General features: G+C 42.9%; 2 protein-coding genes across 2 annotated transcripts; one reads left to right on the forward strand and one right to left on the reverse strand.

Annotated features, from left to right (window-relative positions):
* Positions 1-2,020: 2,020 nt before the first annotated feature.
* On the forward strand, positions 2,021-36,858 carry FARSB (phenylalanyl-tRNA synthetase subunit beta). Its single transcript, XM_063132217.1, has 17 exons — positions 2,021-2,102; positions 4,715-4,770; positions 5,136-5,290; positions 7,087-7,159; positions 7,381-7,496; positions 8,321-8,471; positions 9,409-9,517; positions 12,176-12,246; positions 12,772-12,833; positions 12,924-12,975; positions 15,921-15,982; positions 16,521-16,728; positions 17,140-17,220; positions 19,855-19,947; positions 21,123-21,240; positions 23,428-23,580; positions 36,143-36,858. Exons 1-17 carry the CDS (start codon positions 2,045-2,047, stop codon positions 36,292-36,294), a joined length of 1,770 nt encoding a protein of 589 aa, XP_062988287.1. The 5' UTR covers positions 2,021-2,044; the 3' UTR covers positions 36,295-36,858.
* A 3,024-nt stretch (positions 36,859-39,882) lies between these two features.
* SGPP2 (sphingosine-1-phosphate phosphatase 2) lies at positions 39,883-95,049 on the reverse strand. Its single transcript, XM_063131503.1, has 6 exons — positions 94,971-95,049; positions 94,726-94,745; positions 72,158-72,301; positions 52,956-53,135; positions 50,810-50,899; positions 39,883-40,548 (listed from the first exon to the last, which is right to left on the reverse strand). Exons 1-6 carry the CDS (start codon positions 95,047-95,049, stop codon positions 40,006-40,008), a joined length of 1,056 nt encoding a protein of 351 aa, XP_062987573.1. The 3' UTR covers positions 39,883-40,005.
* Positions 95,050-144,179: the final 49,130 nt, after the last annotated feature.

The following is a 144,179-nucleotide window of genomic DNA, read 5'->3' on the forward strand; positions in this document are numbered from 1 at the left end:
TGAAAGCAGGATATAGTATGTATTAATGGGCCCCAACAGTTGTCAGTGCACTTCAATACCACTATAAAGCAGTAGTGTGGTTCCTGTCTTTCTTATAAATACATGGAAATATCATCTGTGCTGCATGGGGGGGGGGAAAGCAATATATGTGTTGGTGCAGCACAATTCAGGCATTTAAAACACACACACACCCTACTCAGCAATAGTAGAAAGGTTGGGCTAAATACTACTTCCTGTCAGCAGATTTCAGGAAATACCATCACCATAACAACACCGAATTTCCAGAGCTAACACATGATGGCATTTCTATGCATTTGTAAGAAAGCCCTATGGATTTTAATTGAATCTTCTTCATAGGAAGCAGTCTTATACATTTGCCATTGCCTGAAGCTGTGATTTACTGGTTATTTTTTGATGCCATGGCTATCTCTTACTATTGGAGAGAAATCCAGAATGGAGGAAGGAACTGGGAACTAACTTCAGCCTCATGGCTTTATTGTTATACTGATATAATAAGAGTAGGAGTGTATTCTTCCCAGCAGTATATTCATCCCAGCAGAAGGAAAGAGAAAAGTTTGTCCCTTTTCAAACTCAAGTGTTAAACAGATACAGGTGTTTTATGGCCATGGCTAGACCAGGCCTATATCCCGGGATCATCCTGGGATCATCCCTGTGCATCCAAATGACACACAGGGGATCCCGGGAGCAGGCAGGGACGACCCCTTCATTTGCCTGGGATAATCCTTAGGTCTAGCTAAAGCTAAGAAATATTAAGGCCACCTTGCAAAAGCTTCCTGCAGCAGGTAGTAGAATACAATCTCCAGTGTTATTGTATCCAGGTATGGGTGGTGTGTGTGTGAGAGAGAGAGCCCCCCCCCCCCCAGAGATAACATTGTTGACATGGTGGGGAGTGAGCTCAGAGGATCAGTCTGAGAAAGACTGGAGTATGACAACCTGAAGCAGTAATATCCTCATATTGCAGGTGGAACTGAAAAATGAGCAACATATCACATACACTAAAAAAATAGCAAACTCACTTTTCGAATGCTGATCCTTATGTAGCCAAAACTGCACCACCCACACCCAAGGGGTAGTCATCAGCAGGCTTGGAGGAAGCCAAGTTTTGCGATTTAAAATAATATTTATGGGAGGAAAGAACAGTGGAGCCTGGTGGCTCCGATTTTGGTAGAGCTGTGAATGCATCCTGGATTTTAGTCAGATCCAGCCAGAACTCTAAAGGTGCTATCCAAGGTGCTGAACCCTATCCCCAAAATCAGTTTGGCACTTTGGATAGGTCCTTTAGAGTTCTGACTGGTTTTGACTAAAACTCAGAGTGGATTCACGGAGCCACCAGCTTCCACTGGGGTGGGGACCCTTTAGTCCAGCCTTCCTCAACCTGGGGCGCTCCAGATGTGTTGGACTGCATCTCCCAGAATGCCCCAGCCAGCTGGCTGGGGCATTCTGGGAGTTGTAGTCCAACACATCTGGAGCGCCCCAGGTTGAGGAAGGCTGCTTTAGTCTCTATTGACTTGCAGGCAGGCAGGTAGGTAGGTTGTCCTCTTGACAGATCGCTGAAGGCGGTGCTAAATGGTACCGGAAGCCAAAGGGAGTTTGTTACTTTAACCTCTTCTAGCTCGACGTAAGTCTATGGAACGGAGAATAACCCCCCTCCCCACACACACATACACGCCTTTCCTACAGCTGATGTAACTTTCCCTGCCTGAGCTGCCTGAAACACGCCTGATCATACATTTACCAAATTTTCGGCAGGTTTCCGCCTACCGGACTAGGCACCACATGGATAACCGAGTGCCTCGACGACCTTCATGCTAGGTTGCTGTACTTGGCTGAGAAAGACGAGCGAGGAGCGCGTGGGGTGGACGGCGTCGGATCAGGCAGCAGTTCGGACAGAAGTCACGGAGAACTGAGGGCCGGCGCCAACCCGGCGAAGGGCCCTTCTTGGCGAAGCGTGCGCGTGGCGCATGCGCCGTGGGGGCCCTGCGTGTGTGTGCGAGAGAGAGAGAGCCGTCCTCTCTTTCCAGCCATGCCGACTGTCAGCGTGAAGCGGGACCTGCTTTTCCAAGCGTTGGGAAGGAGCTACAGTAAGGAGGACATGGCCGAAGGGCCTGCGCGGAGGGTGCTTGGGGTTGCAGCCAATGTTAATCCTACTTAGAGTAGACCCATTTGAATGAATGACACTGAAGTTAGGTTACAACAGGGGCTACAATGCTTGGGGGCCTCTGGAGTTGAGGAAGCGGGAGAAAAGAGGCTGCAGGAGTGCCAGGACATGCGGCTTTTTAGGCCTGAGGGGTTGGTGCGGAGGTAGGGTGGCCACTTATAAATCGCCAAAATAAGAGGACAACGGAGGACAGAGATTGGCTAATATTTGCATATGCTGATTTATATGTATGGACGTATATTTAGAAAGCATTACTATGATTTCAGTAGAAATGCAATGAATCTCACCATAGGATGGAAGATACTAAGCATGGCAACCTGTTCAGTTTGCTGCCCAGGTGCTAATTGGTGTTGGACAACAGTTTGTATAGTTTATTATTTTTAAACTGGAATTGAACAAGACAACATTTCAAATGCAGTATGCCTTTGGCAGCCTTTCAAATAGAGGACTGTCCTCTGTAAAAGAGGGCAGTGGGTCACCCTAAGCCTGGAAACAAAACATGCGTAGATACGTTTTGGACTATCCTGTAGCCAATAGTTCAGCTAGGTAATTTTAGAACCTGGACTTAGAGTGCAATCCTATGCACATTTTGACAGGAAAAAACCCTACAATTCCAGTATGGTTGGCTGGGGAATCCTGGGAGATGCAGGACTTTTTTGTTGTCTAAAAATGCATAGAATCACACCTTTAATGGTCTTATGCCCCTTTAGATGTCCTTTAAATAGCAATGTGTATTACCTCATTTGTGAGGCACACAACTAACATTTCTCTTCTCTCCTTACCCCAATTTCATGCTTTACAACTGTTTCTGCATTCCTGTTATTTTAGAACAAAACTAGAAATACCTCAACCCATCTAAAAAACTGTTTGCCAGTGTTAGTTTTTTTAAAAGAAATACTCTGATCAATTTCACATTTCACATTTATAGCACCACAACTGGAATAAAATAGATCTTGCTTCTGTTCCCCTGATTCCTTCATCACTTGCTGCTCCTGGGGTGTGATTTGGGGGCGCTGTGAGCTGTGGGGCCTTGGACTTTGATCCCAAGGTCCACCGCTGCCTGTGGTCCTGATGATCAAGTCAATCTCTGATCTTGTCTAATTCCCTGTTTGATGCAAGGAGGCACTACTACATTACTGTTTTTAGTGGGTGGTACTTCTAACACCTGGAGTACGGTGAGGTACCATTGACTGAAAAGATCTGCTCTAAGTGTTTTGATAATTTATTTATTTATTTATTACATTTATATACCGCCCTGTAGCTGAAGCTCTCTGGGCGGTTTACAACAATAAGAGTTCGAGTTCTCAGGTATTTGGTGTCTATGTGTTTTTTCATTATATGTTTCAAGTGCAGGAGAGCCTAACTAGCCAATTTTTAAAGTTTAAAGCAAGTTTGCTGGGGTGATGAGAGTTGTGGTCCAATACATCTGGAGGGCATCAGGTTGAGGAACACTGCTTTAAAGTGTCAAATAGTACTTTTCCCAAGAGGACTTCACTATAGTTCTGTGAACTTCCTATGTATTGTAAAAAATCTTTTGGAGACTCTGCACTGGCTGTCCCTCTGTGCTTGTCATGTCCCCCCAGTTGTTGTTGTTGTTGTTGTTGTTATTATTATTATTATTATTATTATTATTAACTTTTGTATACCACCCCATAGCCAAAGCTCTCTGGGAGGTTTACATAAGATTAAAACACTTAAAAACAATATACAAAATTTAAAACTACCAAACTATACAACATACACAGAAACATAAATTTAAAACAACTATAAACAGCTTTAAAAACTAATCTAGGATCAGTGAAGCTCATCACATATTGCTAAATGCCTGGGAAAAGAGAAAAGTTTTAACCTGGCGCCGAAAAGATATCATTGTTGGCATCAGATGGGCCTTGTTGGGGAGATCATTCCATAATTGGTGGGCCACCACAGAAAAGGCCCTCTCCCTTGTTGCCGTCCTCCGAGCTTCCCTATGCAGGATAGATATTACATTGTTGAGAGGGGACTTTTGGGAGCCTGATTGGGGCACTGCTTGATCCTCTAGGAATGTGTAGAAATGTACAGGTTGGAAGTGGAACTGAGGAACAGAAGGAATCAACAGGGAAAATAAAATAAATGACATTCTTATGATAAGGAGGGTGAAAAAGAGGAACTCAAACAAGATATTTGATTTTGTAAAATTACATATATCAGAAACATACCTGTTGTCAATTAGCAGTTTGTAACCAAATGCCAAATTATCATGCTGGAGAAGCAATGTTGCATTATGACGTTAGCGGTCTTGGTAATCTAAGCATTATCCCATTACACGGGTGAAACAAATGAACTACTTAGCTTTATTTAGTCTTATCACTTTTTGGCCACCTCTGTCAATATGTATTTATCTATTATATTTCTATATCGGTCAATAACCATACACATAAACTTTTAATTAAATGCCAAGGTAGAATCAGTCACTCTTTTTAAAAGGACTGAACAATTTTGATTTATTGTAAATTTTAACACATACCATAACTTATCAAGGGAATTTCTTTTCAGCGGATGAAGAATTTGATGAACTATGCTTTGAATTTGGTTTGGAACTTGATGAAATTGTGAGTATTTGTCATTGCTGTATATACTTGCAAAGCTATTCAAGATCTAGTATGTGTGGTATAATCCAGCTGCTGTCCTACCAAGTTTTCTTCCTTAATCATTAGGATCTAGTTCTGTAAAAGGCTTATTATATTGAATCCTTAGAATAATTACTATTGATTCTAGACATTTTTTCCCAAGTCCTCAGTACCCTGTTCAACTTTCAAGGAACTGTCTGTTCTTACTCCCAGACATCAAAATAGTTGGGCTGCCTTAATAAACTCATATTAAGCAACTCATATTATTTCCCCATGTAGGTATAATTTTTTCAAAGTGCACAATTTCTAATATGCACTTTCTGTAAAGCATATTTGCTTCATTTCAGACTTCCGAGAAGGACATTGTGAGCAAAGAGAAAGGTGATGAGAAAGCAGAAGGTGCCTCAGACATCGTTCTCTATAAAATTGATGTTCCTGCAAACCGGTATGATCTGCTTTGTTTGGAAGGTCTAGTCAGAGGTCTTCAGGTCTTTAAAGAGAGGTAAAGTGGCACTTGGAAATGTTGTATTTAGATAGTTGCTAACCTGTATTAGTCACGGGCTCACTGCTTAGCAGCCAGATGAAACACTTCAACTTGTTCAGCCCCCAACAGTCTTTGCCCCTGTTCAGATGACATGCTAAGCCATGGTGGTTAAGTATTTTGAGCTAAACTTTATGGCTTAGTGTGTTGTGTGAACCATTCTTAACCATGATGTCTACAAAACCACGCTTTAAACATGCTCACTACCCATTTACTGCAAAACGGTTAGCAGGCTAACCATGGCTTAGCGTGTTGTCTGAACAGGCCCACTGTGTAACTTGAGAATAGATGAACTGCCTTAAGCAAGCAAAGCTTGCAATACACTAGGAAGCAATTGAATGATTTATACACATACTCTGGATGTAAAAGTAACACTTTATTCTCATTTTTCCTGTCTTCCACTGAGAAGTTCATTATAATTAGAAAATCATATGACTTGCTTTACTTTCAGTTTATTTAATTTCTCTTTGTATTCATTGGATTTTATTTATTTTTAAGCAATATCTTACTGCAAAATAGTGTTCTGTCACTTGTAACTATTTTAGACTGTCCCAGACATACATTTAATCTTATGCATGTTTTCTCTAAATTCAGTCCCATTGCATTCAAGAAGACTTATTATCAAATGTTCACAATTCATACACCTCTAAAGAACACTGATGTATTTTAATTACTTTCAGCAGCGACAACAAAACAAGTACTGGTGTTTCCAGTAGATTTTACATGCTCTGAAAATATTAAATGACAGTAAAATAAACATTTGGTGCTATTTAAAATATTTAAGGCACAGCCCAGCCTTGTCTTACATATGTTGGTGAGAGACTGATGGAAAGGATGCTATGTGCACTCCTTAGAGAAAGGGAAGATTTTCTCTAAGCACCACTACTCTCATACTAGTATAAATCCCATGTCGCCATGGGCACTAGTAGTCTGGGAATGGTCAGATGAAAATTTTATTACATTTTTTACCACCCAATAGCCAAAGCTCTCTGGGCAGTTCACAAAAATTAAAACCACGAGGAACATAATAAAACATCCAACAAGCTAAAAGCCCAAATACAAAATACAATATAAAAAGTTTGGCTATTTCCCTTGTGACTGAAGCAACTTTACATGGGATCCGCCACTGTAATTTTTAAAATAAATGAAGTTACTAAACGTAAACTTAAAATAAAATGTTGAAATAAATGTACCGTAGTACTTCTTGGAAGGTAACGTTAAGGGTAAACATGAAGCCATTTTTGTGTTGTCCTTGGCATTGCCATGAAGTTCTTCCTGGGAGGCAGGGGGTGCAGTCTCCCAGTGGTACTTGGTGCTCTACTAAATGAATCAGCCCAGAGTCGACAGTCCAAGGGTACTGTCTGTTGGAGTGGTGTGTTCCTTCTGGCAAGGAGGAGAGAACCCATGGATAACTCATCACCTCTGTTGCGGGGCCAAGGGGCTGTTATACTTGATGCACATCCCGGGATGGATGTGCTGAAGGACCAAGGAACATAGGATCCTATTTGTGGGGGGCAGGAGAGCAACTGAACAAACTTTTGTCCCTCTTTTTTTCTTTCTTTCTTTCTTCTTCTTCTTCTTTTTTTTTTTTTTGGCTATTAGAGCTCAGGCTTTGAGCTTCTTTGAACTTTCAAGCCAAAGTTTATAAAAAAATTAGCAGATCTCTAGTAATAAGTGTTATACACTAACATATTCTTATATAGATATCTGTAAATTTTCCTTTGATGTTACAAATATACTCTCTTTTAATGTTTCAGAATAAGGGCCCCACGATACAAAAAAATCATGCCACCCAGTGGTGAAATACAAAGGCTTACCATCACTGAAGAGGTAAATGAATCTAAACTATATCTCAGCATGATCAGCAAGATCAACAATAAATATTTGTCATAATTGTTCTTGAGCATCAATTTGTTAGAGGCAGGGGTAGGGTTAACCGACAGTGCTACAGCTGTTCGTTTTGATTTCATTGTAACCAGTGATACTTTTCCTGAAGATATATGTCCGAAAACACTGTGTCTAGCCTCTGATTGTACCTTTTTACATTGCAGACCACCCATGTCCGTCCTTATGCTGTGGCTGCAGTTCTTCGTAACATAGTTTTTGTCAAAGACCGCTATGATAGCTTCATTGATTTACAAGAAAAACTACATCAGAATATATGCAGGTTAGTTGGTAATAATTCATTCAGTCAATCAGGTATATTGGGGGGGGGGTTAATGATGAAATATCAAGCAATATTTTATAACTGTAATGATTTGCATACTGAAAGAGAGAGTCTTATACTTAGTAAGGAGTATTTTGAGATGTGTTTTTAATGATATTTTTAATCACTTAGTTATAAAGAATAAATTTTTGTATAACTATAGTTGAGAAAGCTTCTTGGATTAAAAAACCTTTTAGAACCGTCACATTTGATATGCATTTTATTGTGTAACATTGGAAGCTCATTTCACATACCTGTAGCACAAAATTAAGGGCACAATCCTATCTGGATGCCCATCAGACTCTAAACTCAGAAGCTGATGGGCATCCTATACAGAGCAGGAGGAATGTGGAGGTGATCTTTGCCTTCATACTTCTCCTAATCTGTATTTCATTTAGATGGACATTTTTGCCCCATGTAGCTGAGGTGCTGGGGAAGGGAGGGGATTCCTCATAAGCCAGTCTCCCAGTCTCCTCCCCTCTGTGTCCACGGGAATGCCCCTTTTATCTTCCCTTTGCAGTTGCTGGTTCTTCCTGTGCTGGCTGCAAGAGGGTGGGGAGCTCAGACTCCTGGGTCTGAGGTCAGATTGCTGTCTCTGACCTCAGATCCAGGAATCCAAACTACCCTAGACTCCAGACGCTGTCTAGGGGCCATAGGATTGTCCTCCCATGACTTCATATTTCTGTAAAGGTTCTGCACCTGCGTTTTTCATTAGGACACTATTTAATGGGAATTTCAGGTATGGCTTGCATCTTCATTACTTATTTGTCTTGTTTTTCTTTTAGGAAAAGATCATTAGTTGCAATTGGTACCCATGATCTAGACACAATCACTGGCCCATTCACATATACAGCTAAACCACCATCTGAAATTAAATTCAAACCCTTGAATCAGGACAAGGAATATAATGCTTCTGAAATCATGGATCTGTACAAGGTGGGTGCCTTCAAACCAGTAAAAGGGAGGAACTAGAAGGATTGCAAATGTTAACAGAGGTACACTGTTCACAATCTAGAAAATCCTACAAACTTGTTCTCTTTATGTAGTTTTGTTTCTCAGTCAGCTCTCCATACTACATTAAAATAAAATAAAAACCACCTTTGAAATGCTAGGAGTGCAAGGCACAAAGCAAAAATATATAGCAGCCTTTCCCAGCCTGGTACCCTCCAGATGTTTTGACTAGAACTCCTATCAACTCTAACCATTATGCATGCTCGCTGGGCTGATGGAAATTGTAGTCCTAAACATCTGGAAGGCACCAGGTTGGAGAAGGCTACTCTTGAGCATCTCTAAAGTAGCTTTCTGGACTGACATTTTGCACTAGATTTGGCACCAAAAGAGATTATTATTATGTTGAGAACATGTTTCTTAGGAATTACATTGTTGCAATATATCAAACAGACTCCATTCAGACACTATATGAAGCTGGGTTTTTCATTTCCAAATGTTTAAGAGGAAAACTATGCTTTAGAGCTGCTTTTCTGGCCTGAGTAGCAGTGTCAGTCCCAGCATGAGACCGAATACATTTTTTAAAAAGTTTAGTTCTCTTGAAGGTGCCTACATGTACCATTATAAGCTCCTGAAAGAAGATCACAACAACAGTTAAATACAAGGAAGAAAGTTAATATGTTTGGTGAATTGGACTCTGTTTTCCAAGTGTGTTTGTGTGTGTGTTCTTTAGCATATGACATGTGAAGTTCTTTAACATATGACACAATTTTGTACTAGGGATTGAAATGTATTTTAGAAGCATTAGCATTGTTTTCTGCTTGTTTAAATAAGATCATGATGCTGTAGTTATGAGATGATAACTTGCGTGCAGTAACTTCTGCAGAAAGAATTGTAAACATCAACTCATGTTTATTTGTTTTAGACGGATAGTCATCTTAAGCATTATCTACATATTATTGAAAATGAACCACTTTATCCAGTTATCTACGATAGCAATGGTGTTGTTCTTTCCATGCCACCAATAATCAATGGTAAGACTGTTCTTTGCTAATTTTGTGTTAATTTGCTGCTGCCGAGGAATGATATTTCCTCCCTGTTACAGTCTGGTGAAGTTCCTTGTGATGGTCATACCAGTAGAGCTATTCTCAACTTCTAATTGTATCGAATCTGTAATGAAAAAGGAATGAAATATTTTTGTTTAAAAGTGTAAAATTGCAACTTCTTTTAAAAATGTAAATTGTAAATGCAAGGAAGAGTTGCTCAGAAACAAATGAATCACATAGGTACTTGCCTGTGCCAAACTTGCAAACCATGTTTGTTGCTATGTAATGTGTGAAACAGCTCCAAGACCCCAATATTTTTGAGCCCATCTTTATAATGATATTGTAGAACTGCAGAAGTTTCACTCCAAAAAACATGGGCATGGATGGCAGTTAATATTTCCATTTGTTGGTAGTTATTACTTTAACTCAGAACAGTTGTTCAGTTTTATCATGTATCCTTCTAGTACTGAACATTGTTTTCAAATGTAGTAGCTTGCCTCCATTTATTTAAAAAGTAAGTTTAGTGTTTTTGTTTTTCTTTTGCTATGATAAAGTCATGACTGCAATCTATTAAGACAGTCTTACATAACCATATGATGCTTTCTAATTGTCAACTCTAGAAATGGGGGAAACAACTCTATGTTGTAGCCAATCTCCCCTTACAATTAGACAGCCATGGGAGCATGGTGCTGTAATACTAAAGATGGGCTGTGGAAGTATTGCGTATTGGTTTCAGAGAAACGTGTTTGTGCATAATGTACTGGGATGAATTGATGTGAAAGGATTTAAAACCTCTTTGTGGCTAACCCATAGGATTTCATATGAACTTCATGTGGGCAACTTTTTTCTCCTGTGCTGCTTTTTCCTCTTTGTCTGGACCTATGTTCTAAAATATATAGTCAAAAGTGTTTACTGACAGATGAAATAATTCAATGCAGGATTTAATGAGGAAAACAAATGAAAACTAAATATATTTTTATTGACTAGGAATATGCAGTTCTAAAACCAAGAATAGTCTTGCTGAGGAACATTGAAAAGTTGAGGAGTTTTTGGTATTCATGGTTGAGTAGAGGATAGGGTATAAGAACAAAGTATGCACTGAAGTTGTTGAAATGATCTCAAATCTGTGTTACTCAGAACAGATCTTAGATCATTTCAACAACTTCGGTCCTTTTGGGCAACGTGCAAGCTTGAATTGTTCAGTGTCATCATTCAAAACATTTAATATTAATTTTATTTAGAGTATTAAAACATATCAATTTTGCTGCGTGGTTTTATCCTGGTTGTGCTTTTTATATTGTATTTTGTATTTGTGTTTTTAACTTGTTGGTTGTTTTATGACGGTTTTAATTTTTGTGAACCGCCCAGAGAGCTTCGGCTATTGGGCGGTATAAAAATGTAATAAATAAATAAATAAATAAATAACATATCCAAAGCTGTGTTATATCCCAGGATGGTTCACAGTAAAACTTCATGAACAGAAAAATACAATAAGCAATAACAAAACATTTTTAAAAGCACTTAAAGGTGCAATTCTTTGAATGTTCAGACAGGAAAAAGTCCAACAAGTCCTGGCATTCCCCAACCAGCCATGCTGGGTCGGGAATATTGGGGGTTGTAGGATTATAATTTTTTGTCTAAACATGCATAGAATTGTGCCCTAATGATGTTCAACTTCTTGAGTTGTTTGGGATTGATCTTAATACCCATCATTTCTTTAAATCCTATCATCTGCATGTACTTAAACAACAACACTCTCGTCTTTAGAGAAATATTGATTAGTAATCTACAGGCTCTTATGCCTTTTCCAGCTTCAGGAAATACTGATGTATCCTCAAAGACAGCATATTTCAGGTGCACTCTAACCCTTGACTTCTTGCTGAAGAAGTATTACTTAATGTATTTTGAATTATGTTTGCTATTGTTTTCAGCTGGATTTAAATGCAAAGCTCTACCATGTTTGTAAAAATGAATGCAAGAGCAGCAGTTGACACCAAAATCTTAAAATATTAGCTTTCCACTAAATGTGCCCTTCTCCAACGACTTCTTTCCCAGGCCCTGGTTCCAAAACTATATATGTAGGTTTATCCATACAGATGTGTTTTCATAGAACCTATTCAGACAACACAGTAAGTCGTGGTGGTTAAGCATTTTGAGCTAAACATTATGACTTAGCATGTCGTGTGAAGCAATCTTAACCATGGTGGCTACATAACCACAGTTTAAACATGCTCACTAACCATTTGTTGTGAAAGGGTTAGCAGCATAATCATGCCTTAGCGTGTTGTCTGAACAGGCCCAGTGTTTCTTCCTGACAGCAGCTCAGCTCTAGGAACTGAATGCTGCGCTGCTCCTGGAAATGAGTGCAACTTTATCATACATCCTGTTGCACAGGATGAGCAACTGTGGATGGAGGAGAGCAAGAACCCTGGCTGGACACTTGCATGCCCTTGTGCGTGTCTAAAAAGGCTCCTTGGATCCCAGCCCAGATGCATATTTGTTATGTTGTATCATCAGGTGTATTAGTAACTCAGTGAAGGTGCTGTGTAAGTAATAGAAGGGTCTCTGGGCCTGTCCATATTTAAAATAAGAGGTCAACCTGTGCGACATCAAACAGCTTCAAATATCTGTATCTGTATTTTCTAGGGGACCATACAAAAATAGGTCTTAACACCAGAAATGTGTTGATTGAATGTACAGCCACAGATCTTACCAAGGTAAATAAGCTTGATAAAGAAGCAAAATATAGAACAAAAGTATAATTTTGATTTGCAAAGTAACATGGAAATAATGCATCTTTGATGCTAACCATAACTTTTTGCATATATTGATCTCCACAAATACGTCCTCAGCAAAGTGGATGTGAGAGTTCAGGTTGATGTTTTACAAAGGGAGCCTATTTCTAAAGCCACTGGATTGTGGGACACTGTTGTTGGGCTAACCTTTGTCCCTCTGGAAATTGAATTTTAGATCAGTGATCCTTATAGGACCACGGCCAGTCAAAGCTCTGGTCTTCCGGCAGCCTCTGAGACACTCACCTCATCTTGTGGAGCAAATCAGTCAGTTTTAGCCTGTGGAATTGGGTTGGGTGGCTTCCCCACACTCCTTATTTTGTGGAAACTGTTATTTCTGAAAATTAATGCACTAGGTTAACTTTTGCACTGTGAACTAACATTGTAACTTTGCATTTATAATAAATCACATATCTTAATCTAAGAATGAGCATATTGTCTGTCTTTTAGGCAAAAATTGTCCTTGATATCCTCGTCACAATGTTCAGTGAATACTGTCAGAAGCCATTCACGTGAGTCAGTAGGAACTCTTTTATTTGTAAATATGTTCATTTCCTTTTATATCCTGTACTTTAAACATGTTTGCTTGTTTCCCCCCTTAGTGTTGAAGCAGCAGAAGTAACTTATCCCAATGAAAAAAGCTACATCTTTCCAGTGAGTATTACAGAAGTAATAAAATTGTAGCCAATTAAGGGTTTTTATAAATACAAGGTTCTTGAACACTTTTTTAAAGGAATCATAAGTCAGCATATACTCATTCTCTGCCTGGTTCGCACACAGGGCCCTCTAAATTCCATTCCTAATTTGTTCTCTTGCATTCCTTATTTACTGAGTCCAGTTTAAACTATTTTCCCACAACTGTCCCACTTAGCATCTTCAAGTACTGTGTTGGCCCAAGATGTACTGCCTGGAGTGGAGCCCAGTTGGTGCCTTTTAACCTCTCCTCACCCGAGTCAACACGTACAAGAAGACATTGTGCCATTGGACACTAATTCCTGTCATCAACTGTCCTCCCTCCTGTTGCACCTGAAGCAGGTTGCTTCACCCACTTGTATGGCTCTGTTTAAGTAGGCTTTCTGGTCTTCCAACACACTGTGCATTGTGCACCACTGGGTATGCGAGAGGAGTATACACTCACAGACCCAAATATTTAGTCCAACTTCTATAGGGGAGATACATTCCATTTTTTAGTTCTGTACTGCATACTCTGTTGCTAAAGTGGCATCCAAAGCAGCGTACAGCGACATAGAATAGTATAAATCAAATAATAAACATAAGCATAACCATAAATAACCATATTCCGTTAAAACATCTTTTAAAAACAACCCAAAGAATGGCTGGGAACCTCCCATGTGCTTCTATAGTCAGGGGTGTGTTTGTTTTCTCATTGAGCATCAGCAGGCCCCCATGCCTCCTAGAGTGCCTCCCTAGAGAGGGCTCTCTGACCTTGGAGTGGAATGGGTGCAGAAGGCTGCTGCTGGAAATGGGGGGCTGAAAAGCCCCCATGTGTGAGCAGCGCACTGTGGGTGCTTTGATCTTAGCCTGTATCAATAAGGAATTAAAACCAGATCCAGCCCTCTTCAGCCAGCACAAAACATCTTGCTAACAAGCTAGGTTTTAGCTAACTTCTGAGATGCTTGCAAGGGAGTGACTTCCAATAGTAGCATGTTCTAGAGCATGGAGGCCATGACAGAAAACATGCATCTCTCTGCCCTCACAATCCTCACTTTTGTAAAAGCTGGGAGACACAGATCTGAAGGAGTGCAGAGGGACCTATGGAAGTAAGTGCTCCTTTTAGTAAGCAGGCTTCAGACTGCCTAGGTTGTTAGAAAATAATGGCCAGTAATTTGAAGTGGCACCAGCAGCACATGGGAAGACAGTGCAATTGATCCAGCATAAGACTGTTGTGTCCCATGGCTAGTCCCTTTCAAAAGGTGAGAACATAAGAAGAGCCATGCTGGATTAGGCTGAGGGTCCATGTAGTCCAGCTGTCCATTCACATAGTGGCCAACCAGCTGTCCATCAGGAACCCGCAAGCAGGATATGGGTATAACATCGCCCTTCCGCCTATGTTCCCCAGCAAGTGGTGTATGTAGGCTTACTGCCTCTGATACTGGAGGTAAAACATACCCATCAGGACTAATAATCATTGATACCGTCTCCTCCAGGAATTTGGCTCCCCCCTTTTAAAGCCATCCAAATTAGTGGCCATCACTAAATTCTGCAGTAGCAAATTCCATAATTAAACTCTGCACTGTATGACGAAGTACTTCCTTTTATCTGTCCTGAATCTTCTACCAATCAGCTTCATGGGAAAACACTGGGTTCTAATATTATGAGAGAGGGAGAAAAATGTCTGACTATCCATATTCTCCACACCTTGCATAATTTTGTATACCTCTGTCATGTGTCCACTTACCCTTCTGAACAGTCTTCAAAGGCAGCCCCACATAAAGCACATTGCTGTAGTCAGTATATTACCAAAACAAGGATGACTGAAGCTAAATCAGTCGGTGAGAGGTGCCACCTGAGAATCCAGTACCAAAGCAGTTTTGTTCAAGAGTGCATCTGTTCTATGCACCTTGTCCTTTTAGGAGGAGTTTAATCCTGTCCAGGACTGAGAGAAGCGGAAGCCCTCCAGACCTAGGCTTTCCTATCATTATAACCTCTGTCTTGTCTGGGTTAAATTTCAGTTTGTTTATCCTCATCCAGCCCATAGTTGTGATCATGCATTCATTGAGGGACTGAACTGCTGTTCCTGGATTTGTTGAAGATTAAAAACAGTGCTGAGTGCCATCAGCATATTGATCACATTGCACTCTCAAACAGCTGGATGATTTATCCATGTATATAGATGTTAATCAGCATTGAAGACAAGAAAGACCCTTGTAAAAAAGTAGCTGTCAGCATAGCTCTGAGAAGGAAGAAAATGGTCAAGAGTTGGTTATGATATGGCTGCTCATTGCGGGAACTTCTGAACCCGATGTGCTACACACGCATTTCACAGCAAGAGAAACTGTGTCAGTTAGCCCACATTCATTTCCCAGTGATCTGCTAAACCTTGGCAGTAGAGATAGACTTGTGTGTAGTGAGCAGCTCAGTTAGGCAGGGGGGATAGCTGAAGGTAACGTATTTGTTTCCCAGCCTGCTGGTGATTCTTGTGTAGTACTGCATATAGAGATGGAAAAAGCTTCCTAAAGATTCTTTCTTTCTCTTGTTAGGGTAAGACTATTTGTCCCTTTGCAAAGGTGGTATCAGTTGGATTGTGGAGACTAAGGGTCTTGACAAACCACAGTTTTCTGATTAAATGGTGAGAGACTTTAATAAAGTGCTTTTTCATGCAATGAATAATTGAGGATATTTTGATGGCCGCCAAATTGGATGGCTTTTAAATATGATTGCACTGATTCATGGGGAATATGCCTATCCATGGCTGTTAGCTAGCCTACTAAGAATGCTTGTGATTAAAGACAGTATACCTCTGATCACAGCCTGGTGAGGTTGAACAACTTTTCATAGTTACTTTTGTTATGCGAACCAATTCTTAAGTTCTTAGACTGAACTGACGTCTGTATTAAAATTTCCCTCCTTCTTTGTAGGAGCTGGCTTATCGTCGTGAAAAGATAAAGCCCGAAATAATGAACAAGAAAATAGGAATTAGGTATGTTAAATATCTCCTCTTTTTTGAAAAATGCACATAAGCATGCCAGTGACAGCATTTGTGTGACATTTCTAATGCATGCTACATTATTCAATTTTTAGCATGTAGTAAAACTAGGCAGAACTGGTCACTTGACAACTCTTCCTGTTTGAGATCTAGGATATTTTTATTCCAAGTATTCTCCTATAGTACGCTGTAACTATGAGGACTTAACAGCTATATGTTGAGGGAATACATTTGGTTGGAGTGGAGGGGAGTTAGGATACTTGCTCAAAATGCCAGTGGTTAGTATTTGAAAACTATAAGGCAGATTCCTTTTAGAAATTGAAAGTTCTTATGAATTAACTCCACACCAAGTGTCACAACGAATGGCATTGTACTTCTGGAGACAACTATTTTATGTCCTCGTTTGATTTGTGAGGGCGTTTTGGCTATTTTGGAGCTATAGTGCTTGATCACTGCAAATGAAAGGCAGTGGCTTCAGAATGAAACCATGTGACATTTCCTCTTTAAAAAATTGCTCTTGCTTTTGTTTTAGTGAGACTCCATCAAGCCTTGCAAAGCTGCTCACCAGAATGTGTTTGAAGTCACACGTCATAGGGAATGGGAACAATATAGAGGTCGAAATCCCTCCTACCAGAGCTGACATTATCCATGCGTGTGATATCATAGAAGACGCAGCAATAGCGTATGGCTATAATAACATTCAGATGACTGTTCCGAAAACATACACCATAGCTAATCAAGTAAGATTGCACCCTTAAGTAAACAGTCTGTATTGTCGGTTAAAAGGCTAGAGGTATGCCAGAAGGGTTCTTAGAAGAAAACTGCGCCTAAGAATTAAAACAATATTCTGTCCTGTCTTGTAACAAGGGGAGCTTACCATAGCAAGGATACAAAACAGATGCCCAACTGATCTGAGAAACTCAAACGACCTGCAGTGAATGGGCTTTCAAAAAAGGCAAGGTTTAAACCTGGAGGCCATATTAAATCTCGAACCGGGAATTGCATTTCCTCCGTAAAGACCAGATGTAGCTGGTTGGGGTTACCTTGTTTTTCCTTTTTTTTTTTAAAGGGCGCATAGCAGTCATCTCCATGATTTTGTGATATTCATTGAGCTGAAAGTTTTTTTAAAAAATGTTTTCTTTCCTCTCTAGTTACCTCTCAATAAGCTCACGGAACTTCTGAGGGAAGATTTGGCAGCGGCAGGCTTCACCGAAGCACTAACTTTTGCTCTGGTGTGTGTTAAAGATCTATTTCTGGAGGTTAAGACTTCAGTGGCAGAAGCTGTATTTTACAAGGGTGTCGACTGCAGCAGTGTTTTCTGATTGTTCTATCAGGTCTTGATTTTACATGACCCTACACTAGTAGTGGAAAGTAATAGTTGTTCTGGTTTTGAGCTTTAAGACCCAACATAACTGACCTTGCCCTACTCACTTTGCTCTCTCTCTCTCTGCGTAATCTAATCAGGAGGTTGGAGAAAGAAAAGCTGTCTTCAATACTCAGGTCTTCAGTGCAGAACTGAGACCAACTGAGAACATCTATTCTGAAAGGAAAATAAGTTTACTGGTGCCGCCTTTTGTGTCAGGGGAGTTAAGTCATGACTGACTGCTCTGCTATCTCTTGAACAGAAAGGAACTTCCCAGACCAACATCTATGTTTGTTCTGATTTTGTAACGTGTATATCAAAATGTGGTATGTCAATAGATAACAGAGAAGGGAAGTGATCAGCTAGAGTCAGGAGGTAAACACTTCTTTGTGAGAGGGGGCAGTCTTAGCCACTTTGAAAAAGGTAGTTATGAGACTGCTTTTCAAGAAACACTTGTGCCCTGAGGATTGTGATAACTGGCTAGTCAAATTATTGGATGAAACTGATTATCTAGATTTATCTCCATCTGGTTTTAGACTCGGTTTCAGCATAGAAACTCTTTTGGTCACTGTGATGGATGATGTTTGCTGGGAGAAGGACTGGGGAAGTACGACCCTGCTAATTTGGCTTTTCAGTGGTTTTTGGCCATCGTATCCTGGATAGGCTATCTGGGCTGCCACTTGCGGGGTTGCCCCTACTTGGATGGCCAAATGATACTGGGGGACTACTGCTCAACCTAATAGTATGGGTCCCTGCAGTGCTTCATGTCTTTCCCCCTGCCTTCTGTAACCTCTACATGAAACTGTCAAGTGAGATCATTTGGGGATTTGAAGCAAAGTGTCTCTAGTATGCTGATGACACCCTCTCTACCTTTCCCGTTCATTGGCATCAGGTGAGGCTATGGAAGTCTTTGGGTTCAGTAATGGACTGGCAGAGGTTCTGTGTTAGGTCCTTCATATGACCAAGGCAGTGGAATCCAATCTGTTGTGGATGGGGTTGTACTCCCCTTAAAGAACCAGGTTTGCATTTCGGGGATGCTGTTAGCCCCGGCGCTGTCCCTTAAGGCCTAGTTGGTATCTGTGGCGCTGCATGTCTTTCAGGCAACAACTGATGCACTAACTTGGACAGAGAAAGCTTTCCATTTTAGTTAGCTGCTAGGTTGACTAACTGGAACCCATTATAGAAAATGTCTCTCAGCAGTTCTTAAACAGCTACACTGGTTGCTGTAGATTTCCAGGCACAATTCAAAATATGTGTTGTTACCTGTGGAGCCATAAATGGCTTGGAACTTGGTTACCTGAAAGACTGCCCTCTGCCTTGCAAATCTGCTTCAACCTTCTGATGGGAGTTGTAGGCCAAAAGATCTAGAGTGACACAAGTTGTCCACCCTTGAAATGGACAGATAACATTAGTGATATTAAACTACAGATTGGCCCAGTTGGCTTGGTTCCTGTTCTGATTATTCCTAGATGCTTAACTTAAGTATGAGATGTCTCAGATAATTACTCTGTCATTTACATAGCCCTCCATCCTATTGTGTATTTTAAACTTGCATTAGACTGTGCAGTCCCCTGTCATTGTGTATTGCTATAGTATGCGAACTGTACACATATTCAATCCTACATGCTTACTACTAATACACGCAGTCTTTCCAAGTATTAAAGACGGTTGTATTGTGTCAACATACATATAATGCATGGGACATGGGCAAGCAGGTAGTCCTGCTATGTTTGACATACACATTTTGGTGAAGATATGAATAAGCTGTAGTTTATTTAGAAAGCAAGTAATAGTGGCCACCTAAAGCAGTGTTCGAGAAAATTCCTAAAATTGACACAAGTATGTAAACTGTGAGCAGTATTGCCTCTGCTGTTTCCATTGTGCTTATGGGACACACTGCTTGTGCAACTGGGCTTTTGCGCATCTAAAAATGACTCAGGAAACTAGCGGATACAATTGTTTCCAGATAGGAACACGTCAGTAGTGCTTCCTCCCTTGAGCTCCACTGACCACCCCTATTCTGGAAGCAAGTGGAAACACTAGTTTTAGATTACTTTAGAACCACAAAAGCCCTGTGGCATCAGCTGTGGGTCCTACAAGCACATGCATGCAATATAATATTATTCTGTATTTTTAATATCCTGTATTTGAAAATTGTATGGGCTTTTCAGTAGGAATTCATATTAACCTCAGTATGGGCGGTATAAAAATGTAATAAATAAATATAAATATAAATATATAAATAAATGTTTTAATCCTGACATATTAAGTGATGTTATCTCCAGTAGTGATTTTTCCCCAAGTAAACAAAGCATAAAAATGGAGTATTACTGAAATACGTAATACTGTAACACCAAAGCTAGCATATCACAGGACCATCAGAACTAGTAGCCATTGATAGCAAAAACTCCCAAACAAGGCTATCTAGTTATTTTTGCACTTGAGTTAGAATTCATGTGGTTGAATTAAAATCATTTGTTTTCTTCCCACTGGCAAATCTTAGTGTTCCCAAGAAGACATTGCTTATAAACTGGGGATTGACATCTCTGCAACCAAAGCTGTACAAATAGCAAATCCGAAAACAGCAGAATTTCAGGTGAGAACTACAAACTCAGTGCTAGCTCATATTGCTTGAAAATTTAAAGTTGGGATGGGGAATGAGTATCCTCCAGATGTTGTTGGGCTAGAACTCCCATCTCCCTCACTATAGGCTATGCTAGCTGGGGCTGATGGGAATTGCCCCATGTTCTCATCTGTGAATTGACTAATGAAGAGCTTTGGTTTACTGTGGCATTTAAGAGTGAACATAAGAAGAGCTATGCTGGTATCAGACCAAGGGTCCTTCTAGTCCAGCATTCTGTTCGCTCAGTGGCCAACCAGCTGCTCACAGGATTCCCACAAGCAGGACATGAGTGCAACAGAATCCTCCCACCCATGTTCCCCAGCAACTGGTGTACACTGGCATACTGCCTCTGATATTGGAGGTAGCATATAGTCATCAGGACTAGTAGCCATTGATATATAGCCTTCTCCATTAATTTGTCTAAGCCCCTTTTAAAGCCATCAAAATTGGTGGCCATCACTACATCTTGTGTAAATGAATTCCTTATTTTTAACTATGTGCTGTGTGAAGAAGTCCTTCCTTTTATCTGTCCTGAATCTTCCACAATGAAATGTGTAATTGTGCTGCAATCCTAACCCCCGGAACTAACTCGCAGGGGAAAGTTAGGAACAGAGGGCTTTAAAAACAAACAGAAACACTGTTCCGGCAGGCGGACAAACAGAAAATTTCCACCCCCACCTTCTGCTTTGGCTGACACAAGCCAGCAGGACTAGTCCAGGTGGTAGAACTGTCTTGTTGCTCCCTCCCCTGCCCCAATTTAGGATTGCTGTGTTCATTTCAAAGATCTTACTTTATCGTTCTCAATTTTTGTGGTCCGTTCTGATTATCTTTTGTAATACTTAACTTCTTTGTTGGATTCTCCAGTTAATTTTACTGAGTTTTTTCAATGAGATAAGATTTTTGGATAATTAATATAGAACACCTTTCTAAAAAAATGATTTTCCCACGAGCCAGTGCTGTGAACGTTGAACTTTGTTGGCAGACTGTAAAGGGTTGAGAATTGCTGTGGAGTGAGGGACAAACAAGGGAGAAATTAATATATTTCCTGTCAATGTTGATATTCCACTGTTGTCATGGGCTGCTCTCCGGTGGAGATGTTCTTTCCCATAGACAAGCTTAATATATAAATTTCTCTATGTGACCTGCAGGTGGCACGCACTGCCCTCTTGCCTGGACTCCTGAAAACAATTGCAGCTAATCGGAAAATGCCTTTACCTCTGAAACTCTTTGAAATCTCTGACATTATAGTGAAAGATTCCACCAAGGGTAAGAGAATTTCTGTGTAACACTGATGTCTTAAAACGTTAAGGACATGATTGAGTCCTCCACTAGTGCAGCCCTCACTACAGAGAGGATTCCTATAGGCATGACAGAGCCCAGTTTTTCCTCTGCCTGTGCTCATGGATGGATGTTAAGAGGGAATGGAAGCCTGTGTCCAGCTGCCATATCCCGATCCAGCCCTTCCCATATCCAACTTGTACCCCTTGGTGCAAGTTACGAGCGTACATACATGCACAAACTTCCCATTCCTCCTTAAGTCCTTTTGAACTGGTTAGGCACAGTCATGTGTGGACATAGGTGTAGAGGGAGCGTCAGGGCTCTTTTAAGTGCCTAGAAATCCTTTGCACGTCCTTTGTTAAAATTGGGAGTATTCAGGTAGTAATGGCGTAGGAAAGATGTACTTTTCCAAAATACAAGTGTCTTATAGATTTTGTGTTGCTAGAGGGCAGCATCTACCAGTTTTATTTCTCCCTGCATTTTCCCAGCTTGTGAAAGGTCAGTTAACTGTCTTGCAAATTGCATGGAACAGGATCTTCAGACAGCACTTTGAAGTCTCTATGATACATATGTAATTTATGCTAACATACTTGGATGTTCCGTTTTTTTAAAACATAGCAGAGTTGTTTTATGGAATGATGCAATAGGTTTCTAGTTAGAGTGAATTGAGGCTCGTCCAAGAAAGCTTAGCTCAGGTTTGGCAGCATGTCTTCCGTGTGACCTTCATAACCAATGAACGTCATAACCAAGTACAATATTTCAAATCTGCCTGTCATTATTTTGTGGGGAGAAGCTATAGCTGTTAGTACCTTCTAATTAAGATCCAGACTATGGGCCTAGTCCTCACTGTGGTGGTAAACCTGGACCCGAGCTACTTCAAACTGTAGGTGGAGACTTACATTTTTGGTTGCTAGAGGGCAGCACACACCAGTTTTATTTTTCATTGCATTTTGTTGGCTTAGCTCTTCCTCTGAATAAGCTGAAGGGAATCTTGTGTTTGTGCTTCCCCTTCCCTTCACTCAGCTGGGAAGGAGGAGCTTGGCTGGGTGTGGAGAAATGTGCATAGGGGGACATGTTTCTCCCTTTCTCATAATACTAGAATCCGGGGTCATCCTACGAAGCTGATTAGTGGGAGATTCCAGACAGATAAAAGGAAGTACTTCTTCACACAGCCATAGTCAAACTATAGGATTCGCTACCACAAGATGTGGTGATGGCCACCAATTTGGATGGGTTTAAAAAGGGATTAGTCAAATTCCTGGAGGACAAGACTGTCAATGACTGCTATTCTGGATGCCTCTACAGTACCTCCAGTATCAGAGACAGTAAGCTTTTGTACACCAGTTGCTGGGGAACATGGGTGGGAGGGTGCTGTTGCTTGTGGGTTGCCCGTCAATATCTGGAGGGCCACTGCATGAACAGAATGCTGGATTAGATGGACCCTTGGTCTGATCCAGCATTGCTTTTTCTTATGTTCTTAATTCTGGGAGCCTCCACTAGTGGTCTGACATGGTACAGTTCAAAAGCAGGTTTACCAGTGCCGCCAGATTTAAGCCCAGGAAAGAGTTTTTTTTTTTTTAATTATTATTTTAAGAAAAGTTATTTCATTTCATTCACTTCATTTATTATATTTCTATACTGCCCAATAACAAAAGCTTTCTGGATAGTTTCCAAAGATTAAAAACCTTAAAAAGGCATTATACTTAGTATAAAACCATTTATGTACAAACAGTCAACACACGCAAAGACACACGTATATTAAAATAATAATAATAACGAACAATAAGAAAAATCTAGAACTTGATTTAAACCTCATCATATGCTGTCAAATGCCTGAGAGAAAAGCTAGCCATGTTGGCACCAGTTGTGCATTGTTGGGAAGATAATTTCATAATTGAGGGGGCACCAGTGAGTAGTCCCACTCCCTTGTTGCTGCCTTCCAAGCCTCCCTCAGAGGAGGCACCTGGAGAAGTTCCTTGTAGTGTGCAGTATGTCCATGCCAGGAGACATGCTCCATCAGGTATTGTGGAATTGCGTATGTTCCTTTGGATCTATACCTTTTGATCAGTGTGTAGGTGTAAATGAACGTTGATACTAAATGGGTTTAAATCAGGCAATGTCCTTTGAAATGCAGTCTTTACAAAGTTGATAACTTTGGCTTGCTTTTTTTTTTAGATGTGGGTGCAAGAAATCAGAGAAATTTCTGTGCTGTCTACTATAACAAAAACCCTGGTTTTGAGATAATCCATGGATTGCTAGACAGAGTCATGCAGCTCCTGGATGTCCCACCAAGTAAAGAGAATGGATATTATATTAAAGCAACTGAAGGTAAGGAAAGCTTAGACAATGCACACAAACCTTAACTTCTTGTCTGCATTGGGCCAAATTGCAAGCCCACCTGGACAGTGTCTGATTCACTTCTAGATACTGGACTTTGTGTGTTTAGATTCTTGACTGCCTCACTTTCAGTGCCTTTTCACCAAATGCTCTGATTGCTCCATTTACTCCCTACATTAGCTCACTATGACCTGGCATAGTCACTTGGTTGGGGAAGGCTGTTCTGTAGCATTTCTATTGCTGTTAATCATAGTTTCTCTTAGGCTTAGTATTTAGTAAGCCCCTGCACAGATGGAAGGATGAGAGTTTGCCTTGTATGCTGCCAAGTTGCAAGCGCAATGATTTGGAGCAAATGGCTTGGAACCTAAGTAGCACAAGCAGAAGGAAACTTAAGGCCACTTTCCTATTCCCTCTGGCCCTGTGCATTCCCTGCAGAATCCTCTCTGCAGGGTCAGGGGACCCTCTTGTACAGTGAGGGATGGGATGCAAGAGCCCACTGCGGAAAGGGGAATTGGCCCAAACAGGGCAAGGACCAGCTTGAGTGAGCTGCATTTTGTTCGCACAACTTAGGATCCAAGCCACTGTGTAGTTCTACTGATGCAGGAGAATGATCTTGCTAACAGTGCAGGCGCTTTGTGTATTGTTTATTTGTACAAATGTATATACTACTGAAGATAAACATACCACATTGGTGTAAAACATTAAAACCACTATATAAAACCATTAAAATTGCAACAATAATTTTTCATCGCAAGAGTTAATGCAGTGTTGCTCCGCAGCTTTTCTTGTAGAGTTTCAGATGTTTGTGGAGCGTAGGAGCTCTTTACTTTGTACCATGCGACTGAAAGATATGTAGAGTTGAATGTCAAATGGGCTATAGTATGAGGCCAGGCTTTGAATCAAAAAGCATTAGAATGAGTCATTTATTTGTCCTAGTTCAGAATATACCATATATATGACTTCATTTTTTTTAAGTGAGATTTATATATTTCTATGGGATGTGTTTATGTTTTTTTAAAAAATGTTCCTCCACAACTCCTTTTGTCTTGCAAAGTTATGTTGAACTATAAATTTCTAGTATCTTCCTTAAAAAGAAAATTAGAGAGCTAAAAGCTTATCTATGTGGTTGTCAAGCAGGCATTAAAATTGTACTATAAATCAGTGTAAAGATGTACGTATGTATGATTCCTGTAGTTAGTTTAATGTATGTGTTGCAACGGCATACATCAGATTTCTGACCAGGTTAGAAAGCCTGAGTTAAAACATTGTGCATTTAAAATATAAAACTTTGCTAAAAAGTATAAAATTATCTGACTCATTTCAGAATTTAGCTAGAGAAATAAGGTGTCTGTTTACTGTATAGGTTCATTCTTGTTCCATATGTGCAAGCCACGGCTATTAGATCACCTTCTGTTACAGTAATACGTAAATATCCATTAAGTTAATCTTGGGTCGTAACCTTTTTGCCCTTATAGCAACACCTGTGCAACTATTGCAGATGCTTGAAAATATGGGTGAAATTGTGATGTTCCCCAGGCCTTCACACTAGTGTTTAGTGTAACTGGAGCCCTGCAATGTATTGAGGGAGAAATTTAGCCCTGAGTGATCAAGTGTATTACAAGATGAAACCTTGCTCATTTTTAAACCTTGCTCATTCTGGGACAACCCAAAATATTTACTGTCTGACACTTAATGGGATCATAAATACATTTTTCCAATTTAGCATCCTTTTCAGAAATGAAGGATTAGATCTAGATTAATTTGGTCATGCTTTAGTCCCATTGAAATCAATGGGACAGATTAGTCGACGAACTTATGCCCCATTTATTTCAGTGGGACTAAAGTATAGCTAACTTAGTCTGGAACCAACTCTAACAGTACAATCCTATACATGTCTACTCAAAAGTAAGGATGTGTTCAATGGGACTTACTCCCCGGTAAGTGTGTGTAGGATTGCAGCCCTAGTGGTTAAATGTTTGCCACTTTCTATACGTGTTGCAATTTCTTTTCCCCAAAGCTGCAAACGAAAAGCTCTAGACTACTTGTGTTCTATGTAGTTTAGAGGCCATCTTTTTTTTCTTTCTTTTTTTTGCATGCCCTCTTTAAGCTCTGTCTTCATTGTCTGGATCAAAACTGCAATGCATAGAGAAATGGCAGGTCTGACTAGTTCAGCTGGCATGACAATAGAATCTTAATCTTAGGGTTCAGGGTTCTAGTCCCTTTCTGCACATGTCCTTTGTTCTGGCCTGTATGTGCGGGAGGCCTGCTTCTTTCTAGACTCAGAGAATAGTCTGAAGGTACATGGTGCAGCTCTTCTACTCAAGCTAAGCAGGTCTGATCCAATAAGCTGCCGAGGTAGGAGATCATTTTGGGACCATGTATAAGCTTCTCAGAGGAAGAACAGGGTTGGGTAATAAGCAAAATAATCTTCTCCTGAACTTCACAGAGAGCTCAGAGCAGAAGATACCTCCCTATCATCTTCAGTTAATAGGATATCTGGCAATTGGGAATGATCTCTGCCTCAGATCTTAAAGAGTTGCTGCCAAGTCAAAATAGATGGGCCAATGGTCTGCCTTGTTATAAGGATCTTCATATATGTGCATGTCTGGTGTTGTCCTAATAACTAATTAGAGCTGCCTATTATGCCTGAATTCTTAGAACAATGACTAATTTCAACTATAGCTTGTTTAAACAAGGTAAGATCAAACTGTGTTTTATGATCCAAGCTTATTTGAAGAAACCAGAGGTTAAATTAACCAGAGCTCTGTGTTCAAATGTTAACAGGGAATTTTGGCTGGTTTCAAACTGGATCTCTTCCTGGTGGCCACACCTTAGAAAAGGCGTGTGTGTGTGTGTGTGTGTTGCGTGTGTGAGCCTGAGGCTTACTGTTGGTCGTGCATATATTCAAAAACTATGGTTTAATATTACATGTGAAAAGAGTCATAAACTACAATTTTATTTTCCCTCTCATATCAAAACGATAAATTAGTGTGGTTGTTGAATACTTTAAATTCAGGCCAAAGCTTACATTCGTACAGTCTCTCAGAGGCCATACTCTAGAAGTGTGTGTGTGACTTCATCCAGGATTTGTAGTCTTCTACAGTTTTGCATATTAATATATTTGTACAGAACTTGGTGCAATAAAACGTTAGGGGTGGTGCAGACCTTGGAAACCCTTAGCTTTCATAATTTTAAACTAGATTCCTTGTCCATATGGCTACAAAGAAATGTTTTAAAATGTGCAGACACCATGCATGAAAGACTCCAGTGCAACGATCAGCATTCTGCATGACCACAATCTTTGATGGCAACCACTCATTTTGCTGTTAATATGCATGGTGCTGCTATTTCTAACCTGTCTCTTTTCTTCTACCCTACTCTACCTTTTACTTCTCCTTATTAAAAGAACTGAATTAATTCTGGATCCACAAGCACTTTAAATATGAATTGAGGTTGTTGATGAAAAAAAGGAAACATTTGTGTATTGTATCGATTTGCAACATTTTGAGTGCAATGCAGAATGTTCTGTGTTTCGGTGCAGAAAATGTCAATGTTGCCTTTGTCTCCCATATCCCTCTTTGTAAAATCTTTATATAATGTTCAATTCAAAAGTCTCCATACCAAAGTACATTTTTCTCAGTGCGAACCAAATATTATTTACAAGTTCATTTATTATTTATTTATTGCATTTATATCCCACCGTTTTTCCTCCAAGAAACCCAAGGCGGTGCACATAATCCTCCTTCTCTCCATTTTCCCTCACAACAACAACCCTGTGAGGTAGGTTGGGCTGAGAGCCTGTGACTGGCCTAAAGTCACCCAGTGGGTTTCCATGGCTGAGTGGTGACTAGAACCCAGGATATCCTGACTCCCAGTCCAACACTTTAGCCACTTTACCACACTGTCTTAGCTTCTTCTGTTTTAAGGATATGATAAATGCAAATTTTGAGCATCATCTGCAGAATGAATCTTCATAGTGAATCTGTTCTCTTAATGCAGAGTTAGGGGTTTCTTGGCCTACTACAGCTTTAATATTTTACTATTTTAACCAACATTTCAATACATGTAGCATCTGAGTGAATCAATGCCCGACAAAAATTTTCTCTTCAAATTCTAAGTGAATGTTCCAGATTACGATGTCCAAAATCATATTTAACCTTTTCTTTTCCCCTGCCCTGCTGCCTGGCCCATAGGATTGAGAAATCTGTACAACGTTCTACTGTGAACTGAACGCAAGTTGAGTTCAACAGCAGCCCTGAATTACAGGAAATGTAATATTAGATGCTTTAAAGAGATGTCTAATATTTTTTTTGTTAAAATAGATTTGCTCCTCTCTGTTTTGGGGCATCTATGCTATTCATTGCATTTTCCAGTTATTTTGGTGAAAAAGAATAATAGAATAGTAGAGTTGGAAGGGGCCTATAATGACATTGAGTCCAACCCCCTACTCAATGCATTTGGCCAAGACTTGTATTCTTTTAGTCCTTTAGTCAGATTTTCATCAGTTCTCAAAATGTATCTACTATGTTTTGTGCATGAACTTGCAGCCTATGTTGCTTTTCTAGGATCATCCTTGTGTGAACATCTTTTCTGCAGGTTCCTTATTCTGCCTGAATAATACAAATACGCTTTTAAGCCTGTCCATTGAGATGAAAATACCTACTTTTAAGTCTTGGCCTTACTTCTCTATTAATTGACAGAGTTGTATTATAATGCTAACATGGAGTTGAGTGAAATGCATCACGATGTTTGATTGACAGTTCCTCCTCCCCTGGTTCTCCCGATGGTATCCCATCAGCCATTGTTGCAACAAAAACAAAAAATCCCAGTGGCTCTCCTAGAGTGACACTCTCTCCTTTTGCCACTCTTGCCAGGGAACTCTGTAGCCAGTGGGAAAAGTCAACTCAACACAATGGGAAAGCCCTCCACATAACACGCAACACAACGGTTATGCAGGAACTCTCCTCTGCACAGCGTGGATATTCTGCATGGAGTGTTTTCCAAAAAAACTCCACTGTTGTGTGGAGTTTTCCCACCAGACAACACATTTCTTAATGGTGGTATAAAAACTCTACCATGGAGTTCTAAAACCACTGTTGAGAAGCGTGTTGTCTGAACTGAGCCCTACTCTTTTCTATTTCTGGCCTCCATTTATTTAATTGAAGGTGTGGTGCAGTGTAGAAAATGCTAATGACAATAAACTATACTGACAGCTTTTCATTTAAGGTATGGTTGGCAATCAGACAGCTATTACATCTGTTGGAAAATGTCCTGCACATTTGCATTACCATAAAATTTATGGCATAAATGAAAACAACATTCAGGACTGCAAGATTAACTTTGCTCTAATGTAATGAGAATCTCAATGTCATTTGGGACGAACAACTAGCCAGAACCGTTGATCATACTCTTCTGAAACCTCAGTAAATACCTTGAGCAGTACACCTAGAAGCAGATACTGTACATACTGCTTGAGGCAACCCCAATTCAGTATGGTCTCAGTTTGATCCATTGATTACTACTTTTTATATCTGGTTTCCTTGCACTCTGAACAAAACACTGGGGAAAGTCAGTAATTGGGAGTGTCTCTCTCAATGCAATGAAAGTGCAAGGACTAGGGGATTCTACTCATTTCTTTCTGTTTCTAAATCACTGCCCCTTTACAACATAATCTCCACAGATTATGCTCTGGTTCCAGGTCTTGCCTAAATTATTTCCAGGTCCACAACTACATCTCAGAATGCAAATCCTGGTGTTGGCTACAAGGCAGTTTGCTGGGAAGTAATTGTTGCGTCCTATCACTTCTCCTTGGTCTTTTGGTGTGTTGTGAATCAGTAAAGTGTGTCAGAAGTGAAGCTGCAATATTTTAAAACAAAAATCATGCTGTAATAGTAAACTCTCTGCAAAGAAACCAAAAATTGAAGCATTTGTATTTGATTTGCCACACTGTAATCTATAGTTTGCAATGGTTTTTGTGTCACAAATGTGTTGCAGACTGTTTTAGTCAGGCATTATACAAACTAAGTTAGTTTTTTGTTTGTTTGTTTGGTAAAGTTGCATAAATAGCTAATATTTCCTAAAGTCTATAGAATGAACTGCCGAAGATTCTCAATCATATAGTAACTTGAGTCTCAAGAACAACTGCAAGCTGGTGACCCTGCTTCTAGCTGATCTTAGGGCAAGTGTTTAGGTTATATGTAGGGAGATTTATCCTCCCACCCAGTGTTACTTCCCTTCCCTCCTACCCCAGTCAGACATCAAGTTATGAATTGGTTCTAATTGGCCTATGTCATAATCCAAAGACACATGATGCAACAACCCTGCTGAAGCTAAACATTCTGGGTCTGTTTAGTGCTTGCATGGTAGATCATCTAGTAACCTTATATACATTGTAGTGAATTCCATCATGGAAGAAAGGAAGGGCATAGATGTATTTTTAAAAAATCAGTGGAAGAGGTGAAATTAGTGATTGCTAGGAAGGAGTTAGTTTTCAAGTCTTCCTCTAGAATGTTCCTTCCTGAATTGATTTTGTTATCCTGTATTTAACTCAGTTCTCTCACTAGCAATCATTTTGAAATGTTTCACAGGTAAGGGGAGTGCTGGATGCCCTACCATTAGCTCAACACTTCATTGTGTTGAGATATAAAACAAACAAACCAACCAACCAACCAACCTGTAACTCATGTTGACATGTCAGTGGGGGAAAGGGATGGAGTGTGGAAAATAGTGGCACACTACGGAACTGGAATAATCTTAACTTGATTTGGAACTTGGGTATGGCACCTTCTGTCTCTAGCCTCCTTCTCCCTTCATGCGTTGATTGAAATTTTTCTACAGTCATCTGCACAGGGCTAGAGTAGTTGTTTGCCTTCAATGCATACATTGCAATGTGTAAAGCAGTGTGAAGGATTCTGTTTTTGAAAAAGATTGCAATTCTAGTATCAGTTTCCAGAAGAGTAGCTTTTGTGGACTAGAGCCTACTTCATGAGATGCATACAACGTGATCCTCAGTTGTTAGGTATGGGTGTAAAGGGGGAAATGTTAACGGCTGGAGTTAAAGGGCAACTCAATTAGAAATTAAATATATGCAAAATGACCCTTCACAGCAGCATTAATTGGTGATGATACAAATCATCTTAGCATTGCTCAGTAAAGTAACACCTGTAGTAGGTGCAGATTCAAATGAATAAAATTGAAGATTTTAATAAGTTGCAATTCAGCAGTTTCATGCTGGAATTTCCCGCTGAAGTTCCTTTGTTCTGAGACTGCCACTTTAAGATCAGTAACAATGTGACTTGGTTGGTTGGAACATTCTCTTACTGGATATTGCCAGTTTGGATGTCAGATATCTATCCATTTATTCTTTTGCATAGAGTCTTGCCTATTTGTCTTACATAGAATGCAGAAGGGCATTGCTGGCAGATGATAGCATAAATTACATTGGAAGATGAATGCTAGTATTTTTGTCTGGAAATACCAGTCTGGGTAACTTTCTGTATATACAATCCCTTATTGTTGATTTGGTGGTGTTGGCAATTACTCTTTTATCTATTGATGATAACCTAAGTCATATTTTACATGGATTCACACACTGGAAAATTATAGCTACTACAGTGGAAGGGGCACCTTTTGATGTCAGCCAGTGGTAAATAGTTAATGCAAACATTGATGTATGCTCAGCTTCATTTATCAGTAATAAACTTCACTATAGAAATTATGAAATAAAATTTTTCTTTCTGCTTGAAGGGAGTTGAGACTCCAGAATGGGCTAACTGGGTAATTATCCCTTTTCATCTTGCATCTGCATACTTGTCCAGACTACCACACCTGTCCCACTGATTCAAACATACAATACAGTAAGGGATTTTTCTTTTTGATGTTCAGAAAAAAGAATGAGAGGTTGCTGTTGAATTGGGGGATTAGGTTTACATCTATTAGGAACTTCAGGGGCTGTTAACTGTTTCACTTCCGGCATAAGCTATTTACGCAGATCAGATTTACTTGTTTGCATTTGCTCTGTAAGTAGTTTTTTTAAATTATTATTTCCTTCTCAGTTTGAAACTAATGCTAGCTGTCAGTGCAAACTATGTTATAGTCTCATGCAAAACTATATTTAATGGTGGACAAAATTATCTGCCGTATAGAATGGCCAGCAAAAGTATTGCTTCTGTGCAACGGGGAGACATAGCTGCTATTTACATGGAAAATTTAGCAAACTATGGACATTTACTATGAAAATGGCAATTAGTGAAAGACATGCTATATGTGGCTTGAGGTTACAGCAAACACATTGGTGAACATAGCCCCTTCCTCTCAGTTACTTAAATGTTTCCGGTATTTATTTATTTCAAATTATAGGATTGGAACTATGATCTCTAAAGCTTATCCTAACTCTGATCCTATATCATTCCTTTAATCTTTTTCTCCCAAACATGGGAAGAAGGAAAGGAATTGGACAGAGAAATGCAGCCATGTAAGGTGTCTGACAACCAAGCGCACAGAGAATTCAACAAGCCCTTTGAAGGTCAATTAGCCAGAAAATGTGCTAAAGACCAGGTACTGCACTGGATTAGTGACCAAAGAGTTATGCCTTGAGCAATCAAAGCTGTCCTGCAGTCTGAACACAAAGACAATTATTGGTTCTTAGGGGCATAATTGTAAAAGCTGTAATAACGGAATTCTTTGAACCTCAAAGCATTCAAGAAATCACATTCTTACTATGAACTATTATTTTTGTTTCTTGCTTACATGTAATGTTCCTATGAGAAGAATAGAGTTGTGCCATACCTTTCATAGTTATTGATTTATAGAGATGGTATGCCTTTAACTGATAGTCTCCCCCTTTGGGTGTTCTGTGACACTTCAACAGTTTTCAAGCTATGGCAATAAGTTCTTGATTTTATGAGCTTCCAAATAGAGTTTCATCAGAATGTATTTTTGATACAAATTTATCCTATTTTATTCTTTCTTGTACTTACTTCATTTACATTCCAGTCCATAACTAGAGTTCTCTGGGCAAATTACAGTAAAAATTAGATGTTGGACTATAGCTCCCATCATTCGCTGTGAGGGAAATCAACAGTCAGGCTGCTGGGAGTTGTAGTCCAACATCTGGGGACTCCAAGATTGAGAACCACTGGTCTAGGGGCATCAGAAAACTGAATATAGGCTGGAAAACCAATGGTGTAGTTTGCAAAGACTTTACCACAGAAGACTTACGATAGAACTGTGCTTACACTGGCAGTTGGGGAGCCTTTATGTGTTACAAACTGACACACTTGCTGATCCTAACTGACTTGGAGTGCAATCCTGTGCAACTTACATGGGAGTAGATCCCATTGAACATATTGAAAACATGCATAGGAGTGTACTGTGAAGGATTAGCTTGGAATCTCCTTGCCTGAGTAAGTTACAACTTTCCAACTCCTAATTTTGGGGCAGAATTGTTGTGAGTGGCTTCTAATTTATTAGTAGCTCTCTTATGCGCTTCTAGTTACTCCTGAAAGTATATAGGCCTGCTGTTGGTATATGTATATATGGCCATCATTTTGCTAAGGATCCTTTTTTCACCAAGGATATTGTATTTGAAAGGGAAATCCTCCTGAGGTTAAATAAATTCAAGCCTCTGATCGATTGAGTCTCTTAAAGCCATGGATTTTTTTTAGGGTTTTGAAAGGGGTTGAATGTGCATTAGACATAACTCAAATAACCCAAGCATACTGGCAGCTTTATCTTATGCTGTTCCTTTGCCCATCCATAATGTGGCTGTGCTGTATGTATGTTTTTATTCTTTGTAAATCACCAAAGATCACATGTTAATGGGCAGCCATATAAATATGGTAAATAAATGCTTGGGGATGGAAGAGCGCTCTCTCTTTATTTTACATACCTGCTTTGGTCACTTCCTATTCTTTGTTATTAATATGCCAACCTGCTAACTTATCCCTGCATAGAGAAAACATGCATGTTTTATGTCTAGGAAGAGGGGGCAGACTAGAACCATTCTTGCTGACAAAACTAGCTTTCCATGGATTTTTCACATTGAGGAGGTGGTGTATTCAAATGCATGATTTTCCTTATGTGAAGTGGTAGAGACACAGGAGGATCTTGTAACATACCTTTTAAAAAAAAAATTAGGGATGTAATCCCTGATAGGGGAATGTGTTTTTCAAAATGTTTTCTGCCTTCTTTCTAAAGGTAATCAAGCAGGTTCTAAAGTTTCTAGTCCACTTTAATGTTGTTGTTGTTGTTGTGAACTACTTCTTTATATTGTATTTTATATTATGGTTTTATATTGTTTTTTACTTTGAATGTTTTTAATTTTTGTGAACCGCCCAGAGAGTTCCGGCTATTGGGCAGTACAGAAATGTAATAAATAAATAAATAAATAAATAAATAAATAAATAAATAAATAAATTTAAGTGCTAGTAATTATGTATATGAATAAGGCTTTTGTTTTCATTCCCACCTGGATTTTTTTTTTAGAATGCAGGGAACAGAGTAATCCTGTGGAACTCCTTTGATAAATCTGGTTTATACATAGTAGGATTATAGCAGTTGCAAAATTTGAGGTGCAAATTGGAATTGGATTTTATTTTATATTTGCCTTAAACTGAATTTTTCAATAGAAGATCTCTTTTGGGTAAAATTCCCCAAATCAAAATGAAATGGTCACATGTTGCTGTAACTCAACTTCTCTCAGCATGCTATTTGCAGGAGTACATCACTGAGATATAGTTTCCAGCTCCTCTGAGATCATTTTTGAGCCATTTAGTATGGAATACTTCATGGGGGCTTTTGCTAATAACTTCTTTTTTAAAATACCTAGCTTGGACCTCGTACATTAATGCAACTCTATCTGAAACCAATGACTTCAGCAGCCGTGCTCCTTATGAATTTCTGTTGAGGATTAGATGAGATACAGATGCTCCCCCCCTTTTTTTTTTTTACAGCTGGGGCTGTACGTGACTTTGCCTTGTTACACAAATACAAAGTTTGAAATTGTGGCAATACGAGCTATAATATGGCCCTTGTTAAGCCTGGTGACAATCAGGTCCTTTACAAAAAATATATGGTTTGCTGGTTATGTTAACCCTTTTGTTCTAGGATGCAGCATCCCTTGCAACTGAGGAGAGTGTTAGTCTGGCCCTGATGCAAACATAGCTTTGAAAGAATACCTCTGAATTGTAATTAAAAGCCTAACAAATTTGGAGATCTACATTGCAGTCCTTGTAGGATTTTTTTGTTTGTGTTTTTGTAGGGACAGATCTGATGGATCAGGGTTTTGGGATCCCTTGCTTCCAGATGTTGCTGGACTCAAACTCCCATTAGCCCCAGCCAGCATGGTGGGTGCTCAAGAGTTATAGTCCAGCAACACCTGGAGATCACAACTTCACCACCCTGTATACTAATGTTGGTGCACAGCAGGAGATTTCACGGCTGAGGGCCAAAATGTGGCTCATAGCAACTTGGGTAGGGGAATGGTTAAGGTTGCAGAAACAATATGGGGGAAAGCGTGATAGATTTCCCTACCCCTTAGTGCAACTTTTAATGGAAGAAAAAGAAATGTTGGGCGACCCAATTAAAGATACTGTGTTGCCTGTTGTTTTGTTGCAAGATACATAAGTAAGAAACTCTTGTTGGACAAGAGTCCTAGCAATCACTTGCAAAGCATCCTGAAGTTCATTGTAGCGCCCTCACATGTCTATAAAGGTGGTGAACATTGCATCTGAGGGCATTAATGCCCATCCACAGGGTGCTATCTCCCCCCCCCCCCACTTCGGATAACTTTATCACACTGTTTTTGTATGGCAGCTGATTCCTATAAAACAGCTATAAAACATGGACAAAACCAACAACACATTTCCACATAATGCAGCTTTCTTTGCAACTTTCCCCCCTATATTGGAGCTGAGTTGCATGAACAATTTGCCACTTCAGAATTCCATGTTAAAGCGACTGTGTGATGATTTTACCAAGATTTTTTTTAAAAAACATGGATTAGTCTTTAGTTTTATTAGTTTCAGAAGATTTGAATAGGAATACAAGAGGGTTTGAGAACTGGGGATATAGTGCAAGCCAGAGCCACTTTGGCTGCATGGGCTCAACCTCTTTGTGCTGTTACATCCGTGTAAGACTGGTTGACTCAAAACTAGCAGTTTTATTTTTCTAATCATCAAACATGGACATATAACTTTGTTTCACAATATATTGAGCAGCTTTGGCTAAACTATTCTGATTTACCCTGATTTTGGACTGCAGGAAAAACAGTGTCTAATATGTTTTGAATGTGAAATATGTCTTCTAATAAGGCTGTATTCTTTTCACCTCTATCATCGCTCAATTCTGTTACTACTACAAAGCCATTTTTCATTGTTTTAGCAGAAATTGTTAGAACACAATCATGTTTGTTCTTGTTCCATTTTGTGGCATTCCCCCCTTCCCCCAGAAAAAAAAATATTTTGTTACAGTCCTATACTTCCCAGTAGCCAAAAGCTCTCTGGGCAGTTAATTAATTAACCTTAATTTCTCCCTTCCCTTTCTTTTCTTTCAGGCTCTGCTTTTTTCCCTGGCCGCTGCGCTGAGATCTTTGCCAAAGGGCAGAGTATCGGGCACCTAGGAGTCCTCCACCCTGATGTTATCACCAAATTTGAGCTCACCATGCCCTGCTCTGCTCTAGAAATCACAATTGAGCCTTTCCTGTGAAATCTGGAGCACCGACTCTTCTTCAGTTCACATTTGTCCTGCATCCATGCTGGTCTTTTACTATCATCAGGCACTTGTCCCTACTCTTAATGAGCTGGACCAGTCTTGTCACAGTCTTCTTTTTTAATTGGAGTTCTTTCAGTGCAATATGGCTGATTTTAGTAAAAAAAAAAGGGGGGGGAAGACTTTTCTTAATAGACCGAGTCAGAAGTTCAATGTATTGACAGAACACAATGTGTTTTCCAGAAAGTTCCAGAGGCTAAACTTCAGACTGTAACTGATTGTAGCTGCGTAACAGGAATTTCATTCTATTCTTATTGCATGAAATAAGATAATTTATTATACCAAATGTTGAACAAATGTGAACAGAACTAAGGAATTGTGCTTTCCTTGTGTAAGGTTTCAGGAGCTCTTCAGTAGTTAGAAAAGGGCAGGGCAGTGAAATATGTATTCCTTCCAAAACTAGAGCAATTTCGTAAACACATTTCTACAGTAGTTACAGTTGCCTGTCAATCTGTTTCACTGGAAAATAAGGGATCAAAATAAAACTTGAAAAGTTCTGTATTCCTGTATTTAAGTTCCAATGGGGAAGGCTGGGAGATGGGTACTTATCTATGCTGTGGGGTATCGAAGTTTAATGGAACTCAGCAAGGTGAACCAGTCGTCCTGTCTGGCTGTGCCCCAAGGCTTCTCCAGCAAGAAAATAAAATAGGAACACCCTAGTATATTTGTGTACTTTCTATACTCCTAAAGAGACTCTTTGGCTTGTGAACATGATGCTAGTCCCATTCAACGGTTCAAATTGGGGAAATAAAGCTACTGATGAGAATACCACGGGGAAGTTTCTGTTACAGAGCTCAACATGCCATTGTATATATTCCAAGTTCATGACTTGACCTTTGCCAGTTGGTAAGTAGTAATTGTGTCTGCTGATTTACACAACTTGTCCTGTAGCATATTCAGAGTTTGGGTGGAGGAGACAACCCCAAACTGCAGCATATGTCCCTTCTAATGCAGCATGAAAACAGCAGTGCTGGTTGCTTTGTGTCGCAAAGAGGCTAAACCTCCTCTCTGCCCCAGCAACCCCAGTCCAGGAACACTGTTTCCCTGCTGACATCAGTAGTGATCCTAGTTGCTTAGGATCATTGTGGGAAGAATCACTTTCCCAGTACTACTAGGGCAGCAGCGTAATGTGGGCCTGTGGATTGTCAGCCCCTGCTCTAGATGAGTGTTTAATAATACGCTTGCAAATAAAGACACATGACAAAATACACTTTAATAAAAAATATAGTTTCTGGAAACATTCAAGGTTTGAGTAAAGCCAGAGATAACCAATTTTCAGGCTACACCTGACACATTTCACAACTTACAGTCAAATGATACAAAAATAGAAATTGTGCAAGTTGTAGTTTATAAATCTGAGCGTATACGTGTGTTCATAAAACAGAATAAGTACAATTTGGAAAAGCAGTTCTAGCACAGACGAGCTGCATCTAAATCAGAAGCCATTCGGATGACTAACACACAATTAAGAAATCTATTTGCAATATATTTCCCTGAGGACTGAATTAGACATTGTTTCTGCACAAACATGCTCTCAAGGCCTGAGATGGTAGAAATATCAACTGGCAGATGTAAGGAGTGTTTCTCACATGCAAATCCACCCCACCCCCCCAGCCCTAAGCACCTCTGGTTTTTTGGGTCCTGATTAGGTGAAGGGAGGGGAATTGAGTGCTGGAAGAATTCAGTACCCTTGACAGTGGCCAGTGCTCCCCTGCAAGTAAATGTGCATTAACATCACAAGGGTATTATAGTGCTTCATCCCTTGTCTAATTATGCCCTCGTTAATTTCTATTTTGACATGAAAACTTCATGGGCTTCAGGTGTTTGGCCTTCATACAACCCATATGTTACATCCAAAGCATGAAGAGGCTCGGCGAGATAAAAACTCATCAGCCCTATATTTCTTTTTGTGGAAGTGCAAATACCATGAGATGTTAATTTAAACTTAGTTTAATACTAAATCTCTCTTCCTAAGCAGCTGATTGGGGGTTGTTTTAAGGTTGATGCCAGCATTTAGATTGCAAGTAATTCCCAGGTCTGCAAATCAACATCCCATTTAATTTAAAGGTTCTGATATTGTACTACGTATATTTGCTTCCCTATGGGGAGAGTCTATGCAAAGCTGTAGTCTCATAGCAATTTGCCAGCATGCTTAGAATTGAGATGTCCTCCCTGGATCTTTTTCAACATCAAACCCGTTCTAGCCTGTCCTAAAGCTCTAGTATAGTGATCTTTTTTAAATGCTGTCACAAAGAAAGGCAGCAGCTGTTTCAGTCTTGGTTAAAACCTTCAGCTGCAATAGGAAATATAAGTTTGCATAGACGTGATTAGTGGCGAGAAAGATACGGCGGTCTAACAGCGTTACTCACTGGTTAACAAAAAATAAACTTGAAACCATTATCACATTTGCACTTGCCATTAAATTCTTTGGTCCTCATTCTTTGTTCTTCAGTGGCCCACTGATTGGGCAATTCAAGAAGGGAGTGCACTACTGCAATGCTGGGAACTCTACCACAGCACAGCTTCAGAAGCTAATAGTATTTCTGTATCCATGGGGCATTTAGCATTGGTTTAGCACTTCCTTCAAACTCTGAGCTTAGTGACACTTACCTTCTCACTGCCATTATCACCAGTGACTATTGCTCTTCTTCCTTTTTCTTGTCATTGCTACCTCTTGCTTGGGAGGCAGAGCCAGTGAGAGCAAGTATGCAGTGGCATCTACTGCTCTTCCTTCTCACCACCACCTTCGTCTGGGCCAGAGCAAGAGTAAGCAGTGTACAACGGTGAAGAGGAGGAGCAACTCCAAGGGGGCTCATGTCACTGGGCCCTTGCTGGGGTGTGGACCTTCAGCTACTACCTGACCACGCTTACCCTTGACCCTGACCCTTCAAGGGAGCCCAGATCAGCATTCAGATTCAGGAAACTCACAAGATCAGTGCTGTGCTTGCTCCTTCCATAGAAGAATGTCAGCTTTGTCAACCTTGCCCTACATTGGAAGGGAGCATGAAGGGCATCACAACACCCATAGAGCTGCATTTGGTAGACCCAGGAGTCTGTTTTCTAGGATATTAATTATTATTTATTTATTTATTACATTTTTGTACCACCCAATAGCCAAAGCTCTCTGGGCGGTTCACAAAAATTAAAATAAAACAACCAACAGTCTAAAAACACAATTACAAAATACAGTATAAAAAGCTTCAAATCTTCTTGGTAGATGAGCAGCCTTATTCAGTGCCAAACAAACTTCAGAGCCCAGTCTTGCACACAGCATTTTATTCTCCCTGTGGCTTGAGCTTCTCCTTATCTTTCATTTCTCATACAATATGCTTGGAAAAAGCAGTGGTCTCCCTACTCCCCTTTCAGCTACATTGATCTTGTGGAATCTTGCTTCTGCTGCATCAGGTGTAACCCCATAAAGCTCACTGAACTGTTAGACTTGGGGAGAGCAAAAGCTGCTAAATATCTAACCACCACCTACTGCAGAGTACCAGACTACTAAGAAGCTCCTTTCAAGGTCTCCAATATTAGCTATGCAGAAAGGCACAATACTTTTTTTATTCAAGTCTTTACCATGATACACATTTGTTGCATCCCAAAATCTGGGTTATTCCTGGGGAAGGGGGTGGGGTGCGGAATGCACAGCATTCAATTTAAACCCAAAAGCTTATGCAGTAATGGCACAAGTACGGTAGAATTCAAGCCAATGGAAGAATAGGTTATAAATTTGTAGGGCACCTCAATTCTGAATTGCTGCAGAGCTTTATGGTCATTAATAGAAACCTTGTACCAGGAACACAGCGATTTAAGAGCCAGGTTTTTTATGATCTGCCGTGTGATCACCAGTACACCAATTCCCACCAAAAACTTTGCAAGCATGGTCAAGAGCATTTCACCAGAGACTGAGAGAACATGATGCGTGGCAGCTTCAGCCAAAGCATCTGAGATGTAGCGATTATTTATCCAGAACCCAATAGTGGCTCCTGCCCCAGCTCCTAGAATAGTGGTGGTGTCTGCTCTAGTAGGGCTGTAATGATTTAGTTTTGGGTAGTTGTAACATAAGAGGAGGGGCACAACGATGCAGAACGCAGGGCACAAAGGGCTGTTTAGCATCAGATGATCAATGAGATCCCAAGTAGGATAAACAAGAGCAGTTAAGAGGGCTGAGATCAGACTGCCGACGATCACATCCTGGAAAGATATACAGAAGAAGATGAGGTCAGACATATTTATTTATTTACTTTTAAACCACCCATTAACTTAAGTTCTCTGGGTGGTGTACCATACATTAGAAAATAAAACATCAACTTTAAAACAAACTATATCTCCCAGAATAAAATCAAGATAAAACCAGCAGCAAAGAATAAAACCATTACAACTTCATAAAACCGAATTAAAACCACTAGCAGAGTAAAATACTAAAAGCAGTTCTCAAAATGCCTAGAAGAATAAAAAGGACTTTTACCTGGTGCTGGAAATACCATAAGGCAGGAGCCAGGAGAGCATTCCACAAAAGGGGTGCCATCACTGAAAAGGCCAGCTCACCTGTACCACCTGCCTTGCCTCATTTGGTGGGGGCACCTGGAGAAGGGCTTCAGATGATGACCTTAAGGTCCAGGTAAATAGATATGGGAGAGAGAAACTCCTTTAGTTAACCTGGCCCCAAACCATTTAGGGCTTTAAAGGTTAAAAACAATACCAAACTGGGCATGGAAACAGACTGGTAGCTAGTGGAAATGAGGAAGTACTGGTACAATTTGATGAGCGTGTTTCCACTAGGGATGTCACAGGATTTATTGGTGGGTAATTTCTGACATTGCACAAAGTACAATTAGTGCAGGGGGGAGGGGGTGGGCAGGGGAGAGAGAAAGGCACAAAATTTTCCAGGACTACAATAATAGCAATAATAATAAAAAACATTCCGATGCAGTCTGCCCCCACTTACTGGACCAGAAACGCTGCGGAAATCCACTGGGTTTAAGTGGAACAGATTTCCCAGCATCTGACATCCCTAATTCCCACTTGAACCAAACACAAACAAAATACTGAAAAGAAGGGAAGGGGGATGGTTCCTCAATGCCTGCGCGCTATGACCTCATTGCCTTGTTTTCTGTATCACTAGGGTAATGGTTAACAGATGAATCACTTCCTTGCAAATGCATTTGGCTTTTTAAAAATTCAGCCTTGCAGAAAGGAAAAAAAGCTGCCTGGTTGACATGTAACAACAACCCAGAGTGTGAGTTGTTGAATTGTGAGTTGTCGTTACAGGCGAGCCCTTCACTATTGTTTAACTATAGGTTGTTAACTATTAACAACCCCAGGAAGAGAACCTATGGTTTGTTGTTGGGCAGTGAACTCTGGGTTGCTCATAAACCATAGTTTAAAAACATAGTTTAAACCAGAGAGCTCCGGCTATTGGGCGGCATAGAAATGTAATAAATAAAGTGTAGGGTTCACACATAACCCACGAGTCAACAACAACCCACAATTCATGAAAACCCATACTCAGCCCATATTCTGGGTTGCTGTTACACCGGGGTGGGGTGGGGAGAGGAAGCAGCAGCGACCACATGGCCCATTCAGTGGGTGTTTTTATTGCACTGCTTTTCCTGCACGGAGCGGCAAGTTTTGCTTCAATAATAAAAAAAAGGATTTACTGGGTCTTATTTTGTCACGGAAAATAATAGCAGAAGAAGCAGGAGACACGTGGGAAGTGGACGGTGTTGTCAAAAGGACTTTTGAACATCTGTAAGTGGCCAGTAATGAGCACGCTATAAAACGCTCATCTGATGACACTCTTGATCCTCCATGAATTTGTCTAATCCCCTTTTAAAGCCACCCAAATTGGTGGCCGTTGCTATATCTTGTGGTAGTGAATTCCAGTTTATCTAAACGTGCATGCATAAGAACTTCCTTTTATCTGTTCTGGAAATCCCACCATTCAGCTACATGGGATGATCCCACTGGCTTCTAGTATTATATAAGAGGGAGAAAAATGGACCCCTTTCCATTTTCTGAACACCATGCTCAGTTTTGTATACTTTATAAGATCTCCATTTGGTCACCAGGTAATATTGGTCATTCTGCATTGGTTCTTTGTTGTATTCCCTTGGACCTCCACTTCCCTTACTCGGCTTCGTCCTTTTTCTTCTGCTGCCCCTTACGCCTGGAACGCTCTTCCAGAACACTTGAGAACTACAAACTCAATCACTGCTTTTAAAACTCAGCTAAAAACTTTTCTTTTCCCTATAGCCTTCAAATATTGAGTTTGTTCTGACTCTATACTATTAGCTTTACCCTACCCGGTGCCTGTTTACACTTCCCTGTGCCTGTTTGCATTCTCCTTCCCTCTTTATTGTTAACTACAACTTATTAGATTGTAAGCCTATGCGGCAGGGTCTTGCTATGTACTGTGTTATCTGTACAGCACCATGTACATTGATGGTGCTATATAAATAAATAATAATAATAATAATAATAATTTGGATCATCAATGCTAACAGTTGCATTGACCTTCCTCTTTCACAGAACTCAACAGCTAAAAACAAGGATAAAGGATTCTCTGTCCTTTTGCCTGTTACAATTTGGCTTTCATTATCAACACCTTTATCCTAGGTACTTCTACACTAGTTTACTTCTCCATTACTGGCACCAATTCAACTTAATCCAGACAAGACACCTCCCACTCCGCAAGACACGATGCATTCCTGTGTTTTTCCCCAGAATCCTCCCTTTTTTTAAGGTTCTTGGGTTTACACTGGTTTTCAAAGCTTCTATTGCAAAACCAGCACAAAAACTTTCAAGGCGTGAACTCACCTAGCGCTATTGTCACATTTGGTATGGAGGTGTGGTTTTCAATGTGCTTATAGAATTCCACCTCTTTGCTATTTGCCCATCCTTCTGCCATTACCCTCATCATATTCTAACATTGACATGTCTATTCAAAAGTCTGACAGCACACACAGCCAACTCCCCTTTCAGCTTCAGTTTTTTGTTTTGTTTTTAAGGAAAAAGCACACAAGGACTGTAATGACATCCCATGATCGATGCCCTTTTTGGGAACAGTGGGCTTCCCAGAGGCACCTGGTTGGCTACTGTGGGAAACAGGATGCTGGATGAGATTGGCCTTTGGTCTGATCCGGCCCGTAGGGTTCTTATGTTCTTAGACCAGCCTTCCCAAACTTAGAGTGGTATCCAACCTTAGTCCTACTTAGAGCAGAACCACTGAAATGAATGGGACTTCAACTTTAGCCCCAGGCAGGAATGTTAGGAATCCAAAACATCTGGAAGGCACCAGGTTATGGGAGACCATGGGCAGCCCATCAACTGCTACTCTTGACAGACTTACCATGTCCACCACGTTTCATGTTTGGTGCTACTGATGCTGGAGAAAGTGGAATTCTGATCTAGCATCATGAAATTAAGGGGCAGGGGGTGTACGTCTCTGCACGTTTGGGTGGCAGTAGGAGAGCACCCCGAGGACATGCATTCCTCATCTGAGATTTAGGAGCAAAACGTCTAAGTCAGCCATGTGCAATTCCAAGCAGGACCTAGTCTTGTTCTCCATAAAGCATATACTAGCAGATATACATGCCTTATTCAGGCATTCTACATGCAGATAAACATGCAATGAGGGAGAGCACTCCTTTCCTTTGTTACCCTCTACTCCTGGGAGGGCAAGAGTGCCTTCTCTATCCGTGGAGGCTCTGCCCATGAGCCAGAACACTTATTTTTCCAGGATTCTGGCTCATGTGGAAAGCCTGCACAGATACAGAAGACTCCTCTTCAGCTGAGGGCGACAATGGAAAGGGGCAGGGCTGGAGCACTCCCTCTACTCATGCATGTTTGCTTTATCCACTATGGCAGATAGACAGATAGATAGATAGGCTTTGTGTCTTTCCCAGTAGACAGAAAACAGAAGCCTAGCACATGCAGAATGCAAGGCAGGTGACTCGGAAAGTTTCGAAGAGACACATTTTTACATCTGTCATCTGAAGCTTGCAATACAAGCATTACTTCATAATAGCAGCCAGGGCTCAAGCAAGTGACAAGACAAGGTAAGACAAGATACTCCTCTGCTAGAAAAGGAGGCACTGAGGATTTCTCCCTTTCACTCGCTTCCAGACTCCTAGAATTGATGAAAAGGGGATTTGCAAGGCTAGTAAATTATCTATGATTGTAGAATTAAGGCAGTATTTGTGTGTGCTGTGCATATTTGTGTATTATACACCACTCACGCAAACACACACACACCCCTCCAGCTACTCGTCATCTTTTCGGTGGCTGGAGGAGAATCAACCTGTCCATGTTTCCAAAAAATAAAACCTCCGATGACTAACTCACTGAAGCATAGAGTTTCAGAAAGATATTTAAAGCAAGTTTAAACAACAATTTTCTGTTAATGCAAACTTTCCCCCACCCATAATCTCACAATTTAATTTAATGATTTCTTTAGAGAGGGTTATTATGTGTCTTTCATTCACTTCACACAATGAGGAAGTTAAATTAATAAAAAAGATTAAGGCGGAAACCACCACAAAGACATGAATGCAGCACGAAGGATTGACGTTATGCCTCTCCCTAGTTTAGCAGTGTTAAGAAATATGTAATTCTAGTAAACAACGTTTGGATTATTGGTGAACATCTTGAAACGAGTTCTCTGTCAGATTAAAGTCTAACTAGAAAAGCAAAGCAAAAAGGACAAAGAGTACTTCAATGCTGCTACTTTCAACTTTGCGATGAAAGAATAAAAATTGCAATGTGTCACCATATCTTCAACACACGGTGGATGTAAAACACTACAGACCCTTCCCTACAAAGCATTCAAGTATATTGGTACACATTTTCCTCTAAAAGATCACAACAAACACAGATTTATATACCAAGGCCCCCTCCTCCCCAAATTATATAGGCTGCATTGTACACTAATCGTTCCCAACTTGCTGCCCTCAAGAGGTGTTGGACTACAACTCCCATCTGCCCCACCCAGGCTAGAAATGAGGAGTTCGAGTTCAGACAGCACACTGCAGCTAATTGTGGGTTAATTAACCCACAACAGACTGCGGCACCCATGGGCACCACTTTCCATATGAACTCCCCCACTCGGGGATGGTTGTGCTATGCAAACCTGGTGTGCATATGTTATGTGAGGGTTAAACAACCCTCAGCATAACCCATGGTCTGTTTTAGGGTTATGCAGGGGTTGTTTAACGCTTGCATAACCCAAGCTCACCAGCTTTGCATGACAGGAAAAAAACCCATGATGATTAATTGGGTATCATGCTACGTACTGCTGTTCAGAGGAGGGCAACCAGAATGATCAGGGGTCTGGAAACAAAGCCCTATGAAGAGAGACTGAAAGAACTGGGCATGTTCAGCCTGGATAAGAGAAGATTGAGGGGAGACATGACAGCACTCTTCAAATACTTAAAAGGTTGTCACACAGAGGAGGGCCAGGATCTCTTCTCGATCCTCCCAGAGTGCAGGACACGGAATAACGGGCTCAAGTTAAAGGAAGCCAGATTCCGGCTGGACATCAGGAAAAACTTCCTGACTGTTAGAGCAGTACGACAATGGAATCAGTTACCTAGAGAGGTTGTGGGCTCTCCCACACTAGAGGCATTCAAGAGGCAGCTGGACAACCATCTGTCAGGGATGCTTTGAGGTGGATTCCTGCATTGAGCAGGGGGTTGTACGCAATGGCCTTGTAGGCCCCTTCCAACTCTGCTATTCTATGATTCTATGATTCTTTTGGTGTGTTTGTGTATATACACATATAATATACAAGCACACACACAGACATAGATATGGATCAGCACAGCTGCCTGCATTTTTTTGGACTTTCCTTGGCTCCCCATAGCCATGATATACCACAGTGAGCACCTGCACATCAAAATGTATCAATGCACTTTTTTTTCATAGCAACAATGAGCTGACCGTTAGACATTACAGAAGCTGTATGCTTATTTTCCTGCAGCATTAATCAGAATTCCATTGACACTTTTATTTTCTGCTATTCTATAGTATTGTTTGCTCTTTTGTATCTTTTAGTTACTGCAAGCTGTCTTGAAATCATGATAAAGGTGGCACATAAATATTTATTTAAAACGGTAAAGAAAAAATTATCCATCATATCCTGATGTGATGACATCCATGTTTTTATACCTTCTGTGGCCAAAGCTATGGCAAACACAGGATATGATAACATGGGCAACTTCATTTATTTATTACAGAGGAAGAGCTGCTGTATTTCAGCAGCTGCTGTGCAGTTACCATGAGATATCTAGGTTGGTCCTAACAATTCAGAAATGGAGATAGCAGCTTTCAAGTATCTGAAAGGCTGTTGTGAAGAAAGCAGAGCAGATTTGCTCTTTGTTGCTCCAGAGGGCAGAGCTAGAACCAATTGTTGGAAGTCGGCTAAACATTAGGAGATGCTTTCTACCACTGAGGGCTGTTTGTTAGCAGAATAATAGACTGCCTTGGGAGGTGATGGGTTCTTCTTCACTGGAGGTGTTTCAGCAGGAGCTGCATGGCCAGCAGTAGCTGTATTTTGCATTGCGGAGCCTGCATTTAGCAGTGGAGGGACTAGATGATCTCCATGGTCATTTCCAATTCTATCAATTAGTCTCAACATAGCAATTTTCTTTGATAACCATCAGGAGCCAGTGTGGTGTAGTAACTAAAATGCTTGACTGGGAGTTGGGAGATCTGAGTTCTAGTCCCCACTCGGCCATGGAAACCCACTGGGTGACTTTGGGCCAGTCACAGACTCTCAGCCCAACCTACCTCACAGGGTTGTTGAGGATAAAATGGAGAGGAGGAGGATTATGTATGCTGCCTTGGGTTCATTGGAGGAAAAAAAGTGGGATATAAATGCAATAAATAAATAAATAAATAAAAACAAAAGAAACCCTGACATAATGGAGTTTATAGCTCACTCTACCAACTTAAAGCATCAACATCCAACAAGCAAAGTCAGATTGATTCTTTCCACCTTTTAATGGGACTGAACTACACTACATTGTTTCACGTTACCTTACCTAGCTTTATTCCAACTATGAAATTACTGAAATTGTCCTCTGCATATTCAGGTGTACTTTCTGAGACACGATGGAGAACTGGAGAGGAAATAGCAGTCAAAAATCAAGAAGTGGCAACTGTGTTTAAGTAGCCGCAGCAAGGAGCCCACTAGTACAAACCTAGTCGTTACCTACTATACAGCAATAATGTTTTCTCCTTTTAAAAATAGGATGGATTTAAAATGCAAGGATGCATCTCTGCAACTTAAGATGAAGAAATGCTGGACCCGACTTTTTACAGTATAATGATGTTATTTGATCTAAGTAGTTTTTTTAAAAAAATAATTAGATTCCTCCACAAGAGCGCTTTTGGAACTATTCCCATGAAGGAAATAAAGGCTATGTCAAAATTGGAAATCCATACGGAATGTGCAGGAAAGATCTACAAACAAGAGCAAACATGAATCTAATATCCTGCTCACACATCTTTCTTGGAAAAGGGCATTTGTCCTGGATTAAATGAGATTAAGAGGTGTGGACTAGAAAGAGTAGCCTCCAAGCAAAAGGGTAGAATGGTGCTGAAGCTTGTACCCAGCACCTGAGGATACGGGTCTGAACAGATGGCTTGGAAGTCTTGAGGCCTGCTACGTGTTCCCTTGATCCTTGCTCATCCTGGCTATTTCCATTCACCAGGGATAGGTTGGAGATACAGACCTCAGAGGTGGAAATTATCTCTTGGACAGATGGAATGGGATAGTCCCAGCTCCCTTGAAAGAGGCCGTGGTGAGGCCTTTATGAAAGGACCAAATTTAAATCCAGTGATCTGGAATAACTACCGCTCAGTGGTAATTATCCAATCATCTTCCATTCCTGGCCAAGTGTTGGATCCATTCCAATCCAGTTTCAGACCCAATTTAGGGATGGAAACAGCCTTGGTGGATGACTTATGCTATAGAATGAATGGAGGCTGGGGACTGCTACCTTGTTGGTTCACCCAGACTTCTTGGCAGTAGGATAGCTTTCGACACTATTGAACACATTATCGTTCTGGACCACCTATCCAGGCGGTTGTCTATATGTACAGAAAGCCCCGAGGTGTCTGCATGATGGCACTGTATTGATTAGACAACACAGCAGCCACCTCGCAGCCATCATGGGGCTTTCCCACAAAGCTGCAAAGAAAAAAGGTCGGGGACATACCCCAGCATTTTCCCCCAGAGTGAGGCGAGTGTGGTGCATCCGTCATCTATCCATGCTCTGGAGTTGTGGTGGAGTCGTGGACGGATGGATGGCAACCCCTGTTTGGTTGGCGTCTATCCAGGCAGGGGGTGGGCCCAGCCACTGGAAACCCTGAGCTTTTGCTGCTGCATTGGGATTAGCCGCCACCACCCTGAAGCAGCGAATGTGGTGTTTTGCTTATTGCAGTGGCAACCTTCCGCTGTATAGGCAGCCTCCAGGTTGGGTTTGTAAGGCACGGTGTTATGGTGGTTTCAATACTTCCTGGAGGATTGGTCATTGGCTGCAAGGTTCTATCTTGTCCCCTATGCACTTTAATATCTATGTGAAACTGCTGGGAGAAGTCATCCAGGTATTTGGGCTGAGGTGTCATCAATGGTCAGATGATATTCAGTTCTACCCATAGCAACACTCTACTTCTTCCCCAAATTCTGAATAGATGTAAATGTGTGGGGATTGTTGTTGCAACTTGGCAGGACAATAGTTCTACAAAGGATTTATTTATTTTAAAGATTTATAGCCTACCTTTTGGGGGGAACTCTCCCATATGTGCATACTATGATTATGTTAACACTCGGTCAGTATTACAGACCATTTGCCAAGAGAAAAGATCATTTACCAACGAGTTGTGTTTACAGATGACAAACCAATCAAGCTTCCCAGTACTGGATGTTAGGGGAAGCATGGGTCTAACTCAGCCGAAAAGACAGGGAACTAGCAAAAGAATCAGCAAAGCTATAGGAGAAAACCGGATTCGAGACTTCTACTTAGATAAAGATAATTGAATCCATTCAAACACATTTAAACTGCAGAAGATTTATTGCTGTTACATCTTTAATTCACTTTGAGATCAGAAAAAATCCTCACAGAACTATAATTCAGTCTGTCTCTCCACCCCCCGCCCCCATTAAAATAGCGTTGTTCTTTCAAGGGAGTCAACAAAGCCTTCACTCTTCACTACCACCAACCAAATCCGAATTTAGAAAAGTCTTTTACTATCATCGAACACTGAAGGAAATATGCAGACTGAATTTTTTACTGGCTGACATTGGGTCATTAATTAGGGCTAAACAGGAGACATCCTCCCTTTTAAGCCACTGTTTTGATCTACTAAGGTCAAGACATTTACCGATGTTCGTGGTGATGAACAAGCAAAACTTAGTCGTTTACAACAGTATTCAGGATGCTCCCAGTATGAGAACCAGCAAGTGGTATGGTTAAAATTGCCATATACCTCTTCTTATTACATAACCTACATTCAGCCTAATGTTCAATGAACAAAACTGTGCTATGTATGGGTGAACAAGTATGTTTTCCATAAGTACCAATACTTATTCAGAAGCATAAAACAGGCTAATGAAACTGTGGTACACAGAACACAGGAAGAAAATCTCACAAGAACAGGACAAGAACGGACAACAAGAACCGTCTTTTCTCACTGTCTGTATTTAAAATATAAAATAAATTGCCTGTCTATTACAAGGAAAGACAACACACACAAAACTGTGCAGAACTCTACTGCCTGAGATTATTGCGTGCTGAGATTTTATTTTATTTTTACAACCTGCTTCTTTACAAGTACAGAAGTTATCAACCAACCTGGTACAGGCTAGCAGGCAATGATGGGAGTTGTCGTCCAACTCATGTGGAGGGCGCCAGGTTGGGGAACGCTGAATTAGGGGCTAGTTTTAGTTATACTATGAGCAAAGATGATGCGTTCCACCAACAAGCAAACCATCCAGCTGTTACTGCACCTCCCAATCTCCTGACATTCTTGGTAGCCATGGGCAAATGGGGAAGTGGGTGGGAAGACCACGATTCTATTGAGTCAGCAAACTTTGCCCCAAGGGGCACTTACTTGCAGGTGATCCCTGAAGGATGGTGATCAATTTTGGGAAGAATAGCAGGGAGAAGAGATAAAAACTATTTTAATGTTCAGGAAGTTCAAGCATGGAGTTTTATTTATGTGCACTGCCTTGCCTTGGTGTGGGAGAGTCAGGACAGAAATGAGAGAAAATGGATGTCAAATAGGTTGGAGCTGGAAGTGTAATTATGTCCCGTTTTGGAAGAGGTGTTTTTTTTTATGTTATTTCATAGTATTTGGTTACTATCTATATTTATTTATAATTATGCTTCAGGATTATAAAAATAAATTAATATATAGTTGCATGCACCAATACGTCAGGGAAAGACCTTACCAGCAGTGTGTGCATTCCTGTGTAAATTCTGCTGAGGCCTACGAGGGTTGAAAATAAAAAGGCTCCCATCAGGCCAAGTTCAAGTGGGTACTGTGAACATAAGAGGAGTGAAAAATGTCAATGGCAAATCATATCTATCGTATAACCAAGTAGGCATCAGACTTTCACCAAGGGCCCATCTATATGGAAGATTTAGACTCAAGTCAGTTCTGGGGTATTTAAAGTCCTATGAATTAGAATAAGACACCTGTGAGTAAACTGTTTAGCAACGAGGTGTCTGTGTCCTTAGAATAATTTGATTCCTGGACTTTTTATCCTTTCCAAAGACTTCAGGCTGCACAGTTGGGACTGGGTCCCAGAGATGCAAGAATCAGAGTTAGCCTGGGTTGGCTCCAGCCTTAGCCCTAGTTAGACTAAGGCCATAGCTAGACCTAAGGTTTATCCCTGGATCGTCCAGGGGTCAAACCTGTTCATCTAGGTGACACACAGGGGATCCAGTGCTCAGGCAGGGGCGAACCCTGGATGATCCCAGGATAAACCTTAGGTCTAGCTGTGGCCTAAGTAATTTTTACTAATTTTTGTGAACCGCCCAGAGAGCTCCGGCTATTGGGCAGTATAGAAATGTAATAAATAAATAAATAAATAAATAAGCAATGGAGCGTAGTCATGACCAACTTAAATCAAATTGATTTCAATGGGTCTCTTCCAAGTATGACTAAAACTAGAGCGAATCAACTGTATTTAAAGACCCACACTGATCAAAGTAAAGGACATAGAAGAAGTCGTAATAGAAATAATGGTAGCATGTGTAGCAGAAAAGGGAAGACAGTCTTCCCTCTGTAGAAGGGAGCAGTGGAGGCTGGTGGCTCCACAGCCCCACTGAAATCTGGTGACACCAGCTTCTACTGGATGGGAGGAAAAGGGAGGAGAAGAGAGGGGGAGAAGTAGGGGCTGGTCTCTTCCCAGCCCTGCATTTGGACCAATTGCTGGACAGTGAAGACAGCCACGATTGCAGAGGCATTAAGTCATTCAAAGCAGCAACATTAAAGCTGACGGAGGAGTTCCAAATGAATCTCTCCAAAGTGGTTGACTGCAAAACAGAGCAACAGAGGAGAGGCTGTGTGCATAAGTGCCTGGTGTAGAGATACGAAGGCCTGGGTGGGGGGAAAGGGGGATAAACATAGTTTTGGAAAATTTGGAAGAAAACTGTTCCCTCCACCCCCTCCCTGTGTTGCCTCCCTTCCCTGCCCCTCACACATTTTTCCTTGTTTTTCCTCCCAGGCGTCCACAGCTCCAGGGTATTGATGCATACTGGGACAAAATATTCTAACTTCACATAGATGATGATAAGGGTCAAAATTAGCTACACATTCCTAGGAACAAGCTCTCCCTTCTGTCAAAGTGAAAGGTTCCCTGAAAGGGTCAGATCAGTGGAAGAGGCAAATTCAATCAGGAAAAGGGATTGCAAATAAAATGATTGTAATTGCTACACACACACACACACACACACACGCACACACACACACAGAGAGAGAGAGAGAGAGAGAGAGAGATTACAATGGGGAATCTGGCTGCACACTGAGCAAGAGACAGGCATTTGGGTCAAGCGTCACGGCCAGGTTCAGCCAGAGCTGCCCCAGTGCAGAAAGATCAACTGGGTAACTTTGGGCTCATCTACACCAAGCAGGATATTCCATTATGAAAGGGGTATATAAAAGGCAGGCGCCACACTACCGCTTTATAGCAGTATTGAAGTGCATTGACAACTGTTGGGGCCCATTGACAATTACCATATTCTGCTTTCATACCACTTTCATATTGTTATGTCCTGCTTGGTGTAGATGTGTCACGGGCCCCAACAGTTGTCAGTGCAGTTCAGTACCACTATAAAGCAGTAGTGTAGATCCTGCAGTGCATTTCCATACTGCTATAAAGCAGTAGTGTGGCTCCTGCCTTTTATATGCCACTTTCATAGTGGAATGTCCTGTTTGGTGTAGATGAGCCCTTTGTCTGAGAAGGCAAAGGAAGAGAGAGAAATCGACACACTGCTGGGGGCCCGCAATTCCTAGAGCCAGAGCCACTCTTAAATGCTGGACAGGAAGAGTTCAATGGTTCAGGGAGGCGTCACGCGGCAACTTAGGCCTACCTTGTACTGGTTCACTGTCACTGCAACGAAAGTAAAAGAGATGGCAGTTGCTGCCATGGCATGTGTGGAGGGCATCCCATATTCGGCAGTTGTCCTTTTCTCAAGCTTGACAACAGGTGGCGAACAAGGGCGGGGCCACTTCAGAAGGTCCTTGGAGACTTGGCCAATGTACATAACTATCTGGAGAGAGCAAATAGATGCATTTACATTTACATTTGCCCGAAGGAGCTGAAGGCGAGGGGCAGGGAGGATGGCTGAGGGAGGAGATCCTCATCTGCCTAAGACTGATTCTCAGTTACAGCCTTTCGCTACTGGGGTAACACTTGAGATCAACGATTACTAGTTTTGTTAGATTTTATTTGTTTTTAAAGCCCGCCCTTCCTCTAAAGAGCTCAGGGCAGCCTCCATGCCGCCCTCCCACTTCTTCCTCACAACCACCCTGTGAGGCTGATTAGGCTGAGGAACAAAGACAGGCCTGAAGTCACCCAGCCAAGCTTTGCGGCTGGATTCTGAGCCGTATTCTGCACCGGCTCTGGGCATCTTCCAGAGGTTTTGGACTACAGATCCCAACATCCTTGGCCATTGACCATATTGGTTGGGGCTGATAGGAGTTGAAGTCCAAAACATCTGGAGGGCGCCTGGTTGGGGAAGCCTGGTGGAGACATTCTCCACTGCACCAGCAAGCAACTGTACTATGTTTTACCAAGCCTGGGGAACAGTATCCAAGGAAGGACAAAACATAAACCAAGCGTTTGCCTTCAGTGCAGGAGTTTCCCCTCCAGTACACTATCAAAATTAGTGCAGTGCTGAAACCCTCCCTGCCTTTCTGCCACAGCTTCGTTTCCCTGCAGAAGACGCAGTCACTTTTCGTTGGGATTTTGAGAATTTCAGAGAAATTTCTCAAAGTGCAGGCACCGGAGTTTACCTTACTGTAAGGAGGTGGCCGAGGGGTGTGTGTGATCTTTCTTTTACCATCCCTCTGTCCCATTACATCCTTGCAGGCATCCTAGCTGCCTGAGTTTCTTGGAAAGATCCCTAGAGGACTTGGCCAGGACTTCCTCCCTTGGGACTTCCCAGTCCTGCTATCTGCTGAGAGCCTGAAAGCTGAGCAAGCTGCTGCTGTTGTTCTTGTTAACAGGACTTCTAATAACAACAAAGCAAAACCAAAAATGCCTCTCTCAGCTTTGAGGCACTGAGCAGTAGCAGCACAGGGAAGCCTCAAGGGAGGAAATCCTTGCTAAGTGCTCCAGGGAGCTTTCCAAGAATGGGGTGGTGGTGGTAAAAGAAAGAACACACCCACCTATCCACACAGCTCAACCACCTCCTTTCAGAAAGGTATGCACTGGCACCTACACCCTGAGAAATTTCTCTGAAATGCTCATCACCCCTTCCCACAATTTTGGGGTGCAATTTCTTTTGGCCCCTCCCCACAACCGATGGTCAAAAATAAATACTAGGCAATACTAGATAAATAAATAATACTAGAACCCAGGGTCATCCCATGAAGCTGATTGGTGGGAGACACTTTTTCACACAGTGCATTGTTAGACTATGGAATTCACTAACACAAAATGTGGTGATGGCCACCACTTTGGATGGCGTTAAAGGTGGCTTAGACAAATTCATGGAGGAAAAGGCTATCAATGGCTACCATTCCTGATGGCTATGTGCTACCTCCAGTACCAGAGACAGTAAGCCTATATACACCAGTTGCTGGGGAACATGGGTGGGAGGGTGCTGCTGCACCTCTGTCCTGCTTGTGGGTTCCAGGCAACAGCTGGTTGGCTTCTGTGTGAACAGATTGCTGGACTAGATGAAGCTTGAACCAGCATGGCTCTTCTTACGTTCTTAAATAGATTGGAAAAACTTACACGTCGCTAATCAAAACACTTTAGCTGCCTATGTACTCTCATTTATTGGCAAATAGTTAGGCCCACGAAGCCTGTATCAGCCTTCCACAAACTGGTGCCTTGCGGAAAGCTGCCCTACATCTTATCCATTTTTACATTATTGGCACCCAATGGTTTTGCCCATTGGGAGGGCACCAGGTTGCCTACCCTTCAATTATTTCTTGGTTCCCCCCAGGAAGTACAACCCACTCAGGTTGAATCCAGCAGTTCTTTCACGTTGTCACATCTCTTCCCTTTTGAGAAAGAAAGAAAGAAAGAAAGAAAGAACCTTACACGTAGTCTTTCAGGTGGGCGAGTCTCTTAATAACTTGCCCACTTTGAGTGTGTTTTGATTCAGTGATGACATCCTACCTCAACCACCATTTCAAGGTTGGTGGATTGCACCCCACATGGTCTCAAACAGACTCTGCCTACGTTTTATTTAAACAAAGCCTTTCCCACAGAGCTCTCTCTCTCCTATAGCTGGTAGCAGTGGGTGTTGGCCTCAACTACTTTCTGGCCCTTCCCGGGAAGCACAACCCACTCAGGCTGAATCCAGCAGCTCTTTCACATCGGTACACTGACAGCCAGACAAACAGTGGTTTGGTGGGTTGCTGGGAGCCCCATTCTGCAGAGAGATAGAGCACATCAGGGGAGGCCCCCCCATGTGCCCTGCTTCTCTGCAGAGACCCACAGATCAGCTGCATCTCATGGTAGCTTGGAATCCTGTGCAATATGGTAGCTGATTTCTATCCAGCTTGCTCAACTCTGCAGCAAACATTTATTATAATTATTATTAGCACCTTATCCCCCTCCCTTTCTGTGAGAGATGACCAAGGCACAAAGTCAAAATAAAACAAAACCTACATTAAAATATGAACACAAATAACAAATACAACATCACTGCTTAAACGATGCACATAAAGGAAGAAGGCAAAACATTCTAAAGCAGCTTTTCCCCACCAGATGTGTTAAACTGCAACTCCCATCATTCCCTGCCAGCCTGGTGCCCTCCAACACACCTGGAGGGCACCAGGTTGGGGAAGGCTGCACTAAAATCACAGCCGGAAGCATCATAAACCCAACCAGCATATTCTTTTACCTTTCAAAAGAAAAAGTGCTGCACTTTTATGAACTTAATTTCTTGGCAGTAGCCTTGAGCAAAGATATGGCAAGACATGCTGAGCTGGATTGTTAAAGACATAAAAGCGGGGAGGATTTGGGCTACCGCATCTTGTGGCAAGATTATAAATGATTTCCTATCTGCAGGATTTGTGTTTGTTCTCGTTCTCCCTCTCTCCTTCTATCTCTCATCTCTTCCCTGCAGAATATAGTTCTGCATAAATCTCTCTCTCTTTTTTTGCCTCTCACCGTGCTCCAAGACGTTCCTCCAGTTTAAAATTCCATATAATTTCCTGCTTTTATTTCAAGACTCCTGCTGCCCTTTTGAACTTAATTCTCTAGCCTTCCTGAAGCGAGAAAGCCCCACAAGTGCTGCATGGCCTTTAAGCAGTTCAAATCTTTTAAAATAATTCTATCAAGGTGTTAAAGAACACCGGGCACCTGGGTGTCTAGAGGGGAGGGGACAGCAGTGCCATAAAGAATCCAATATGGCATTCTTAGGACTTCTGTTCTATGTTTGTGCATCTGTTTCTCCCCGCGTCTTGTTAGTTTTTTAAACACCCTCACACCAAATAAAGCTTTGTTGCAGCTCATGGTGCCACTTGTGTGAAGTTGACTATAAACACTTTTCTGCACTAGTGTCATTACAAATTACCAGGACTTTCTGTCACTCTGAGTAAATTTTTAAGGATGCAATCCTATGCATGGCTGGCTGAAGAATGCTAAGAGTTGTAGGAGTTTTTTTCCTTTTTGGACATGCATAGGATTGTACCCTAAATGTTATTCAGTGTGACTCGAAGCAACAAAACATGTGCAGGTGCACAAGGAAAATGTACAGATGTATTACAACAATGCGCGTTATGCATGCAAATTACAATCACAAACCGCTATGAAGCTTCCTCCACCTGCTGGAAAAATGACTGAGGACGCCCACGACAGGCTGGTACCAAGCCAAAGAAAACCACAGCATCCAAGTTTGCCAACTTCAAGCCACTTTCTCAGCATACTCTCACTCCTACACCAGTGAAGGCAACAGGACTGCTCAGGAACTCCCTTTAAAATCAGGATTTGAGACTGGAAGATTGTTGTTTTTGCCTTCTATGAATCACTCGCTTCAGAAGTGCTACAATTCCTTTGATGGCCATGGAGAACATCTAGAGACAGATAGTGGCTGCAGTAATTAAAGTCACTGGTTGGGTCACAAGGTCAAGATCATAGCAAAAGGCTAACTGGGTCTTTTATCAGCAGCTCACATCTGGAGATTTGGGGAAATCTCCAGACTTTTTTTTTTTGCGATGCTGTCATCATTTTTGCTACACTTTTACAAATGGGTATCGCTCAACAAAAAAGTGACTGTTCTTGTTCTACAGGGAAGTGCAGAGTGCTTGAAGACAAGTCACTGGAAATTTAAAAGGGAAAATGCAACATGCTGAATAAGTGGACAACACTGGCTTGCAAGGGCTGTCTGATTACGGAGCTGGCGATGACGTCAGAATGATGACCCACATCCTCTATTTGGGTGGACATCTGAGACTTCAAAAGCTGATGCCCCAAATTCAGTTTCCACCCCTTAGTAAGCAGCAAGTCTTTGCTTTAGTAGTTGCTGTTCTCATGCCATTACTGTTAGAATGGTTCAGATGAAGCCCCACACTTACTAAAAGCACAGGTGAGGGGGACAGAGGGCTGCACGGGCTGGTTCAACGCTCTGCTGCAGATGTACCTGCATACAGTGGTGTAGTGGAACCAGGGCTCACAGGGATGCAGAACCAGCACTTTTTATTCGCAGGGACTCTGACATCATTTGCCAACCCCCGAGAATTCCGTTTCCTTTCAGCTTAGCTGCAAGCCTCATAGAATCTGGGGGGAAATGAACTTTTCCCAAGCAACAATATATTGTTCCTTGTTGTAACTGAAATATTTTGGGGTGACTTGGTCTTGAATGAACCATTCAAGATCCAGTAGCTTTCAGCAGTTGAAAACCCCTAGAACTGGTTTGTTGATATGGATCCATTTTGGACTTTCCTTGGCGGTGTGGCTGTGGGGACAGTCACCAGGAGCGTCTGCACCACAAGACATACTGCTACTCCATTGCCTGCATGTTCTGCAGTCCTATGCACCTCTGTGCAAGGAGGGGGACCCAGGCTGATCAGCATGTCACCTTGTACCAAAGAGCCCTACACACATACATAGGACTTCATTTGTTTCATGAGAAATTGCTATTCATCCTAATGTAAGAGAATTTAAAGTAACAAAAAAGAGGATAGAAAATATGATTTTGCAAACCATTCACAATGGCCAAAACAGATATTAGCAGCTGCACAGAATCTTTTCTTTTTTAAAAAAAATATTAAAAAGAAAATCCCAACTCATTGATGTTCAGTAAATCCTGAGCTTCAGTCAAAACATGAAAACTCTTTTTCCCCTGTGGAAAAGGAGGTGGGAAACCAGAATTGGCCATGATACCAGGTCTGATGGTGTTTTTCTACTTACAGGGCATCTTATTTTGTTTCTCAAAGCCATTTTGATTTATAGCTGGCATTCTAAGCCTTAAAAAAATCACATTTCAGCTTTGGTTTTCTGCCAAATCACTTAAAATAAAAATAAGGATGTCCTTTATTTTAGAACAGATCCCAAGTCCTGCCAACCAACTGCAGGTTGTTTTGATTGTTTTAAAAATCAACTAGAATTTTAAAAGAGCAAATGGTTTTTTAAAGCATATGTCATGTTTATGTATGCATACATTAATGCACCCTCTTTGTGTCTGGCAATGTAGAAAATGAATTTAGGGCTCTCTTTTCCATTACTGAAGCAAAAAATGGAATCATAATGGATGGTGTGAGATAGCTGGGCTGACAATTTCAACCCAATGCACGGGGATTAAAGTGTGTGACTCATGAAGGTTGAAGGGAGAAGCATGACTAATTCTGTGTGGTGTTTGGAAAACTGAAGTAATGCACACACCTCATAATACTTTGTCAGTTTATTTTTAGAGTTAGTTTTAACTCCTTCTTTTCCAAAGGAAAGCTGTAGGTCAAATTCAAATAACAAGCAACAGGCACATAAGGGACTAGAAGCTTAGAGAAGGGCATGGTATGAAATGGCATGGTCAAAGCATAGGAATGGAAGTAGGAGGAGGAACAGGAGCTTTCAGTCATAGAGCGTGGACAATAGTAAACAAAGGAAATCAGTTACAATAATGCTAAACTGAACTATGTTCCAAGGCATTACATCTCTTTCCGCTGCCAACACAAATACAGAGGACAGCTTCTTTACATTTTGAGAACACCCCCCCCCATCCCTCCCATGAGGGAGGGATGACAGACTCAAGAATCTTCACATATCTTCCATACTCACTCATAGGGACCTCAAAATTGTTAAACTACTTTCACACAAGATAGGAAACTGACATTTAGTATGTAGTCCAAGATTTACTGAGTATTAGTAAAATCCCAAAATGAGATTTTTTTTACAGCTATCATTCATAATACCCAAGATATGAAGATTACTTATTACAGCAGCCAGCAAAAAAGTCAACCAGGTCAGCAGGGACTGCCTGGAAAAAGTCAAACATGTCTAAGCCTACAGGATGCAAACTGACTTACTATTACACAGTGAATAGCATCCAATGGCAGCCCAGAACTACTGCTAATGATGTTGCACTACCACACCAACACTAGTGCAACAGTCTTTGTTGGCAAGATGGTAAAATGTGGTTTGGACAATCCCACGATTAGGTAGATCCACAGCTGTTTGAGCAACCATACTCAAATGAATGCCAATTAATGGATCAGCATCCTGCTGGAGTGCGGGTCTCAAGTGGCATGCCACAGGGCTCTGTCCTAGGCCGTGTGATGTTCAATGCTTTTATAAATGACTTGGCTGGAAGTGTAGAGGGGAATCGTATCAAATCTGCAGGTGACACGAAGCTGGGGTTGGGGGTGGGGAGAGACAGCCAAGATCACAGAAGATAGGATCAAGATTCAAAATGATCTAGACCGGCTGGAACACTGGGTCTGATCTAACAAGATTAAATTCAACAGAGATAAATGTAAAGTCTTGCACTTGGGTACAAAAAAAAGCATAATGTCTAGATCACAGGAAATAATAGTTGTGCTCTGTTCTATGTTAATCAGGGCACATTTTGAGTACTGTGCCCAGTTCTAGGCACTCCATTTTAAGAGAGGGAGTGAGCCAATGCTCAAACAGAAGGAAGGCAGGGAGGGGTGTGTGTGTGTGTGTGTGAGAGAGAGAGAGAGAATGAATTTTTTTTTTCATCAGCTGCTGAGGCAGGGGTATTTTGCCCCCCTTCCACTAGAGTTAACCTCCATAAGAGCACGACTGGAAACACTTATTTGAATATAAAACCTCCTTCTTGCCCCCTCCATGTATTCCTAAACTGTTTCATTAGCTCGCAAAAAGTGCAGGCTGTACCTATCATTTTATTCTCTCACACATCTCAGTTGTTCTATACTTAAGTCTGAAGCTGTGCAAGGGGTTACTCGCCTCAGATTTCAAATCCCAGCAACGAAGCAACACACCCAGCCTTCTTACTTGCCCACACAGTACCAAATTATGGGCTCGTAACCAATTAGTCCAAGTCCAAATGCAGCTTTCAGTACAAAGGCTTTTCCACTTGGCAGTGGGACTAATTTTAGAGAGAAGTATTTACTGTAACAGAAGACAGCAGCATTTAGATGTTTATGTGCTCTCTAAATTGCCTAATTAGAGTGCTGCTGATTAGCATTCATTTAAAGTAGGGTTGAAAATAATTTGTAAGATAGCTCATAAACACACACACACACCTTATTCTTGTATACTCAGCCTTTGGGTTGGCAGATTGACTGGTTGGTTGGGCTTGTCCAGGTTTTCTCAACTTGTGTCCCTCTGATGCATTAGACTGCAACTTTCATAATTCACAGCCATCATGGCCAGCAGCCATTTCCCATGGCAATGCTGGCTGGGCGTTATAATTTGATACATCTGGAGGGGGCCAAGCTGGCAAAGGGTGGGTTGGACTATCAGCTGCCGACTATCTGCTGATTTTCCTATTGCTGTTTATATAGAATGGGATCATTGGCGTGCGCACAGCAGGTTCAAGGGGTTCAAATGAACCCCCTAATCCGCTGCCGCCGCCATGTTTGCCCCGCCTGCACAGTGAGCCACTTGAGGGAGAGAGGACAAGCGAGGCGCCGCTGCTCTGGCTCGAGCTCCTCTAAGCGCGGCCCAGCCCCGCAGCTGCTCTGCAGCCTTGCTTCCCGGCTGCCCAGCCAACTTTCACAGGAAGTAGGAAGGCTTGCAAGAGTTCCTGCGAGACTTCCCAGCCAGCAGCCGAGATCTCGCGCGATTCAAGAGCGCGCCGAAGACCCCGGCTGCTGGCTGAGCTGCACAGCAAGAAGCACGAGGCGCGGCGGCGCGAGGGCCAGAGCTGTGGGCAGCACGAGGAGGGAGGATGAGAAGCAGCAGCAGCACCTTACGAGGCGGAGGGAGTAGCAGCGGGAGGCCAGCAGCGCTGCCAGGGAAGGTACGTGGCCCCCGTGTCCATTCCCCATCCTCAGCTGCTTGGTTTTCGCCCGCCTCCCCCTCCGCAACCTCTAATAATGCCCAACCCAGATTGCTTCTCCTGCAAAAGCCCCCTAGAACAAACGAAGCTCTACTCCAAGGGAGGCTTTGTGTAGGAAACATGGGCTTTGGATTGTGTTTGTGCCGTATTGCTATCCTGGGGATAAGCACGCGTCAGGAGGTTCCCACCATCTGTATCTCTCTCTTTTTCTTTAATGTAAAATGTCTTGTCTTCTGTGAGCTCAGCTTAAATACTTTCCAGAGAATAAAATCTTTGCCTATTCTTCTGTTATATTTTTTTTCCAAAAGGTTACCGGTGGCTTTCTTTAATATGTTTTGGTAGTCTTCATATGTGGCAATTAGGTTCCCAATTCTGACAAATTTGGGAGAGATAAAAAGCTGTGTTTTATTTTTGTTTTTAATTTGACAAGTATTACTTGGAAGCAAATCCTCTCCAAGGCGGCGGGGAGTTACTTCTGAGTAAGCCTCTTGGTATTGTGGTGTTAAGCACATTTCAGCTGTTGCTGTATTGATATTTTTGAGAACTGGAGGGAGGAAGGGGAGGAACGCCTCCTTGAAAAGCTGAGGCTGTGCCCGGAGCTGCAGATTGGGGCCTTTCCCCCTTCGGAGCTGCTGCCCTCCTCTCCCCATCAGCCCTGCAGGTACTGTAATGTTTGGGAGAAAGAGGGAGAAGCTGCATGTTTGCGTGCCTTCTCTCCTCATCGCTGCCCCACCGCCCACCCCAGTCTGGTCTCCAGCAAGAGAAAAGAAAGGGGGAAGAGGGGAGAACTGCAATGCCCCCCCCCCAGGACCTCCTGGCTAAGGAGGGTTCATTCAGCAGCACCTTTTTCAGAATGCATGCAAAAACAATTCCTATCTGTCCTTGCTTATTTTAGGGTGTCCATCCCCCTTTTTTCAAGCCATTCTTTTGGTAAACATTGGATGTGTGCATCTTGTGTCACTTTAAAACAGAGCTGCAGCACAATCCTATGTATGTCTACTCAGAAGTAAGCCCCACTGAGATCAATCAAACTTACTCTGAGGTAAATGTTCACCGGATGCAGCCTGAAAATGAAGAGAGGATGAAGAAAGGACAGGAGAAAAAGAATTGTAGAAATAGAATTGCAAGGTAACTGTGGGATATTTAACCATATTAAGTACATCCCACACTGGGATATTTAACCATATTTAAAGACAATAAGTACAGCAAAATTAGTGCCCCTCTACTTCAGTCCCAATCAAATAATTACAACAGTGAACCAGCCAGGTCTTCCATAGGAAAACTCTGTACATATGTAATAGTCTTATAGACCCCTTTATGTCTTAAAATGCATTGCTTCAGTTCAAATGGCAGATATATCTTCCACACTGACAGCTGCTACATTCCTGATACTAGACCAATAGTATATATATGATTCAACACATGTGAGGAATTTCACATTTTAAACTCATTTAAGGTGCAAGCCTGTGCATATTAGAATGTAAGCCTATGCGGCAGGGTCTTGCTATTTACTGTCTTACTCTGTACAGCACCATGTGCATTGATGGTGCTATATAAGTAGATAATGATGATACCAGGTGATAGTTATTTTTAAATTTTAAATCAAAAAATATTATCCTTTCCTATAACAAAATGGTACTTACTCCTAAGTAAGTGTGTCCCACTGAAGAAGGAAATCCTATTTGATTCCTGTATTCCTGTTAGTGTGACATGATAAGTTAAAGGCACAATTTTATGCATGTTTAGACAGAAAAAAGTCCTTCAACTCCTAGAATCCCCTAGCTGGCATGGCTGGCTGGGGTATGCTGAGAATTGCAGGACTTCTTTTCTTTCTAAATATGCACAGGCTTGCACCTTAAATGAGTTTAAAATGTGAAACTCCTCACATGTGTTGAATCATATATATACTATTGGTCTAGTATCAGGAATGTAGCAGCTGTCAGTGTGGAAGATATATCTGCCATTTGAACGGAAGCAACGCATTTTAAGACATAAAGGGGTCTATAAGACTATTACACATGGTTTCTAAAATTGCTTAACACCATTGTAAGCTACTACCTGATTATGCAGAGAGAGATGCCCAGGCAATTACTATACTTTGCCATTATAGGCAGCGTGACTCCTGGCAAGGGGAGGAGTGGGTAGACTGGCTGTTGACATGTTCAGTGGAGTGCCATAGGCCTTCTTTACTTGTTGCTTCTTCCAAGCTGCCCAGGTCCCTTATCTGGGTCAAGGGGGCAGAAGTGGCACTGCAGCAAAAAGGAATATGAGCACCAATGTTTGGACTGGGGCAAAATAATACAGTATGTGGGTATGTGGTGTGGTTTGGCTTGAATTGCTTGTGTCTGGATTTCCTTTCTGGACTGTACTTGCTGGTTACATGACCCACAAGGCCAGGTTGTGGTATAGTCCTCTTCTTCTTTTGTGTTCAAAAGCCGTAAAGTATCCTGTGAGATCTGGAAGACTCACAACTTTATTATGGCATAATAAGCTGTTGTCCACTGGCCTCAAGTGCCAAAATGACTTTACTGGCTTTGCACTGTGAGTTTGGGGGTGGGGTGGGGGGTCATGTCATTTGCTATTCCACTTTGGGCAGCAAAATATCTTGGGCCAGCCCTGGCAAGAGCTGGCTATAATTTAGATACTGAACAACATGCATTGGGTTTCCTAGGTGTACAGGGCCCAGGTGTCTCAAGCAGGATCTACACTACTGTTTTCATAGAATCATAGAATAATAGAGTTGGGAGAGGTCTATAAGGCCATCAAGTCCAACCCCCCCTGCTCAATGTAGGAATACAGGTTAAAGCATCTCTGACAGGTGGTTGTCTAGCTGCTTCTTGAATGCCTCTAGTGTGGGAGAGCCCACAACCTTCCTAGGTAACTGGTTCTATTGTCATACTCTAACAGTCAGGAAGTTTTTCCTGATGTCCAGCCGGAATCTGGCTTCCTTTAACTTGAGCCCATTATTCCGTGTCCTGCACTCTGGGATGATCGAGAAGAGATCCTGGCCCTCCTGTGTGTGTCAATCTTTCAAGTATTTGAGGAATGTTATCATGTCTCCCCTCAGGCTTCTCCTCAAGGCTAAACATTACCTCTGTTTCCTCTCCCCTCCAGGACACTCCTACCTCTCCTGTCTGCACCCTCTCTCCCTCTTCTACCCCCACACATAGGGGCATTTCTCTCTCTTCTTTCCCCAGGGCTCCCCCTACACCAATCCTCTTCTTCTGCCCTTATTTTATTTAGAGTATTTTTATTTAGAGTATTTTTATCCCGCACCTCAGCCTAAAAGGCTCCCGGAGCAGCTTACAATTGATCAGTAAAGAAGACTGATGTGCCCTTGTGACGGTTTCCCATCCTCTCTTTTCTCCTTCATCTCCTGTCTTCTGCCAATAGCCCCTTTGCGGCCTTCCAGAGATGTCCCTACTTCCAGATCTCCTACACTCCCACAAGTTCTCCAAATCTTGCCAGCCAGCCCTCTCTTATGCTAGGCTCGCAGCCACCCCTCGTCCTCACTATATTCACCCCAGAAGTCTCTCTCCTGGACCTCATTCCAAATTCTTTGCTCAGCAGCACACAGGGCAATCTTTTAAAATCATTATTAGGGCATTTTATGTATGGTGTATTCTATGTATGGTGCTGGAACTTAAGATGACACTCGTTGTTAATGTGATAGAATCTGTTTTAAATGTGAATCTGTTTTAGAAAGTTTGGATTAGGTCATTATCTGATTAAATTTAAAGATGGTGAAAATTGACTGTGTCTTTATATATGCCTGGTTATCACTACAGCAAAAAAAAATAGTATTCAGAGTCTCCATTTTAAAATGTGTATTTTTAAAGTACAGATTACTTGTTAATTAAAAAAATACAGTTTACTTCAGTTTTCATTTATTTTGTTTGTTTGATGAATGAAAAAAAGTCCTTTATTACTGTATATTTAATCAATGTTTACCTTAAAAAAAATCCCTGGCTGAACCCCCTAATGAAATGTGCTGCGCACGCCTATGAATGGGATATGCTTTTGAAATTATATTGGTGTGTTCGTGAGCTTTGGGTAAGCTACCTTAGATGCCAACTCTGCCAGGAAGGTAGCCCAAAAATTAAAAAGCAAAATAAGAACTCCAGCCCATACCTTTCCTCCTCATTGCAGTAGAGGTTCAATGGCAGTGTTAGCATAGGTGCCTCCATTTTCTAAAGGAAGCTATGAAGTAGCCATTAAGCAGCAAACGAAGCATCACGTATGCGAGAGCGTCTCCTTGAGTATTCTCCTTGGATGTCTCCTTGTGTCTGTCTTATCTAATGAAAACAGTCTCAACTCCAGTGCAAAAGTTAGCTTACAGTAGAGCAGAGGTTAGGTTACAGTAACTTTGCTTAGAGTAGAGCAAAGGGGATTGTTTAACAGAAATTAGCTATGCCCCAGTGTTACGTTCTGATTGGCTCATGCTGCTACTGAGCCCTACCCTTTGCAGGCTTGAAATGCTGTGCTGAATTCCCAATGTCTTTGTCTGACTGCTCCCTCTGAAGAGACCAGACCTTGATTACTAATCAATAAAGCACTTTTGAACCCTCTGTCGCTGGAAGTGTGGAGTCCTGCTTAGGGGCTATTTGGATCTCGTCCCTGGGTGAAGAACATTGATCTAACAGCAGAACGTCTCTCTGCAGCAAGGAACTTTTCAGCTTGGGTTCTGCATCCTACGCACTGGTCACCCCACATCCACTACGTTTTTTCTTTCTGCCCAAGGGGCATTTCTAATGGTTCCAGCCTTTATCCCTTTGAAATAAGCCCCTCCTTCTTTGACCCATTTGCCATTATCTATTACTCTACTGGACCATCATACCTCCATCAGGAGTCTCTTCATATTGGAATCTGGCTCTTCCCTCAACTGCCCCCCAGCAGCAGCCATTCAAGCAGCCTGCAGCAGAGGGAGAGGAGATGGGAAGCATCCATTCCACCAGCCCTGCTGAAAGTCTACTTGCCTTTTCCTCTTCCCTCCCAATTCCTTTTTCATTTTCTAAGTCTGCAGGCAGGGACTATTTTGTTTTTATTGTTCATAAGCTGCTCAGGGAGCCTTTTTGGCTGATGAACTGCATAAAAATGCTCTAAATACATACAGTAATATAATATAGCCTTACTCTCATAATTCTGTCCCCTCTTCTATTTTTTTTTTTTTTTTGACAGTCTGGGCTTTGGAGCCGAGTGCATTTGGGTACAAGAAACCTTCTTGTGGCTGCATTACAGTGACCACATGATGTCAAGATTTCTATAAATCTCCAAGAAATGGGAGACCCCAGAGATAAAACAAACAAACAACAGAATTAAATATTAAATTGAGATGAAAAATCAGAATATGCACATCTGTTGTGCTTTTAAAAAAATTACTGCATATAGCTATCAAGAACCTTTGGATCCTTGACGAAGCTGTGTATTGATGCTCTCAAATTTGTGGAAAGCTTTTCTACTGCAACATTCAATTGAACTATAAAGAGTACTTGTGGAAATCTCATACTTTGGCCCCTTGTTTCTAAGCATTCTCAAAAATGATAGAATTTCAATATTGCCTACTTGAAGAGCTTGGCACCATTTACCAGCACTGAGACATGGAAGGATTGACCATGCAGTGGTGATCTGGTATGAACCTGCCCATGATCAGCATCACTCTCTGGCCCACAAGCAAGGGCCATTAGGTTGCTGAGTACTAGGGAGAAGGCTTTCCTAGTGGTGGCCCCACAGCTTTGGAATTCCCTCCCCAGAAAGTTGCATGGCTTCATCATGGCTGGGTTTTAAAAAAAAATCCACAAAAAAACTTGAAGACTCATTTGTTCCACCTGCATTTCATGCTTAAAAATCATTAGCTGCTATTAATGTCTATTAATTGTAATTGCATGTCCATATTTTTGTAGTACTGTGAGCTGCCTTATGAGGCCAGTGCATCCTGAAAACCAAGTTATAGAAGAGGCTGGGCACACTGCGAAGTGAAGCTACAGTTGCACCCGGGATCTTGATTTACCAGGGGCCTAGAGGCTCTCTGGGGAAATCAAGGATTGCATCCAATGTTAGTCCAACTTAGAGTAGACCACTGAAATGAATGGGTCTTTAAGTCAGGCAAACATTGGATACAACCCACTGTAAATCTCATACTCATATGGATACTCGAGGTTCACTTCAAATTTGGCTGCTGATGTGGAAACAGATTCTGTGACTGGCAGCCCGTGTGGCTCTCAGAGAATTCTGCAGATACCTATTAAGCTGTTATTTTGTAGGAACTGTATTTGCCAAGGTTTTTTTGTTTTTTAAATAAGAACTACATATGCTTATTCTCAACATTCCTGTGCTTTACATCCAGTCCTTTTATACTGCAAACATTTAAGCTGATCATATTTTGTATCCAATTCTATAATCATTCTATTGTCATCCTTGTGTGTTTTGGTTCGTATGAAGCTCCTCAGCTATCAAGCTTCCTCTGCTATCAAGATGGTCGCAACAGTTTTACTTTAAACCAGAAAGCCTCAGACTTTCAGCCTAATAGTTAAAAGCAGGCATTCATTTTGGGGTGAAATCTTAAGGAGTCTGAATAGATGCATGAAACAACAATGAGATTAATCAAGAAAGCGCCGGCATAAACTCAGTATGAAAACTTTGGAGACTCTGGACTTCGAGGGGGCGGGGAATAAATGTGTTCAGGCCACTCTGCAGTCCTCACTCCTAGGCACTTCCTGGCATCCCAGTTTTGCATAATCTATCAGCTTGCATCAGACACTCCTCTGGCAAAGTCCACACTGTTCAGGCCCACCCCTTTAATATATTAGTTGCAGGTGTCACAGAATAAGCTAGTTTTCTTCCTTTCTTCTTGATCCATTTCAATGGGGGAAGTAGAAATCAGATTCTGAAGGATTTGCAATTTGAGGAAAAGTAAAAGCAAACTGATCAAACAACTCTTTAAAACCAGGTGGCCTAAAACACATGCAAGTTGGATCAGTCTTAGCAACGGAGTTCCCTCGGACATTCTTGGGTTGGGCTGAGCAGAGGGGTGTAAGAGGACAAATTGCCACTGCTACTGCCAGATCATAGAGAACACATTTTTGGTCAAAGCATGCTTTTAACATCTGTGGTGGAAAGCAGTGCTTCATACTATTAACATCTTGTATGCAGATGATTGAGCTACTTACATATATTTATTATGCTGTACATTGTTCCAAATGCTTGAACAGGAATGGCTTTATAGTTTTACAGATTCACAGGCAGGTGCTGCTAATTTTCACTCAAATGGCACAATTCCCAGATTGTTAAGAGTAGCTAAAATTTAGATACAAAGATACCATTTAAGGCACAATCTTATGCATATTCAGAGAGAAAGCAGTCCCTTAGCAATCAGCATTCCCAGCCTGCCTGAAGAATGCTGCGAGTTGTAGTGCTTTTTTAATCTAATCATGCATAGGATTGTATCCTTAAAGCATCAAGGGGAAAGAGTGTTGGCAAACTTGAAGGTTTGCATTTTTCTACCCCAATCTAAGTTAGTCCAATGAAATATATGACTGCTTTGTGTCCTCCAGGCAAGTCAATGCAGTCAAGAAATGCAATATGGAATACCAAGATTATAGCTGGAAAACTGTAGTGATGACTAATTTTTTTAAGTCCTCTTGATTAGGACTCAAATTTCCTGTGAAGAAAAACCTGCTAAATTCATTCATGTTCCATGAATGTAGTAGAATTGAATGGCCAATGTAATACAAGAAGAAACTAGTGGATTGGAGGTTTTCAAGACTTGCCTCAAACAGAACACATCAGAGCCAGTAGTGGAAGGGGAGTTACTGGAAGACATTCAGTACTGTCTCCCTAAATTTACTGCTATGGCCTAAAATGACACGCTTCTAGTTTTTGATCTGCTCTGGAATGTCAAGTAGTATGGAAAGTTGTATACCCAAGTAACTTAGATCAGGTTTTGTTAATTCTAGAATTCTTATAATTTTCAGTTATCGGAAGTGTCCATTAAATATAAATACCTCCCATGCGGAGTTTGGCTCCCTATATATTTCAACTGAGTGAATGAAGTAAATGACTCTTCATCCTTTGGTTAAGATGGACAATTCTGAACATATTATTCAGCCTGGAAAAACTATTTCATACTGTGGCACTGGTAGGGATGGACCACCGGGCTGAGGTGCAGGACCCCCAAATGCAACCACTCCAACATCTCCCCCTGCCCTTGCCTAAATTATGGGAGAGGCTAGGTACACTGCAGAGTGAAGCCTCTGAAAAAATCTAGATACCAGGCATGACTGCAGCTTCACTTCACAGGGTGCCCATGGTCTTCTGTAAGATGCTTCTGGTTCTGCTGCAACTTGGTAAGGAAAGTTGGTAAAGCAACTGCTAAAGGGTATGGTGGGGAGAACTGGAGGACATCTTACCCATGACTAGAGATATGGCTTGATAAAGTTCCCTAGAGTGCTTGATTTTCGCTCGCATTTGTAGGCTGAGCTGCAGATTTTCCCCAAGACCCAGGAAGTTTTGCCATATTTTTTTTTACTTGCGCAAATAGAGATTTGTGTAATTTGTGCCAACTGCGGCTGAAATTTGTGCAACTCTCTATTTGCGCAAAGAAAAAAATACAGAAATTCTGCAAACTGGCCAACAAGATACAGATCAAGTCAAGCCAGTTCACAGAACACATACTAAAGTCCTGGGAGGGGGGTGGCGAACTAAGGGAAGTTTGGGCTCCACCCCCACCCCCCAAGAGATTCCTCCAACATCGCTACCCAGGAACCCCTTAATCTAGGCAGCACCACTATTTTCATACATGGGTTTAATATCTCCAGGACACAGACTATGAAAAAGATGGCATTTTCTTCCCATGATAAACATTCTTCAAGTACAGAGATGTTGCCTGAACCAACAGAGCCAGCGTTGTTTTTCCTCCTGATCTATTCTATTTGAGATTCTCCATGAAGAATCCAAACTACAGTGTGTGGCAGCGAGAATGTGGAGTACAGCTTTACACAGAAGACTCATAACAGATATCAACTTTTACCAGCAGTATAGCCGTTTTGAGTAATATCCACCTGGCTCCAGCAGAGGTCACTACTACACACATACACAGATATAAAAAGTAATTTTACATCAAGACTACATTAGAGAGTTTTCAAAACATCAGCATGAATATGAATTTTGAAGCACAAGAAAGAATGCACAAGGGGGGGACTTGCTGTCACTGCTCCTCCCTGCTTGTCAGTTATTCCAGGTAGTTAGGAGTCAAATTCTTAAAACACTGAAAAATTAATAGGTCTAAAATCACCAGTGAGAGGGAACCAGTGTAATCCAACAGAGTTAATATTAGAACTTAAAATCCAGTTTGCTTGTTTCAGGTCAGGTCAAGCTACAGTGTACATGAAGGCCAAATTAAGCTGTCATTGATGCGGTTGATCATCCCCTGTGGCTGTACCGTTTCGGTTTCAATATTCTAACATGATTGTTTGAAAGCATGTGGTGATGAGCATCACAGAGAGGTGCAAGTTCAAACCAGCATCAACCCAGGTGAAAAATGAAGATATAAAATGGCCCCGTGCCAAGTTTCTTATCGCCCAAGTCCAGTGAAGGTGATCTGAGCACCATGCCAAGATTCCCTGGGCACATGGGTGCAATCCATACCATTTGTATGGCTAGGCATCCACATCTAGTAATCAGGGGCTTCATCCACAGTTCCAGCTGAGGGATTGTAATTGCATCCAATAAGTTGTTGGAGCCATTAGCTTTGACAACACTGATCACCCATCACTTTAAAAAAAAAGACAGTTTAGGGCGGTCATCCTATGTTCGTAAATATAGGATGACCTTTGTAATCAAGGCTGTTGGAAGAGTATTATTATTATTATTATTATTATTATTTATTTATATAGCACCATCAATGTACAGTAACAGTGCAATCCTATGCATATCTTCTCAGAAGTAAGCTCCATTGTATTCAGTGGGCTTACTCCCAGGTAACTGAATATAGGATGCAACCTAAGTGAGATAAGGGTTATTATTTTGCATACTGGAGGTTCTACATGGATTTATTACAATCCAATCTCAATTGTACTTTTTTTTGGTAGATTTGTATCCAATGCTGTCTGTCCACTAGTAGAACTCATTCCCCCTCCCCCACTGACTCCCCTGAACCCCACAAATATGTTGAGGACTGGGGGACCTTCTGGCACATAGGATGCGAGAAGAGCAAGGGCATGTCCCATTGCACATCCACTCATTTGATGTTTGATGGTGCCTAAATTATATATGTATGTATGTATGTACTGTATATACATCAAGAATAATTGCTGGGGAACATGGGCAGGAGGGTGCTGTTGCACTCATGTCCTACTTGTGGGTTTTCAGTGGGCAGCTGTTTGGCCAATGTGTGAACAGAGTGCTGGACTAGATGGACCCTTGGTCTGATCCAGCATGGCTCTTCTCATGTTCTTATGCAATGATCCTTTAAAATAAGCATTTCAAAGCATTACTTCTTCACCATTTCATACTTTAGATTATTTTACCACATATGTAAAAGGTTATACAGCTTGATTTACAACCAGAAAGCCAGAGGAAAAATAACTAGCACAGTTACAATAACTTGTCAATATAATAATCTGAGCAATACTTACAGACCACATAATTATCAGCCTTCTGGCCACATATGGATTAATGTTCCAGTAAGTGAATGGAAGGAATGTAATGTAGAAAACTTCTTGACCCATAGCAGCTGAAATCGTGAACAGGTAGTAGTAGAAATAATTCTTTACAACATACTCCCGTGAGGAGTCCTAAGAGAGAATGTTTTTTTACATGTTAGCAAGTTTGTTAGGAGAAAATCAAATGCTACATTCACTGTGTCAACAGTTTGTAAATCTCCATAAACTAATTTGTTATTTAAACAATTTCTCTTTCCATATAAAGTTCGATTTCTAACTCTAGTGCTTTTATTGATGGAAGGAAAGTGAGGCATTTTCTGTGTAGCCCAGTAAGCAAATAATGAATATCTAGTACATCAAGCAAAATAGCAATGTAGGCATTATATTGATTTATAAGAAGGAACAGAACGGAGATAACATCCTTCAATTTCCCCTCTGCTGTTCAGTGATGTTGTTAGGGGTGAACCACGGGACACTGGTCCAGTACCTCACAGCCCGGAAAGCCCCCAAATAGGGCCAATACAGGCAGACACTGCAATGCCTTTTGAGTAGTTGGTTTTTTAATTTTTTAAACAGAGGCCAGATACACTGCAGAGTACAGCTCCAGTCACATGCACTGGCTTCCTGGTCCAGACAGGGCAGGAGGAGAGGCTGCTGCCAGCTCTCTCGCTGCCCCTGACCATGATGGTGATGGACTGTGTGCACACACACCCCAAGCAGCAATACCTGCTACTCCCTCCCTCGTGCCCCACATGGAGGAGTCCTCCTCAAAGGAAGATCTGGAGCTCACAGAAGCCCCAGGTCAAGGACCGCCATCAGACCCACAGGAGCCTGAGCCCTTGCGGGAGATGGTTACAGGGCCATCCCTGTCAGGGAAAAGGGTCTCTGCTTCTGAGGCAGAGGCTGAACAACACCCAGACCCCAGGGAGCATTGTTGCCTCAAACAACAGGCTAGCAGGGCTCCTGTGTGAAGGTGTACTTGCCTCTAGAAAAGGTCTACTTAGGAGGAAGTGACTCCTCAGGAGTAGGGCTCTGGAAAGGGAGCTCTGATTACTGCAGCTGAGCTCTGGGTATGGCCCAGCAGGCTTTAGGCATAAAAGCCTTCATTGGAAAACCAGCCAGTGTTGGAACAACTTGGTTCATCCTGCCTTTTCTGTGTATTTTGTGTCCTGAACAGTGCCCTGTGACTGATGCCTTGTTTCCTGACCTTTTAGACTGCCTAATGACCCTTCTTCTGGACTGTGTAATGTACCTGACTGATTTACCATGTTCGACCTCTTGCTTGTTATCCTGACCACTCCTGCTGTTGCCTGTTCCTTTGATCTGACTGATGGTATCCTGACTTCTGTGTGGACTGCGACCATCTCTCTTACAGCCTGAACCCCGCTGAACTACCAGCTGTAGACTTGAAGGTTTTCTGACTTCTCTGCATTCAGTGTTTGCTACAGTCAGAGTAGGACACCCTCCGACACTTCCTCAGAGCGAGGTATTGGCAGGGAGGTGGCCCAGAAGACTGCCTAAGCTTCTGTGGCATGCTGGAAGTTCACTATACTTGGCATCCTATGTAAAAAAGTTTGAAAAAAGAAAAGTCAACCCAGAATGAGCCAGGACTATTTCAAAGCAGGGTGGCAAAGCACTAGGGGTGTGAGGTTGTAGGAGAGTATCTTGCCCAGGGCCTCCTCAAAATCTGCCAGCGACGCTATTAGTGTTAGCCCAAAACAAAAACCTACAGGAACCATCTTTTAAAATTCCATCTTTATTGGATCTTCTTAAGCCATATTTTCCAAAGCCCATTATGTCACAGAGGGAGGCCTGCAAGATCTTTTCGTCTAGACAACACACACACAGCCAATATTGATTTTATCATAAAGGAAGCATTTCTCTGCTCACAGAGTATCAATTATGCCCATCATCTAGGGAACTTTTTAATGTGCATGCAAAAGCTTATCTGTGTGCAGCAGGGGTGGAGAAGCAGTTATTTTCTTTAGTTTTCTGAATCAGAAGTCTCTCCCATGTTGCTTCAGATCGAACAGGGATGGCTGTTTGGAAAGCAAAAGGAAAACTGTTTTCCCAAACTGACAGCCAATCGCTCTCAAAACATATGACCGGCCTTTGTAAGGAGGCATGGATCGTTGCAAAGCAGCTACAGACACTTCCCTCTCCGTGCAGAGCAGAACACCCGCCCGTTGCCACTCCTGCCTCATCAGTGTGGGTTAAAAGAATGGTATAAGTTTGCTGTTGCTAACATCCAGCAGGCGCCCTTTGAAAACAGGAAGCTGGACTAGGTGGAAGCAAGCAACACAATCCTCATGTTCCAAGGATCAAGCTAGACACAAGGTTAATTCTGTGAATGCATACAGCTCTTTGTTAAGTAAATAGCAGCCACAGGAAAGCCTGGGAAACCTTTGGACTGAGCGGAGTGGGAGTGGAGGTGGGGTGAGAAATTTATCTTTGGGCCCATTCAGAAGACACCTTAAACTATGGCTTTAAGCAGGATGGTTAAGCCAGAAAGCCAGGCCGTGTTCAAAAGACACCTTAAACCATGGCTTTAACCACAGTGAATAAGGCTTTTTGCTGCCATTGCCACCCCTGGAGGTTTTGCTTGAAACGCAAATAGCAGCTTCGGAGAGGAGATTTCTGTGGGTACTGTGGCCACTTGTACATCACCAAAAGAGAGGACGCTGTTTAACATAACATTTCCATATGCAAATCTTTCTCTCGGTATAAATTTAGAAATAATAACTATGATTTAAAAAGAAATAAAAAATGGCTCACCACAGAGTGTTGGACTGGGAGTCAGGAGATCCGGACTCTAGTCCCCACTCAGCCATGCAGTTCACTGGGTGGCTTTGGTCCAGTCACAGACTCTCAGCCAAACCTACCTCACAGGCTTGTTGCTGTGAGGATAAAATGGAGGAGGAGGATGATTATGTATGCTGCCTTGGGTTCCTTCAGGAAAAAAAGGCAGGATATAGATGTAAATAAATAAATAAAATAGGGCAGAAAACAGTCTGCTGTCCAAGCACAGGGAGCTCCAAGGTTCTAGCTGTCCCTTTTTTTATGGTTCTTTGACTTCAAACCTGACTTGGACTGGGCAGCTAATCGAACAAAGGACTTCTGTCCTCTGCCAGCTCTCCAAAAATAGAGGACTTCCCCATCAAATAGGACACCTGGCCACCCTAACTGTGGGTGCTTTGAGAGAAGGTGCTCCCAGCATTACCAAGTAGAAAGCATCGTGAAACAATTCCAGCTCCCCCCCACATTTATGGATGTTCAGCACGAAGGGAAAAGATGGCAGGAAGACAGTGATGGAACTTGGACCCACCCTCCTCAAAATAAAGTTCTGTGAATGAAGAAAAGTGATGTTCTCATAAAAAAAACACTTTTCTGGAAGCACCCTCGGGTAGGGCAAGGCAGAGCTGAATTTCCCCTTCTAACTGCCACCCCGCCTGTGCACACACCATCACCACTGTGCGAAGAGTTCCCCACAACTGCTGTTTCTGGACCAAACATGTGTCTATTGATTGCATATAGCAGTTAGCATTGTGTCTCTTCCATCCCATGCTTGCTAGACTTCTGTCACTGAGAAGAGATATCCTCCAGCCAGGGACCCCTGCCACAGCAGTTACAGCTAAGACTCACATGGACTGCTGCTGTCATGCAGTCAGGCCTCGCACCCTTGCCAAGGGGTGGGGAAGCTCACACCATGATAGTGTGATAAGTCGCTTTAGAACTGTCTTTCCCAACCTGCTGCTGTGTAGGTATGTTGGACTACAACTCTCAGCACACACACACACACCCTCCCCACAGCATGTTTTAGAACGTTATGGATGAGGGGCAGTGGAGGCTGGTGGCTCTGATGTCAGTGGGGCGGTGAATCCACTCTGGGTTTCAGTCAGAATCAGTCAGAGCTCGGAAGGAGCTAAAACATACCTGCTTTAGAGTTCTGACTGAACCCTGAGAGGATTCACCACCCACTGACATCAGAGCCACCAGCCTCCACTGGTGAGGGGGGATCACTTGCCAAAGATATGTCTGTTTAAACCCTGTCAAGGGCAAAGCCTTCAATAAGACTGCAGGTTCTGCTTTTGCCAAGGGATGCCTCCTCCCGGGAGCTTCAAAGCCAGCCCATCCCGATGGCCCTGTTCCCTCCCCACTCACTTTCTGCTAAGATATGTTTCAAACCCTACAAGTGTATTACAAGGGAAGCCTGTTCAGACATACATGCTAAGCCATGGATAGGTCGCTTGCCTTTTTGCAACAAATGGTTAGTGAGAGTGTTTAAACCATGGTTATATAACCACCATGGTCAGGAGTGCTTCACACGACATGCTAAACCATAATGTTCAGCTCAAAATGCTTAACCACCATGGCTTAATGTGTCATCTGAACGGGGCCATAGTTAGTTTGTACATACTCTCTCCCCCACCCCCTTGTGCAAACCACCACGTCAAACAGATCTACTGTTGAACCTCTTTCAGCCCAAAGTCCAAATTCCATTTTGGAGAACCTCTCGGAGGCAGTGGGCGGGGCCAAAGGCAAAAGGGGCAAAAATACCAGGAAAATATATATACTTTTAAAGCACTGCATATTTTAGTGCAAAGCTTTTATTGCCAGCAATTAAGCCTTGGGGGAGGCATTTCACCTTTTCAGAATGGGGGGGGGGAACCCTGGCACAGATGCTGGGAAACCACCGAATGACTGGCCATAGGGAGAAAGGGGGAGGGGCCAGCAGAAGGGAGTTTGGCCCTCTGGGGAACCCCAGAGGAACAGATCTGGCCCACAGACTTGAGGTTCAACACCCCTGTGCTTCACATACTGGGAAGAAAACATGGCCAATTGTTTTTCATGTGAGGCAATCCACCCAAAATGTGCATCCCTCTTACTTCCCAGGGGCACAGCTTCTTGTGTACAATATAAGAATAACAGAAGAATATAAGAAGAGCCCTGCTAGATCAGACCAAGGGCCCATCTAGTCCAGCACTTTGTTCATGTAGTAGCCAACCAGCTGTCGATCAGGAACCCACAAGCAGGACATAGGTGGAACACCACCTTCTTGCCCATGCTCTCCAGCAACTGGTGCATTTAGGCTTACTGCCTCAGATACTGAAGACAGCATACAGTCATTAGGATTAGTAGCAATTGTTAGCCTTCTCCTCCAAGAATTTCTCTAATCCCCCTTTAAAGCCATCCAAATTGGTGGCCATCACCACATCTTGGCATAGTGAATTTCATAGTTTAACTAAGAAGTCGTTCCTTTAATCTGCCCTGAATCTCCCACCAATTAGCTTCATGGGATGACCCTGGGTTCTAGTATCATGGGAAAGGGAGAAAAATGTCTCCGTCTCCACACCATGCATAACAATAACTGCCCCATATGAAATGATGTTACACCAAGGGCAAAAAGGACAAGAAGAGAGAGTGTCACTTGGCAAATCAGATCCTCACTCTCTACTAACCTAACTGTATTTGGGAAAGCCCAGTTTCATTTAAGCGAACTATTAAAGAGTTTTGGGAACCCCCAGATTAAAGCTGGGAACACTGTTATTCAACCACAGACCAGATAATTCATGTCTACGAATTCATCATGTGACTAAGTTTGAATTAAAGAAATGTACTTATCAGAGATAATATTTTCTTTCCTCTTCCAAAACATAATGATGGACTTTTGAGGCATCTCAATTGTTTATTCTATGCTTTCCTTCCTAGCAACAACAGTATTTCACCACACTATATATTTAAAAATATTCCATTGATTTTGCACAAGGGAGGTGGAGTAATCAAATAAATAAACAAACAACTTCAACAGTGGTATATTCATTTGAACTGAACTGTAAGCAGACTGGATAAACAGACTCAACAACAAATGATTACCCAATTTCCAAATACAAAAAGATTAATGACTGTTGTTTTTAAATCATTCAGAAATGGAGGGCAACCTCCAGCCTGCAGAGGTTGCCCACCTGGCCTGCAGAGGCTTGGATTCTTCCATGGGTCCCACCCATTCCCATCCCCAAGCTCCACCCCTGGGGGCTTCCTGAGAAGGTGCAGAGAGGAGTCCCCAAAATCTCCTGAATAACGCTCCTCCTTCCAATATATGCAGGGAAATCCTCTTGTTATCACCAATCACAGATTGGAGATAGCCAGGGGACTGAAGGAGCGGTGGCGTCACCTGCTGCACATCTCTTCCCCGGTGAGTCTCTTGTGTACTTGTTGCTTTTATTCAGTGTTATGAAATAAGCTTTGGGTTCCTGAAGTATCTTGGGCTATCTATTAACGCAAGGGCAGGCAAACATAATTGGCTGGGAGCTGGATGATGTTGTTTTTCTTACCTTTTTCTTTTTTCTTACTGTGGAAAATCTCTTAAGGAAGAAATGACAGAATAGCTAAACAATGTCTAACCATTTAGACATTGCCTAAACAATGCCTATCATATTTTGAAAAAATATGGTAGGTGGTATATAAATCAATGATTATGATGATGTAGAAAAGGAAGAAAAATGAGAAAGAAATGTACACCACTGGCCATGGAAGTTAAAGAACTATGGCAACAGGAAAAGGTTACAATTTTTCCATTAGTCCACCCAGTTACTAGCATCACATCAAAATTGTTTACAGAAAACCTTCAGAAACTGGGCCTACCAAAATACATTCACACCAACATCCAGAAAGAAGTGATATATAAAACATGTTCAATAGTCAGGAAATTCCTGAACCAGTAAAAGACAGCATGACTTGGCAAAGCCCATCATGTTCACCTAGAAAAACTGCCATGAGTGAGAAAAGAGAGATAATAATAAATAATTGGGAGTGTTAGGAGTCCTCTGTCCAGAGGCACCCTCAAATAACCTTTTTATAACCCATTAAGTCCTAGAAGTGCCCAAATTTGATCCACTAAATTTCACGAAGGGCCTTAGAATCTGTTCCTGCAATGGATCATGTTCAAGTTTGACTATGTATGGACTCTACAGGGATTGTTTGTTTTTATACATATAAGCAACTTTTGTCAAAAAACTTTTTAATATTTTTGCATACAAAGAAGTAAGGCATGGCAGACTGCATGCCCCTTGTGGTCCAATTCACTCTCCAAACAGTTTCACTGTTTTTGAACACATGTTTGCTTCAGGGCTAGCCACAACCCACGGCGCCTGCATGTCTGCATAGCATATGGCCCTGGGCACCAACTGGAAAAATTGTACAATACACAGGCTGGGACATGGCTTCTGTATCTCCCAAAGCTGGCACTGGAACACCAAACGTTGGCAACAAGTCACTGAGTTCACACACGATCAGGAGAGTTTGGTCATGGATTTTTTTTAATGCCATAAAACAAAGGAAGAACAAAAGAAATTCCATTCAATATACTCATTTTACTGTTTTAATCAAGTTTTATTTGTCTATAATTGGAAGCTTTCTTGGGTGCTATTTTCTTGGTAGAAGGCAGGGTACAAATCAAATAAATAAATGTACATCACTTCAAGCTCCTTCAAGGAAGGTAACAAATGAAATAAACAGAACAAGGAGCCCAAAAGCAGAATGGCTAAAGCAAGGGTGGGCAACTGATGGGCCACTGTGAGGCCCGCCATGAGTACACCGATCTTCCACTCCTGCTGCTTCCCTTCAATGCCTTGTTTCCGCAGGGCAGGCATGATGACTCTCCCAGTGTGCCTTGTTTTCCTGCAGAATGAGGCTCCCAAGAGCCTGCCAAACAGCTGTTCGGTGGGCTGTCAGGACCCCAATTCTGGAGAGAAACTGGGTGTGCAGGTATGGCTCTTCCCACGCACCCTAGTTTTCAGCAGAATCAGTGACACCGATTCACTTTAAAGCTAAAAGTACGGAAGATGGCTTAAGTCAAGTCTAATGGGCAGCTTGAGTGCCCAGAGAAGGCAATCAAGCCTTACAGGCTATGGGGAATCAATCAAGGACTGCATGGGAGGAAGACAGAATCATGTATGCTATGTTTTTAATCAGTTTTTAATGTGTTTTATATTCACTGTTGTTCCCTGCCTCGATCCAAGTGAAGAGGTGGGTAAGAAATAAAATTATTATTATTATTATTATTATTATTATTATTATTATTATTATTAGCCTTCATGTAGGATTAGCTCTATCCACCATTGCTTCCTGATACATCATCTACAGTCGTGTGAAAAAGAAAGTACACCCTCTTGGAATTGTATGATTTTACATATCAGGACATAATAACAATCATCTGTTCCTTAGCAGGTCTAAAATTAGGCAAATACAACCTCAGATGAACAACAACACATGACATATTACACCGTGTCATGATTTATTTAACAGAAATAAAGCCAAAATGGAGAAGCCATGTGTGAAAAAGTAAGTACACCCTTACTGCTTCCATAGGAATTAAGATGCTAAGTAGCAGACAGGTGCTGCTAATCAAATGCCCGTGATTAATTGATCATCAGCAAGTATGGCCACCTCTATAAAAGCCAAAGTTTTTTCAGTTTGCTGGTCTGGAGCATCCAGGTGTGTGTTAACACAATGCCAAGGAGGAAAGACACCAGCAATGATCTTAGAGAAGCAATTGCTGCTGCCCATCAATCTGGGAAGGGTTATAAAGCCATTTCCAAACAATTTAAAGTTCATCATTCAACAGTGAGAAAGATGATTCAAAAGTGGAAAACATTCAAGACTGTTGCCAAGACTGTTTGGCGAAAACCAAACATAGCATATCAGCACAAACACCTCATACCAACTGTCAAGCATGGTGGTGGAGGGATGATGATTTGGGGTTGTTTTGCAGCCATAGGACCTGGGAACCTTGCAGTCATTGAGTTGACCATGAACTCCTCTGTATACCAAAGTATTCTAGAGTCAAATGTGAGGCCATCTGTCCGACAGCTAAAGCTTGGCCGAAATTGGGTCATGCAACAGGACAATGATCCCAAGCACACCAGCAAATCTACAACAGAATGGCTGAAAAAGAAAAGAATCAATGTTTTGCAATGGCCCAGTCAAAGTCCAGACCTCAACCTGATTGAAATGCTGTGGTGGGACCTTAAGAGAGCTGTGCATAAACAAATGCCCTCAAACCTCAATGAACTGAAGCAATGTTGTAAAGAAGAGGGGGCCAAAATTCCTCCACAACGATGTGAGAGACTGATAAAGTCATACAGAAAACTATTACTTCAAGTTATTGCTGCTAAAGGTGGTTCTACAAGCTATTGAATCATAAGGTGTACTTACTTTTTCACACATGGCTTCTCCATTTTGGCTTTATTTCTGTTAAATAAATCATGACACGGTGTAATATGTCATTTGTTGTTGTTCATCTGAGGTTGTATTTGCCTAATTTTGGACCTGCTAAGGAACATATGATTGTTATTATGTCCTGATATGTAAAATCATACAATTCCAAGAGGGTGTACTTTCTTTTTCACACCACTGTAGATGATGTATCAGGAAGCAATGGTGGATAGAGCTAATCCTACATGAAGGCTAATAATAATAATAATAATAATAATAATAATAATAATAATAATAATAATAATAATAATTTTATTTCTTACCCACCTCTTCACTTGGATCGAGGCAGGGAACAACAGTGAATATAAAACACATTAAAAACTGATTAAAAACATAGCATACATGATTCTGTCTTCCTCCCATGCAGTCCTTGATTGATTCCCCATAGCCTGTAAGGCTTGATTGCCTTCTCTGGGCACTCAAGCTGCCCATTAGACTTGACTTAAGCCATCTTCCGTACTTTTAGCTTTAAAGTGAATCGGTGTCACTGATTCTGCTGAAAACTAGGGTGCGTGGGAAGAGCCATACCTGCACACCCAGTTTCTCTCCAGAATTGGGGTCCTGACAGCCCACCGAACAGCTGTTTGGCAGGCTCTTGGGAGCCTCATTCTGCAGGAAAACAAGGCACACTGGGAGAGTCATCATGCCTGCCCTGCGGAAACAAGGCATTGAAGGGAAGCAGCAGGAGTGGAAGATCGGTGTACTCACGGCGGGCCTCACAGTGGCCTATCAGTTGCCCACCCTTGCTTTAGCCATTCTGCTTTTGGGCTCCTTGTTCTGTTTATTTCATTTGTTACCTTCCTTGAAGGAGCTTGAAGTGATGTACATTTATTTATTTGATTTGTACCCTGCCTTTCTACCAAGAAAATAGCACCCAAGAAAGCTTCCAATTATAGACAAATAAAACTTGATTAAAACAGTAAAATGAGTATATTGAATGGAATTTCTTTTGTTCTTCCTTTGTTTTATGGCATTAAAAAAAATCCATGACCAAACTCTCCTGATCGTGTGTGAACTCAGTGACTTGTTGCCAACGTTTGGTGTTCCAGTGCCAGCTTTGGGAGATACAGAAGCCATGTCCCAGCCTGTGTATTGTACAATTTTTCCAGTTGGTGCCCAGGGCCATATGCTATGCAGACATGCAGGCGCCGTGGGTTGTGGCTAGCCCTGAAGCAAACATGTGTTCAAAAACAGTGAAACTGTTTGGAGAGTGAATTGGACCACAAGGGGCATGCAGTCTGCCATGCCTTACTTCTTTGTATGCAAAAATATTAAAAAGTTTTTTGACAAAAGTTGCTTATGTGTATAAAAACAAACAATCCCTGTAGAGTCCATATATAGTCAAACTTGAACATGATCCATTGCAGGAACAGATTCTAAGGCCCTTCGTGAAATTTAGTGGATCAAATTTGGGCACTTCTAGGACTTAATGGGTTATAAAAAGGTTATTTGAGGGTGCCTCTGGACAGAGGACTCCTAACACTCCCAATTATTTATTATTATCTCTCTTTTCTCACTCATGGCAGTTTTTCTAGGTGAACATGATGGGCTTTGCCAAGTCATGCTGTCTTTTACTGGTTCAGGAATTTCCTGACTATTGAACATGTTTTATATATCACTTCTTTCTGGATGTTGGTGTGAATGTATTTTGGTAGGCCCAGTTTCTGAAGGTTTTCTGTAAACAATTTTGATGTGATGCTAGTAACTGGGTGGACTAATGGAAAAATTGTAACCTTTTCCTGTTGCCATAGTTCTTTAACTTCCATGGCCAGTGGTGTACATTTCTTTTTCATTTTTCTTCCTTTTCTACATCATCATAATCATTGATTTATATACCACCTACCATATTTTTTCAAAATATGATAGGCATTGTTTAGGCAATGTCTAAATGGTTAGACATTGTTTAGCTATTCTGTCATTTCTTCCTTAAGAGATTTTCCACAGTAAGAAAAAAGAAAAAGGTAAGAAAAACAACATCATCCAGCTCCCAGCCAATTATGTTTGCCTGCCCTTGCGTTAATAGATAGCCCAAGATACTTCAGGAACCCAAAGCTTATTTCATAACACTGAATAAAAGCAACAAGTGCACAAGAGACTCACCGGGGAAGAGATGTGCAGCAGGTGACGCCACCGCTCCTTCAGTCCCCTGGCTATCTCCAATCTGTGATTGGTGATAACAAGAGGATTTCCCTGCATATATTGGAAGGAGGAGCGTTATTCAGGAGATTTTGGGGACTCCTCTCTGCACCTTCTCAGGAAGCCCCCAGGGGTGGAGCTTGGGGATGGGAATGGGTGGGACCCATGGAAGAATCCAAGCCTCTGCAGGCCAGGTGGGCAACCTCTGCAGGCTGGAGGTTGCCCTTCATTTCTGAATGATTTAAAAACAACAGTCATTAATCTTTTTGTATTTGGAAATTGGGTGATCATTTGTTGTTGAGTCTGTTTATCCAGTCTGCTTACAGTTCAGTTCAAATGAATATACCACTGTTGAAGTTGTTTGTTTATTTATTTGATTACTCCACCTCCCTTGTGCAAAATCAATGGAATATTTTTAAATATATAGTGTGGTGAAATACTGTTGTTGCTAGGAAGGAAAGCATAGAATAAACAATTGAGATGCCTCAAAAGTCCATCATTATGTTTTGGAAGAGGAAAGAAAATATTATCTCTGATAAGTACATTTCTTTAATTCAAACTTAGTCACATGATGAATTCGTAGACATGAATTATCTGGTCTGTGGTTGAATAACAGTGTTCCCAGCTTTAATCTGGGGGTTCCCAAAACTCTTTAATAGTTCGCTTAAATGAAACTGGGCTTTCCCAAATACAGTTAGGTTAGTAGAGAGTGAGGATCTGATTTGCCAAGTGACACTCTCTCTTCTTGTCCTTTTTGCCCTTGGTGTAACATCATTTCATATGGGGCAGTTATTGTTATGCATGGTGTGGAGACGGAGACATTTTTCTCCCTTTCCCATGATACTAGAACCCAGGGTCATCCCATGAAGCTGATTGGTGGGAGATTCAGGGCAGATTAAAGGAACGACTTCTTAGTTAAACTATGAAATTCACTATGCCAAGATGTGGTGATGGCCACCAATTTGGATGGCTTTAAAGGGGGATTAGAGAAATTCTTGGAGGAGAAGGCTAACAATTGCTACTAATCCTAATGACTGTATGCTGTCTTCAGTATCTGAGGCAGTAAGCCTAAATGCACCAGTTGCTGGAGAGCATGGGCAAGAAGGTGGTGTTCCACCTATGTCCTGCTTGTGGGTTCCTGATCGACAACGATGTGAGAGACTGATAAAGTCATACAGAAAACGATTACTTCAAGTTATTGCTGCTAAAGGTGGTTCTACAAGCTATTGAATCATAAGGTGTACTTACTTTTTCACACATGGCTTCTCCATTTTGGCTTTATTTCTGTTAAATAAATCATGATGCGGTGTAATATGTCATGTGTTGTTCATCTGAGGTTGTATTTACCTAATTTTTAGACCTGCTAAGGAACAGATGATTGTTATTATGTCCTGATATGTAAAATCATACAATTCCAAGAGGGTGTACTTTCTTTTTCACATGACTGTATAGCTTGCTAGGCTAGGAAAATGTGACCCTAGTATGAAGAGCTGTGCAAAGACAGGGATTGTAAAGCTAAATGGGAACAGAGTAATGAATGGGAACTGTAGGTAATGAAGTGAGCCAGTGTGGTATACTGATTTCAGCCCAGACTCAGATTCAAATCTATCTCAGTTGCAAAGCTTCCAGGGTGACCTTGAACTAGTTCTCTCTTCATAGGGCTTATTGTGAGGATAAAGTGAGGGAACCATGTGTGCACACACTCTCACACATAGATCCTTGGAGAAAAACCATGATAGATATAATCTATAAATAAAAACAAAGTAGAGGAAGTTCAGCAGCAGGTGCGGCTAAAGGGTTGGAAGGGAGCTAGCTATGAAACTACCATAGGATGGAAGGGCAGATGGAGAAGACGAGAATGAGGAAAAGGGGGCAAGATGAGGAAATCAGGATAAGGGGCTCACCAAACAAAGGGACAAGCGAGGCTATACACCAGCCTTCCCCAACCTGGTGCCCTCCAGATGTGTTGAACTACAATTTCCATGGAAGCTGTGGGGAGCTTTTTAATGTTTTCTTTGCATAGCCTCCAGACATAAGCACTTTGCATCATTAACGCGGATTAAGGCTTTTGTGCTTTCCTCTAAGAACAGGGTGGGGAATAATCTTCAAGTGATGAGATGCACATGAAGATACCACGCAGAGACATTACACCTGACTGGCAGCAACAAAACTTTGAAAGAAGTTTAATCCCTGATGAACAGTGAGCCACACACGATTTCAAAAGCTGTATCCAGATAGCAGTGATTGGAACTTGCAACATTTTCTTCCAGAAATGAAATCTCAGTTGATACTACAACCAATCAATTGCCATTCTTTCGAAAACATCATGGCAGCATAGATGGGGTTTTCCCCCAGTTTTAATTTTCCCAACAATATGTTCCTTTGAAAATAGATGGAAAATAAGGACTGCAGGCTTTCTTAATGGCACAGGCCTCCAGCATGGAATGTAAAGCACATACACCAATGGTCTTTTCAGTAGAAGACTTTTCAAAATCCAACATCCTTTTATTTCTAAAGGAACGATGAAACAGATGTATATAGCGATATCATCTGTGAGCCTCCTAAAACAATCTAAAAATGGTTGGGCTTAACCAACTGAAGAAACCTGATGTCTTTAATATTTCATAAGGGCATTAAATAATTTACCACCTGAACCAGTTATAAACAGTACAAGACTGAACTTATTTCCAGAAGGAAAAGCAATCCAATAATTTCAACAATAATTAGTATGACAGAGTAAACGAAAGCGGTCATGGCAATGAAAGCACAGTATTAACGTGCATCATGAATGCAGAATAGACTATTAGGAATGGCCTCTTAGTATAAAACATAGGTAAGTAAATAATAAAACTAGCAACATCACACATATTATAATTAAGCTGCAGGATTCCATGACTAGCAGTCATGGTTCTGATAGCTGGTCTTAAGTAGCATACTCAGACATGAATGCCATTAGCAAGAATATTTATGGAAACTGTATCTGTACAGATTCCCCTGTATCTGTGTACCTATTCTCCAGGCCATGTGAAATTTTGTTGGAGACAATCAAAGGCAGTGTCAGAGTAGAACTAGCATCACCAAGTTACTGACCCAGATCTTCTCCAGAAGAGAGGGAATATGCTCATGCAGTTAAACTTGGATGTCTAGTTTGAGACAGAGAGATTTGTGCTTCCCCATATGAGATGCTACTTCAGTTTCCACCCAATTTCCTTGTGCATAGAGAAGAGGAACAGGCAGCTGGTAGGAGGGACAAAGCACTACAATACTCACGGACACTGATCCCAGCAACAGTGGGAGCCAGTGCCTCTAGTAGAATTTACAGGCCCAAAATATATCTGAGTACATGCCTACTTCAAAGTACCCTGCATTACTTTCTGAGAACTTTCTTTGTAAAATGTTGCATCTGAAAAAACGTCTAGTTTTGGAAAAGCATATGACCTACCCATACTTATCTTACTGAATGAGATTTACCCCCCAAAAAGAAGAAAGCAAATAACTTTCAGTGAAGTGTGCATAGCACTACAGATATTTCTGCAAACTCCCAGAGACAGTAGCAGAAAGAAGTTAGCACTGTCCAAAGCTGCAAGTGCTCTACTATGGGACAAGGACACCGGTTTTACAATTAATGAAACAGACCAGAAAAATAAAACTTTACAGTGAATTGATCTATTTATAAAATGTTTGCAATTGTATTGGTCCATTAGAATTTTATAAAACCTCCCAAACATTGACATAATAACCCTGTTCAGGCGACATGCTAAGCCACGGTGGTTAGGGATTTTGAACTAAACATTATGACTTGTCATGTCGTGTGAACCATTCCTAACCATGGTGGTTACATAACCATGGTGTAAACATGCTCACTAGCCATTTGCTGCAAAAGGGTTAGCAGCCTAACCATGGCTTAGTGTGTTTTCTGAACAGGACCAAGCCAAATGGCACAAAGCTTTGTAGGCTTCCTCTTCAAGCTGGATGTTATATTCACCAAAAATAGCTTAGGGGAGAGGGACGTTTAGGGACATGGTGGAAAAGCCTCAATGCAGACCATAGTGTAATTTCAGAAATGTTGAAAATGTCGTATCAGAATTAAAACTGAAACCTTCCCTTCGTGACTCAATGAGCTGTACATATGGGATGTAATTGGGGTATGTGTGTAGGATGGGGCCTATGTCAGAAGTTGGTTCCAAAATGGTTCTTGGGCCCTGCCTGACTGAGCAGGCTCAGTGGCTACAGAATGGTGACATGTTGTGGGTGAGAACAGAAAAACCAGGTGAGAGGAGGAACGGAATTCAGTACCTTGATCAGGAATGCTTGACATGGAAAATGTTTCTCCCAAGCTCTCTTTTCCATTAAAAACCATTCTACAAGATCCATGTGTCGTGCCGATGGACAAAGGCTCCTGCCTACATTACACAGTGCTCTGGTATTATCACCAGGAAGCCAACAACTGCCAGCCATTTATATTTGGAGGCTGCGGTGGAAATGCAAATCAGTATCCGTCCAAGCAGTAAGTAGTGTGAGCTGTGGTGCAAGAGGATGACAGGTGAGGTGTCTTTGTGAGAGTCAAGACTAGAAAGAGCCAAAAAGGCACTATAGGTATTTCCCCCTTTTACCTGCCTGTATATTCTGAATGTTTAGCCTGGAGAGTAGAGGGAGGGGAGAGATGATAGCACTCTTCAAGTCCTTGAAAACTTTTCACACAGAGGAGGGTCAGGATCTCTTCTTGATCATCCCAGAGGGCAGGACACGGACTAATGGGCTCAAGTTAAAGGAAGCCAGATTCCAGCTGGACATCAGGAAAAACTTCCTGACTGTTAGAGCAGTATGACAATGGAATCAGTGACCTAGGGAGGTTGTGGGCTCTCCCACCCTAGAGGCATTCAAGAGGCAGTTGGAGAGCCATCTGTCAGGGATGCTTTAGGGTGGATTCTTGCATTGAACAGGGAGTTGAACTTGATGGCCTGATAAGCCCCTTCCAACTTTACTGTTCTATGATTCTATGAAATTATGCCAAATGGGGCAGCGGAATTCTGGACAGCAGCATTTGAGATTAACAGACGAGGAGCTGATGCCCTCCTGCGTCAAATTAAACTTCCTGCATAAATGAACACCTCAGGACAATTTTTTTTAGCACACACAGTCCAGTTTTCCATTTCATTTTCATATGGGGAAGGTTCTTGCACGAGAGCTTTAAAAATCTAGCAACAAATAGCAGAGTTGATCTACACATGCAGCGGATTCATGTGGTGCAACATTTCCTGGCTTCTGACAAGAGTCTTGGGAAAGGTATCGCATTTGAAATACCCCTCTGAAAAAGAACGGAGTCTCTGCAGCTAAAAACACCCCTATCATCAGGAAGAAAGCTAACAGACGTTTGGATCCAATGTTTCACAAGTGGACGTCTGCTTGCACAACAGGACTTCTTCATCCTCTCCTCCCCCTGCAGCCTCCCTGTACACCCCTAAATATGATCCCACAACCCTCCCGAGCAGATTTGGGGGCACACAAGGGCTGCAGGTGGGAAAGCTGCTGTGCCGGTGGTCTCCCTTCCATTGGCAGAATGACACCATTGGATCCGAGCCAGAGAGTGTTTCTTCTTGACATGTTAGTTTTCTATGTGCAGGAACAATTTTTTAGAGGGGTGTTTTCAAATATGCAATTTACCCATCTACAATCTGAAATGAAGCACTTTATGATTCTGCTGCCTGAGTAGATCATATCTGAAACTGCCCCTTATATAAAACAGAAGCTGAAAACATGGCTGTAACCCAGAGTTTTTTAATGGGAATTTGTGCACCATACATCCCTAAACACACACACCTGTTCTGTTTCAGCACACACACAAAAGTCATGGCATATGAATCCAACACTGCAAATCCTTCTATAATTTCACCATTACAAGAATTGTGATATTGAGTTTCTATAGTTTAATATCCAACAGGGAGACATGATTAGACAATACTTAATCCCCAGCTTTCACTTATGTCTTTATCTCTTCAAAGTGCTGAACAACATTAATAAATTAAGCTTTATTGCTTGAATGAAGCAAACAACCCCACTTTTTGAAGGGAAAAAATGACTTGCCAAAGGCACATAAATAGACTGATTTGAGATTAGAATTTCAGCATTACTGTTGATCAGATCAATGCTAAGCACAATATCCAATCCCTGCCTCTACTTAGTCAGGCTTATTTTTTTAATTAACTATAAAAGAATGTGTGTCAGACTAATGTTTTAAGTAAACTCCTGGAGGCAATGCAGTCCTAAATTAAGACTGAAAGTCTTAGATATTACAGCAGACAGAGTATGGAATAAATTAGCTCTCTTCAGCAGTAACTGAAAGATGTAGGACTGAAGAAAGTAGAATTCTACTATACCTTGCAGACCAATTTTTATATTTAAATATTTTGAATCTGAAGTCTTTCCCTACTTTATTTAAGAAGAACAACTAGATTTTTTGACACCTACACATAGGGTGGGAAGCCTACGCATCACCCAAAATAAAGTTATGCATCAACAAAAAAAGAAAAAAAGGAGGACAAAAGAAGATACCAGTTTGCATATTCAAATGTAAACATGCAAAAATTGAAATAAGTCCCATTCAATTCAATAGCTCTACTCTACAAAGGATTAACACTGGATACTACCTAAATCTTTACTGTGCAATTGCATTACCTAATTCACAAAATTTTACAGGAGTTTCAGGTGACATTGACCTGATTTGCACAACCGCAGCAAGGAAAATATGGCACAGGGTGTTTTAGGCCCTAAAATTTAGGGTACTGGGATGGCTTGCTAACCACAGCAACAACTTACCCTTGCCAGGTTCACACAACAGGCCAAGCTGCCCTGTCAAGGATAATTATGCAAATATTTGCTGCTGTTTGTGAACAGGGCCATTGTCATCAGTTTGTAGCCCCACTGTGTTTTCCCACAACTTTTTCTACCCTTTTTCTTACTAGGAAAAATTAAGGAAGAAAAGACAGAATAGTTGCATAATGTCTTGACTGTTAGCACTAGGAGCCCTCTTATCTGGAATGGAGATGGGAAGGCTGGGAGGAAAAGTAGGCCCTCTCCTGAAAAATTAGGAAGGAAAATCTCCCCACCACTACCACCACACACAGACAATTTCCCAAAAATCCCCAGGGAAAAAAGGAGCAGAGGTTCCTGTCCATCCCATTTTTCATGTCCCCACCGCCCTCCAAAGCCTTCACATCACTCGTCTGGAATACCTCATTCCCAAACTTTCCTCATGGATAGCATCATTCAGATGCTAGAGCCTGGTATTTTCCAAAGGAGAAATTAAGTGTCTCTTCCCACTCTTCCATCCCCAGTATAGATGAATAGAATTTATCGAATTAGTCCAAATGCATTTAAAATTCCACATAAAATATACATAGGACCACAGACCATATAAAATAAATAAATAAAACACATTTAGAACTACATGTAGCAGTTTGCTCTCTAGAATTGCTGTGCAATTCTGCTGTGCAATCCCTGAGACTGAGGGAGGAAGAAAAATAATATATTTAGGGAGAGGGGGTAATTAAGAATATGTACACCAGCATACAACAACGGTATGTGCAAAAACCACATAAAAAGCAAAAGATAAATTAAAAGGGAAAAATAGTAAGGAAAAGCCATATGGCGAAAAGAAGCAGTTTTTAAAATATTTTCGTGATTCTGAATTTTTTAAATTTCACTTAAGCCACTAGAACTTATAGACAAAATTGTTCATTCCAAGTATCAAGAAAAAGACAATTGATGTACAGAAACTGTATTATGGAAGAATCACATTGAAAATCTAACTTGAGAACTTGCCTTTCCTCTACACAATGAATAAATAATAAGATTTAAATAAACAATTAGTTCTAAAAGCAATTCCAACTGAATTGCCTCTCCTATAACAAGCAGTTTGCAGGCTTTAATAATCTCCTTTAAGAAGGAAATTAAATATCTTGAGGGAAAGCAAGCAATGAAAGAGATTTTTTAAAAAAAATAGTGGGGAAGAGGGTGGTTTACAAGCAAGAAACATAAGATGGTTGCCTGAAGTTATAAGGGCTGATCTGAGGTCATAGTAGAATCACAGAAAAAGGTCGATTTTAGAAATGTCCTACAGAACAAACTTGGTGGACCTCAGATTAGAAGGTATTTGAAATACAACTGAAGAATAAGTGCCAAAGCTACAAAGCTGGGAAGAATCAACACATGAATTATCAGCAAAGGGAACAGAAAGCATTAAGGACAGATACCTTATAGTATGAGATTTTACTTGGGAGAAATCCACTGGAGATATTAAAGTAGATTCAGTGGTATATGAAAGATGGAACTCAGATTAATCTTCTGTAAACATGGGATTATAAGTAAAGAAGAGTTTTTGAATGTAAGAGGCAAAAAAGACAGAATGATAGTTACTACTAAAAAAGAAAAGATCTCACACAAGGGTTCTCACAGCAGGAGAGTGACCAACATGCTTGAATTAGATGGGAGAAGGACCTGGAGCTAAAACTAATAGAAGAAGGGAGCTGAGGGGAAACTTGACCCAGAAGGAAATGGGTTGGATGGATGACACAAGAAAATCAACATCAGTAAAAAGAAGAGGACAACAGGAAGGAGTGCAGAAAGGAGAGGTATGAGTATCAAAAGAAATCAATTAAATTAGAAATTGGAAAAGAGGATATAAAAGGAGGCAATAGGAAGGGCCGTAGGTCAGTAAGTAGAGCATGTGCTTTGCATGCAACAGATCCCCAGTTCATCTCCAGGTAGAACTAGGAAAGGATCCTTCCTGAAACCTTGGAGAGCTGCTGCCAGCCAGTGTTGACAATACTAAGCTAGATGGACCAATCGTCTGACTCAGTATAAGGCAGCTTCTTCTGTTTCCTAAACAACGAAGATTGAAAATGGGAGGGCTGAATAAGAAGGAAGTTACACGAAGTTTATGTGAAGAGGTGTTTCGGACATAGTGCTGTACTTGTCCAGATACCACTGATCTTTTGAGACTAGAGAATAGGAGTATAGAGAAAAGGAAACAGATCAGATTACTAGTTCACCTACAAAGTCCACCTGAACAATGCAGTATTTTATGAGTTACACAGGAACATATTTCTCCCTGACTCTATCAGCTCTATAAAGGTAGCACACGGAAGCTTGGTGTAAGTGTCAATAACACAGAAACAGAATCTGACAGTACCTCTTGTCAACAGACCGTGGGTTTGGTAAATAGCAAATGCTGCCATCACTCTGTGCCATAATTTCTATTTGAACACATTGCTCTCCATTAGGTTCTCTGATGTAGCACAGAGAAGAAGACACCACTTAGTATCCAAGCCAATATGTTTATGATTATTTGCTAGACATGAGGTGTGTTCAAATGCTTTGCTGACATCACAGAAGTTATTTGGAGAAACATGGAATAAAACTTCCACGTTTTCAGCTTTGTGTATGTATTGCTAGATATCTGAATATTCTCCGTTCTGCTTCTCCCACAAAATGCTATCACTCCACCCATTTAGTTCAAGTTCAGTTCTCTGTGGGTGCTTCTGGACAAGTCTTTTATCCCATTCACAAGATTTTACAGGGGTTCCAGAGGACAGCGTCTTCCACTTGTATTACTCCCGTGTTTTCCCACCTCTCCTATAATTTTTTTTCTCTCCAGAAAAAAATCATTAAGGGAAAAAGATAGAATAGGTGTGCCAAGCCTTTTGATTCACAGAGCTCAAAGTCCTCTTATTTATTTATTTATTTATTTCATTTCTATACCGCCCAATAGCTGAAGCTCTCTGGGCAGTTCACAAAAATTAAAACCATGAAAAGTATAAAACAACCAACAATTTAGAAACATGAATACAAAATACAATATAAAAAGCACAACCAGGATTAAAACCACACAGCAAAAATTGATATAGGTTAAAATATAGAATTAAAACAGAAAAGTTTAAATTTAAGTTAAATTAAGTGTTAAAATACTGCGAAAATAAAAAGGTCTTCAGCTGGCGATGAAAAGAGTACAGTGTAGGCGCCAGGCAGACCTCTCTGGGGAGCTCTTTCCACAGCCAATGAAGTTGTAGAAGGACTGGTGTGATGTGGTCTCGCCGACCAGTCCCTGTTAGTAAACGGGCTGCTCTGTTTTGTACCAGCTGATGTATCTGGAATTCCTGGAAGCACACCTAGGCAACAATCCTATACTCAGTTACCTGGGAGTAAGCCCCATTGAACTCATGGGGGCTGACTTCTGAGTAGACATGTGTAGGACTGCCCTTAGTCTAACTAGATGAGGATTATTTGTTTTTAAATGAAGGAAATATCTATGACAAACACTCACTTGCTCATAAGTAATGCCTCAAAGCAATCACACTTCCCTCCCCGCCCCACTCCAAGTATTTTTCTTAGAATCCAGTTACCTCGTTTCCTTTTGTTTCAGAATTATTAACATGGGGAAAAATATACAGCTCTCCAGGAAATGTGCTAGATGAAAGTCAGGAAGCTATAAGAATTCAAGACTCTTTCATGATAGCAATCTCATTTCTTAATGCTGCAAGGTCTGTCTTCAGTAACAGAGCAACCTGTGTGCAGCAGCTCTTGCCCAGTCTGGTGCTCTCCATATGTGTTGGACTACAACTCCCATACTCCTCAGCCAGCATGGGCAATTGGCTCAGGAGTGTGGATTTGTAGTGCAACACATCTAAAGGGGGAGTTTGGGGAAGGCTGCAATACCTCCTCTCTCTCTCCCCCCCACCCCCACCCCCGTGTCCCGCATGAGAAGAGTTCAATGTCTCAATGTCGGGCTAGGCTGCTGCTTAAAGCAGACATTCTTGCCCCGCTCTTTCAAACGGGCCCCTGGATTTGCCCAGAACCGGGGGTCTGCGGCGTCCAACAACAGGAAGTCCAGCTGCCTCCAGACAAGACGCGAGGGGCAAGAGCATGGGAAACGGCATTTATATGAGAGGGAGCTTTGCTAGGGGAAGCGAGCATTTCCTGCCTGCTGTCTCCACTCCAGAAATCCCCTCCATAAGGAAGCGCACAATTTCCTAAGTCCAAACTGCCGAGAGCGCCCTAGAGATCCTGGCGGCGGCGGGAAGCGGGGTGGGCGGCCGGCAGGCAGGCAGGCGCGCTTCTAGATCAGAAGCGAAAACTTGCTCCCCGGCGGCTCCTCCTCTCCGGGCTGCACTGAAACATCTCACCCCCTCTCACCCCTCGGGTGCAGTTACCTTCCAGCCGTTGCTGCTGCTGCTGCCGTTGCAAGTGGTGCAGTCGGCCGGTGGGTGGCCGCGCCGCTCGGCCGGGCTGCGCCAACTCCAGGTGTCGCGCGGCGGCAGGTGGTGGCGCCCGCCGCCGTCACCCTCCGCCGCCGCCGCGCTCGGCGGCGAAGCGTCTGCGCCGGCCGGGAAGAGCCCGCAGCGGCGCTGGAAGCGGGCGACGGGTTGCGAGTCGCAGAGGCTGCGGACCAGGCAGGCCATGCTCCCTCCTGGCGGCTGAGAGTGGCGCTCCGAGGGCGGCTCGCGAACACGCCCGGCCGGCGCCCGCGTTGCAGAACAGCCGGGGCAGAGGAAGGGCGGCGCGGCGCTTGGGCGTCCCGCGGACAGGTGCCGCCGGCCCGGGCCCCGCCCACGCGCAGGTGGCCCCGCCCACAGCCCGTGTGGGCCTGTCCGTCCGGGCGGGGATGCTGCCCGGTCCGACCTTCCCGGGAGGGCTGTTCCTCTGCTGCGCTTGGCGGGGCCCTTGAAGCGACGAGGGGGTGGGGGTGAGGGTGGGGGAGGCGGTCTGAGAGATTAAAGGCCGACTCCCTGTACTGTGATGGGAGCAGCGTCATGCCCGGCGGAGAGCTGCGTTATGCAGAGTCGAACAAGACGTTGCGCTTCCTTGGATAATTATGCAAGGCTCATCTCTGTCCTGGATATTACCCGCTCTAGCAGTGTGCTTCTGGGCGTTGGATTACGGGAAACCTGGGTTCAAGCCCCTCCCACCACCTTCGATTTTTTTTTTTCTCAGCCGGGAAGCTCACTGGGTGACTTTAGGCGACCCACAAATTCTCAGCCTAACCTACCTCACCGTTTGTTGTGAAGATAAAGGTGGGGGTATATTTAGTCCTGCAATGACATGTTACAGTTTGGAGTGCCTCCTGTTCAGAGTGCCAGCCAGCCAATTATGCCCTTTCCCAGATACTCCGTTACATTCCTCCATCCCTCAATTTGTCTTATTTCCCCATGACACTCTGCATTCCATAACCACTGAGCTTACAGATGTTGACGACTACCCTCGAACCATGCTCTGGTTTAGTTAGCGCAGGCTTCCCCAAAGTGGCACCCTCCAGATCTGTTGGACTATGGTTTCTATGTTGGTTGGGGATGACGGGAGCTGTAATCCAACGTTAGAAAGCTGAGTTAGACCCATATCCAATCATTTCATGTCCTGCCTCCTCCTTTTAGAGTAACGTTGATGCTGCGCTAGAAAACATCTGTAGGATGTGAGGTTGGAGATGAGTTGTGCTAATGGCAGTGACAATAGAAATGAGGCTATATCGCCTTTCTAAGCATAAGTGCTCTTAGTTACTTTGAGCATATTAAGAAAGAGTGAAGGAGAAATATAAGGGCGGGAATCAATGAATGTGTGGATTAAAAGAAAGCATCTGAATCCTGGTAAAGAGTTATGCTTCATTTAAGGTGCATGTTTAGGGTTAGGGCTGGGGCATGCTGGGAGTTGTAGGACTTTTTTTCTGTCTAAACATGCATCGGATTGCACCCTTAGTCACCGTTCGCTTGCTAGTTGACATATCTCAGCGAGACATCTGCACCTGGGGAGGTGCTGCTATCCCTCAAGCTGGGCATTGCTGTGTTTGATGCATCATTTGTCTGGCTGCGCATAAAGCAGTTCCTGAATCGTGATGCCCATTTCAATGCACCTTTCATTTCTCCTGGCTGATTACATCGCTCCAGTGCCTGATTAAGTAGCCTGAACTGGTGCTCCGATTCTCTTGTCATGTTCTCGGGAAAGCTTCCCTTTCCTATCGCAAGTGTAAGTACTGTTCTGCCTGTCTGTCGGCTTCTCCATCAGACTGCAATGCAGAGGCAGCAGTCTGTGGAATGCAGCTGTCAGCCCAGCCATGTGCCGCTCCGGTTTGGGTGCTATTGCCTTTGAATAGCTTTACAGCGCGTGCTCCGTTGTAGTCTTGCATTTCACTGCTTGTAGATAACTTCATTGGCTCATGGTGCTATGAAAGACCTCAAGGTCGTCTAGTCCCACCTCACTGTGATTATACCATTGTCCTGAGGCAACTTCACCGGCACATTATCTTTCCACTATTGAGATATATAATCCAGCATACAGCGCACCATAAGCATGAAGCAAACAGTTCCATAAGCATGAAGCAAACAGTGGCATCAATATGCGGATGATACCCAGCTCTACCTTTCCTTTTCATCAAACCCAGGTGAGGCAGTGGCTGTTCTGAACCAGTGCCTGGGCACGGTAATGGACTGGATGAGGGTTAACAAACTGAGACTCAATCCAGACAAGACGGAGGTACTGTTAGCAGGTGGTTCATCTGTCCGGCGAGGTGATGTTTGCCCTGTCGTGGACGGGGTTGCACTCTCCCTAAAGGATCACGTCCGTAGTTTGGGGGTGCTCTTGGATCCAGAACTGTCACTTGAGGTACAGGTGAACTCAGTGGCAAACACCACCTTTTATCAGCTTAGGTTGATATATCAACTACGCCCTTATCTGGACAGAGATAGCCTAGCTACAGTTATCCAACCTCTCGCTTGGATTACTGCAATGCGTTATACGTGGGGCTGCCTTTGAAAACGGTCCGGAAGCTTCAGCTGGTACAAAACAGGGCAGCCCGTTTACTAACAGGGACTGGCCGGAGAGATCACATTATGCCAGTCTTTTTACAACTTCATTGGCTGCCAGTCCAGGTCCGGGCCCGATTCAAAGTGCTGGTATTGACATTTAAAGCCCTAAACGGTTTGGGGCCAGGTTATTTGAAGGAACACCTCCTCCCATATGTACCTACCTGGACCTTAAGATCATCTACAGGGGCCCTTCTCCGTGAGCCCCTGCCAAAGGAAGTAAGGCAAGTGGCTACTAGGAGGAGGGCTTTCTCCGCTGTGGCACCCCGGTTGTGGAACGAGCTCCCCAGAGAGGTCCGCCTGGCGCCTACACTGTACTGCTTTCGTCACCAGCTGAAGACCTTTTTATTCACTCAGTATTTTAACACTTAATTTTAACTTAAATTTAAATTTTACTGTTTTAACTCTGTATTTTAATCTTATATCAATTTGTTGCATGGTTTTATCCTGGTTGCGCTTTTTGTACTGTATTTCGTAATTGTGCTTTTAACCTGTTGGTTGTTTTATTGTGGTTTTAATTTTTGTGAACCGCCCAGAGAGCTTTGGCTATTGGGCGGTATAAAAATGTAAATAAATAAATAAACATAGGAAGTCTATATGCCTTGGAAAACGAAATAGATGCAAAACTGTGGGGACTTGACTCACGTGTCAAACATGAGTTAAGTATTTGTTCATTCTCTAGCAGCACAATCCTAGATGTGTCTACTCAGAAGTAAGTCCCATTGAGTCCAATGCGCCGTACTCCCATGTAAGCAGGTATCACTGTCTAAATGGAGATTAGTTTGCCTGCATGAAATACTAATTAAATTGCAGGAGTATCTTTTCCTTTAGCCCATTTCTGTGCAAACATGCCACTTCACAGAGGCTTCTCCTAGCAATCTTAAGACTTTTTCCAGTATGAAAATAGATGAGATGGCTTTGGACATATAACTCACCTATCCACTGAGTAGATAGAAATTGGCATTTTTCCTGTTTTGGATGGGGTTGCACTTCCGCTGCAAAGAGAAGTGCACAATCTGGGGGTGCTCCAATGGGACTTACTTCTGAGTAGACATGTAGATCCGATGCCCTCCAACAGCATAGATATTAGGGATGTGCTCCGCTTCTAATCGGACCGGAGAAGCAGTAGCGGAGCGGGGGGCTTCGCCTGCCCTTAAGGCGGAGGCGAAGAGGATTGGGGGGCCGGCGGAGCGTGGCGAAGAGGATTGAGGTGAAGGCGGATCCTTCGCCTCGATCCGGAGCTCCGCCGGAAAGGTAAGTGGGGTTTACCGGGCCCTGCCGCTGTCGCTGTCACCCATGCGGCGACAGCAGGGCCCGGTAACGCCCCCCGCCCTCCTCTCCCTTACCTGCCTCCGTCCGCAGTCCATAAGCGTCTCCAATTGCGGCCCAGACTTCCTGGTGGAACCACGGGCTCAATTGAAGATGGTGATGGACCGCGGACTGAGGCAGGTAAGGCCCCCCTCCCCCTTGGTCCCTTACCGGGCTCTGCCGCCGTCACCGCATGGGTGGCGATGGCGGCAGGGCCCGGTAACCCCCCCGCCCTCCTCTCCCTTACCTGCCTCCGTCCGCGGTCCATCAGCGTCTCCAATTGAGCCCGTGGTTCCAGCAGGAAGTCTGGGCCGCATTTGCGGCCCAGACTTCCTGGTGGAACCACGGGCTCAATTGAAGACGGCGACGGACCGCGGACGGAGGCAGGTAAGGCCTCCCTCCTCCTTACCGGGCTCTGCCGCCGTCGCCGCATGGGCGGCGATGGCAGCAGGGCCTGGTAACCCCCCCTATGGGGGGGGAAACCGAAGCTCCGATCCGGATCCGGAGCTCCGAGCAGAGCGGAGTGGGCACAGGCGGAGTGGGGGCGGGGCGGAGCGGGCCGATCCGAAAATGGCAGATCTTAAAGTGAAGCGGAGTGGGGGGTCCGTGCACACCCCTAATAGATATTGTGCTTTATGCAGTACCATTTCATTGGGGAAAAGGGCACCACTCATGGCTAGATTTTTCTGAATATGCAAAGTTTATGCAGCAATTTATTAAGAGCATAATATGCATGTTTAGACAGAAAAAATATATTGGCTGGCTGGGGAATTCTCGGAGCTGTAGGACTGTTTTCTGCCTAAACTTGCATAGGATTATGCATTAAGTAATTATTTGAGGTTGCATAGTAAGTACAGTACGCAGGATATCCCTGGAAATACTTAGGTGTAGATAGCTTTACCTTGTTTCCACCAAAGGCAATCACAGTTGTGGATGTAATATTTAGTAAATATAATTCTGAACAATGGTATAGATACTGGCAAGATTGTTACATGCATATCCCATCCTTATTCCATGATGAAAGTCAAGGCAGCATGCTGTACATAGGGAATGGGATGGTCTCCCATCTGGGTACCGCCTAGATGAAGATCTAGCTTCAGCAAGTTTATTGCACCATGCCTTAGGAATATCAAATGAATCTTATCCAAGGGTGGAACTAGATGTTACAAGAAACATCCACCTCTCTCTCCTCTTGTCTCGTGTAGCATAAATAACATCACTGTTATTCAGGACAGACCTACTTATTTATTAACATCAGACCAACAAATGATGGGATCACACTATGCGTTTCCCCACTCCTGCCTGACAGTGGTGGCAAAACACACAACACAATGATGTCAGCTCACATTCACATTGGAAAAAGGAGAGAAAGAAATACAGAGTGATATCAGCTTGCTGTTCCTTCTAACGTCCGCTATGGTTTCCTCTTAAACAACCCAGCCCAACGGTGCAAGCAAGTCTCTGATAGTAGTGTGGATACTGTTGCAATGTTTAGGAGTAGCAGGACTGCAGTACAGTACACATTGGGGTGGACAGGCTTCAGACTTGTGGAATCTACATACAGTAATTTGATTTGTTAAACCTTGAGGGCCATGAACCAGACCCAGACACAAAATGGGGGTGGAGACAGTTACTTCCCATGAGCTGTACATCTGAGATAACCTGCAGGGCTGGCGTCAAGAGTAGGCATGGCCAGGCACCTGCTGAGGGCCCAGTATGGACCCCAAGAAAAGCTCTGTGGTGTAGTTCCTCCTCTTCACTATTGCAATCTGCTTATTCACCTGCCTCTCGCTCTGCCTCCAACGATGATGGTAGAAGAAGGAGGAATGGTAGATGTCACTGGCTACTTGCTCACTGGCTCATCATTGATGAGAAAGAGGAGGAGGAGCAAGAGCAGCTGCTGACAATGGAAGTGAGGAAAACTCAGTGAGAGAGGGGGAGACAGTCTTGCCCAAGGGCCCTCAAATACTTGGAGCAAGCCTGACAACCTGCTTATACAAATATTAATCTACGTAGGAGTTACTACAGATCAGGGACTCTAATACAACAATTTAAAACTGGTCATCACAGCTGCACAAAATGGTGGTAACCAATTAAGGGAACAATCCTATAGCCTCTAGACAGAGTCGGGGAAGTGGGGCGGCATAGGATAATTTGGATTCCTAGATCTAAGGTCGGAGACAGTGCTCCGACCGTAGATCTGGGAATCCACCCTCCCCCTGAACTGCACTGGCTGTCTCTACCAGGCCACAAAGGTTACCTGGGAGAAGAGGTAAAGGATGTGTGCTGGTGGACAGGTAAGACATAGGGCTGGGGAAGTCAGGATATGAGCCTCCTGCTCTGACCCATCCGAGCTAGATGGCCCATCTAGCCAAATGGAGAGCAGGAGGAGTGTGGAGGTGAAGATTGCCTCCTGCTCTGCATAGGATGCCTGTAAGCCTCCAGGTTTAGAGATTTAACGGATGAGGAACACAGAAGCTGAGAGAGAAGCAATTAGCAGAAAATCCGCCATTGTGTTACTTTCAATTTTGCTGGTTATTGTTACTGGGAGTCAAAAACACCTGCCAATCTAGTAAAAACATCCACAGAACTACCAGTAGATCCTGATGTACCTCCTGCCCACCTTTGTATACATAGTTTCCCACTCAGCTGCTGCCAATTGTGGTGGTTGATACTGCTGATATTATTGGCTGACTTCACAACATGCTATGTGAGGTTATATATCCACAAGGTGTTAAAGGATTTGCCTGTTCCTCATTACTAAACTTCACAAATATATTTAGAAGGCGGAATTTTTCTATGTTTCTCTGTTGATTTTGAACATTTGCTGAGATCATAGGAAGTCAGAGCTGCAGGAATACTCAAAAGGCAGGATCAGTTTTGCGAGAGAGGAAAGCTTAACCTTTCCTGTGCCTAAACAATAGAGGTCTAATGGCATCTTAGAGACTAACAGATTTATTGTAACATAGCTTCCCTGGATTTGAGTCCAGTTCAACAAATCAAATGCATGAAATATCCAGTCCGTTCCATTCATGTTTCTTTCTACAAAGGAGTATAGAAAGAAACATGAATAAAATGGATTCCATTCTACAGGAGTTAATTCCATAATGAATCTATTAGTCTTTAAGGTGCCATAAGCTTCTTTGTTGTTTTTACTGCTTCAGATTAACACGGCTGGCTCTCTGGAAGTTGTTCTCTCCTGTAGCTTGCAAATGCCTCCCCAAGGCTATCCCACCTACCCAACCACCTACCCAATCTCTGGTTTCAGAGATTGAGTGAGTAGCTAGAGAAAGGATTAAACATTCCTCACTCCTCTGCCGATTCTTCTCTGCAAATGCTTTCTAGCCTCTATTAAAAAGGGATCATTTGGCTCAGCAATACTACAAATGAGAAAGATCTTGGAATTGTTGTAGATTGCAAGCTAAACATGAGCCAACAGTGCAATATGGCTGCAAAAAAGACAAATGCTATTTTGGGCTGCATTAATAGAAGTATAGCTTCCAAATCACGTGAGGTACTGGTTCCTCTCTATTCGGCCCTGGTTAGGCCTCATCTAGAGTATTGTGTCCAGTTCTGGGCTCCACAATTCAAGAAGGATGCAGACAAGCTGGAGCGTGTTCAGAGGAGGGCAACCAGGATGATCAGGGGTCTAGAAACTAGGCATGTGCTCTGCTCCGATTAGAAGCGCAGAAGCAGGAGCAAATTGGCCTGCTCCGCCTTGCCCAGAGGCGGAGTAGAAGCGGACCGCGGACCCCTAGAAGCAAGGCGAAGAGAAGCGGCCATTTTCGGAGCGCTCCGGTTTCTGCGGTCCGGTCTGATCGCCATCTTGAAACATTTCGCCCATAGAATTGCATTGCAGAAAAGAAAGGGGGATAACTGTGTTGTTTTTGAAGCTATCGTTCTGAAAATTCTTGTGCTCAGAGAGTCATGGATGGGGGTCATTTTGAGACAACTCTCAGCTCTCTGCATGGTGCGGGTCGCACGCTAGAATTTTTTTAAAAACTGGCGGGAAATACCTTTTTCGAAGGGCTGAGGGGCAGAGTCAACTCCCAGTCATGATCACATGATCCCAAAGTTGGAGGAGGGGATAGGCAAAACGGGTAACTTGGGATTCTGGGAAACTTCTCTTTCTTAGTCTGAACGGACTTTTCCCAGTGTTTTTTAAAACAGTAGCGCCACCAAATGCACAAACACAACCTGAAATCATATACTAAGCCAATAATAAGAGAGCACTGCTACCCACCCTAACTTTGGGGAACAACTGAAAAGATGTGGTGCAAGGGGATGAGCTCCCCTAGGGCATGCCATGTGAACGTGCCCCCACTCTCTCCTGTACTTGGGGGGCTATCAAAGCCCTCCAAAGAGAGTAACCCGGTGGAGCAATGCCTATCATGAGTTGAAGTGAGTGTTTACTTCTTAGTGGTGGAGCAATGTCTTTCATGAGTTGAACTGACAGCTGCTTCCCCCTCCCCCTGGCACGTCCCCCTATTACTGGTAAAAGACAGATATAGCCTTTTTAAAAAAGTTCTTCTTGTTGTTTATTTAGCAACACTGCTGCTTTTAATTCCACCCCTCCTTTGTTTATTTATTTATTCCATTTTATATGCATTACTGGCTTATCCTTGGCTCACTTCCTTATGCCCCCAGAAATGTCTGCTGCCTGCCTGCCTTCCCTCCCTCCTCCCCTGCCCGCCTCACAGGGATGTTGTGTGTGTCTGGCTTTGACTCAGGGGAGAAGTCCTTCCTGTGCTCAATTAGACTTTTGGAAGTTCCAAATCCATTTTTCAAGTGTGGAAGAAGATTCATAGGTTTATCTCTACTCCCCAATTCATGGCATGTTGGGATTTCCTTTGAAATGGCCCCATTGAGATGTCTGCAGGTTTAAGCCCAGCCAAAAATCAGGGGATGATGGGACTGCCTTGAGTCTCGGCATGCGTATGTATGCCTGGACAAGCTATCATGGTGGCGAGTTTGAGATTTTTAATGTGCAAATTGACGGAGCTATGGAAAGGGGTGTGAATGGGGTGCCCGATTTTCATAAATTCCCCCAAAATCAGGGGATGATGGGACTGCCTTGAGTCTTGGCGTGCGTGTGCACCCCTGGATAAGCTTTCATGGTGGTGAGTTTGAGATTTTTAACGTGCAAATTGACGGAGCTATGGAAAGGGGTGTGAATGGGGTGCCCGATTTTCATAAATTCCCCCAAAATCAGGGGATGATGGGACTGCCTTGAGTCTTGGCGTGCGTGTGCAGCCCTGGATAAGCTTTCATGGTGGTGAGTTTGAGATTTTTAACATGCAAATTGACGGAGCTATCGAAAGGGGTGTGAATGGGGTGCCCGATTTTCATAAATTCCCCAAAAAACAGGGGATGATGGGACTGCCTTGAGTCTTGGCGTGCATATGTATCCCTGGACAAGCTATCATGGTGGTGAGTTTGAGATTTTTAACTTGCAAATTGACGGAGCTATGGAAACGGGTGTGAATGGGGTGCCCGATTTTCATAAATTCCCCAAAAATCAGGGGATGATGGGATTGCCTTGAGTCTTGGTGTGCGTGTGTATACCCCCATGAGGTGTCATGGTGCCAAACTTGAGGTTTCTAACTTTCACAGAAAAAAAGTTGTATACTTTTTTAGCTTAATGCAAGCCTATGGGGGGGGAAACGGAGCTCCGATCCGGATCCGGAGCTCCGAGCAGAGTGGAGCGGACATAGGTGGAGCGGGGGCGGGGCAGAGCGGGCTGATCCGCAAATCGTAGATCTGGAAGAGAAGCGGAGCGGGGGGTCCGTGCACACCCCTACTAGAAACAAAGCCCTATGAAGAGAGACTGAAAGAACTGGGCATGTTTAGCCTGGAGAAGAGAAGATTGAAGGGAGACATGATAGCACTCTTCAAATACTTAAAAGGTTGTCACACAGAGGAGGGCCAGGATCTCTTCTCAATCCTCCCAGAGTGCAGGACACGGAATAATGGACTCAAGTTAAAGGGAGTCACATTCCGGCTGGACATCAAGAAAAACTTCCTGACTGTTAGAGCAGTGCGAAGGTGGAATCAGTTACCTAAGGAGGTTGTGGGCTCTCCCACACTACAGGCATTCAAGAGGCAGCTGGACAACCACCTGTCAGGAACTCTTTAGGGTGGATTCCTGCATTGAGCAGGGGGTTGGACTAGATGGCCTTGTAGGCCCCTTTCAACTCTGCTATTCTATGAAATCAGGAAGCCTGTGTTCAATCTGTAATGTCTAGTTTGGTCCTCAAATCCCAGCATTCCTTTACAGTTGATGTCCTTATGCCATATATGCAAAGATATCAGATATTTCTTGGACATTAGCCAGATGTTGTTTTGTTAGGGATTAGCAAGATGTTGGTCCAGACATAATTATGCAATATTTGAAAACAAAACCTATAAGAACAAAAGAACATCAGAACATAAGAAAAGCCATGCTGGACAAAACCAAGGGGTTTATTCTGTTAATACAGTGGCCAACCAGGTGCTTGTGAGCAACATACAAGTAGCACCATCCCACTTACATTCCCCAGCAACTGCTGTACATAGGCTTACTGTCTCTGACACAGCATATAGCCAACAGGACTAGTAGCCTTTGATAGCCTCCTCTATGAATTTGTCTTTTAAAGCCTTCCAAGTTAGTGGCCAACACTACATTTTATGGTAGCAAATTCCATAGTTTAACTATGGAAGAAATACTTCCTTTTATCTGTCCTGAATCCCACACCGTGCATAATCCTGTACACTTCTATCATGTCTTCCCTTACTCACCATTCTTCTAAGCTGAATAGTTCCAGACATTGTAACTTGATGGACCTCATAACCTTAAAGATTTGATTGACAGCTGAATAGATAGATAGACAGACAGACAGATCGATCGATCCCTCCTAATGCACACAGTGCCAGCACTTGCTCCTCATTCCTGATTTGTTGCTCTGGAATAAAGCCCAAAGATATAGTGGCCCTGTTCAGAAGACACCTTAAACCACAACTTCAACCACAGTGAAAAAGGCTTTTTGCCTTATTCACCATGGTTAAAGCCACGTTTCAAGGTGTATTCTGAGCAGGGGCTATATCTCAGACTCCATGTACTTTTGACAGTGATTCCAGTACTGACAAGACTCCCACAAATCCCAAGTTGGCTACTATCCAATCTGAAGAACAACTCTTTGCTGGTCACTCAGAAGAAAACATTCAACTTCTAATTGTTCCACTGAGCCTGGGAGTTGGGACTCCTCAAACAAGGAACCTAAACCTACCTTTCCATCATGCTTCAAGCCTCCCACATTCCTTTATTCACCAGTTAGTTCATGATAGAGAAGACAGGGGGTGGAGTTGAAGGTTATCCAGCTACCTTGAAGTGGCAGCCTCCAAGTTCCTTTCAAGCCCGGCTAAATGTGCAACTTAAGGCCAGGGCTTGGACACTTAGTTATGCAGCCTCACTATTTAAAGGCACAATCCTATACATGTTCAGACACACACAAAAAGTCTTACCATCCCAGTTATAAGACTTTTTTCTGTATAAACATGCATAGGATCATGTCTATAGTCATCCATTTTGCTCACACCCTTGCTGAAACAGCTCCCTCCATTGCTTTTGGGAGTTTGCACCAGGAGCTGTCTCAGGTCCCGCTCAGGCTTCAGTATCTGCTACCTTCTGCTGGATCTGCCACACACTAGTCAGACTCATCCAGGCCTTGGTGAGCACCTTGTGAACTTTCAGAGTTGCCGTAATAAGACAACAGTGGCCTCATTTTACTCCCCTGATGTCATTAGCTCCAGCCTTCTACAGGCCTTGGAGAAGAAAACAGTAGAGGTTTCTGATAGCCATAGAAACTTGCACAGCCAGGCTGAGAGGTTGGCTGACCTGGGCAAATGCTAAAGCCTAGAGGAGCCTTCTCCAACCTGGTGCCTTCCAGATGTCTTGGACTGCAACTCACATCATTCACACCTATCATTCCCAGACAATCCAAAACATCTAGAGACCTGGGCAAGAAAAACCAGATAATACTCATTGTGGCACTAATGCATATGTTATTGATGGTTCCGCCTTGATAAATATTCTCAGCACTGTTACTTCTCAGGACTACGCCAAGTTAATTTTTCTTGCCATGAATACTGAATGAGGGCCCATCAGTCAAATGAACTGATGTCATGTTGGACTGCCTGAAGTAAAGCAAACATGCAAGAGAACAGGTGTGAGATATAGAGGTGTGACTTCCTAGCTGTCTACCAACTGTCTACCAGCTGGTGTGACTTCTGAAGACTTGGTGGAAAGCAAATTGGACTATTCATCTCTACAAGAAAGTGCACCTTGAAAAATAGCTGAATAAGCTCCTCATCTGCATTTACAGAGAACTAGACATTTTGAAAAGTAATGTTGCTCTGCAGAACTACAAAGAAGTGGACTCAAAAGTAATGTTCCATGTACAGGACTTTGATGCTTTGAGAATTCTGATCAGGAGTGGTAATCCTGATGTCGTAATCCTCACCAATTCTTTCATTCTGCAGATTTCCATTGAACAACTGTGAGTGTGGTTTGGTAGGAAGATGGACTTTAGATATATAGTTGATCATGATTTTTCTGTGAAATCCAATGAAGTGAAGAAAAGGCATTACCAATCTTTTCGGGATTCACTGATGGTGTGGCATTGCATCATCAGTTTCCAGAAAAGGAAAAATCATAGCATGGAACACATACTGAGATTTCACAGACACGTAACTCACTTACAGTGTTGAAAGGCAGGAAGTTGAAGCAGTGTTTTAGGCAACAGTGTTCAGTACTCCATCTGATTTACCTTTGCAATAGTGAATGCATGTTAGTGAGTGAAGAGAAGGCAATGTTGTTTGTCACAGGGCAAATGTTTTGCAGCAGCATACTATGTGAGTGCCATCTACCAGGGTGTTTTTGGGTGGAAAAAGCATCCACCTTCTTCATCTGCATGGGGCTGGAATCAGAATAACAGAGGTAGAAACCCCAGTGGATTATTTTTCCACAGGTTCAGAATTCTTGCTATTGTTGTGATTCTAAGCCCTCTTGTCAAGATGTGAGACAATAAAGAGGTCTGCTGTGCAATCCACAAAGCTTTATTCAGTAAATAGACCTATCTTTGCACCTGAAGGGAGTGTGAATGCTAAGAGCTGTGTTATAAACTTAATTAGCTTATCAAAGCAAGGCAGTTGCCTATCAACTACATGGACAGTTTCCTGCAGTGCCCAACAGGCTTTTACTGAATCCCTCCTTCAGGTAGGGTTTTCAAGTTGAAACCTCTGCTGAGTGGCTAACCTAGCAGACTGCCTCCCACCTCTTCTCAAATCCACTCACTTGACCATTCAGCAGACTCTGGGATCTGTCAATTCCAATGTTCCCTCTCTCTCCAACAAAGACTGAGTTCCCAGGGATGGGAGGTTGATCTCTAAGCCTAAGTGTCCTGTCCGATAAGCTCCTGGGAAGATTCCTCCTTGATTCCTGGAGAGTCTTGGAGAATTTCCTCCCCCTCTTCCTATCCTGGCTGGTGTTCTTCTCCTTTTTCTTCAGCATCCGAGTCTGATCCAGGCTCCGATGCTAGGGAGAATAGGCCTGATCCTGACAGCTATGAACTGACTTACTATTCTGGTCCTAAGAATGAATTACAATGGATAAATTTGATTTCCTGGATATATCAGTGGTGCTGATGAAATCACACTATGTCGTGAAGAAAAAAAGAAAAGTTGTGTTATTCTACAACTATTAAGATTGGTGCTGTATTAAGATCACTAATTTACTTTTCAATTCAATTTCTGCCAATTTTCATAAGAAATTGCTAGAAATTAATTCACCATATGAGCAGCCATTTCTGAAAATGGCCACCTCTGCCAAATGAAACCAAAACTGAGTTGCGCCTATGCACTGTTTTGGGGAAACAATATATTTGAGCAAAGTGTCATGTTTCTACTATCGGAGCAATTGTCAAATAGGCTGTTTAACAATGCTACATGGAACTATGCTTCATGGGTGAACTGCTGAGCTGACTGACACTATTGACTAGCGATGGGCGAACATTCAATATTTAAACACACTGTGGTCCTCTGAACTCCTCAAAGTTTGGTTCACTTGATTCACATTCCCAAACATGAGCATCACTTTTTTTCCATTGGAAAAAAAGTCAATAATCAGTCCATGGGGGAAATTGTGTATTTTTAAATATACACATTTTTCTCAAATAAAAATGTATGTTTTCAAAGAATGTATTTTTATACATATTTTCCCTCACAGGCTAAAGTGTGAAAACGCATGTTAGGAGAGGGGGCACATTTCCACACTTGAGCAAATGCACTTTTTTTGGAACTGTACACTTAGTCCAGCACACTTTCAAACTTGAATGCAAGTTTGGGAAATTGTGAAAGAAATCCCAAGAACTGCAGATTCCAAAGGACTTTTGGAAGCTTTTGTTTAAGGAAGCTTTTTGTTCAAGGAAGCTCGTAGTCTTGGCTTTATATTTGATTCCTCGCTCTCCTTTATTCCTCATATCGAGGCAGTAGCTAAATCCTGTCGTTTCTTCCTGTATAATATTGCCAGGATCCGACCATTTTTGTCTGTCTCTTCTGCCAAGACTCTTGTTCACGCACTGGTTATCTCTCGGTTGGACTACTGCAACCTTCTTCTCTCTGGCCTTCCTTCGTCTCACATCAGTCCGCTGGTCTCTGTCCACCACTCTGCCGCTAAGATCATCTTCTTGGCCCGCCGCTCTGACCATGTCACTCCACTTTTGAAATCTCTTCATTGGCTTCCAATTCACTCCAGAATCCAATACAAACTTCTCCTGTTGACCTTCAAAGCTTTTCACGGCCTAGCTCCTGCCTATCTCTCCTCTCTCATCTCACACTATTGCCCCGCTCGTGCTCTCCGCTCCTCTGATGCCATGCTTCTCGCCTGCCCAAGGACCTCTACTTCCCTTACTCGGCTTCGTCCTTTTTCTTCTGCTGCCCCTTGCGCCTGGAACGCTCTTCCAGAACACTTGAGAACTACAAACTCAATCACAGCTTTCAAAACTCAGCTAAAAACCTTTCTGTTCCCTATAGCTTTTAAATATTGAGTTTGTTCTGACTCTATACTGTTTAGCTTCACCCTACCCAGTGCCTGTTTACACTTCCCTGTGCCTGTTTGCATTCTCTTTCCCTCCTTATTGTTTCCTACAACATTATTAGATTGTAAGCCTATGCGGCAGGGTCTTGCTATTTACTGTGTAATCTGTACAGCACCATGTACATTGATGGTGCTATATAAATAAATAATAATAATAATAATAAGTTTATCTTGCATTTCTTAGACTTTTTAGGAGTCCGGTACAAAGTCAGAACACCCAGCTATTCCCCCCCCCCCAAAGCTTTGCATTGCAAAGAAGTGAGGGCAAGGGAGTGGAATGTCTCACTTTGCTGAAACTGGAACCAGGACCTGATGTATCAGAGAGAGAGAGAGAGAGAGAGAGAGAGAGAGAGCAAGAGAGAGAGAGCAAAACCCCCAAACCATACACTGCTGGAACGTGAAGATTTTGTCAATGACCTTGGTTTATTTGTACACCTTTTTCCATCTGCCCCATACCTGTTGAAGGACTCTCCCTCCAGTAGGTTTTGCCAAAGGACGTCCAACATTCTGGACTCAATTTTCTGTATTTCATAATATACTTATGAACTATTTCATAATATACTTATGAAATATTATGAATAATATTTTTGTGAACTGCCCAGAGAGCTTCGGCTATTGGGCGGTATAAAAATGTAATAAATAAATAAATACTTTGTATGTCTCTGAATTGGCCTTGCCCTTGAGTTTGGATTTTTATTTTTGCATGATGCGTGTAATAGGAATCTTTCCTGTAAGCACACAGTCTTTCCTTAAACTCTTGTTTCTATTCCTGCCTGTTGGTCCCCCAGTCTGTTTCTGGACTTGGTGGTGTCTTGTCTCTGCTCTGGGCCTGATTTCACCCTGTCCCCTATCCTGCTCAGGCTGTCTCCCCAGCTCTTATTCTCAGATGTCTCTTGAGTCCTAGATAGCCCATGATAACATAGTTTGTAAACTTTTGAGCAAATCTGCTGTTAATGACTGAGTTAACTCTGAGCTGTTTAGTCATCAGTGTTTTCTTTGTTTCCCTAATTAAATATTAAATATTTCTTGAATTCTTATTGTCAAGTACAGAGTTAAGGCCCTATCCTCATTTGTGTATCATAAACATGTTATGTCAGATGACAAACAGACTTTTCTTTCCTTAGGACAAAAACTCATGCAAAACCCTAGAACCTTTGCTGGTGCCACATTGAAATATAAAAGTTCTGCTTTAATTTTAACCATCAGTTGCAAAAGCATGGCTGAATAAACTTGCATCGAGATTGTTATAACTAGGTAGTGTTTCCAATGTTTTCAAAACTAAAGTTTAAAAAAGGACGTATTGGTATCCTAGTAATAGCAATAATAGCAATATGTTAACTCTGCCAAAATCAGCCTTGGCCATACTGTCTGGGGATGTTGGGAGTTGTAGTCCTAACACATCTGGAGGGTGCCAGGTTGGGGGAGACTGATTCAAGTCATGTTCAGCTACGCTAAGAGAACTACCGTTCAATTATAATTCCGAGCTGTAAACGCAATACCCCTATGTTTGGCAAGCGAGGTCCTATATTCCATGAGTTTAGGTATCCGGGGTAGTTTTTACTAGCATGCTAGATCGGCTCTGGCACCTGGCAACATACCAGGCATCAGCCAGGCCTCCACCCATCCCCAGTCACATGGATATGGTGAAGAATTGCATTCCTGTTCAGGCTGCTCTTTCACCCTTTTCTTCTGTGCATGGTAAAGAAGATAGATCCTTGTTTGAAGAGGGCTACCTTACACCTAGTTACAGGTATGTAAAATGAGTCATAGTTGGATGCTGCATGGGACCAGTGGAACCACATTCTCGTCTTATTTGATCAAGTGAGATTTTTAAAGCCAATTATTTCAGAAGCTGAAAGACAACGGATGAATCCAGGGCTAGATCTACACTAATGCTTTTTAATCTGTATTAAAGTGAAGTGATAACTGTTGGGGCACATTGCACATTCTGTATAGCACTTTTCTAGCATTATTTCCTGCTTTTTATTCTGTATTTTCCCAAATACCACAACAGATGTCATTGGGTGTGCTACAATGTATAAATGTGCAAGAAGGATATATCTTGCATCATCAGACGAGCATTTTATTGCATATTCATTACTCCCCACTTATGGATGTTTGTGGGTCCTTTTGATGATGATGTCCGCCTCCCATGCTCCTCTTGCCTTCTTTATGTTACAAAATAGACCCCTTTAAATCCATTTTTAATTTTTTTTCTTTAAGAAATGTGATGTGCCACCATTTCCTGCTGTGTGCAGGAAAAGCAGTGCAATAAAAACGGCCACTGAATGGACTACGTGGTCATTATTTACATCTGCTTTTTCTCCTGTGTGAAGAAAGAGGAAGTATCATGAGACAGAAGTGGGCATGGGGGGGGGGAAGCAACGGTAAAGACACACAATGACGCTCATCAACACCATGAATGGGAACATTGATATGACATGAAGTGTAGATTTGACCCAGGTAATGCCAACAACAGCAGCAAAAAATATAACTGCTATAATACTAAGCCCAATGAGATAATTGTGTATTACATAGCATCCACAGAATGGACAGATGTTATTGGCTTTACATATGTGGAAAACACTTTGGCACCTGCAGAAAAGCATTTTTGAAGCATTTCTAAACTCCACTGAGATAAATAGCTGTCACCACATCTTTCAAGCTCATGTATGTGTAGATTGACATTCTGGCATTATTCACATGATCACAGACGATCTACACTACTGCTTTAAAGCGCTTTATAGCAGTTTTGACAACGGTATATGTAGGGTGTCCTGGGCCCCAACAGTTGTCAAAACTGCTATAAAGCGCTTTAAAGCAACAGTGTAGATTCTGCCACAGTGGGGAGGGAGGGTAAAGGATCCACAGAGTGAGGAGGGGTAGGAAAACTGCAACACATGCACTAGTCACATTAATGTTAGTGCTGTGGAATGCCATGGTTTTCTTACCCCTCCCTGCTCCGTGGATAAAATTGCAGTCTCCCACCACTGCTTCCATATATCTCAGTGGGCACCATGGTGAAGCGCAGGCTGCAGCAGCCTCCCCAGACATTGGCAGAGCTCTGTGACCATAGAAAATGTCAGTGGCAGCAAGAGCATCAATGGAAGGAGTAGTCACTCTTGACAATGGACTCTGTGGTCGCCAGCATATTTTTCATTTTCTAGTTGGCCAAAACACCATGGAGTTCCCACCACATGACACAGGAACCACCATGGCTGCCCACTAACCCTCCTGCAGAAGGTGGGTAGTGGACAAGGGCATTTCAATTACCGTAGGGAGAAACACAGCCCTATGACATGCTAACCCACCATGGATCGTGTTTTTGAGTGATCCACAGTCAGTTAGTATGTTGTCTGAACCCCTGTCTGCTTCTGCTTCTCATTCATACCAAGAAGTAGTATTGCCTTCCCTATTGGGTCTATGCCGTTTTCCCTGACCTACTCTTTACACACCAATAGACCTAATGTTTACATTCCACAATGTCATAATGATAATTTATGAGGTACTTTTATGACCGCTCAACCTGCATCGGAAACATTTTATATGCTTAGTACTGGTTTCTACACTGGGTTCAAGTTACAAGAGGGTATTAGAAAGGTAAGCATTACTGCTCATTTGAAAAGCAAATCAGATTCTGGGGAGACAATTCCAAGGTGAGGTGTCACAAGCTAAAAAATTCTCTTTCTGGTTGTCACCTGCTTCACCTCAAACAAAAAAGTATAGAGGTAAGTGGAAATTTGACTTTCGCGTTTGCAAAATGTCTGCTTGTGTTTTGATCTCCAGCCAGTTTGGGTCCATGCTAAGATAATGCTGATATGAGGAGGTTCCAGAATGAATCAAAATAATGCCAACATCTCTACAAGAAAATCTATTCATTTGAACTGTCTGAACTCAAGTCCAACATCCCATCTATGAAATGCATTACAGATCTCTTCATGTCTCCTTGATTTCATCAAAACGGAAGGGTTAGTGAACAGATGCATGAATGTTTCAAAAGGTACTACTTGAAATGGTACAGAGTATAATTTTTAAAATATAATGGAATTCCAGGGGCCCATATACTTCAATCCTGCTTAGGCTGGTCAGACTCAGCATTATGGCAAATCCAATGGCAAGTCAGTAAAAAGGCCAAAAGCCAAGCACAGTGCCATCAGTTCAGTATGAAATCAGTTTCAGGCAGAAGTAGTCAGGATGTAGGCAATGGTCAACTCATGTTGTTGTTGTTGTTGTTGTTGTTGTTGTTATTTGTATCCCACTCCCCCCCCCAATACTAGGCCTCAAGCAGGTGGGTGGTTCCCAGAAGAAAGGACTGAGGCACAGCCAAAGTCCAAACACAGGTGAGTAGTCCAACAGAAACAGAGTCAAACTGGAGTCCAGAGCTCAGTAGCAAAAGGTTCAGTCACAAGGCAAGGTTAGGGAAACAAGATACAGAACAGTAGAGCTGAATTTATTTATTTATTTATTTATTTATTTATTTATTATTTATTTATTTATTTATTTATTACATTTCTTTACCGCCCAATAGCCGGAGCTCTCTGGGCGGTTCACAAAAATTAAAAACATTCAAAGTATAAAACAACAGTATAAAACCATAATATAAAATACAATATAAAAGCTCAACCAGATAAACAACATTAAGATGTTCTTCTAGCCACTAGTAAACTCTGACTCAAAGCTTCTAGAGCTAGAGCTTTCATTTATTTATTTATTTATTTATTACACTTATATACCGCTCCCATAGTCAGGGCTCTCTGGGCGGTTTACAGAAATTCTAAAATTGAGATAAAAACAAGTATACAAAATTTAAAACTCTAAAACACAGAACATACACACATAAAGCATTAAAAACTGTTAAAAAACTAAACATGTGGGTGATTAAGATGTGCCGCCATATGCCTGGGCAAAGAGGAAAGTTTTAACCTGGCGCCGGAAAGATAGCAGCGTTGGTGCCAGGCGAGCCTCGTCAGGGAGATCATTCCGTAATCTGGGGCCACCACCAAAAAGGCCCTATCCCTCGTTGCCACACTCCGAGCCTCTCTCGGAGTAGGCACCCGAAGGAGGACCTTAGATGTTGAACATAGTAACTGCGTATGTTCACGTCGGGAGAGGCGTTCCATCAGGTATTGTGGTCCCAAGCCATGTAAGGCTTTATAGGTCAAAACCAGCACCTTGAATTGGGCTCGGAAACATAGAGGCAGCCAGTGCAAGCAGACCAGAGCAGGTGTTATATGGTCAAACCTTCTGGTTCCCGAAATCAATCTGGCCGCTGCATTTTGCACAAGCTGCAGCTTCCGAACCATCTTCAAAGGCAGCCCTACGTAGAGCGCATTGCAGTAATCTAACTTGGAGGTTACCAGAGCATGGACAACTGAATCCAGGTTATCCCTGTCTAGATAGGGGCGTAGCTGGGCCACCAACTGGAGTTTGTAGAAGGCACTCCGTGCCACTGAGGTCACCTGAGCCTCAAGTGACAATGATGGATCTAAAAGATCCCCCAAGCTACGAACCCCACCCAAGGCTCACCCAAGGCTCAGCTGCAGTACATTTCAGGCTCACTGGTAAAAGTCCTACTCATGAGGAGGGCCTTTATCACAAGGAGACTTTTAATTTTGAAGTGTCTGGTTACTATGATTCTTGAGGCACACACTTCATGTCTGCCTGGTGACTTGAGCCTCCACCTTCTGGTCGCCAGTGCGCTTGAGCACTGAGTGAGCACTCAGTTTCCTCTTCTGCTGCCACAGGTGAGTTACAGTCCTCACGGATCCCATTTTTTGTGGGGAGGGAAGGGATCCCTCAGAGTCTGCTGCTATAGAAGGGACTGATGCATCTTCTTTACTGATACTGCCATCGGTGCTTAGCATTTCACAATAGCATCAAGGAACCCCAAAGGAGCATGCTCTCTTCTGGGTCAAGGTCTTCATATGATGAGTCATCCTGCCTGATGTCAGAGTCAGATATGACACTTGATTTAATGACACTCGCTTAATTGATTATATGTGAGGCTCTCTGGGAGCTTTTTTGGCAAAGGAGAAGCATAAAATACTTTAAATAAATAAATAATGGTTGTGTGCATCAGCCTGCTCTTACTCACTCTATATGTAGTGGCATCTTTAGTAGTGATTAAAAGGAAGAATAAATAAAGGAAAACATACTCAGATTAAGTACAAATGCAAAATAAGTATAATAAACAATGCATGTGTTGCTTGGTGGAATAGGAAAATTAAAATCTGGGCTCTAAATATTTTAAACTCAATTTTTAATTATCTAATACTTACTGGGATTTTATTTATTTATTTTTACCTTTGCTGATTGGCATGGTTATTTTGCATTTGGCACCAAATTCTAGTTCTAGGTACCATAAAAACAAAAGAAGCAAATTTTCACACGAGGTAAGCACATCCTGTGAATTACCACAAGAGCGTGCACTAAAGCAGCTGCCTGCTGCACATTTATCTTCCTCAGATAGACGTAATTAACTTTCCTGTTTATGTGGTAAGTAACCAGATAATACTATGTAATTATGTATGATTTGAATTGCGTGAAATGGTAATGCTAATTTCCACTGAAGTTTTGCATGCCATTTAAAATAATTAATCTGCTCCAAATTGTTTTAATGTTACACGGACGTGTGGATGGCTGAGTTTGACACAGTTCTGAGACACTTTCCAAAGCAATCTTTTTTTTCCAAATGTGCTCAGAGAATTGGTTGCAGGAAGAAAAAAAGCAGGAGGATGAAGTTTATTGAAAGCAATAGAAAGAGCTATCAAAAACTGCCTTTTAAAACATTTTTCCTGTGTAAACTTGAAAAATTGTACTATAGGATTAATGTCCATTTTGCCTCCATCCCTATTTCCCAAATGGATTCTTCCATTTTTTTTTATCCAAGGACTGCTTTGCATGTTATATAGTGGTCAGTATATGTTTGCAGCTGCATGTATGTATGGCAGGAAGCCACATAGCTAATCCCAGTTGAGATTCCAGCTGGACATCCTTCTGCAAGCAGCCAGTTTGGAAAAACTAATTTCTGAACCCCACATGACCATGATGACAGGCACAGGTGTGCGCAGCACATTTCATTAGGGTGTGCACGCAGGGATTTTTTTTTTAAAAAAAAAGATGAACATTTATTGAATATTCTGTCATAAAGGACATTACTTTTATTCATTCATTTATTAGACAATGATGCCCTACTCATGTTTAGCTTGGTTCCCTGTGGGAGGGCTGTTGCAGGTGGAGGGGAGAGGAATGAGGAGACGCTCCTTAAGCCCCGGCTTTGTGGTGACACTGGCCTTTTAATTCCTGCTGTCGGGAGGAATGATGCTCTTTCGGAGGCAGCAGTTCTTTGGTGCAGCAGTAGAGCAGCTGGAGGGCAGCCAGAGGGACATTCTCACTGCGTCTCGATCCCTATTCAGTGGCCCCCTTGATTTGGCACTTATTGCTTGAGACATTAGGGTGTGCTTGGGCACACCCAGCACACCCCTTGCACACCCCTATGATGACAAGCACTGCTTCCCAGCTAGGATTCTTTTTTTTTTACTGTGGCACCCAGATGATAGAATAGCTTCCCCAGAGAGGTGCATTTACAGTAAATCTATTAAATAAAGTAAATGAATAATAAAAGGTGCTTTCTACAAATGATGAAAGGTTTCCCCATGCCTCCATAAAGAATGGACATTTTGGATACATATCCAAGTGGATATTCCATTGAAAGCAATGCAATTGTAGACAGACCATTTCTACACAATCTTGCTTGTAGGGATGCAATATATATATATATATATATATATATATATATATATATATATATATATGTGTGTGTGTGTGAATTCACTGAACTCAAAACAGGTATAGCCAATGAAAGCCAGCCTCCACAGGCCCCTCCCCTCCCTGCCCATGGAATTGCCTCCTTTTCCTCCTCTCTGAGGTCGCCTCTGCAGTTCTCTGCATGCCAGCTGCAAGAGGGGGAGCTCAGATCCAGGTACCCAAACTATCTGATGCCCCCACCCTCTGCAGATGCTCTCTCATCAATTTATCACTTTTCCTATCGATATGCCAACGCTGAAAATCCTTCATCAGGAATACTGTTGTTCATAGGAGTGTTTGTCCATCATTTGGTGGCAACAAATGATAATTTGCTTCACTGCTGGCACATTGTTGGGCTCTTTTGAGGATGTTTTGGTTACTCATTCAAACAGTGGCCCTACAAAGCTTGCTTTAATTTTCATTTCTGCACCAAAGCAAGCAGATTTTCTGTTACCCACATGACAGATGTCATCTTCATGCTGCACGTAACCAATGATGTCTGAAGTACTGGGACTTATATAAGAAATGATAGCATTTGCTTTCCCCTCATTGCACAGATTCTGTAAAAAAGAACATTTTGTCAAAGTTTTTTGAAACACTGACTAGTAGATGGTAAATACTTCAACAAAATGCTACCATGCATAAACTTATGAAGATGCCTTATATAGAAGCAATCTAATTGATCCATCTGGCCCAGTATCATCTGTTCTGACTAGCAGTGATCCTTCCCAGCCCTGCTGCTGCTGCGATGATTATGATTATGATGATGACGATGTGGGGACCTGCATCAAAATATTATTGTGTATCCACCAGCTCAGCCTTCCCCAACCTATGTCCTCCAGATGTTTTGGTCTACCGCTCCCTTCTGTCCCAGCCAGCTTTAATCCAAAACATCTGGAGGGCACCAGGTTGGGAAAGCTGTACCAGCCCCTATTAGGAGTGCTCCTGTTCAGGGCTCCAGGAATAATGGGAATTTTTATTTTTCCCCAACTCTCCTGAAACCTTCCTCTGCTGTGCTCAAGACCTCAGAACTTCATCTGGCTGCCCGTCCTCATCCTGAAGGTATTATTGCTATATAGCTGAGCTGGGCTGGGGAATAATAGCAGGGAGTAGATATTTTAACCTCATGTCATTCATTGTCCTTGGCCCTAATAGCTGCCCTAATAGGGCTCAACCAGGCCAACTCCCTCTCTCTCTTCATCCCTTTTCTTTCCCCCTTCTGTAACAGATATCATCAACATTCTATGGGTCCAATTGCCCGTAGCTCTGAACTTAATTGCTACCCTCATGCAGTGGTTGGGCACCTTGTTGGGCACCTGCCAAGGGCCCACACCCCAGCAAGGGCCCACTGACCAGAGCATCCTAGACCTCCTCGTCCTCGTCCTCCTTGTCCTCTGCAACCGGCTTCTTCACCTTCCACTCACTGTATTTCTGACAACAGTGGTGGTGAGAGGGAGGAGCAGTAGATGCCATGGCCTCCTTGCTCACTCACTCTCTGCTTATCAAGCAAGCATATAGTAGCAATGATGAGAAAGAAGCGGAAGAACATCGCCGCTGGTGATAATGGTAGACCCACTAAGGGAGGGAGCCACATGAAGGGTACTCTGTCCAGGGCACTCAAAAACCTGGAGCTGGCACAGCACGTCGTCTGCCACCTGACTAGTTCCTTTAGATTTCCCCCTTTTCTCTCTCTCTCCCAGGAAACCAGTGTGGGGCCCAATCTGGATTGGGAACAATTTCCTTATTGGGGTCCCATGGCTTGTTTTTCTTCAAAATTAATATGGCCCAATTAAAAACACTTAAAAAAAAGCATGAATAATACAACCTGTAGTTTGTCAGGAGTTCCTCTGTGGCATTCATATAAATACAATGTGCAGATGATTTCAGATGTGGATTATATCACTCCAAATCAAACCTGGCAGACATCTAGATCTTTGGATAGTCTGGGGAAAGTCATATGTATTGTCACCTTCTCTTTATGTGCTTTTCATTGTCTTTGGGAGAAATGGTGGTGGGGCTTCAGTTGTTGACATCCATTTCTGCTCTTAGAGTAGGGCAGAAGTTATTCAGCATTTCTTGTAGTAGCTTGATAATCACAATATGCACCATGTTATGGACTGAGAGGGGGGAGTTCCCACACTTGCAACCCCCTTTTGTATTAGGGTTACCCCCCAAAGAATTACAATAGATTACCACTAGCAACCAATTTGAAAATCTAGGTAGGATCTAAGATAGGATGGGGTGTGGTTTCAAAAGGGGGCATGTCAATTAGGAATGGCTTTGTAGGCCAGATTACAAAGCTCTGTGGCCAAATTAGGCCTGCAGGACAGATGTTCTGCACCTCTGCTCTAGACTGCCCAGCTCCATGGAGAATTTCTAAGTCCTACCATCAAGGACCCTCCCTTCAGCCAGATCTAGAAACTGTAAGGATTTATTTCCCCAAAGCCCAGAGAACACAGAATTTAACCAAATCTTGTGAAATATCTTAAGAACACAAGAGGTAGCTTAACATCTATGCAGTCTTAGAACATGGGGCAGATTTTTAAAATGATGCAGCCCAAATGTCAATGTATAAAAAAGAAGTTTATATGGGGTAAGTGGAGAAAGAAAGGAAAAAGAAATGCGAGACATCACATACATGGGCTTGGAAATAAAATCAATAATAAAGAATCTATCATAGCTAATGATAGTTTGCCTCCTTGATTAAAGTCTAGGGTTTCAGAACATATGCAGAGTTCCTTGCAGGGAAGAAAGAGCATCTTTAGTCACATGGCTGGATGTTTCCAAGAGACAACATACTGGGGTGATGCTTCACCTATTTATGGGGATCAAAGACATGTAAAATCCAGGCTCTTAAATGAGACGGGCTGTTGTTTTGTCCTGTGATGAAAGCAACTACTTTTCTGATATAAACATCCAGAAATTTATTTAATGATTCTGGACTTATTTGATAAAAAGGTTAGTTTCAACTAGTTGAGGTGTTTTTTGTTTTGTTTTTAAGATTATCCTCAAGATACGTTATTTGGAAATGAAGTCAAATGTATTTACCTCTTGAGAGGCTCAACAGGGAGTGAAAATGCAAAGACTCTAGGGCACACTGTTGGTCTTTCCAGAATATAGGATTCATCAACCACATGCACACACAGCTACCTTACTGTGAATGGTCACAGTATAACCATGGATACATTTGTGGTTTGCCCCATTGACATCCCATGGGTACAATCAATGAGTGTCAATCCATACATGGGTTCCAAACTTGGACAAGGAAGGGGAACAATTCCTGACATGATTCCTCAGGCAATCAAAGGAGCAAATTCTTGAAAGGCCTAACAAACCACCCAAAGAGAGCTAGTCCAACCTTGGATCATATGTTGATATCCAGGCAACATGGACAAAGCCTAAACAAGATCCAGGAAGAGTAAACCCAGAGATGCAAGGAATTCCATGCCACTGCTTTTGCACGGGCAATTCCATGCCATATGAGTCCAGGCAGAGGAGAGAAAAGGTCCAAAAATCAATGAGCAAACCCAGCCTATCGGTGCACAGAGCTGACAACAAACAAAGACACACAATCCACAGCAAAGAAGAATTCAAGTCTATGAAAAGCCTCACAGTACTTTTCATGGCAAGTCCTTGGTAATGCAAAGTTCCTATTAGGACAGTCCATGTGCAGAGTGCTTTCAGAAGCCCAGATGATAATGGATCCAAACAGGGACAGGTTTGGGGCATTGCAAATGAGATGTTCTTAGCAATGGCTCCTTGCCTTTGCATCAGCTTAAAATGGGAGGTGTAGGCCTCTTCCAGACCATTTGACAGACTAGCCTTTCAGTAATGTCCCTGTCCAAACAGGGCAGCAATGCTCATCCCACCAAGGTGATGCTTCAATCTGAGTGATCTTTCTGCAACCGCCCCTTTCTCTGTCAGAGGGCCTTGCTAGACCCAGCTGGATAAGCCGGCATGGAGGCAGGGCGACGGCGCGCTAACTTTAGCGCGCGCCGCCCTGCCTCCTAGACGCACGACGCGCAGGGACTGCGGAAGCCCTGCAGCGTCGGCCATTTTTGTTGTTGTTAGAGGGGCCATGTGCGCCCCGAAGACTCCGGAGAAGGTAGGTGGGTTTTTTTTAATTAAGCCCCCCACCCTTTTTTTAATTAAGCCCCCTGCCCCCTGCCCACTCTTTCCCCGCCCTCCCTCCCCATCCCGTGTCACCCTCCACCATCCTCCCCGTCTCCCATGTCGCCCTCCGCCATCCCTCCCCGTCTCTCGGGTCGCCCTCTGCCATCCCTCCCCGTCTCCCGTGTCGCCCTCCGCCATCCCTCCCCGTCCCGTGTCGCCCTCCGCTATCCTCCTCTCCTGCTGGTCCGGCCTTCCCCCCTATCTCCCCCCCCCCGGGATCCCCCCAGCCCAATGGGCACAGCGCTCGTATGAGCGCTGTGCCCAGTCTGTGCCTTTTCCCAGCTACTCGCGAGTAAGCAAGTAGCTGCAAAAAGCCACGGACTTTGCTAGACGTTCCGCAGGCCGGGGCTGCAGAAAAGGCACGCCATAAGCGACTTCGCTTATGGCGCGTAAGGGGAGGCTTCAGTGCGGCCTGATCCCGGATTCCCCTGTGCGTCATCTGGATGCACAGCAGGGAACCCAGGCCTCATAGCATGCTAAGGCCTCGTCTAGCAAGGCCCAGATTCTCACAGACAGCTTCCCTGCCAAAGGCCAGGGTAAGCAGGTGGCTGTGGGGAGTAGGGAAACTCCCCATCCCTGCTCTGAGAATACTGACAGAGATAAACTCACACAGATTCTGACATTCCACAGGTTGAATAGGCCCAAAGCCTTCCAGTGTAGTTCTAATTAAATCTTAACTAAAAACTGCAAAGCCCCACAACAGTGGAGAAACTATTCCTGACAATGTTAGTCCTGCATCAGAACGTTGTGATATTGGACTCTTTTGTGCCTATTGTACAACCAGCAAATCCAACCTGAGTAGTTGTTATGTCTTTATGCAGAGCCAGTCTTGGGGCAACAAGAAATATTCAAAGAATCCCACAGCAGTCTTGGAACTAGGATATACTTTGCAGTCAGACTAAATTACAACTTTTCATATCTATACTAGCGGTAGTGCCAGTATCTAACATATCAGTTAGCCATAAGGCTATTCAAACTCAGTTAATAACAATAGAGACCGGGACCAAATTTGAGATGCAGGTCACTTTGAATATAATTCATGTTCAGCTGAAGTCACTGGAAGTTCTACCACTTTTCTTTTTTTAACACACTGGCCTGTATCAATTGCCATGTATCCTTATTCTACAGAAAACCTTCAGCGTCATCAATAGCTAATCTTGGCCTGTTCGAGGATATCTAATGGCATTACACACTAGCTAGAATAATGATAAAATAGCTTGTTTTCTACTATTGAGAGAGTGAACTAAAGGTTCAGGAACAAATATCCACAGACAGGGTGGACCAGTTTTTCTGCTGTATTTTTTGTCATCTGTGAGCCTCTCTATCAACCTTCTTACTCTGTGAGAATGATCAAGAATGGACAACTGCATTAATGGGTAACTTCTTCATAGATGCTGATGTAATTTTAAAGGAATGCTAGAAATCCTCTACAGCACTCAAATTGCAGGTCATCCAAAGGTTGCTGATACACATCAGTGGAAAAATGGCCATTGACAAGATCAACTATGGAAACAACCAGGTAATTAAGTTGTGTTTAATAACGTTTCTTTTTCCAGATGGAAGGGACTTTTAACTCTTAGGAAAATGTAATGCAAGTCAGTATCATGAATATATTTTACAATCATCTAATAATAATAATAATAATAATAATAATAATAATAATAATAATAATATTTCTTACCCACCTCTCCATCCTGATCGAGGTGGAGAACAACAGTTAGAATAAAATACATTAAATACTGATTAAAAACATAGTATACATTGTTAAAACTTCCTTAAAAACATCCTAAAAGCATCCTAAAAAAGGAGTCTTCCCCTAAAGGAGTCTTCCCCAACCTGGTGCTCTCCCAATGTTTTGGACTTCAACTCTCAGCATTCCTAGCCTTTGGCCACCCTAGTTGGGGCATGCTAGGAGTTGTAGTCCAACAATCTGGAGGGCACCAAGTTTGGAAACACTCTCCTGAAGAGCTGCTGCCACCAGTCAGAGAAAACAATACTGGGCTAGCTGGATCTATGTTCTGACTCAAGTGTAAGGAGGTGTACGTTCACCTCTTACTTGATGCTATTGGCTGGTTTATTTATTTATTTATTTTATTACATTTATATACTGCCCCACAGCTGAAGGTCTCTGGGCGGTTTACAACAGTTAAAAATTGTAAACATTAAAAAGTATACAAAATTTAAAAACCATCAAAAACATAAAAACAACAGTATTAAAACAACAGTATCCATTTAAAACAACAATTCTGGGGTCCGTTAAAAACAAACTTAACGTTGTTAAATGCTGTTAAAATGCCTGGGAGAAGAGAAAAGTCTTGACCTGGCGCCGAAAAGATTACAATGTTGGCGCCAAGCGAGCCTCATCGGGGAGATCATTCTACAGTCAGGGGGCCACCACCAAGAAGGCCCTCTCCCTTGTTGCCATCCTCCGAGCTTCCCTCGGTTTACTGTAACACTGGGCCTTTTACTAGGCAGAAGCATTGTGGCCCCTTTGGTGTCCCTTGTTTATCTGCTCTGTTGTCAAGAGGATCGGGATGAGCAGCTTTCAGCTGAATAGCTGGGAGACATTGGACACCTCAGAATTGGAATGTCAATGTCCATGAAGATCCTAGGTGTTGCCTAGATGCCATGCACTTTTGAAGGACCTTGTTGCAAACTGGTTGGATGTTTCTGAATCTGCGCTGGAACTAAACAGACAGATATTTGCTGCTTGTGGTTTTAATTTTTGTAAACCAGCCAGAGAGCTTTGGCTATTGGGCAGTATAAAAATGCAATAAATAAATAAATAAATAAATAAATTGTAGTATAAGAGAGCTCTTACATTTGCATTATTTTAAATCTAGAAAGCTGTAATTAGAAATTAGTTCTTGCTGTCAGTTTGCAGAGTCTGCCCAAGACATTTTGCTGCCTGTGGTGAAAGATAAAATGGCGGCCCCCCAATTCTTTTTCAACCACAGTGATAACTGAACGTGACTTCAATGCTGCCAATGGGACACCATCTTTCACCACAACTGAGGACAGTGAGTAGTCTCGGGCATGCAGGGAAGGCTGTGTATAACATTCACAGCTCTCTCCTCCAACACCTTGCTGCTGCTCCACCACCAGCTTCTGCTGCCTGAGGCAGCTGCCTCACTTTGCCTAACAGTAGGGCTGGCCCTGGTAGACTGTTTAGTCTTGAGATACATTATGTCAAATTCAATCACTATATATAGCATTAAAATACCTCTTTTCTGGCTTAATCTCCTATGTTATGTCATTCACATGAGCTAGCATGAGAAGGAACAGGAGAAACTCATGGCAACAACTATCTTCTTCTCCAGTATTGTGTCTGAAATGCCCTGTTAGGATTAGAAATATTGCACTGAGATATCAGAACAGATCTGCCAATGACATCAAAAGACAGGGGTGTGTTTAGCAGGAGCAAAGGAGCACAACCGTAGAAGCAAATGAGGCAATTCCTGGGTGCCAAAATTTAGAAGGTACTTGCTTCAGCAATGCAAATGTTTTGCAGAGGGACCTTTAGAGGAAGCATACAGAGGCAGTTTACAGTTGCAAAATCTTATGCATTGTCAATCACTGAGTTCAATAGCACTTACTCCCAAGTAAGTATGTATAGCAGAGGTGAGGAATGTGTGGCTTCCAGATGTTGTTGAGCTCCAACTCCCATCAGCCCCAGTCAGTCATGGTTGATGAGACTTGTAGTTCAACAACATCTTGGACACCACAGCTTTCCCACCCCTGTTGTATAGGATTTCATTCTTACAAACCCGTAAGTTGGGCCATATCACCTGCATTCCAGGCTGATGGCTCCAATGTGAGTGGGGCTATGAATCCACTCTGGCTTTCAGTCAGGACCAGTTATAACTCTAAAGGAGCTATCAGACATGATGAACCTATTTAGGGGAATAGAGTTCAGCACCTTGGATAGGTCCTTTAGAGTTCTGTCTGGTTCTGACTGAAATCCAGAGCAGATTTACAGCCCTGCTGGCAAGGAAGCCACCATCCTCAATTGAATTTCCAGGGAGCATGGACCCCATTGGCTGTATGGGGCACAGATGCAGGTTTAAAGGAAGGACAAAAAAGAAATGACAGACATTAAAAATGAATGAGAGAAAATGGTCCCTCAGGCATCATCTACAGTGAGGCGGCAGTGGTGGTGGTGGTGGCGGTGGCAAAACTTCAGTTCACCTAGGGAAGAAAATTAATTGGGCTGTTCTAGGGGCAAAGGAAGAGATTGCAAGGATCGAGTTTTCAGCAGACAAAAAGGAGAGAGAGCAAGACTGCTCTTTTTGACATGCCCATTACTATTATTTACAACCATTTATAAAAACACAAAAGGCAACATAAAAAAAATAGTCTAAAACTTTTAACATAGAAAAATTAAAACAATGCAAACAGCAAAAAACAATTTTAAATAACAAGGATTTCCCCCCTTTTCTAAAACAGCAGACATCAATGCATCATCATCGGATGCCATTAAATAATAGAAATAGCTGGCACAGACAGGCCCATCTGGTGGCCCCTTTATGTACTACACTGCTTGCTGTGGAAATACACAATTGGGCTGGGAGCCGCTGTGGGTTCCAGTCCCCATTTGGCCATGAAGCTCACCGGGTGACCTTGGACCAGTCACTGACTCTCGGACTAACTTACCGCACAGGGTTGTTGTGAAGATAAAATGGACTCTTTGGAGGAAAAGTCTGGATATAAATGTAACAAACAACAACATTTAAAGTGGTCCTGAAGGTGAGAACAGAGGCTGCATTCTTAGAAAGGTGTGATTAGTTTGGAGGTGCCCTTACTGCATTCAGTCTAAATATACCTTATCTCTCTGGGTTCAGGTGTAGAGGCGGGCAGTTCTACAGTTTGCAAGACAAGCTGGTTGTCCATAGCACTGACTGGATGATGTCCATGTATTTAGCTTTCCTCATCCCTTTCCTGAAAGCAGTTTTATACATATGAAAAATTCATTTCCTTCACTTTAAAATGAATACAGCTATAGTGAACAGATGGCACAGATAATTCTTCATGACTCCTGTGCGAGGTTGGCCAATTGCGACAAGTTCTAGAAGTTCTGGGATCTCTAGCAATACAATGCAGCTCCTGAAAGACCTTACAGGCAGCATGCTAGCGATATGGAGGTGTGTGTCTGTGCAAGGAAAGGTAAGCTACCTGGTGGGCATATTACTAGGGTGGGGGGACGCAGTGCTGTGGGTCCCCACTTCAGGTAGCCACCTGCCTTGGGCTGGGCCTGACTTTTGTTTTTCCCAATGGTTTGGGGTGGGTGCGCTGTGTGTGTGTGTGTGTGTGTGTGTGTGCGCGCGCGTGCCGCTGTGTGACAACAGCATCAACTGTGTTGGCAGCCTACCCCTTCCGCATCCACCACAATGCAGATGTGAGGGGAACAGTGTTGTGTCTAGCTCCAGGGAAGTGGTGGAGCTAGTGCTGAGCCAAAAATTATCCTCCCATTTCCTATAAGTTTTCTTCCCCATGAAAGCGGCTGCCATTACTCTACTTCATTCTCAGGCTGTTCTTTAATTGATTTTTGTGGTATTTTTGTATTAGTTAATCACTGTGAGGCAGCTGTGCGAGTGCTGTGTGTTCTCTTTCTATTATACCTCTCTCCATTGCTCTGGAGCCTCCCAGGCTGCGTGTGCTTCCTGAGCCGAAAAAACCGTACGGCAGGAATTACCTCATGATGCCTTCCCTCGGACTTTAACTGAAGTGCAGTAAGCCAAGGAAGTTACAGGCTGCCGGAGAGATGATTGTAGAATGAAAAACGTCAGGACATTCATCCCACTCCTTGGCCATTCTCTAAGTAAGATGATAAGCACAACAACCCCAAACAAAACCCATGAGAATTTCTGAGAAATGTTCTTCTCCTTTGATTTTCTTTTTGAAAGCAATTCCTACCCACTCCCCATCAATTTGAATGAAAACAGTAGAAAAATGTAAGAGGAATTTTTGGTTCAGCACTATTAGTTACTGGCAGTAAGTGCTTTGAGCTCCAATATGCTGCTGCTATTATTATTATTATTATTGTTGTTGTTGTTGTTGTTGTATTTTTGGCCTGCCTCCTTTGGTCTCCACTACTGGAATGCATCTTCCAAGAGCTTCTCCAAAAAAGTTCTTCCCTTGGATAGAAAGTGGTTCCTCATTCTTTTTCTAAGCATGGGAATAAGATGGCAGACCCCAGAGAATGGAGGTGGACAAAGGGGGTCAATCAGAATCCATAGCACTTTCCCTGTGATGGGCTAACAGGTACCTGATTATTTGGGCTAATATATAGGAATAGAAGATAAATATGGATTGCTTTCATGCAAATTGCAAATTAAGGGCACAATCCTATTCATGTTTAGACAGAAAAAAACCTATATCTGAGAGAAGTAGGACTTTTGCTGTAAACATGTATAGACTTTGAGACACCCCAGCCCCCTTTCTATGTCAATGACCTATTTAACATACAAATAGGGGCTGGGATGTCTCAGAGCTAGGGCCAGCCCTACCATTAGTGAAGCAGCCACCTCAGACAGCAGATGAAAGGCGTAATGAAGGAGCAGCAATTTGTTAGCTGTTTAATTAGTTGTTACTGTATTTTTACTGCCAGGGATAAATAGGGTTCTTCATGGGATTTTCTGCCTCATGTGCTAAATTCGCATAGCTGGCTTTGGATACTATGCACCTTCACTTGGGGTGGTGGGTGCCTCAGGCAGCAAAAATGTCTTGGCCCAGCCCTGCTCAGAGCCTTAATAGGCAGTGTGAATGGAGTGGAAGTAGGCAATCAATATTTATCCTCAGCATTCACATTCAGTTTGTAACCATTTGTAAACTGCCCAGAGAACATTGGTTATTGTTAAATAAAGGCACAATCCTATGCATGTTTAGAAAGGAAAAAATGGCAAACTCCCAATTGTAAGACTCTTTTTTCTCTGAACGTGCATAGGATTGTACCCAAATCCATAAATTTTGTTCCAAGCCTTCCCTGAAAAGCATTAGGAGAAGGCATGGAGGATGGGTGCTTCCAGACCTGGCTTTTATTGTACAATTCCCCTTCCACATTCATAGAATTTTATGGGAGGACCCTCCCATGTTTTCCCACACCTTCTTCCATTTCTTTTCTTACCATAGGAAAAAATGATGAGGAAGACAAGGACTTCCAGATGAGTCTTTTATCCTGCAATAGCCTTGCCTCAAACAGGGAGTTCTATAGGGTTTTAGATGATATCATCTTAGAAGGCACTCTGCAGCAACTCTGTATTTTTTTTCCTTAATGGATTTTCTGCGGTAAGGAAAAAGGCAGAAGAAATTGTGTGAAAACTTGGAAGACACTAATGTCCGGCTCTCTATAAAATTCCATGGGTGGTAGCATCATAAAAGCCATTACATCACTCCTGCAAGGCTTCATCTAATTAGGGATGGGCAACACACACCCCTCAATGTCTGGGGGTTCACTGCTGGGAAATCTGGGCCATTTGGGGCCCCACAGATTTTCCTGGAGCCCTGCCACATCTCCTGATGTTCATGGAATGGCTGTCCAGCTGTTTAAAAGATGTGCTAGTTGGCCACCATTACCCTATCACAAGAAAATGGCAGCTGTAAATGGCATATTTTATGCCATTTGTGGCCATAAAGCACTTACTTTTACATAAATTGCAGCCATTTATGCCTGTATTTATGTAAAATTAAGCACTTTATGGCTGCAAATGGCATAAAATACACCATTTATAGCTGTGATTTTCCCACGATAGGCTAATGGCAGCTGTCACTTGCCTAGCGCATCCTTTTGAAAGCTGGAGAACCGCCCCACAAGAACTCTTGCGGACCTGAAAGTGAGTGAGCTGTGGACTCTGGAGGTCAGGTTTTTTGGAATACAGCCTCATTTGAGTCCACAGCAGATTTTTCCAGCATACCTAATACATCCAAATCATAGTCAATATTGATGGAAGGGGTATGGCCAGATCGGTTCATCTTTGGTGAGATTGTTCTATAGTGCAGGAGTTTTGGAACATGATTACTAATTACTGTCAGGAATTTCTTTATGTTAGACCACTGGGAACTCCTGAAGCTATGCTTCTTCATCTTTGTGAACCTAATGAACCTGGACTCCTGTAAATGCTTTCTTAAGCAATTGTATACAACTGCAAAGTCATATACAGCAAGTCTGTAAAAAGCAGTGGGTTGAGAAAATTTGGGAAACTATGACTGGGCATGTTCAGACAAAACACTAAGCTATGGTTAAGCCACTAACCCTTTTGCAGCAAATGGTTAGTGAGTGGGTTTCAACTGTAGTTATGAAGCCACTATGGTTAGGAATGGTTCACTCGACATGCAAAGTCATGGTTCAAACGACATGCTAAGCCATGTTTAGCTCAAAATGCTTAACCACCATGGCTTAGCATGTCGTCTGAATAGGGTCTATGACTGTATAAACTGAAGCAGCAAGCAAGGTATCCTAACTTTAAGGAAAACATTATGGCACCATGGTTTATATTTATTTCCTATGTTTAAGCTCTTCAAACGTTTGATAAAATTCCAATCAAGTACAGTTGCTTATATTTTTTCTGACTAATACATACATACATACATAGACACAAAATACTACACACTCACACACATTGTTTTTATATGCTGTATAGATTGTATTTTTACTTTTTCATTAGGTATTGGACTCCTACTTGCATAACCATATTATTGATTATAGTCTAAGAATTATAATTAGTGACTTCCTTTGTTCCTTTAGTGATGTTGATATATTCTTCTCCTTGTTACCTTTATTTTGTTACCTTTATTTTGAAACAAAATAACATTTCATCAGTGTGGGGGGGAAGCCTCATTTGGGAGCACCTCCAAATATGCCTGGCTCTCCCTGGGAAGAACTTTCCATAGATGGGGGCCACTACAAAGAAGACTCTTTCCCTAGCAGCCAGCCATCATACTAGTGTGGGTAGTGGCATCCAGAGAAGGGGCTCAGCAGAGGATTTCAGCAATCAGACAGGAACATACAGAAGTTGTGATCCAACACATCTGAAGGGTGCTTGGTTGGTGAAAGTTGTTTTAAGTTCATACCTTCATAGTTCTGTAACATATGTCACCAAAAAGACCAAACAGGGATACACTGCAATTGGATTGGTAGTGCTAGGAGCCCTGTGAGCCTTTCTACAGGAGTCTTTTATTGTGCACTTGTGCTTCCTCACTCATGCTAGTTTATGGGTCCTTTACACAACATCCTCATCCTGCAAAGTAGTTTGCAACCATTATTGCAGGTTTTTTTCCTAAAAGAACCCGCAAACTACCATGACTAAGCACACAATAAAAGCCCTGTATAGAAAGTCTAGTATTTTTTCCTAATGGTAGAGCCCTCCTGTAATTGTGCTATTCCTCTACACAACAGCACCACCTAGTGGTTAGGTAATGAAATGTATAGAAAGGCAGAGAAAGAAACCCCCTGGAAAACAACACATGTAAAGGAGCCAATTTTAATCCTGCAGAGAATCCAGAAGCAGAAGCCCGGGGAAAGGTGCTGGTTAAAAACCTCATGCAGAAAAGCCTTCTGTCTGGAAAATGGGGGGCTTCTGAGAGGAAATGCATACTAAGCTGCACCCTGCTTCTCCCTTTGTGGAAAGATCAAAGTTAGGAAGATAAGAAGAGTCATGCCGGATCAGATCAAGGGTCCATCTAGTCCAGCACTCTCTTCACACAGTGGCCAACCAGCTGTCGACCATGGACTCGTACGCAAGACACCATACAACAGCACCCTCCCACCCATGTTCCCCAGGAACTGGTGTATATGGGCTATATATAAGTTAAATTTGTACTGCTGGCAGGCTATTCTGTCTTGCTGGCTGGGGAATGCTGGGAGTTGCAGGGTTTTCTTCCTGTCTAAACATGCATAAGGTTGTGCCCTGAATGGATTTTCTGTGGTAAGAAGAAAGATGGAAGAGCCAGGGGAAAACATGTGAGGGTGACGAATGGAAGACCATGATTCCTGAACTCCCTTAAGATCCTGTAAAAGAAGCAAGGCCAATGCACAACAAAAGCCTAGTCCGGAAGCTCCCACCCAGGAAGGCCTCACTTGCCTTGATTGTGTATAGGACAAGACAAGGACGTCGTACGATGGTTTGGCAGAAGTTGGCGGCGGTGGAATCGCTGCTCAACAGACAGGTCTGGGATCAAAACATGCGTCATCAACCAGCTCATCGGTGGACAACAAGTGCACCATGTGGCTCTTCTTGGGAAGTACCGCGATGGCAAGCAAGAGACCTGTGGAGGAGAGGACGGTGGGCAGAGCCAGCAGCGGCGGAGCGGGGCGGAGAACGCCCGCAATCGCGGCCGGCAGCTCCTCCGGTAAGAGCCCCGCGCCAGAACTGCCCTAAGCGAGAACCACCGCCCCGCGTCTCGGCTGTACGTCCGAGCAGCCACGCCCAGCGCCCTCGCCTCAGGTGCCCTTCGCCTCTCGCGCAGAGCAAGGCCGGCAGCGAGAAGGGGTGGGGGAAGGGTACTGGGTGCCGCCGACCCCACCCCTGCCGCCGCCTTCTCCAGCCCCTTCGGGTGCAATGACGGAGCAGAAAACGGAGAAGAGCGGCAGCGACGGAAGTATCGGCTGCAGCCTGGAGGAAAGCGCCCGGCCGGAGGAGGCGTTGGGGCGAGCCCAGGAGGAGCCGGCGAGGGGGGACAACGGGCCCGCCGCCTCTTCTGACCCGCCCCCCGGGCCCACGGCGTCCCGCGGCGTCTGCTCCTCCGAGGAGAAGGAATGCCGGATCTGCTACAACCCCTTCGACTCGGAGAGCCGCGCTCCCAGACGGCTCGACTGCCGCCACAGCTTCTGCTTGGATTGCCTGAGCCAGATATACCAAGCCCAGCGCGGCTGGGGCGGCAGCGGCGGCAGCCCCGCTGTCCTCTGCCCGCTCTGCAGGCACTGCACGGCCTTGCCGGATGGCCACGTGGGCACCCTGCCCATCTCCACCAAAAGTAGCGACCACGCCCAACTGGCCTCCCCGCGACTGCCGCCTCAAAGCCACCAGCAGCCTCTGCAGCTGCCTTCCGGACTAGCGGCCCAGCCGGCCCGGCAGCGCCCCCTGTCGGAACAAAGCGGAGAGGCGACGGCGTCCTCGCCACTGGCAGCGCTCGCAGCTGACGCGAGCGCAGAAGCAGGCCCGCGTTCGGACGGCCGCGGTTGCTGCGAGCGCCCCAAGCAGTTGCTGCAGAGAATCGTGCCCTGGGATTGTCTCGCCTTCTGCCTCCTATCGGCGTTGCTGGTCTCGGTAGTCTTCCTCGGGCACACCTTATGGCACCTGAGCCCCTGGGCGCCATTCCTGTCCTTCTCTCTCTGCTGCATCCTGACCTGTTGTCTCGTCGTGGACTACGGATTGATCAGCAAACGTCGTAGGCAACCGACAGGCTGCCCTCGCTTTTTAGACGTGCCCTTTCCTGGGTCGTGCTTCTGAAAGCAGCAGGTGGCAAGCTGAAACCCTCCAGATGTTTTGGACTACAACTCCCATAACCCCCAGCCAGGAGAGCCAATGGTCAGGGATTGTGGGAGCTGTCATCCAAAAGGTTATCTACCCCTTGTATACCATAATGGCTGTGGCACAGGGCAGTCCTATCCATGTCTAATTCAGAAGCCCCATCATTGGGTCTGACTCCCACGTAAGTGTGCGCCTTGGCCTTTAAAATGCCACAAGGCTCTGAGGTCCTATGTTCTGTTGCACTTGCAGGAGACATTTTTAAATCCCCACTTTGACCCTGTGTGAGCTGACTATAGAAATTAATGGAGAAATGGAGTATTTTAACATAGCTGTGATAAGGGTGACCCCCCTCCCTTGCAAACAAATCATAGAAGAGAAGAGAGGAGTTCCTGCCCTTTCTGACTCAGTTCTTATGTTATGTGAAATACTTCCTCCTCAATGTTTTAAAAAATACAATTAAACATTCCATTGCATATGCACCCTATTGGAGGATGGAGCGGAGGTGGGGGGTGGTAGTGACGGCTGAGGGCACTGTGTGCTGCAGTGGGATTTGCCTAGAATATTGCATGTTGGGGCTGTACGTCAACCCTGCAATGCTGTCCAGTTCTATTATATGCCTCACTGCAGCTTGGGGGCTAGACTGAGAATCGCTATATGATGTAGTTCAACCTTTTTATGCCCCTGATGGAGAGCCTGGTGGCTCCAATTTTGGTGGGGCTTTGAGTCCATTCTGGGTTTCAGTCAGAACCCCCCTGAACCCCCAAGGAGCTGGCCAAGGTGCTGAACCTATTTTGAAGTTGGGGTTCAGCACCATGGATAGCTCCTTTAGGGCTCTGTCTCGTTCTGATTGAAACTCAGAGGACACTTCAGGCTCTGTGGTTAGCGAAACTGTGGTTCTCTGGCGTTAGCACTAACCACAAGCCCTGATGTCACACGCAACACTTTAAGCCATGGTTACAGCTGATAACCCTGCTGCAGATGGTCCGACTGGGGTTACTGAGTGAGCAGGGTTTAGCAAAATGCATCACACAAGATGCCTTAAACCCTGCTACTTAACCGAAAACCTTAACCAGCAGGGTTTAAGGTGTCTTCTGAACAGGCCCAGACTGACTCACAACCCAACCAAAATCAGAGCCACCAGCCTCCACTGCTTGCAACAGTCCACAGATAACATTGCAGGTCAAAGGTGGGGCTGATTCCAAACGAAATATCCCTCATGGGAAACACCTGTCTGTTGCAGCAAAATTCAATCTATTCAAATACCTTCCACATCATCTCCTCCCACGCTTCATGGTCCATTGACTGGCATGCAGATGAGTCATATTTTAAAATATTCAGCAGCAACAACAACAACAAAAACAGGGAACCATTTCACACAAAACAAAGTGAGAAAAAGCAGGAACTCCTCTTATTCTTGGCATCTTTTGTTTCTGGGTAGAAACAAATTCAGTAAAATATTTGATTTCTATGTGCAGCTCTTGCTGTTCCTGAGAGTGGAACAATACATGTTGAACGATGTTTCACCCTGCCTAAAATGTTGATGTTGTGCCAATTTCAAAAGCAAGTAGAGTCCAGCCTTTGCCAACCTGGTGCCCTCCTGATGTGTTGGATTCCAACTTCCAGCATCCCCAGCCAGCTATCACATTTGGAGGACACCAGGTTGGCAAAGGCTGATCTAGTCTTTTGAGCAGCAATCCAGGTTTCAAGTCTCCATTTGGAGCTACCTAGCCATGCTCCCTGAAATTCCATGCAGTAGATGCAGGAGTGGACAACCTGTGGACCTCCAGAAGTTTTAGCTTACAACTCCCACCAGACCTAGGCAACACCGCCAATGGTATGGAATCATGGGAGGTTTTAGACCAAAACTATATGAAGAGAAGTTGCCCACACCTGCAGCAGAGAATAGAGAGAAGTTTGGACACAGATTTAATTCTTAGAATTGATTGATGCTGAATGTGCCTATTATACTAGCTAGGGCAAGTTTACCTGCTGATAAATCTTTGCCGTTAAGAACAGTTTTATTTCCTGGGGGGGTGGGTGTAGTTATATCAGTCTGATGCACTTTAAAGATTACTCAGTTTATTGCATTATTAACTTTTGTAGATGTTAATTAGATGCTTACTTCAGGGAAGGGCAGATTTCAGGCTTTTCCACTAGAATCCCTAGATTCACCAACTGGGACCAGATGAAAAATGGTGACTGAGGGGGTGGAACCAATTACCTTCTTCACCTAATGAAACATAAACTGGGATGACCAGCAAACATTAATCTCCATATGAGATTATTAAAGATTCTGTCTGATTTACACCTACACGTTGCTACTGTTTAACTATTAGGAATTGGAGATCCTTGCTAATCTACGGCAAATCTCCAGCAAATCCCAATCTACTTTCTGCTTACCGCTGGTTTACTTGACTGCTGTGTTCTATGTGTGTTCTGATGAATAAACCTAATTCTTTGTTAAAGTAATCTAATATGTTCTGATCTGGGCAGATTATCTTAACCCACATAGTTGACTTGGGCTTCTCAACCAAACCAACAGGTGTGTGTTAAACCTTGGGGCCACTAGGTGGGCAGAGATCAGGAGCTGGCAGTGTTGACTTTACATACCCCAGTCAGTTCTCTCCCCCAAGATCTGTTCATTCAGTAGGCCGTGGCAGCTAATAATCCATGGGGTTGTGCCAATGGGAGCTTTCCCTCCAAAGCAAATACCAGCTTCAGAAAGCAGACTTTCCTCAGGACTGCAGCAGGGACTGAAAGGGTTAATTCCTCCCTTCCCCCAAACCCTGTTCTGTTCCTGTTAATTATCACTCCTACCCAGATGATGCAATTTGGATTTAAAAAAAACTGATGCCTTTCATGTCACTTCTAGTTTGGTCCTATGTGTCTGCTCACAATCAAAAGGATTATGGAACTCTTGCATCTAGGTGATCTAAAGCTTGCATCCTGCCAAGATGAAAGAATCAAATTAACTGAACTGAACATGGATATAAATGAACTATTGTTTTTTTCACACAACTGTCTTGGTATCCAGGTGAATGTGCAATAGAGTCCAAGAGAATGCCAATCTTGCTAGAATGTCAAACAGTTAATCGTTCTGTGTATCTTAGAAGTGACACGCCTTGGAAAATTGCACTATGTCTGCCTGAAATAATTGTAAACCCCATTCCTGTTTCCAAAACATCAGCTACACTGAATGAAGGTTGGGACACAGAATGCCTTATGAAGAAGTTTCTGGTAGTAGTTCCCCAAACTGATTTCCAAGAGGGAAAAATGCCTTCAAACAGACTTCCCCTGGTGCCCTCCATATGTTTTGGATGATAACTCTCATCAGCTGGGGCTGATGGGTGTTGAAGGGTGTCAAGGTTGCTGGGGCGGGGCTGCCTTAGAATGATTCACATACTTCCTTAATGGAAACTATGAATGCTGCACCTTTGATGGTTGCCTAATCGTTTGCTCCTACCAACAATGCAAATGGAAGAGTTTGTTGTATTATGTATTGTATTATATTCTGTATTGTTTCTATAGCTTCAATTCTGCAAATTGAACAATGTGAAGACAAATTGACCGTGTCTTCTATTTTGTATTGTAGCTAGTCTTAACATCTCTCTGTAGGATTTCCATGTAGCAGCTTTTCAAAAGAACATTTCAGATGCTTCTTAATCTTAGGCCTTGCTTGCTATACTATGAGATGAAAAACTACAAGTGTACTAAAAATATTCTTGTTTTGACCTGAAATTTCATGTACCTGATCTGCAGATGACTGTAACATGACATGATAACTTGCATATGTGAGTGAGCTATTATAGATCTAACACCACCCGTACAATTTTCATATGGTCTTAGACAAATATTGTTTACTGGAGTCATCACCAGTCATGGGCCCCAACTGTTGCCAATGCCATTATAACCCGTTATAAAGCAGTAGTGTAGATTCTGCCCTGGTTCTTCCAAAGATTGCTGTAGCAGCCCTTGTGAAAACTATGAACCAGCATTCTCAATTACGTGGACAGCCTCCATCGAGATAGGAGGCTCTTGTGTTCAGAAAATCACCCTTCATGAGTACTGGAAAGTGTGAGAAGACAAGGGGTTAAGTCCTCCCCTTTCTCCCATGTTTAGTGTACACAGGAACAGAATACCTAAATATGACTATAGTTCTTGTTGGATTCAAGACAGATGTGTGTAGCCTTTATATTGGGGAGTACTGCTGTTTCCTGCTAAGAAGATATCCAGCCATGCTTCAAACCATTTCTGGGGCAATGGTAAACAATGCAAGAGAATTTTGAGCAAAGGACCAATAATACCACGCAGTATGGGCTAGCAAACACTCCCTGTCTAAGACCCAAGAGAGCTTGTTTAATGGAATGACCCTTCCCTTTAAATTGGGCAAGGAACACATGGCTCTCTGGATGTCATTGAACTGCAATTCCCATCATCCATGGCCAGCATAACCTAAGAGGTAAGGATGATGGGAGTTGTAATCCAACATCTGGAGGCCCACACATTCCCCACCCGCTTTAAAAGAGCCATACTTGACCCAACGTATTCAAACTGCATACAAATATTATGCGTCATTATCTATGTATGTATATGTGTGTGTATATAATAAACTATTATTAAGTTTGATGCTTTCACTTTATTTATTTACAATATTTATATACCCCTCCCCATTCAGAATTTCGGAGCAGTGTACAAGATAAAATAAAAACAGAATAAAACACCTTAAAATAGATTCTTTTGTAAAATCGAATCTTTGTAAACTGCCCATGTAATAAATAATAATAATAATAATAATAATAATAATTTTTAAAAGAAGCAAAATGAAAAGTGAACCATGGCTGGTCATTAAGGAAAGGCTTCTTGGAACAATGTTTTCAGGAGGTGCCAAAAGGAATACAATATTGGTGCCTGCCTGACCTCCAGAGGCAGGGAATTTCACAGGAGGGGGGCCACCACGCTGAAGGCTCTTCCCCTCGTGGACTCCAATCAGCGGATGGGTCTATGTGGAACCACCAGGAGCATGCCCTCAGATGATCTTAGTGACCAGGCAGGTTGGTAGGGGAGAAGGCACTCTCTCAGGTATCCTGGTCCCAAGTTGTTTAGGGCTTTGTACACAAGTACAAGAAACCTTAAACCTAGCCAGGTAGTGAATAGGCAGCAAGTGCAGTTCCCTCAGCAGAGGAATTACATGCTGGAAAGGGGCAGCTCCAGACAACAGCCGAGCTGCAGCATTCTGCACTAGCTCCAGCTTCTGAAGCAGCTTTTAGGGCAGCCCCACATAAAGCGCATTGCAGTAATCCAATCTTAAGGTTACCAATGCCTGTACTACCATGGCCAAGCTATCCCTGTCCAGCAGAGGCCGTAGTTGGCGAACCAGCCAAAGCGGGTAAAAGGCACTCCGAGTCACCATGGCCACTTGAGTCTCCAGTGACAGAAATGGATCTAAGAGTACCCCCAAACTAGGAACCTGATCTTTCAGAGGGAGTTCAACCCTAACCCCAACTTTATGTTTGGCATTTATGTCGACAATACGGAATTTATCAAATTGCAAAGGAAAGCCTATGCCATGGAATTCTTGGCACCAGGTACAGCAGTCCGTTAGTAATTGCAACTATTTCTTTACAATAGTTGCGCGCATAGCCGGAGTTTGGTGTTGCTAGCCATTCTCCCAACTGTTGCCCTTGTTTTGTTCGAGGGAATCCACACCATCCCCTCCGCTTCCTTCCGGCTTTTCCCTGGGAAGAAATGAGCTCACAGGGAAGAGGATTTAAAAGGAGCACGTCCGTCTGCTCCTAACTGGACACCCGCGTGACGTCACCGGGTAGTTGCTCGCCGGAAAACAGCATGAAAGTGGCGCCACCGCCAATTTGAAGGAAAAGGAGTCGTGATAGGATCAAAGGGATCCAGAGGGTGGGCGTCTGTGCGTGGTGCAAGCAACGGCGAGGGAGAAGCAGCACGCCCGATTGCGGCCAGCCGCCCACGCCAACAGCCAGCCAAGCCGCAGCCATGCAATGAAGAAAACGGGAGGAGGAGACGAATCTCCCTCCCCCGGTGCACTGGCACCAGCCCTTCCCCTGCGCGACCCGCCCTCGGAAGAGCCCGCGGCGCTGGGAGAAAAGGTGCTGCCATGGCCAAGCCGGAGGAGCAACACGACCAGCCGAACGGCCACCTGAAGGGGGAAGCGGGCTCCGAGGAGGCGGCGGCAGGGGCGGCGCAAGAGCCGGGCAAGGGGGCCTTCCCTGCTCCGCCCGCGCCGCAGGCGGCGCCGAGCGGCTCCGAGGAGCACGAGTGCCGCATCTGCTACAACCTCTTCGACCTCGAGCGCCACGCGCCCAAGCTGCTCGAGTGCCTGCACACCTTCTGCTTGGAGTGCCTGCGCGAGCTGCACCTGCGCAACGCCCACTCGCCGCGCAGCCGGGGCGGCGGCGAGGCCGAGCAAGGCGCCGCCTGCGTAGTCACGTGCCCGGTGTGCCGGCACCCCACGGCCCTGCCCGAGGGCCACGCGCGCAACCTGCCCGTCAACACCAAGCTGGTCGAGGCGATCCTGCTGCAGCTGCGCGGATGGGCGCCGCTGCTCCGAGAGCTCGGCTCGCAGCGCCTGCTCTTGCAGCCGCCGCCGCCGTCGCCGGCCCGCCCCGCCCGTTCGCGCTCCCGATCGCCGTCGGGGCACAGCAGCAGCGGGGCGGCGACCCCTTCGGCCACCGCCACCTTGCGAAGCCTGGAAGCCGGGCCGAGCTCCGCGGAGCCCGGCGGCGACCACTGCCTCGCCACCTGCCGGCGGAAAGCGGGCTGCTTGTGCTTCGTGTTCCTCGTGCTCGCCTTGGCGCTGCTGGGCTTCGCTTGGATGGAATGGCTCACCGGCTCCATCTTCCTGGGGGTCGCGCTCCTCCTCCTCTTCGCCTCCACCATGCCTTTCATGTACAGCTTCCGATTTAGGAGCGGGCCGAGGACAATCTTCCTTCCCAGGGCTGAAGCCAGCGCCTCTAGCGAGGTGGCTTCTTGCCGCAACACCCCCGCCAGCCGCACTAGCGCGGACGGGAGGAGCCGCTGGTAGGCCGACGGCGCAGGAGCGGGTTCGGGCGTGGCCCTGAGCCCAGCCTACGTTTCTTTTTCCTGTGCATGACAACTGCATGATGTTTAGCAAGTGGACCTATTCCTATCCAGCCGTCCATGCTGTGGGGTGGGGTACGGGGCTGGAGAATTCCCCTCCTGAATTCCTGCATATGTCGGGCTGCCGTTGCAGACTAGGAGCCTTGCCAGAAAGAAAGACGTGGCAACTGAAACCCCATTTAAGGGGTGGGGTGAGTGAGCCGTAAGGACTGCTGAGGCACTCTAAAGCAACCTTCTCCAATGAGGTGCTTTCCAGAATACAACACCTGTTAGTCCCAGCCGGCATAACTAATGGTTAGGCAGGATAGGAATTGTAGTCCAGGGTACCAGATTGGGGAGGACTGCTTTAGAGGGTCCTGAACAGGAAAGAAGACTTTCCTGCCTTCTGGTATGGTTACCACACACACACCCCTTGCCAGGGTTCCCTTGGGTGACAGGAGGGCTGGGAGTGTCAATCATAGCTGCTTTAGGGCACATGCTTTGCATGTTGTTCACTGGTTCAGTTCTTGCAATCTTTAGTCAAAATGATCTTGGGGACCAGGGCTTGGAAAGACTCTGTAGAAGGCCTTCCAGTAGACAGTACTTGTCCAACAGCAGGTTGGTATGGCCCTATAGGGAGGCTGTGGGGAAGTTGCCTTTCAACTTGTCATAGGATGGTTGGAGACATTAGGAGGGCTGCAGAGGTTGGGGAATAAAAGGCTGCAACTTTGGCCCTTGATGAAGGAAGGACGGGTTGAAAATGTGTTAGGTCGGCAACCTGTCTTGCAGGCTATGTTTTGAATCTGGAGGTAGCCCTGACATCTATTTGTGCCAAAGTTCAACCCCCGGGAATGTATAAAGCAGATGTGCCTCTTGAGTTTTTGTAGAGTGCCTTTTCTCACAGCTTCCATGGACAATCCTCACACACATCCTAGATTGCGGTGCATCTTTCAAGGTGGACAAGCCCAGCCATCCCTGAGAAATTATGCACTACTTTGTCGGAACAATTAAAAGACCTACTGGAGAGGTGTGGTATTAATTCTGTGGTACCCCACATGGCTGGACATGAGGCAGATGGTTTGATGTTTATCTATGAGCTGGGACAAAGGTAGAGGATGGGGTAGTCCTTTCAAATAAGCAGCTCTTTGCTATCTTCTGGCATCACACCCCCTTATTCTTGCACTTTGAGAATGTGAGATGTGTTTAGGGGAAGTGGCTGAAAATGCATGTCTGTATAGTCTGCAAACAGCTGATCAGTGAGGACTTTTTGCAAAGTTCCCTGGATTCCCCCCCCCCCCAGTTCACATTTCCATCCCTTGAGGTGGAAAATGTTGTACACCTCTGGGACCAGAAGCTTCTGAGCACACATTTCAAAATAGCAAGTTTAAGAAATGTAACATCAGAAATTGCACTTTTATACAACTTACTGATTGCATTTTTAACCTTTCACACACAATTCTCACATGAGACTATACCTAAGTGAGTGAGGTTTGCATTGTAGGCAAAAACGTAGAAAGAACCCTGACAAAGTGGCTTGGTATGACCAGTTGTACAGGTTCGGAGGAACATACTCCCCTGCCCCCCCAAAAAAATCTGTAGGAGGAGAAAATGAAGAGGGCAGATTTCCTCTGACTGCATGGCCAAATAAAGTAGAGCCTGGAGCTGGAATTTTAAACCTGTTTACTGATTGCATCTTTGGGGGGTTTGAGCAAGTTATGTGGCATTTTATCTCACTTCCCGATTTAAAAATGGTGATTTATTTTTAGTTTCTCCTAACTGAGGTCTGTTTGTCAAAAACAGCAAATGCAAGGGTAAGCAATTTCTGGCTGCTACTACTTCCCATTGCAGTGGGATGTCACCAAGTTGAATGTTTCTCAACAAAAAACTAGATGCCAGGGAGAAGAATTCAGTATAGCCTTCTCCCTTATATCTTTTATTTTTCAATGTGCATCAATGAAAAGATAATAATTAAGCATTCAAGCACATGAGACTTATGTTTAGTCTGAAATGGTACATCCCAGAAACAGGTTCACTTATCTACTTTTTTTAAGAATTGTGACTAAGATAGATGCTGTATTGGATGCTATCTAGCAACTTTAAAATCAGAGTGATACATTTGTCAATAACCTCATTTTCAAATTCAGTGTGATACTTTTGTCAATAACCTCACTGGTATGTGGAATGCACCTGTTGTGTAGAACAAACACTTGAAAAATAACAAGTGCTAGAGAAATGTAAAGTGTTGTAGCTTTCTTTTTAATATTCCAAGGAGAAAATATTTAAACTGTACTAATGCATTTGCACCAGATACACTTCGTGGCTTGGCTCAGACATTCAAGTGCAAGCCTTTCATTTCAAGCCTTAACCTTTGGGTATTTTCAGATGAATGTGTGATCTTTCCCCCTTAAAACTATTGCATTCATGTTGATATTGAGTGATAGCTAATGCATGTGTGCAAGTTATCTCTGGATTCTACATTTAAAGGGCTGTTTATCCTATTTCTTGCCACCACAAAGCCACCTAGTCTTGTTCATACATGTCTATTGATGACTGCAACAGCGTGGTGACTTCCAGAAGTGTAAGAGCTATTATTGATGTAGGGTCGTAGGTAGAATTTTCAAAATAGTTATTTCACCACAAATACAATATTAGAGTCAAGTTCACACATATGAGCCTCGTGTGGCGCAGAGCGGTAAAGCAGCAGTTTCTGCAGCTGAAACTCTCCCCACAGCCTGAGTTCGATCCCAGCGGAAGCTGGTTTCAGGCAGCCGGCTCGGGTCGACTCAGCCTTCCATCCTCCCGAGGTCGGTAAAATGAGTACCCAGCTAGCTGGGGGAAAGGTAATAACGGCCGGGGAAGGCAACGGCAAACCACCCCCTATAAGGCTTGCCAAGAAAATGTCAGTGAAAGCTGGCGTCCCTCCAAGAGTCAGTAATGACTCAGTGCTTGCACTAGAGGTTCCTTTCCTTTCCTTCACACATTTAGCTGATACTAATCAATTGATGTTCATATGTGAACATATCCAACAACTGATGAGCATGCAGGTGTGAACTGGCCCTGAGTGCACGTGACTTACATGTCTGTTCTGCATATCACATAATAAACTGTTCCTGGATAGATCCACTTCAGACTGCTGATGTGCAACTGAATGATGGAATATCTATCCTCAAATATCACTTCACATAGAAAATTATGTCAGCAAAGTTAGGTTAGGAGTTCAAATTATTTTACACATCTCCCATCTGGAATTTAAAGCAGTACAGTCCACGAACTGTGTTACCACATACTTGCTTTTTTTGTGTAGAGTAGCCCTAAAATGTCTGTCATAATAGATTGCAGTAATGCTTTATCAGCTTTTACAACTGTTGACTAGAGAATGAAATACGAATAATGGTCTATTATTTCGGAAGATCAAGTACTGGATAAAAACATACACCATTTCTGTACATTGGTATGGAAATATAGTAGCAAGAAAAAAACACCCTTGCTTTTTCTTGCTACTACACAAAGAAATCAAATTTTACTTTTATTCAAAGAGTGAAAAAATAATGCATTGTCGTATCTGCAACTCCCCTCCCTTCTTGGTAATAGTGAAAGGCTTCTAAGAATAGATGACCACTTACCATGGGAAAACACTTTTCTGGGAAAAACACTCCTTTCTGTATCAGAATATTTACTGATATTAAATTACATCCTAAAACTGGTAGGATAAAATAATGAAGTTTCAAAGGCTAATAACCCATGGGCTATTGATGGAAAGTCTTTCA

The sequence above is a fragment of the Elgaria multicarinata genome, chromosome 8 (genome assembly GCF_023053635.1).
Source record: "Elgaria multicarinata webbii isolate HBS135686 ecotype San Diego chromosome 8, rElgMul1.1.pri, whole genome shotgun sequence".
In the NCBI taxonomy this organism is placed as follows: Eukaryota; Metazoa; Chordata; class Lepidosauria; order Squamata; family Anguidae; genus Elgaria; species Elgaria multicarinata.

Coding starts and splice junctions, on each gene's coding strand:
- FARSB (XM_063132217.1), top strand. CDS start 2,045: ATGCCGACTGTCAGCGTGAAGCGGGACCTGCTTTTCCAAGCGTTGGGA. Junction 2,103..4,714: donor AGCGTTGGGAAGGAGCTACA/GTAAGGAGGACA, acceptor ATTTCTTTTCAG/CGGATGAAGAATTTGATGAA. Junction 7,160..7,380: donor GGCTTACCATCACTGAAGAG/GTAAATGAATCT, acceptor TTTACATTGCAG/ACCACCCATGTCCGTCCTTA.
- SGPP2 (XM_063131503.1), bottom strand. CDS start 95,049: ATGGCCTGCCTGGTCCGCAGCCTCTGCGACTCGCAACCCGTCGCCCGC. Junction 94,746..94,970: donor CTGCGGGCTCTTCCCGGCCG/GCGCAGACGCTT, acceptor CAGCCCGGAGAG/GAGGAGCCGCCGGGGAGCAA. Junction 53,136..72,157: donor GGCTGATAATTATGTGGTCT/GTAAGTATTGCT, acceptor TGCTCTCTCCAG/ATAGTTATGTACATTGGCCA.